Raw genomic sequence first — 120,056 nt, forward strand, 5'->3', positions numbered from 1 at the left:
TCTTGTTAATATAAAGTAGTTGTATCAAGTTCTTCCTAGTTAACTATCAATAGTGGGAACCACATCTATTTAAGCATCCATTGCTAGTCCCATCATAAGCTTTGACCACCGCGATGCTCGAAAATTCTTTAAATAATACACGCCTCGAATCTCTAACCCACCTACTATTTCTTATATTCTACCCATCAAGGGTCATGAGTGCATACCGGCTGAGTGGTTTTACCGTCAGCCGCCCTGAATCCCCTCTTTCCCAGTGCAACTCCAGATTTCAATGGCTACACTGATCATACAAATCTATTTACATTGAATGGGGTATTTTTAATGGCAGTCTGACATAGGCGACAGGTACAGAGATCATCAAACACACCATCAAGTTCCCCGTTCACGTAGTAGGTGGAACATCCAGAGGCTAGTGTTGTCAAATAATATTGACACTCAACCCGAACGACTGGTTTCAGTCCGTCGGGGGGATGCTCAAGTCATTGGGATCATTGAATGTGGCGTTCGTTATCTCACCAATTCAACAAGCCACACTTTCCCAGGATTCTTGTCCGTATAGTATCTCTGATAGATATAGCTCCAGAAAAAGAAATGTGACTAGAATAATTATCTATTTCGTCAAAGCTACTGTTAAGGGAACATAACTATTTATATGTGCCACTATTTAGTACTGGTCCAAGGAACTAGAAACTTTTCCCTTCATTGGTTTTTTTTTTGGCTCGGGTGCAAGTTGCACGCCACCTGAGTATATAAAATGGTAGGCCTGCATGCCTCCCAACAATTGTTTCAGACTATGAGCACAAACAAGTTTACAATCTGTTATCTAAATTAACCGATAACTATACCGCTAGCTAAAGAAAGACTGCTTATCTCTGTGTAGCTTATTTGATTACCAGCTGATCTCTGATTTTAGATAATATCGTTTAATAATAAGATCCAGTTGATTGGCTAGAAACGCTATTCACTAAGCATTTATCATCACTAGCAGCAACTCCCCAAGTCATTCTGTCCACTGGACTATCTTGGCCGGTGATGACAATCAATATGGACTTTCCCCATTTGTTTCGCTGTTTCAACGTCTTGATTTTTTGGGTGACTGAGCTACTATATTACTGGAAGCACAGATGTATGATAAAATAGTAGTGGTAGGAGAAACAGCGAATAGAAAGTGGTATTTAGTATGCAGTGGTGTTTGGGCCACTGGCAGCGTGATGAATCCAAAGACCCCTATCACAAGTTGGCCCGTTGTAGTTCAGCTCTAATCCACTCCCACAGTCGTGCTACTATTTATTTATTTCATACATAATTATTATGCGGCTTCAAACGACCTATAGGTATATGATATCCTCCATTGACGAGGTCTTTTCTTTCCGCCCCAGCGGCCGCCCATAGTCCATTGGGTGCCCTTTCGGAAATGGATGAACTAATACACACAACACATCATGACAAGGGATTGGATGATTGATAAGGCTGAACGCCCCTCTTGAGCTTTCCATAACCTTTCGGCTTCGGAAAAGAAATATTGTCCACGAGAGAAGGCATTTCCTTAATTGGAAAATACCCCCTGATGGTCAGAATAGACCTGTTGGGCATTAGAAAAAAAAGTCCAAGAATGGGTAGAATAAGAACTGGGACCGCATAGGCTTGCTATTGAAAGGAGACTGTTTACTAGGAGCGGCGAACAAAACTCTGAATCCAGGTCCCCCCGTCTCATGTGCTTAAGGAAAATACCTTGATCAACAAATTGTGCACACGGATGATCCCACGTGAAGTACAGGGAGACCAGGTGCGACACAAGATCATTGTCATGGGTGGCCTCCGTCTACGGTTTTGCTGGTACCCTATACGGTGGGATATCACAGAGACTTTCCAGAGTTATTTGTGCGTATGGATCTAATATGGCCCGCGGAGATTCTATGTGACCATCATCTTCTGGAGATGGGGGCACTAGGTCGAGTTCTGAAGAGAGTCGGGATTTTGTCACAAACTGCTTACTTAATGGTGACCCAAGCCGATGGCTCCCATCCCTTGATATCGTTGAATTACTGGTAGATGAGGTTTTTGAATCGGGAAAGTTTGTTACGGGACTTCCCACGGCATGAGCTATGTCCTTCATCGGTATATTGTTTCTGATTATCGCAGTGACTTTGCTGAGCTGGTCTGCATTTGCTAGCCGGATTGTCGACAACAATGAATTGAACAGGTCTTTGTAATCGGATAACTCTTGTATTGTCCGCTTCACGGCTACTTTCCGTCTTAGATCGCGGCTTGGATGGAACTGATATTCGTCTTTGGAGCCAGTGTTAAAACAAGCTTTATACGGGGATGGAAGTCCTGAGCACTATATCTAACATAAAACGATTAGCCATTGATACGAGTACCATATCTGATACCCTCAAGAGTAAACCACACAGCTTGTATCTGGTGACAGGCCACTTGCCTTCCTCTTTGCTGCTTTGCAAGCTAGACAGGCTGTGGAATTTTTCTTTGGCCGGCGGGTGGCCATCGATGATTGCGCAGAGGATATGGGCAGTGGGCCGGTGGCCAATTGGGGGAGCAGCTTGGAACTGTCACAATGGCTCATATTTAGGCCCAGCGAGTGACTTGTCTCGTGGGTCAATGGTTTCTGCGCCATCGTATCTATCCCAGCTGATCGAGAATCAACATCATTTGACCTCATATGGTGATGGAGGCTGCAAGAGACGACAGTCAGTCTAGTGTACCGGTCGTCTTCGAAGACGCAAAAGAGCAAGACATGCTGACAGCAGACAGCACCGCATGGCACATACACGATCGAATTCAAAATTCCAGGAACTTGCCGATACAGTATCAGAAGGGGGTGAGGGTCATCTCATCGGGTTATTAATCGTCACGGTGCGCTTACTGAATTTTTCTTGAAGCGGGACTCGGGAAAAAAAAACTGGTCTGAGAGCTAGTTGAGACGATCAAAGGTGGCATGCAGGTGACAATAACCAAGAAATTTAGGGGCTCATCCTTCAGCAAACTCAAGGGAGGTTCTACAGCTTTCACACAACCAGGGTGGCTCGGTGGCCCAGGATGAAAGTCACAATGATTAGAGAACGAAGATCCAGTAGCCTGACAATCTCGCCCCGTTGACGGTATTGAGCACAAAGAGTGGTGGCGGGCTAGGTGGTGCACTGTCTGAAATCCGTTCAGCGCGAGACTTGCGTCAAGCAGCCGAAACATCCCCGAAGCTGTGAGACGTACCCGCTATGTTGAAGTGGAGATTCCAAAAACTAGCGGTACTTGACAAGGATCTCGGAAACAAGACCCACCAAATGAAAGGATGAGGTCTCGTTTAGGCCTTGGGATTGTGGCCACAGTACCCACCCGGAACTCAAGGCTCGAGACTCGAGGGAAAGGTTGATGTCCTATCGATCTACCCTGGACCCACCAATAATGATGATCATTCCTCCGTCCTCTCGCAGGGCAGCACAGGGCACCCGAAATCTCTACTTTGCAGTATCCTTCCTTTGCCTGATTTGGCATATGAATGTTTGCCCGTCAGTATGAGACCTGGTCGCGCAACGAGGCTGTAGGATCTACTGCAACGCCATATGCTTGCCATTTAACCCATCCATTCTCAGACTCTCGTCAAAAAGTGACGATCAATTGACCGCTCGATGCACCCTAAAAGTGCAGCCTCCACACGTGTGCGTTACCGTGCCACGGTTATGATGAACTGTCTGTGGTGATTGAACCAGATGCATCGCCGAGTTCAATGGATCTGCTAGCGATTGACACCGGTCGCCTGCTCTTAAATTACTCGACTCCACCCCCTGACATCAGCCTATCAAAAGTCAAAAGTATAATGTTTTGGAAGTTTCAACGTGGCTGCAAGCTTGGAGCTGCTACTTGAATCATTAAAACCAGATCTGGCCCCGGGAAAGTTTTCCACCGCACAAGGTAGGTTACGAAATTTCCTATCAACTAGGTTGATGGGAACGACCACAAGTTGGTGCTCTGCTTCACGAAGTAGTATACGTGATACACGGTATGTACTGGGGAGAAACCGTACTCTGGGGGGTGATGCGGCATGGCAGTTTTGGTCAGTACATAGCGCCTCTATTAGGTGATAGTACGGGAGGATTATCCTTTACGGAATCAGACCAGATCTATATCTCCGCAGCCTGTAAAGGTCTGTAATATCTGCCCCAGCAAGGATCGAACTCTCTTTTGGCGGTGGGTACTTTCTATCGATCCACTGTTGATTGGGTGGTCCATATCCGTCTAATCGGATGCAGTATTCCGTTGATTTTTTGTCTTGGCACTTTTCTTATGCTAGTGCGCTCTACCTTGAGCAGAGCGGTAGCCTGGTAAGGGGCTGTCTTTCTATGTGTAGCAGATCTATCGTTGCTGGTTGCCGTTGGCTTCTAACTTCTATCTATGTAAGCACAAAACGAATTATAATCTGGGTTCAGTCCTATCTTAGAATCTCTTGAGTTATATTGGGACTACATTCCTTGCGAACTTGATCACTAGCAATAGATAGCAGCCTATCAGTATTATAGAGCCAGGGTGAAATGAGGATAACTTCTAGAGGTGAATTAACTGATACTTCGAAATTCCGTGACAGCGGAATGGCACGTATGATTGGCCGGCTTTTTCCCCCAGATTTTATAAAAGGCTACCTGGCAAATAAGCAGATAAAGCAGATACGGACCCGCTTGTTCTGATCGGGAGAAGATACCAAGGTTGTTGGCCGAATATTGGCTTGAGAAAATAAATAAAGGGCTTTATGAAGGTTTCGAAATGTTCCACCGTCCATCAGTTGTCTTCTTCTTTCTCTTTGGGTCTTTCCATGGGGTTTCACTTGTGGTCGATTCTGGAAGATAAGGTGGCCAAGATACAATAAATTAATAAACTCATTCCTTGTAGGGGTGACCCTTCTATCCTTCTCCTACTCTCATGAGCCTCCGAATCTGCATCTCCCACCTCAGTTTAATTTCCATCATCCCTTTTGATTTATTATTCTCATTATTCCTAAGTGCTGACCTCTTCGTCATGAAAGTATGTGCAAGTGTTTGACCCGGAAAGCACATATCGTCCACAAACCAGTCTTACATAAACTTCTTAAGACCAGCTCTGTGATAATCCAAATTGATTGATCCCTCTAGTATTACCACAGCCAGTGAATTAGTACCCAACACCTAGACATGTCGGCTTAATTCGCTGCTAGCGATCCTGGTAGCAAAGAAGGCTTAGCCGGAGACAAACTCAGACGACAAGCCTCGCTGGCAGCACTAAGGTAAGCAGCCCTAATCTTCCATCCTGTATATAGTTTACTTCTTTTTATCCCTTTTGACCACCTCCTTGGTCTTATATGATGCGAGGGACCTTTTTCCCCCTGAATTAAAGGCTGAACCGGACCTGGATTTCAAAACAGCTTCGGAGCAACTGCAGTAGACGACCAGATTGTCCCATCTGAATGTATAGAGACAGAGTTTCAGCACCACCATTCCCTTCTCATCCAGTTGCTAAGGATGATCTTGTATGGCGAAGACAAGGATGTGTCCCGCATTTTTTCCGTCATCCGCTCGGGCGCATCCTATCGCCAGATCTTTGACTTTATCAAACAATAACCCGATAACTGAACGAGATGAAATAGGCCATTTATGTCTTAAATTATGCTCTTCCCTGGGTCTATAAGAGACCATTCTGATGAGGAAAGGGGAGTTGGGGGGCGGGAGATCAAGATCAAGTGACCTTGTAGCAACCATGGGAGTGAGATACCGTATGAGTATCATGCTAATGAGGAGCTGTCTTTGTAGCCTAAGTTTTATGTTTAATAAAGCTAATCTAAGCTTTGTTTCTTCCTTGTGTGTATCAAAAGGTGGTTTTGGTGGTTTCTGATCACCTCTCTAGTATTGAGTGGAATTCCTGGATGAAAATCAGCTCTGCCTCGGTGTATGGTATGTAAGTTGTCCTGTCTCGTGTTCCTTTCCGAGCAAAATGCCAATAAAAAAAATGCCGCTCTTAAAAGCAATACCACTATCCAAAGGATAACCCCCGTCCCGACGACATGAAATGCTCTGTGTGATGAAACGCCGACCGGCTACCTGCACATTCGAGCACTGTCACTGCCAATCCACGCATTGAATATTGACTGAGAGTAAGAGAAGCAATAATAATTTGATTTCTTATTCGATACCTCTTTTCAAATAAAGACTACAAAATGTTAGAGTGGTGGATTATAGGACAACACGTACTACTAGAAAATCCGCTGTTTACTGCTATGACGCCGAGATCATCTGAGATAATAATAGCAGCAACTATCTCCAGCGCTAGGCGATATTGTCAGTATTAATGGTGTTATCGATTGAATACATTGAATAAGACTAGTGGACGGACTAATGATAATATTTAGACGTATTAGAATTTTATGGATGTTTAGTTGTATCGATTAGTGAAAGCATAAAAGAGAGAAATAGCTTATTTATTCTAAACTCTGCTATCCTTGTCCTACTTCGCTCTCTCCCCCGACGATGTATCCCAAGTCTCAAGAGCATAGAAAGCGGCCACTACCGCAAGAGGAGTCATAAGAAACCCTACCTAAGTCATTATGGAATAAAAGGTACTACCCCAGTGCAAGCACTCCAAAATCCTAATAATGAGCATTACCGGCCCACAAAAGGCCGCGAGGGATAGGCTTCGATTGACCTGCATATCTGAGCGAACACAAGCCGCTTGGATGACGAAGAAGATGGCAGTAACGCATGCAATAGAAGAAGTCCAAAAGCTGATCATGCCTAAGGTAGAGGCCCGCCACTTGACTTGGAAATCTTCGGTGACGGTTCGATATAGATACCGACCCGCTGGCTCCCCAAATATATTAATGAAATTTGTCATATTTGCCTGACGCAGGTCGTGTCCTTGGCCTAGCTGCCATAGATCGGAGATAGATTTTGCGGATTCGGAGGAGGCATTGTGTTTGTAAATAAGGAGATCGGCCAAATAAGCCCTGACTTGATTGGGCCCGGCGCCCCATAATGGAAGTTGAGCCATGAAGGAGGTGGATGATTTGTTCCGTGAGTGAGCTTGGGCAATGGTGTCTGGCTTGAAGTGCTTGGCAATTTGACAATCACTACTCTGCGTTGGAAGGATGGAAGTGATTATCTTATGTACATGAAGAGGCTGGGAAGGAGGTAGCTATTAATGAAAGCTGTGTGTGGCTTAGACTAGTTGTGGGATCCTGTAGGCGGTGTATGATCGGACACGCATTACCCAACTTGTAATGCTCGTAGGTGGTCAAAATCACAAGATAGAAGAAGTCTGAGATTCTGAGTATGATCTAGCTATCCATTTTATAATACAAAACATATAGTAAGCAAAATCAACGCACAATGCCAAGAATATCAAAAAACAAAAGCAGTTTAGTGCTGTACAACACTTTTATTCATGGATTCACCATGCTGGCATCCCGACACTAGTTTCTAAAGGTGCAGGGATTCAGTAATTAGTGGACTGTCCATCAACTACGGCTCGTTTTCATTGCGATGAGCATGACGAATGGTTTGCTGAACTTAGCACTAGTTTTAAACAATATTAATTACTCCTTACATAATTGTAACTCGGAAATGGCTAGCTAGCTAATTAGTAATATAAAAAATCAATATATATATTTAGGTAGGCGCAATGATACAACATTCTTTTTCCGATCTCCCTCAGACGTTTTAGCGGATAATATCGGCGTTATAGCAGTAAACAGTGGATTTTCTAGTGCTATTAGTTGTCTTGTAATCCGCCACTCTAACAGTTTATAATCTTTGTTTCAAAACAGCTTTCGAATAAGAAATCAATCGATTATTGTTTGTGCTACTCTTAGGTGATATTCAATATGTGGATTGGCAGTGACGGTGCTCGAATTTGCAAATACCTGCTGGGCGTTTCATCACATAGGGCATTTCATATCCCCGGGATGGTGGTTAACAGTGAACCATTCCGGTTTTCCTGGCTCCGGTTCATTGTAACAACCTTGCCCGAGAATCACAATTTATGAAATATGAGAAAATCTTGCATCATACACAGCGAGAAGTTTTCTGACTACGCTGCTATTTAAAAATTTCCCCCGTTTTATTTCGAAATATGAATTGTGGTGACACTGCCTGATGCGTAGATTGTAGAGTGAGAAAGGAGACCTGAATGGAAAGGAGATCCCAACGTTGTCTGCAAGTGAGCGGAAGTGCAGGAAATGCATATTCGGAGTCCAAATAGGAACTTTTGAAGGACAACAAAGAATATGTGTACTCTAATAGGAGTATACCACCTCATCTCCCTAGATCGTAAAAGCAAGGTGAGAACGGCGTGTTTTCCGCAGATTTGGGCCGGTATAGTGAAAGTCGAAAACATACCCTCCGACACACGCCGTGCTTCACCGTCCGTGCCTGAACCACGTTAAACCGCGTCAGGTTCTCACTAAAACCAAATTACTGTTGAAACGTATCATAACTCCAACGTATTAATTTCAGCGATGAATAGAGTAATTGTAAAATACTGTAAAAACCTTCGCAGACTTTAAACATGGTTGGAAGTAACGCTGAGAGATCTGGCAATCTAGCAAAATCGCCGCCGAGCTGAGTTTCCCTTCATCCATTGACAGGCACGTCGACCCTTAAAGTCGCGTTAACTTCCCAGAGAAGTTCCCTGGAAGGATGCTCTTATTCTTCACGCCGACTATTGCTCACTGATAGCTCCGGTGCTCTCTCCCTTTGACTGACATACGACCTAGCCGTGTCTGGATTATTTGGTGACGCGAGCCCGCGCCATGTCAAGTTTACACCTTCATAAGTCAGCATTGAGCACCAATCACCAGTGAGAAGAAAACTTGTTTCTGCCTGGTGCAACACCACTGCGTCATTGTTCCTGAATCACCGGGGATAGTAGGTATGTTTCCTGGCCCCGCTTCGTTTCCGCAAATTTCATGAAAGTTAACAGCACTATTCCGTCTACTCTTACAGCACGATTTGCTCTATTGCTGAGGCTTACTCTACGGCGATCTCTTTTTGGAATCTTCCTTATATATATCTTGCTCTGTGTCAATAATTGGGCTCGCCGATAGCCCCATTTATTTATTTCTTCTTGTCTTTCCATCTCAATCCAGGTATGTTCATTTGAAGAGATCTTCTATTTCTTGTTACACTATTGAAGTCCGCATATAAGCTAACCGCTTTGATTCACAATAGGTCTCCCTGAGTTATCGAGATTAACGCGACGCAATAACCGCTACAGCCACCCAACTGGATCGTCTGCTAGCCTCTCTAGCCAAAGCCAGCATGAACACCACTTGCTCAATGTATTGTCGCCGGTGCCTAAAGAATTATAGTCAAACGATGCTCGCACATACTCAGTCTCAGATTTCAATTCTGGTTGGACTAGATGAGTATTCCAAAATGACCAACAAGGACGTAGGTCGTGTAACCTCCAGCGATGTGCCACACCATCAGCACCCTGATCCTCAGAATACAGACATGATAGAAGAAGACAGAGACTCATTACTAAGGAAATAGATTGTTCTCAATTTTTAGCTATACAGCTTCTGTTCTGCTAGTCCAATGCAGTGATTAATGTATCAGTGCACCTGGTCAAAAGCGAAAATTTGTAAATTCTGCTCTTCTATGACCAGTTTCCTCTGCTGATCCCAAAACAGTTGCATTTGGATGGAAATTTCATGTAATATACAGAGCTCACACGTGACACGGTCGTTATAGAGGAAAATGTATTAATTACTTAGAAAATGCTCGTTGTTACCTGAGCCAGTAGTACTTTAGCGTAGTTTCGGCACATCCTGAGAAACATGGCATGTGAGCGTCCGCGGGGAATCTGTTTTAGACTTTCACTGTATGAAATTATGGCTCACATTGCCACTGCACGACATCGGTTCTGGAGACGAGCCGTGAAGATGTGGACTGACATTCACACCCTACCAGCAACCAATCCCCTCCGCAGGAGTACAGCTCAGATCAGAAAATTCAGAAGATACCACCGGTCGCCATTGTATCAGGTCGCAGACGCGCTGAAGAGCATCGAGATGGAATCACTGGAAACTATCAATCCATTTACATTAGCGCCATGGGAGGAACGTATACACGGCGATAGACAGGATTCATCAGAGACACAGACCGAAACGGGCGGAGTCATGCGCATTGCGGTCAGCAGTTCAGCACGAAATGAGAAGGTAGGATTCGGCGTGGCGATCGAGAAGCAGCCACCTCGGTATCGTAAGCCGAGGCTGAAGACCTTCTCTGTCACACTGGGCGCAAGAGCAGAGCAGAACCCATACTCCGGCGAATTGGCAGCAATGGCATACGCACTGGGTACGCTACAGGGACTGAAACGGTGCAGGGTCACGCTGCTCACCAGCAACAAAGCGGCGGGACTCACACTGAGGAATCCTCGACAGCAGTCAGGCCAGGAACACATCTGCCAGATATACAAGTTGACCCAAAGACTACGGAGACACGAAAACCGAATGGACATCCGCTGGGTTCCGACCAGCGAGCATAACCAATTGTTGAGCCTGGCGAAAGAGCAGGCCAGAGCCGCGACACAAGAGGATGCTACCCCTCAAGCACAGGTCCACAGAATGAAGTCAACCACCCTGAACATCGCACGGTCCCAAGCAGTCACCAGCAAAGGCTTGCCAGAGAACATAGGGCGACATTCCAAACGAGTAGATGCAGCACTCCCAGGGAAACACACCCGGCAGCTGTATGATCAATTATCGTGGAAAGAAGCAAGCGTGCTGGCCCAACTCCGGACTGGCATGGCAAGACTCAACGGATATCTTTACCGAATCAGCGTCGCCGAGACAGATCAATGTGCATGTGGACAAGCAAGAGAGACCGTGGAACACTTCCTCTTTCGATGTCGGAAGTGGACCGCACACCGGACGGGAATGCTGCAATGTACCCATGCTCACCGAGGGAATATATCCTTCTTCCTGGGCGGAAAGTCGCCGTCAGATGATCAGAACTGGACACCGAATCTAGAAGCAGTGCGAGCCTCAATACGGTTTGCAATCGCCACGGGCCGACTGGACGCCACTTAGCCATGTCGACCAACATAAACGAACCCCTCCCCCCCGAACTAACCCCCACCCACCACCTCGTGCCAGAGACGGTAGACGCGCTTCAACTGCCGAGAATAGGATGTTGAACACTTGAAGAAGCGCCTTCAAGCCAGCCTACTAACAAAATTACTATCCCGCGAGGATCCACCACGATAATGACAGTTGAGATGACATATACAGAAAGTAACCATGTATGGGCTGCAAGGAGACACGGCATATACTAGGGACATGTATTGATAAAATAGTGATAGTTGCCCTTTCGGCTTCGCCGCCGGGCGTTAATGAATTGTGTGTGTGTGTGTGTGTAAACCCACAAGGACCCGCGAAGATATTGATATCTGAGATGACATACACTGAAACGAATCTTGTATGGGCTCCAAGGAGGCACCGCATTAGCTAGAGCATGTATATTTAGATCAGTGATAGTTGCCCTTTCGGTTCAGCCGCCGGGCGTTAATAAATTGTGTGTGTGTGTGTGTGTGTGTGTGTGTGTGTGTGTGTGTGTGTGTGTGTGTGTGTAAACCCACTATTTTCAATGATTTTCTTTGCGGGAACCTGGCGGAGCTCGTCGAGGGTAGTCACATTGAGAACTTTTTTCAGTTTGGATCCCAAGGCTAACGAGGTGGACATATTATTGCAACTCTCAGCAAGCTCGGTAGATGCAGGGTCGCGAGGGTCGCGAATACCACTCTCGGCAATAGCACCCACAATTAGACCTTTAGGCAACAGGCTATTAACGGTATGATACACAGCGGCACTGCCAGCTGAATGGCCGACAGTAATGATTCGCTTCAGTCGCCACCAACGGCAGCGATATTCTCGTGAACCAATTTCAACGCTTGAATCTGGTTAAGCAGTCCATAACTTCCTGTTGTGAAATTTTCCCAATTCTTCCTACATCTCCGGCAAAGCAAGCTAGCCATAGAGACCGGTGCACTAGTTGTAGGTCACGACAACGATATCTTTGAGTGCAAGACCACTGCCGTCGAACATACTCCACGCACCATTGGCACCAGCGGAATAGCTCCAGATCATAACGGGTCTTTTTTCAACAGTGGAGCTTGCCGAGCTCCATATATTGAGGTTGAGGCAGTCCTCGTCATAGACAGTATCCGCAGAGCCCATTGGCGAAGGCCCTGCCGGGCATGCTTATCCGAATGTATCAGTGATCAGGGTTCCGTTCCAGCCGCTGCGGGGTTGTGGAGGCTTCTAGCGATTCTGACCGCTGGTGGTAGTTGCAGCAAAAGGTATCCCTTTCCAGACAGTAACGGTCTCATAGCTATCAAGATAGGTACAACAGGTGGCGTTGAGAGCTGGAATGCCTTTTACGTCACTATATTTAGTATTGATGGTGGTGTTGTAGAGGTAAGCGGACGAGGTGGCAGCACCGGCTATCAGCGCTGTCAAGAAGTGGCTGCGGCACTTTATTACGTGACTTTTCGAAGACAAATTGAATTTTAACTTTAGAGCATCCTTCCAAGGGACAACTTATCTTATTATTTAAGAACCAAAGACGGCGTCCAATGCGGAGTTCACTGACCGAGCTAACCCATCAATCTCCTACTTCACGGCGACGACGGCCACTTGGGCGTCTTGTAGTAGCGTTGTTATGAGAAAGTCATGGCCCATGATGATCGTTTTACTTTAGCTACTTGATCTGCAAATTAGACTTGCATTTGATAGACTGCAGTGCATTCCGTCCAGACGGAGGAGTCGTGCATACGGCATCTTGGTCCGAACCACATCAGGATGACCGGTGAGACAATGGCCAATTATTTGTGAAACAGATTAAGGCTAGATCATTCTAGTGTAAATCTTGTTATAAACTTTGGAAGACATTCTGCGAGAGCATGTCTAAATCTCTGCGAAGGAAACTGTTATTAGTTCTCTCTGTATCAAAAAGAGGGAAATACTATACAATCACCGTATTCTAGTAGTACGGCAGTCATTGAGATGAGCTTTATAGTAAATCGGAGGGGCTTGAAACTTCGAATTGTTCCAGCGTTTTAACTGGCAAAGGAACCGAGTGCGGGTGTCAAATTGAACAATCGCAGCCCTAACCCTTAAGCAACACAAACCCCGGGACCACCCGACCGTGACGAAGATCGTTATCTGACCGATTGTCGAGACCCAGGCGTACCACCATACCACTAAATTGCTATAATCGAAAGGAATAAACCGACAATAAACAGAAAAGACATACTCTCAACTGAAGCAGAATTCCCAGTACACCCATTAAACAGGCCAAGCTAGGGATTAAAGAGAAAGTAGAAAGAAAGATATGAGATTTCGAAGATAGCTTGAAGCTGCGAGAGCTGCACCAGTATAAAACATACAACAGATTCAAGTCCGGATCATTGCATAACGATCCCGATTGAACAGTCTCCTTGGTTCTGCTCCTTGCAATTGGGCCTTTTGATTATATACATGCTATGTTTTAGACATTACGAGCAGCATATTCCACGCCAAATTCATGATTGATTTCTTCTCGAACGTCTTCCAAAGTCATTGCTTTAATTTAGGGTAGAGTGAATAAAGACCACTAAGATCTGTACTATATCCATGGATGACTTAAGAAGAGAGCTTTGAAACTACTCAGGTAAGATATAGTACTATATAGTTATAGGAGTAGTTTATGAAATCATGTATTTCTCGAGACATGAGATTCCTTTATGAGACTAGTTGTATTAGACGGTGGATCAAATCAAAGGCCTGCTCTCGTCAATGTATTTTTTCTATTTGGTTCTTTCGCCAGGAAGAGGTGAGCTTCTTTTAAGGGTGTTAAAAAGAGATGGGCAATGATTGTGGTCATCATGAAATCAAAACGGAATAAGTCTGGATCGGTTCCAAGCTTACCGTGTGATTCCAATTTGAACTTTATAAGGTTCGCGTTTCTGAATAAAGATAACCTTGTACACAGTAAATATATACATCCACCCTGTGCGGTTCACCAAGGACCCAAGTTGAGACCCTGTCAATTCCAAGGTTATCCTTGCAGCCCTGGAGAACTTGGAAGTTAGTTGATTATCTTGGGTGAAATCAAGATCTTCAATACTTGATATGATCACTATGAACAGGACGAGGTAAGTCCGCAACGGACTTTGACACTCATGCTATTCCCATTAGATGCCTTTCTGAAGACAGAAGGTCTGTGCAAAGCGGCAGGCGGGGGAATTCCGGTCAATTCGGCCAAAAACACCCCGCGATGGTACCCAATTTAGCAATGTCGCCCGAGGCTCGGAAATAGCATTTCATGATTTTTCTCGTCTTGTAACAATGGATCTCTTTTTGAATCGATGCTCACTATTCTATAGACAAAAAGGAGATGGCAATGAGATGTATAGCTTGTAGTATACTGTAGTGTGAAAAAGTCTTCGAGCTGCACATCCTGCCAGAGAATATACGCCTTCCGATCCAGACTATTGCGTTAACAGCTAGATCCCATCAAGCAAAGTTGCCAAGCCATTCGAAAAAGTTATCAAATCGCAAGGCATCCCGGCTGTATCTTTTTCCTACGAGCATACATGTCACACCCGGCTTGGCTTGGAGCTAACGCCCGCACTTCCTCGGAGAAAGCATCTTTCTATGTTTGAGCTCCCGTTCGCCGAATCATAATATCTTTCCCGGTTTAATTGATAATATTGTGTGAGTCCTTTTCTGTCTGTGGACCTGCGGTCGAGCTTTGGCTCCTTATCCGACCCCCCATCTTCAAAAGGCTGCTTTTGATGATATTTATTAATTACTTGGAAGAATCTCCGCGGAGACCTCCGTCTACCGATTGAGCCTTTGCATGTATAGCTATTGGGTCAAATAAAATTCAAGACATCAAAGGTTAGTGCAGCATATCCATCATCTAGACCGTACCGCTTGGCTTGGCACATGTAGATAGTCCCCTCACTTGAATTAGATACCGGAATAAACGGCAAGTCCACCTGACCACGTCTTTATATAAAGAAATTCTCCGGCCGCTGGTATAGTGGAAGTCTAGGGATTTCCGATTCTTCCTATAACGCCTGCTCCCACACGAGGTTGTCGTGACTCTGAATAGTGGTCCCATATCGCTACGTTCATAATGTCCAGCGAGACCGATTCGATTGCACCGACGCGGAATATGGCGGCCCAGAGTGCCTTTGCTTCTACGCTTGTGAATGACTCTGAGAAAGGGGGTCCGTCTAAAGCAGGAATCAGACCAGAGAAAGAGCACAAGAATATGTTCGGAGTGAAAATTAAAACTCCCGAAACCAATGCTGGATCAGATGCTGTATTTGCTGCTAAGGCGCAGTTACTGAATGCAGCTATGCTGGATGTTGGAATGGGGAAATATCAGTGGTTGCTCCTTCTAATGACTGGCGTTGGATGGTTCCTTGACAGTGTGAGTGACCACTTCTTTAATCCAATTTTGACGAAAGGTACTGATGCTTTTATTAGTCCTGGATGATGTCATTCTCGATCATTGCCCCATCAGCTGGAAATGAAGCTCAATTCTTCTTCACTGGCAATAAAGATGACTACCTCTTCATTAGCTTGTTAGTCGGGTTGACTGTTGGGGGTACCCTTTGGCCAATGATGTCGGATACACTTGGTCGGAAGTGGATGTTCACGAGCACGATTGTTCTCATGGGTATGGGTGGACTAGTGGGTGCTGGTATGCCCTCTTTCACTGGACTCTGCGTTGTGGGATTTGTTGTTGGCTTTGCGGTAGCCGGTAATCAGAGTGTAGACGCGATGATTCTACTAGAGTCCCTGCCTGCGTCACATCAATTTATGGTGGCGCTACAAGGTGTCTTTTGGGGGCTTGGTCAGTTGGTCGCGTCCGCTATTGGCTGGTAAGTCAAGAAATGAACAGCACAGCAGGAGGGCTGTCAATGTTAATGTTCGATAGGGCATTTATCGAGCTGTACACCTGCGGTACTGGCCCTGACGAAGTGAGCACCTCGCAATCAATGGCTCAAAAACGCGCACTCGGCCAATCAAGCAGCGCTTCATCTTCGAGCAGTAGCAGCTCATCCTGCCACTACGTCAGCAATAAAGGCTGGCGATACGTCTGGTGGACTTTCGGATGCATCACTATTTTCCTCTACCTGTGCCGCTTCGTATTCTCATTCTACGAAACGCCTAAATTTATGCTCGTACGTCGTCGAGATGCGGAGGTAACCCAGCTGGTCAAGGATATCGCTCTTTACAATAAACGCCAGACCTGGATCACTGAGGCATCTTTTGCTCGGATTGACTCCACAATCAATGCGTCTGAGAACGAGTTTTATACCAAGTCGCGAACCAATTCTCTTGTCTCTTCGCTTGGTCTCGGAGGCACCGTATGCCTTGCTCTCCTATGGATGGCCATGGGTCTCACTTTCATTCTGTATGAGACCTACATCTCGAATTATCTTGTAAGCTACGGTGTGGGAAAAGTCACCGCTCTCACAGTTACCAGACCATATCTGTATAGTCGCTATCTCTACATTGCCCTGTGCGCCATTCCTGGACCCTTGGTCGCGGCTCTCCTCATCGAAGTCAAGGGCATTGGCCGCAAACGCACCGGTGCAGGGATTGCGATCCTCACTGGACTGTTCATGCTTCTTGCGACAGTGTCTCGATCTCGTGAAGCTGCACTGGCTTTCGAATGCATTCTTAGTTTCCTGAAGCATGCCGGTCTCGCCACACTTACTGTCTACACTGTGGAGATTATTCCGACGCAGACTCGTGGATTCGGCCTTGGTGTGATGATGTTCTTTTGGGGCCTGTTCGGCTTGATCGCGTATGTCATGACTACCTTTGAAGGTTCGCATGTCTCGAGTGGTGGTCCTGTTTGGTTCTGTGGTGCTTTTTGGATTGTGCTGGCCGGGGCGTGGTTGGCCGTGCCTATTGAGACGCAGGCTATGGCGACTGCGTAAGTTGTCATGCAGAGTATGTAATGTCCTAAGTATAGGCGAAGAGAAAATTGGGTCCTGTCTACGTGAAGGGTAGTAATCTCCAGGGCTTTAGTGAAGGCGCTGACTTAGAACTCCGGATCTGCTCCACTTTACTCCGCAGATTTACCCAACTCACTTTCTCTAAAGATTGTAAAGTTTTATATACATCCAAATATAGTTTATAGATTAAACTATTCTGGGTTTTGCTTTTATCGCTGGAACCTGTGACGTTTCATGTTTACGGTTATCCGAGAGTCATCGATATGAAGGCGTGAACATCGAAACCACCAGTAATGTTCTAGAGATATAGGGCCGAGGCAGCCCAACCATAAGCTGAATACGTCTTTATGCATCATATTTGCTTATTAGTAGTGCCTGGTTCCTTCAGGCAGAAACTGGCAGCGCTTGAGTCCCGGCATAATTGGAATGTCTCGCGCATGCTCATGCTTCAATAACCACAGCATGAACCGCTCCATCCCAATCCCCCAACCAACCGTTCAAAGGAATTATTCCTCTCGAATCTCAACATACCAACGGTGTGAATCCATAGGCACCTTGTGCTGTCTCAGAGCATCCTTGACCTCTTCTCCGGTTCGAACCCTCTCGCCCAAACCGCCTGTTTCTCCAATCACCAGCAGTAAATCTCCGCACCGTGCCTTAGCTTTCGTCTCGTCGGGCGTATGCCTGATAGAATGCCACACTGTGGTGATCCATCGTCGTTAGCCACACCACACCCCCGTGTACCTCCAGCAAAAACTGCTCACTCTTCCGCGTAAGCTTCCTCCTTTTCTCCGGTGCGTCCGGCAGAACATACTCCCACATTAGGGAGTCATGTCCACACAGCGCAATCGCATCACCTAATTCGACTTGTGGAATCCGGTCGTGCACTGATGAGAATTGCGACACCAGATCGACAATATGGCGGGTCGTGCTGGCAGCGGCCTCGATCAGATCCCGATGCTTGCAGGACAGACGCCACCGAGGCCACGAAGCGTTCCATGACAGCCATCCCGTCGCCCAATCCACCCACGGGCTCACACTCGACATAATAAAATTGGTTCATTTGCGTTGAGTCAAGTTCCTCGCCGCAGAACGAGGGATTGACGTAGTATAGGCTTCGGGACCCTGGCTTTATGCGCAGCATGTACTGTCGGCCAGATAGGTCTCTTGACCATGGAGAGGGATCTACACCGGCAACGAGTCGGACCCGAGACCCTCGGCGAACTGATACAGTCGGTTGTCAGCGGCGCGAAGACGTAGTCGTACGACATGTGGTCCTGGAAGAAGCGAACGCAACTGTGGTAAAATGTGTTTTGTAGGACGAACATGGCCTGGTACCACGGACTGCGGAGAGTAGTGATGGAATGCAGACCGGACGTCTCCCAGGATCGTGGAGGACGTAGTCGGGCCGATGTGATAAAACCGCGCAGGTCACCAGGCTGAGCATCGCGGCATTGTCGTGCTGGAGAGAACCTAGATTCGTTGTGAGGTAACTGGGATAGTCGCTGTCCTGAGACGGGCGGGCTTTTGACCACCGTTGATGCGGCCGTTGGCGAACAAGGCTTGAGTTGAAATGAAATGCTGGCGTAGCTGGTCTCTTTGTTGGATATCGTAATGGCGACGTGTTGGATCTCCATCTCCTCTTGCAAGGCTCGTCAGTCTGAGAAGAGCGGCCTGATAAAGTCGTTCAGATCGGCCCGGGATGCCAGTGGTTTTGCGAGCTTGTCCCCGAAGAGAAACAGATAACCTGAATGAGACGTGGGGTGTTATATCACACGCAAATACGCCTTGCTGCCACCGTGGCACTTTGGAGAGAGTGATTTTTCCGTTGACTCCTGTGACTTTGCCATTTGCGGATGGCATTTTATCAAGTTAGGACTGGCTTAGCCATACTGTCAACTAAAATAAGAAAGAAAGCGACCCATCATCTTCGGGCACAACTTACATGCAATGAGCCCCATCACGGCATGGCTTCTCAGGGGGAGCGATGTAATCTATCTGCCAGTCTAATGTCGAGACTTTTGGGGTACAAATGACTTACCAACTTGCCTGGGTAGCGTGGGTAAGGGACGCATTCGCGTACAGTATGACCCTTCAGAGTCCAAGATATCTCTTGATGCTGATTCCGTAACCACGATGTGCAGAAGCTCCGTACCTGATTCTCTGTTGTTCAAACCTACCAAGCAACAAGGCATGGCTGGCTTACTTTCTGGGCTACAGATAGAAAGCATATGCTTCCAGGTCCCACTTATTCTCTCTCATAATAACTAGCAGATCCCCCAGAGCATCTATCCTCATACCTGATCCGACGACCTTTCCCAAGCCAGGCACAAGGCAGTCCACGCTTTTGATCACCGGGCGATCTAGGGGCAAGTAGAATATCGATCAAGCCGCAAAGGAGATCCTCGATGTGATGAAGTCTGGTTCGCTTTCAATATAAACCCTATACACAAAACATGTCTAAGATCTTCAAGCGCACTCTGCTGAAATTTTGATTGGCAAAATAAAAGCGGAAAGAAAGTGGAGGTTTGTTTTGCAGACGATTCGAACTTATTGAAGGTAGCGAAGAAGTGCGAGTAAGTAAGAGACGGAAACCCGATGATCCTATACCGCCCCTGAAACTTCAAAATCACTCGGGGGCGTTGATAGGCAGGCGCCAATATGCACCCAGGGATTGGAATCTTAATGACAACGATGTTGATGAGAAGTAAGTCTCTTCAATGGGGCCTGATTGAAATATCTATCGTTAGAAGCTCCTGAATAGTGATTTAGACGCAACGGTTCAATGATGTAAAGATTGTATCCGGGATAATATTTTGCCTTGAATCTGGGAAGATAGATATGAGAAAGGAGATGCAAATCTTAGTTAACAGTGCGTATCCCGGACTGGGTATGCAGGTTATTTTGCGTTTAAACCGATTGGAGGCAGTCAAGAGGGCGTGGACAACTCAGATACTACAATATGAACAAAAATAATTGTGGCGGTCAAGAAACCATAGTCACCATGGCAGGTAGATAAGTGGATGATGTCTGTCAGCCGGGTCTAGGCGGAATGTGTCTTTCAGTCTTACTTAATTTCGAGGTCTTTTTGTGATCTCACCTAAGACATTGGTAAAACCACTACTGCGCTTCACCTTATACGGCTAGACAAGTGAGATGTGGCCAAAATTGCACAATTGCGATATCCCTTGAGGTTGCCCCTCTTGTATATTTTGTGTTCTTAAATAAAGTTGAGAGCACAAAATTATATTTCCTCGCCAATTCTTTGCTGCAGGAGATACTAGCAGATCCCTTCGGTGCCTCCTTCAACTAACCAAGGAAATAGAGGGTTAAGACTCGGTTATGACCCGTGCGTAGAGTACTGCATGAGGCGTTTTAACGTGGCTTGATCCTTAAATAGCTACACCTCGAGAATCATTTCTCCCGAGTCCCAACTAACCATTTTGGTGCCACCGGTATATGGCGCCAACATAGTCAGCACACTTGCAGCAGTGCATCCGCCAAATACATAAGTATATATTCTTCGCGCTGCTACCCCTTGCTTGAACAATAGCAAATATTTCATTATGTCCCAAATTATTTTGTTCGCTCTGGTGGCCTTGACCGCACTACCAACTGCATTCGGTCTTCACCCAGTCGACGTAAATGTCCTTCACAACTTCGACAGTGGCGTTTGGGCTGAAAACCTCGCCGTTCGTGCTAATGGCCAAATCCTTGTCACGCGTTTTGACACCCCCGAAGTTCTCCAACTCGATCCAACGGGTTCCAAGGCTCCCACAGTGGTCGCTTCTTGGGGACCTGCTACCTACATGGGCTGCCTTGGCATATCCGAAATATCCGCCGACGTTTACTATGTGGTAGTCTCTGGGTTCCTTGACGACAATTTTGTGCTCACCTCGGGCGTGAACAGCATTTGGGAGATCGACATGAGCACCTTCGCTGTCTCCAGAGAGACTGGTGAGGTGGTCTCCAACGCAACAGTCTCTAAGCTGGTCGATGTCACTACTTCAGGCTTTCTCAACGGTCTGACTGCCTTATCAACCTCAGCAGTTCTCGTTGCCGACTCTTACAAAGGATGTGTATATCGTGTGGATACACGGACGGGTAAGTATGAAGTAGTAGTCAATGACACCAAAATGAAGTTCGACTCTATTTCGGAGCCTGCGGTTAATATTGGGGTTAATGGTATCAAGATTCGCAACGGATATCTTTACTGGACCAATACAGCGGTCGGTACTTTGAACCGTATCCGCGTCTCAAATAAGGGGATTCCTTCCGGTAGATCGGAGGTCGTTGTGAATAACGTTGCCACGGCCGACGACTTCACCTTCGATTCCAATGGTGTTGCTTTCATTACTCAGAACTTTATGGATGAACTGAGTATCTTGCATTCCAAATGGGAAGCAGCTGAGGTCATCGCTGGCAGCAATATATCGACTATTCTCGCCGGCGTGACTGCCGGAATATTTGGCAGACTGCCGGGTGATGAGAGCATTCTATACTTGACCACCAGTGGCGGTAAATTACCTTGCCCCTTGCCACCGTCAATTTCAATTTTTGCATATCTGGAGCTCTGGAGCTAACCCATTGAATAGCTGCAGGTAGCCCCATCAATGGCTCTGTTACGGTTCCTGCGACCCTTTCTTGGATCGACACATCGAAGATCAGAGCATAGAATTTAAAACTGATCTTACACATTGACGATCAGACTGTGTTGTATTTTTTCGTCGATCTGAGAGTGGTACTTTGCCACTAGAGATCGGATGGTTCAGCGGCTAGTCTAAATCCTCGCATGTTCTGTGGTATACTGGATCAACTCGGGAATACTCACGTTTCAGAAAAGCCTTAGCCGCTGAGGTCTAGGGACACTTCAACAGTAGTCTCTGGGATAATCAAAATGTTCAAGCAATCATGAGACTTGGTTCCGTGAGCAATAGCGTATACAAATATCGTACAAACTGACAGCTTCTTTACTTATCTCGTTCCCGGGAAGGTTCATACATGAATTAGATAATGTCCCAAATATAAATTTGATCGATTCATGTGTCGCGCCTCGCGGAACTTCAATCGCAAGAAGAAAGAGAGGGTGGTGAAAGAGAGGGTGGTGAAAGAGAGGGTGGTGAAAGAGAGGGTGGTGAAAGAGAGGGTGGTGGAAGAGAGGGTGGTGAAAGAGAGGGTGGTGAAAGAGAGGGTGGTGGAAGCGAGAGAAGGACGCAGAAGTGCTGACCACGCTGTAAACAACAAGGACTTAATGTGGCAGAATCCTCAGGAATCTGAGTCATGCATCAGATTACACTCAAAATTGTCCCACAGTGGGCGAGGGGTAATTTTCTTGGCCTACGCCAATTTCGAATCTAGATGTACGCGCTTGGTTTTGACACTTTCAAGAGGCCTGTGGAGACGGGTTACTATGATGCTGACTGCAAACTGGATGGGACGATAGGTATCTACACAGTAGCGACCAATTTGCTTTTCTCGTCGAGGGAAAAGAGCTGGATCGATGGGATGAAAGACAAGACGATTTTGATATAATGGCTCTATAGGCCATTTGAAGGGTGCTTGATCATTGATGATTACTACAATACTGACTTTTACCAAAGCCCAGGTCCACGTTTGCTCAAGTTCCATTCGTTGAGAGATCTATCAGCACTCTGTTCCTCTGCCGGCCATCATCTGGACGATGTGGGAGTGATCTAGTTGATGGGCGATCTCTAGCGCACTTTGAGCCTCCCTGTTCCTTCTCGTAGGCTCAATGCCCTTAAATTCGAGTAGCTTTTCCACGAGGGAAAGATTGCCGTCACGAGCTGCAGCAATGAGATAAGTATCTCCCTTCTGGTTGTTCTGGCAATTAATGTCAAGTCGGCTGTCGTTCAAGAAAAGCTGAACTACCGACATTGAATGCGTTCGGATTGCCAACCACAGAGGATCGTCTTCCCTTTCGTCACTTGCGTTGAGCCGAATACCATCTGCCTTGAGCAGCATATCCACTACCTCATAGACGCCTTGATAAGCAGCAGCTCCAAGAGGACTTTGTCTGCCATCTCCTTGGATATTTGGATTCACTCTGTGTAAATGTGTCGATGAAAGAATACAGGAGACCATCCGGACATTCGTGCGAAAATAGGCGATGTAGAGAGCTGTGGTTTGCCATCGTGGATTGGTGCCACCCCTGAAATTGATATCCACTCTGCTGTCATTGAGAAACCGCTCGCTGATATCGTCACGCCCGAGGTGTACAGACAGCCAGAAGGCAGAGTTGCCTTGGTGGTCCCCGCAATTTATATCAAGGCAATTGTTAGAAAGGAGCAAATCGACTGCACCTAGCTGACCGTAACAAGTAGCAACATGCAATGCCGTGTACCCATACCGATTTTTCGTGTAGAGATTGATGTTCCTGTGCTCTAGCAGTACGTTGATGACTTTGAGGTCACCGTAGCGCACTGCTCGTATCAACGGTGTTTCGTTGTCCGAATTAAGAATAATATTGACATCTGCACCCAACTCCAGAAGAAGCTTCATGGCATTGGCGCTGTCAGGAGTATTGGCGTGGTCTGAAAAAAGTTCATCAAGGCTCGGGCCGTGCTGAAGCATCTCGGTTACAGGCACAGTCGGTCGAGAATGCAGTAACATCCAGGCTATGATTCTGTCGGGGGCGTCACCCTGCATTAAAGCAACATGAATGGGCGCCACCCTTTCATAGTCCGCCACAGTAGGGTCTGCACCACACCTAATAAGGAATTCGGCTTTCTGATAGTCCCGCGTCTTTACATAGTACCACAGCATTGTTCGACCCTGAGAATCCCATATATCGACATGTGCATTCATGCATTTCAATACATCCAAAAAGCTCTCGACATTCTCTTGAGAGAGGGCTTTCGAACCGCGAGTACGTAATTTTATGATGCTGGACTGAGTAAAAAGTCAGTGCTGCAATCCCTTGATCCCATTCTATGTAATGTAACTTACCATTGAGAGGTTTTGTGAGGCTATTTGAGATGTGGAAGTAATCAGAGTCGAGTGAGAAGAGCGGTTGAGGATAAATGGTGAGAAAAGAGCAGGCCGCAGCTATATTTATACCACATCCCGTTGGCAAGGACTAACCTTACAAAATTTATATCGTCGTATGGAGCCGCATTCAATTCCTGCGCCCTCAACGGGATACCGCTTGCATTCTAGTACCGCTCGCGTTCTAGTACCAGCAACAAGCATTGAAGCTTCAAGGATCTCAATCCCAGATCCTAGGAGCAATCTGTTCCAATCCTGGAAAGGCCATAAGTCCCCTCGGAGGCCCAAGCAGCTCTACCGCCCCTATTATTGCAAGATCAGGTTGTTTCAGTGACTAGGAAAATACGACCAAATTATTACGACAGCATGATTTGAGTCATGTCTAGTCGATACCTGTCACGGTGTTAGTAGCTTGTATGGGTGTTTACGCCCATTTTACATGCGAAAACAATATTATGGAATCTAAGCACGCGCTGAACCTTTAACCAGAGTTAAAAAATGTGGTCAACTTCCTCTTTCGGAACTCGACACAATTGTCTGCCGTCATCCTCGTCTTGTCAATGCAATATCCACACCAATCTCCTGGGAACGAAGTGGATGCGAGAAAGGGAGTACTACAATAAGCAGATATGACTCAAATAGTGCAACGGATTACAATACCCACACATACACGAGTCTTCAGTTAAATTATTGGCCGATATCAGGCAATGGTTCCCAGGAGCATGTGGGTCGTCCAAATCATAGAATCATTGGATGCTATTAATGCTAGATCAGGTTTGCCAATGAAAATGGGCCAACCGGGTCCATGCATGCCCCACTATATAGCCTTGGTAGACATGATTGGCGCTGGCCTGGCTGTGAACTTATTGAGTCCTGGGAATGACAGAGCTCGTTACCATACCATTGCACGTTATGGACGACACCCGGCCCAAAACGAGGTCATGGGCGAAGAACATATAAATACATGCACTCCGTCCTGATTTATCCTGTTCTCTACATGGAAAATCAATCGAGCCATCTCTACAACTGAGTGATCTTATCTTTGTCATCAAGATTCAAGCGTGCGTGATTTTATTCGGAGATGTCAATCGAATTTACTTCGAATAACCACTACCTCCAGGTGGGAACCAATCGTGGCAACATCCATGTCTTTACCGAACCAAGATCAGCCAGTCATTCTGAAGACACTCTTCATATGGCTATGCTCCCAACCAGCAATGTCTATTCTTTTGAAGATATCGGTTACTTGGACAACTTTCCCCCAATCAGTTTCTTCTCCCTGGTCATATACCCTGATAGAATGTTGTGTTTCTCAACGAGCACGTCCTTGATATTACTCAAGCCCTGGAGGTATAAGAAGGCAAACGAGAAGTTACATATTATATCAGGCAATGATAGTATTGAATAGTATCAAGGAACAATTCACATAGCCTCAATTGAAACTTGAAACTACCCTCACTCATGTGAGATATCCGTGTGTATTGACAGTAAATACTATTTCCATTGAATGCCTGAATATCGACACCAACGGCCTCAGCCTTTCTAACAATAGCCCTTGCCTTCTGCGCAACAGGCACATCAATCATCTTACCATCCAGAGTCCAAGCTCCGCGCCCCGCGGCAGCAGCTTATCATCAGCAATCACACACCGCACCGCCCACGTCGTCTCCTCCTCCTGTGGACCAAATATATCGTTCGCAACATTCACCTGCGACGGGTGAATACACTGCTTGCCATTGAATCCAAGTCGGTGTCCATGAAGACACTCCTCCTGCAGCACAGCCGGCGGCGACCCATCTCTTTTCTCAGACTTGTATGTTGTGCAGACAAGATCGATTGTCGAGGGGAGGTTGGCTGCGCGTGCTGCAGTAGCGATTGCCGAGCGCGCGAAAAGAAATTACAGGTATTACCTCATTTCAACTTCATTCTTAATAAATACAGTACTTTTTTTTAAACCACCAGTTCTAGCCGGTGCCTCGTTAGAAATCCTGTTCGGCTGTTTGTCTTACTCCGATTGATTCTTCCATGAATATTATGGTATACTTTGGCCTAGTCTACTCAGAATTCTTGTGTTTTGAATATGCCCGCAAAGGCTACACCTAAATCGCAGCGGCCAGTGCGTAATGCCGTTCCTATCTCGGGTTCAAAGGAGAGACGTGGGTACGTTGTGGACATAATTGTATCAGCCCTATCCAATTATGGTAGGTGTTATGGTAGGCTCAGGCTCCCAGGAGCTCACAGCCAAATTTATGCCAATTATTTCTACGGGGGCTTTGTGGCAGACGTGGATCATTCATAGCACCGATTGGCTCATTCTTCCTCCGATCTATTATCAGTATCCAATGATCGCATCAATATAAACGACCCACAGGCTCCTGGGAGCCATGGCCAAATATCCACCAATCATTTCATAGTCGACTTGCACGCATGTGAGCCATTGATGGCACTAATTGGCTTATATTTCCTTATTGTATTACCCACTTTCCCCCATCCGCTTCGGTCCCAGGAGATTGATGTGGATAATGCCTTTGCGAAGACGGGGCAGATCGCAGAGGTTTGTTCTACGAAAACGTAATCGACCTAATATCTGACCCACTATACAAGGGACTCTGTTGTAATGGGGTTGTGTGAATCAGTCTCGCGCCGTAATATAGCTTGCATCTGCTTGGTATTGTGTAGGTGTGCTTCCTTTTCTCCGATATACGAGGTAGGCAGTAAATAACCCTGCAGTTTGGCTGATAGAGATCCAGGGCCGCAATATGGCATGGTATTTGCCTGTCTTTGATGAGGTATTCATTGGGTAGGGTGTCGTGCTCATATTGGTGGGTGAAATGAAATGGTGTGATATGTCGCCGCCTCACCTGTTGCAATAATGTACGAGCCCATGGTGGTAAATGTTGAAACGGGTCATCGATGCTTTTCTGCGGCATGCTCACCACTGTTTAAACGGCGCCAACAGTGATAAAAGGAATTGCATATATCGAGTCGCCAGGAAAAATGCGATGTCTTCGAATGTTGTGTTCAAATGGTGTGTCAGATAAATAACCATGTGTTTAACTGGCTGCAATTTAAGAGTAGTTTGTGTTTAAGCCCTCACAATTGATGATGATGATCTCATTCACGCAGACTGAATGCCTGGCCGAAATGCTATAAATACCAGACTCGTCACCAGCAGAACCGCCGTTCGCAAGCATTCCTTTGTGATTTGGATCAAAGAATGTCGATCATGATTCGTCTCCGCGGCTACTCTTTGGTATGGATTGACCTCCAAATCATGCAATGAAATAAACTGACCTTTTTTATCGCAATGGCCTAGCCTTTCTCAATAACGAAGTCTTCAGACAGCAAGTGAGTGTTGTTTCCCAGTCATTTAGAGCCATGCTAACTCGGAAGATGCTCGATATCAGCCCCGTTTCCGCTACTCCTCAAATAACCCATTGAGCGAACCTTTCTGGATCCCGAATAGCCCAAGCTGCGAGCACAGTGAGTGACAAGTTGCCTGCATGAACTGCCTACTGATTATTTTGAGAAATAGTTGCCATCCTTCATACAGTCACCTGTAGAGGACAGCAATATCTGAGAACGTGAGTTTCGAACTTTGCAGCAAATTTCAAAGCAGATGTCATGTGCTGACAACCCTCTATATAGGTTGGCAAACTTTCTATCACGGGTCACTTGGTGTCTTGTAAGTCATGCTATTGCTTTGCCCCTGCCCATTCCCAACAGCCAGTACTACTTTTCAATCTCCGTACGAATGCTATCCGTTGGTGGCTCTTTGTTCTTCCGAAATTATCGCTGATTGTTCTTCTTCTTCATAGGACGCATGTCAATATTACGGCCGACCTGACAGAGATATATCCCCCTCCCTCGTCTTCAAAACTAGACCAGCTTGAACAACTGATGGGCCAAGCCATCAGTTTTACTACGCTTGCGCCTTTGTTGTTTCTGAAGTCGTGGTTAAAAGGCCAACTCGCCTGGCGCATCTGCTTAGTCATACGGTAAGTCTCCAAGGTGTTTTCGTCTCGTCGACATTACCCTTTCCGATTGAGGGCCATTTATCAGTTTATTAAGAACTTTTTCATATTCCGACAGCTTTTAATCTCTTGCCGACCTCCGATTCGGAGCCTCGTCGGCAGCCATAGCCCGGTTCCATGCTAGGCTGAGTGAGCCATCGCAGCAATCGACGACATCGAAGAGAAGTCCAGCATCGACGGCCACCGAAAAAGATCATGGTCTCTCCAGGTATAACATAATCCAGCAATGAATCGGGCTTTAGGCCACAGGCTGAGGGCCGGCTCTACCAAGCCCTGATTGCAGCTCAGCAAGCGACAAGCCAGGTCGCGGCAGTGGATCTATCCCATGTCTCTCCCCATGAGAGCAGTCGCTTTCAGGTCAGCTACTACTTCATTCCAACACAAAAACCATGATCCTCTCCTTCGGTGTAACCTTGTCCTGACATGTTTGGAGATTTACCTCTCACACGAAAAGCATAAGATGAAACAACTATGCATTGGCAGATAGTGCCAACATTCATTTGCAGCGATACGAAACGACACTGGGCCCTCCAGATGTAATCGAGCTGAGCCCGCTACATCTCTGGTTGGCTTTCGCTGATCCCCAACTACATTAACGGCAAGTCTGTACCACCCTTAGCCACCAGAAGTCTTGCTGATATGGAGAAGTAGTGAAACGTACCACTGCTTCGGCTGTTCCTACAAGTCCGATCGGGATAGTGTATTGCGGCTAGTATTGGGATTCTCCTCTAGGCCACGAGCACGGTCAGTGGCGGTCAGTTGCGAACACCCATCTTGCGCCAATTGCTGACAATTGGTGCTAGATCGAGTATATACAACGGCAACCTGTTTGCCTGTGGCCACGCTTCCCCCGTGGCCTATACGAGGAACAAAGGAAAGGCGTACGTTCTCGAGGCTGGAAGGTTTGGGAGAATTGTCCTTTTTGCCAAATCACTGATATGAAGATACCTTTTCCCTCCCAAGCGTGGCCAAAGCCAATCGAATGCTCTCCCCATGATGTCATCCCCGAACGGCACGAATTCACCAGCGGAAGAGCGTCGTGAATTACGGTCGTTCGACTGCCGCAGCGGTTGCAACTGCTCAATTATTACTCGAAGGGTGCTATATCAGTGGTAACTAGTAAAAAAGTCGTACTTATTTACCTCGGATGTAGTTGACGGAGCTGTGATGTTCTACCATTGTGGGCCTGTCACTTGTGCCCGACGCGAGACGCTGCGACGCGTCAGTGCACGGCCTTGTCGCCTTTAGTGTACCGCCGGGTGATGCCTTAGGTCGGTGTCAAGGGATAACAGAAAACACGAGGCCCACGAGAAAAAACACACGAGACGAACCGGAGACAAGCGGGTTGTGAACACGATACATGAGCGAGAACCGTCTTTCTGATGAATAGTCATTCATCCAAATGCGCCCTGCGGGAATCGAACCCGGTTCGTTAAGGAAGCAAACGTGGCATATCCGACTAGACCACGGGAGCAGATGCGCTGAACGCGTGAGATCTGCCTCACTATATCCAGATTCTTCTTAGAATATCATAGCCACCGTAGCCTCGACCAGTACTCAGCTACATTACCCCTTTGAGCTCCATAAGAGTCTCTCATTTGGCCATGCCAGTGGAATATAATATTCGAAAACGGGACCAGAATACAGGGCTTGAATTGCTGACATTCTGATAGTTGTTTCTAATTCTCCTGCTACCATGAACGTGCGCGCCTGAGGATATATATTACGCACATGATGATCATTTATCGACATTACCTAAGAGCTGTGTATCACCAAAGAATATGCGACGAAGCTCAAGCCACTTAGAAGAGCGACCCGAGTGAAATGATGAATCACTCTATCGCCAATAGATGTACATGGTGTACGTACCCTTTAGTTAACATTTTTGAACTGGTAAGCAATGTTGATTGCACCACGCAACTCCAAGTCCATAGTCGGGGTTTTGAAGAAAAGTCTATCCGCAGAAAATAACATCGCGATCTGCTGTAATGACAGATTCTAGTTGACAAACTGCATCATGTTTCACCGTCTATCATCTATTACAGCATTGGTGAGCCAACAAAGATCCAACTGTAGCGGCGATCGGTAGTCACCGTTGGCAGCCACTTCACCGCTCGGCAGTTACGCCACGCCGCAAATCAACATGTTGACTCACTGGTCCATCGATCATGATTGTTAATATTGAGATAGGTAGTTGTAATATTCTTGTTGAGGTTACTATCAAAAGTGGGAACCCCATCTATTTAAACGTCCATCGCTAGTCCCATCATAAGCTTTGACCACCGCGATACTTAACACTCCCACTCGATGGCAACCCATTACCAATGGTGTCAGCGACCATATAATCGCAGTTGCGACGGGCTCCATTAAAACCTCCAAAAACTTCATTTGTGAAGAAAGGGAGGAAAGGACGCCCTGCGCCTTAGTCTTGTTCAATACAAATAAGGTGTAGCAATCACTCGATACCAAGCCCTCTCCGAAACCACTCAAATCTTTCCCGAGCAAGGGGTTTGGTGAACCCATCAGCAATTTGCTCTGTGGTGGGGATATACTTGAGTTTAACTGTTCCGTTGTCTTGGACCTCTCCCTGCCACTTGCGTTGGATCTCCATATGTTTTGTGCGGGAGTGGTATTGTAGGTTCGAGGAGAGCGCAATAGCTCCTTGGTTATCCCCGCAGATGATCGTGGCGTTCATGCCTTAGTTCATATTCAATTCGTTGAGAAGCCTTCTCAACCAGACTGCTTCTTTGGTGGCTTGTGTCTGCCCTAGAAATTCGGCTTCGCAGGTTGAGAGGGCAACGACGCCCTGACGTTTCGATTGCCAACTGATGGCCCCACTTCCAATATTGAAGAGATACCCAGCTGTTGACCGTCTCGTGTCACGACATCCTCCCCAATCTGCATCTGTGAAGCCTTTCAGTTTCTGAGGCTAACCTTTGTACGCGAGTCTGAGGCTCTTTGTTCCTTTGAGGTACCGCAGGATACGTTGAGCGAGTTTCATGTGCTGGGGCCCAGGATTTGCCAGAGATCTACTCACCACAGAGACTGCGTGCGCGATGTCCCCCCCTGGTTCCAAGCATAATATACATCAGAGATCCGACCATGCGTTGGTAAGAGGTCCTCTGATCTGGAGGGCACGTATAGTCTGGGCTGTTCTCTGGAAGCGGTGAGGTTTCTATCGGCGTACCAATGGGAGCGCAGTTGCCAATATCAAATTGATGAGCAACCCTGTCAATGTATACTTCTTGACTTAGGGACAGTTTCCTGTTTTGGCGGTCTCGCTGGATGGATATCCCAAGGTAGTAGCTGCATAGGCCCAGGTCTGTCATCTGAAAACGGTTCCTTAGGCTCCGCTTAATCTTCTTGATCTCTGCGATACTCGGACCGACGATCAGGAGATTATCAACATACACCGCGATGTACATATTACTCCGAACGAAGATACCAAGATCGGCGGTGATTAGCTCGAAGCCAAGATTACGTAGGAAGTTCGTGAGGGTCTAATACCAGATGCAAGGAGCCTGCTTTAACCCATAGAGGGCCTTTCGAAGCTTGCAGACCCTTGAGGTACCATCCGTCATGTAATGGGGCTATTCGACGTAGATCTCGTGGTCTATGTGTCCGTACAAGAATACGGTTTTGACGTCCATTTGCTCGATCTCCAGGTCTAGGGCCGCTCCGATTACAAAGAGGGCCTTGTAGCTCATTGGCTTGACAACCGAGGCAAAGGTTTCATCATAGTCAATACCGTCTTCTTGCGTGAAGCCTCTCACCACCCATCTGCTCTTATGGCGGAGTACTTCGCCATAAGGTCCTCGTTTGAGTTTGAACACCCATTTTCCACTAAGAACTCACCGGTCTTTAGGGGGGATCAACAAGCTCCCATGTTTTGTTTTGCTTGAGTAATTCCACTTCTTCGAGCATGGCTCTTTCCCATTCAAGCCAGCTTGTGTCGTTTTTCGCATAATACAGGTTCTTTAGCTCAAAGGGTTCTGTTTCCTCTGCAGCTACCGTCAAGAATATTAAGATGACGTTCTCTTCGGGTATATTCATTAGTACAAGCTCTTCTTCGCTCTCATCAGACGTATCTAGTGTGACTTTTGGACCGCAAATCTTTAGTTCAGGGTAATAATCTAGTGCTCCTTGCTGCACTTCATAAACTAGGCTATCAAGTTGGAGATCTGGATATCGTTGCCATTCTCCTAAACTGAGCCTTTGTTAAGCGTCGTCTTGTTGCTGGCCGCCACCGGGTGGCGAGCCAATCTCAAGAACAGAATCCTGATAAGCAGGTAATAGAGGTCCGAGGGTATCGTCGCTCCGTATGGACGACAAGGTCCTATCTCCCTGTACAGCAACAGCTGGCTGCGAGTCATCGTCACTCGATTAGAACAACACTTGAGTTTGCGAGTTATCGTCACTCGGCTGGGTAAGCACTCGCGAGTTATCGTCACTCCGAGGCAGTGTGTACGAGATATCGTTTCTCGGCTTAGGTAGGGGCCGCTGTAGGGGATCCATCAACAATCGGTACCCCGAAGCAGGCACGGATGCTTGCCGTATACCTACCAACGGTTGGTTTATTAGTCCCACCATCTCACTCCCCCCTACAGCAGCAGCCGTTGCCTCAGGTAAGCCGTCTTGTCTGGCTCCCACATCTTCCATAGTCTATGTGGAGGGAGTTATAAGGACTTCTTGAAATTCAGCGTTTGGAGTTCCAATAATTCTTCCGTCTCCCAGTAGGATACGGTAGTTGGTATTCCCTTCATAGCCCAGCAAAATACATGGTCTTGTTCGCGGATCCGTAAGCTTCTTTCTCTGCTTTAGCGGGATCAAGTATTCCCCTTTTGATCCGATCACTCTAAGTCTTGAGAGGTCAGGTCTGTCGCCGTACCACGCTTGGTACGGAGTCATGTTGAGTTTCGATGACAGCGACCGATTTGAGAGGAACGCTGCGGTTCGAGAAATTTCCGGCCAGAACTTAGACTGCAACTTTGCATGTGCTAGCGTAGGTCCAATGCGGTCATAGATTGTCTTATGGGCTCTTTCGGCAACCCCATTCTGCTGATGTTGATCCACTCCTGTCACCTCCGCTTGGATTGCGCACGAGAACAACATAAACTTCATCTCGTCTCCCACTTGTTCAGATATGCGGTCGAGACGTATTCGTCTGCATTTTCGCTCGGGGCGCTCGTTGTGATCGAGGAAGAACCACAGTGATTCTATGACGAACTCTTGTCTTCGTGGTATAGGGGTAATCTCGATCCAGCCCGTGAAGTCGTCAACGATGGTGAGCCAATAACGACTACCGTCAAGTCCCTCGTCAAATGGCCCAGCGACGTCAATATGGAGGAGCTCCATTGCGTATTCTCCTCTCCTACTACTTCCTGATCTGCGGTGGGGTTTTTCGATCATTCGCCCCTGCAGGCACGGATTACATAGATGACGTGGCTCCATATCCCGGACACCGTGAGTCTGCTTTTTGAGTCGCCGAAGATTTGCATCACTCATATAAGCAAGCCGATTATGCCACAGAGACATTTGCGGGCTAACATGATAAGAGGGGAAAGTCAGACTTGCCCACAGATTGAGTGCATAGACTCCATGGTATTCGCTGGCAGTAAACAAGTTCTTTCCATTTAACTTGTTGCGAAGAATAGCATCCCGGCTTGAGAATTCGACTTTAGCCCCTCGTTTAAGAAGCTGGAGCACCGATATCAGATTGGCATGTGCAGATGGAACATAGAGGACGTTATCAAGCACAAGCCATTTCTTTTTACCGCGTACATTACACAGGATATTCACTGTTCCCACTCCCGAGGGAGCCGTTGAGGTGCCAACACCTCTTAGTAGGGGGCCATGATACTTGTCCATTTGGACAAACCTCGAGGCACCATTGCAGACGTGCTAAGCGCATCCACTATCCACGATCCACGCGTCGCGGATAGAAAGGGTCGTTATCGCCATCATTGTGGGGATATGGTCGAGCCGGGCGAAATTGCCTTCGATATCGTTTCCAAATACTTCGTTAACATCTTTCTTGGAGACCTTCATCGCCATGAACGTTGGTTTCTTCGGATCCTTTGGACCACCCGCATCGTCATCCTCATCATCCGTCAAGGGCCGCCTCTTCGACTGTTTGCGTGCGCCCGTGTGCATTCTGCCGTCCTTTTTGTAGACCTTCAGTTTCGGATTCTTGGTGAAGCATTCGGAGTCAACGTGATAAGGTTTTCGGCAGAAGGAGCAATATAGGACATTATCGATCTCGATTCGACAAGTAGTTCCGTCCGACGACGGGATAAGCTTCTTGTCACCTGGCCCACGGACTAGGGCAAGAGCAGGAAGTACTTGCGTCTCTGTTGTTTGTTTGCCCAATTGCCCCTTCCGATACTCTTCCTCAATTGCCTTATTCTCGATATAGTCGAATGTGGGCACCGCTTTAGTGACGTTCCCATTTGCGTCCCTTTCGTTGACAAGGTCCATTTGTCGGAAGATATGATCGCGGAAGCTCTCATACTCAGGACCAAGTGCATGCACGAAGAAAAATATTCGCTCAATTTCGGAGGTTACGCAATCAGGGTCAAGGAGGAGTTTTTCAGCATGGATCTTCCTGATCTCTGCCCCGAGGGCTTGAGTGCTCCCACACTTGTCTCTTGTAAGGGCCATGTATCGCCGTTGGAGGTTAACATACGTGCCGGAGCCTTCTAGTTTGAAGTTGTCCTGGATTGCCTTAAGCAGTACTTGAACTCGAGGAATCTCAAAGGCATTGATCCTTTGCGCCGCATTGTGTGTCAGCTTTGCCGTGATCATCGCAGAATAGAACTTTTAGCGGCAAATCCATTGCCGTACTTCTTCTTCTTCTATCAGTGGAGTCGCTCCATCGTCGGCAACCGCAGATATCCGAATGAACTCATTGACCTTCTGATTCCACCTAAACCAGTCGCTGGCATTGTCTAATGTTGGAATTCCGTTATAGAACGTATTGATTCCGAATTGCTCGAACTTTGCGATTTCAGTCATGTCGGCAGAGGATGCTCCTCAGAGCCGAAGAATTCAGAGCCAGATATATCGTTCGGCCGATCAGAGGTAACCGAGTCACTATTTGATGACTGAGGAGAGCGCACCTCCAAGCCGAAGAGTTCAAGGCTTGACACGGCACTAGGAAGGCTTGAGGCAATAGAAACACTTCGATCTGATGAACTTGGCGTAGGCGTTCGAGATGGAGGAGTATAATCGTTGTCTGAGAGCCCTTGTAGATCGAGAGAGTACTTATACGATCTGAAGAAGTGTGGGAAATGACGTCGGTCAACTAGATATTGCGGCTTTCTTGGAGGGAAAGTTGAGGGTCTGTTCGGCCGAAGTTCGTAACGACTCGAAACGCTGTTATTGGAAATAAATTGCTCGCATCCACCCGCAGGGCTTGGTGGGGTCAAGGCCAAAGTCTCAAGGTTATTTTCTGACCGAGTGAAAGTGCCAGAGGCGGGGCAGTTAGAGCGACTTGTCCCCTGCTCGATACTGAATGACGCGGATTGCGTTTCGACGGCTGTTGGGAAGCCTTCCACACAGCTGCAAGGTGCAACTGGGATAATGGTCCTCGATGCTCGGCGATTGCGGTCCTCAATAGACAGGTTCCAGTAGGCTCCTCGGAGTGCGCTGGAAGAAAGTGTTGGGAAGTATGACGCTTGGATTTGTTTGAAGCCCCAGTGGCAAGTGTATCGAAGGTACGAGAGGATGTTCAGGTCCTCGTCCGTCCAAGAATGTCTCTTTTGTAGTGTTTTTCGCATTTTCCTTCCGAGATGGCCTTATGCTGGTGACTCCAAGCAGATAGATACCGAGCTTGCTGCAAATGGTGACATGTCCAAGCAGTAGGTAACGTTTGCGGTACCTCGTGTCAGTTCCATAGTGTAACCGTAGCAATCATGGCACACTGTCTATGCCTATTTGGCGGAGAAATCCCCAAGGCTTGCTGCAACCGGCGACATGTCCCGGCTATGGAGGCAACCTTGCGATACTGCGTGTCCTTATGACAGTGTGTCACAGTAGCAATGATAGCATGCTGTCCGTAGCTCTCCAGTGAAAAGAATTTCATCCAAATTATTGCTTCGAAAGGGGGTTGAGCAATATGACTTCGTATTTTTCATCAAGTTACTGAGAATATATGATCAGTTTCTGAAGTTCATGGAGTTGGTCTCATGACAGAGAAACTTAGCTGTAATCGTAGGCAAGGGATTTTGGTATTTAGATGCCTGCATACCCAAAGGTAAAGCCACCCGGGCTCATAACCTGTTGAGATAGGTAGTTGTAATATTCTTGTTGAGGTTACTATCAAAAGTGGGAACCCCATCTATTTAAACGTCCATCGCTAGTCCCATCATAAGCTTTGACCACCGCGATACTTAACAATTTCAACGTTGATTCAACGTTGATCAACCGCCTCAACACCCACGAAATTAGGGTCGCCCACTGCAAATTTGAAGTCAAAATCTCTGGACTCGGCAAAATGTACGCAAGTGGTCGCCGTCGGAACCCCTACTCAGAATAGCATAAAAGACGCTCTTTTCCCGTCGAAAAGAAAAGCAGGACTTTCCTCCTCACACTCCGGGCCTCGCAGCCTTGGGTGTCTTTTGCAGGTAAGATCTGCGTTACCAAGTACTCTTCGCAGGACGGGCTCTGCGTGATCAAATGTGCCTCGCGGGGCGGGCTCCGCGACATCAAGAGCCTCCGCAGGGGGACACTGCGAAACCAAGGGAGACCCGCAGGAGACCGCTGCGATACCAAGTTCTCCGCAGGAGAGTGCTGCGTCAAAAAGTTCTCCCTCACAGCCCATGAGCCCTGTGATTGTAAAAACGTGCTTCCTCACAGCCCATGAGCCCTGTGATTGTAAAAACGTGCTCCCTCACAGCCCATGAGCCCTGTGACTGTAAAAACGCGCTCCCTCGCAGCAATGAGCCCTGCGTTGTAAACATGTGCTCCGCAGGGACGCCTGGGTTACCAAGAGCCTCCGCAGGAGACCGCTGCGACACCAAGTTCTCCCTCACAGCCCTGAGCCCTGTGATTGTATAATCTTGAGCTTCCATGCAGCCTTGAGCCCTGCGTTATCAAATATGTGCTTGTTAGGCGACCTGCAGTGCCGCAGTCCTCGTTCTGATCCTCTGACGATTGATTGCAGGCACCTCTTCGTGGTGTCAGAGACTAGTATTCGGGGGAGTCCTCGAAGAAGCCAAGACCTGCTCCAAAGAATCAATAGAATCAATAGAATCAAGATTCCTCTAGAGGGGCTTTGTGTATGCGCACTTCAAGATTTAATCTACTGTAGACTCCATCAGGCGTAGCCACGATAAGCGCAGTGTGCTTTGTAGCCTTCGATCACCCTCTGATATTCGAGGATAGGCATCTTCTTCCACGTAGCGTGGAGTAGAGCATTCAGTCATGGACCGGCTGGCATCGCGGTGTATGATAGCCTGGCCATTCTTGGCATTAATTGAAATCGAAAGTAGTTGCCACTGTATGAATGCTTGTCTCTGCTGGTTGGCAGTAGCAGCGGGATTGTCCGGATGTAGGGAGGCGCGAGTGTTGTGGAGATCTAGGATGGTGCGTGTTAAGGGTACCACGGGTGAGGGAGAAGATGCGGGTGGGCGGTGAAGTGGTGGCCAACGGTACACTCATCGCCGTCAGAGTGGGGATCTTTGTTCCTTCACGAATGCAAAAGTTGATAAACAGTGCGAAATAATGATTTTTAAATATTAGATTCGATATGGTAGTACATACTCCGGTCGCTCTGCTATATGAAATTCTCTCGGCTCGAGCTTCATCGCGTACTCTTGGGCGATATTCCGTACTGTACAATATTTGACTTAGTGTCGCTATATGCTGACTTGATACCTGCAAGATATATTGACGAACTGAAGAAGTGGTCGAATACAACTAAGACCCTTCGGGACCGGCTTATTCATCGTTCACCTGCTCCTAGTATGGTGTCATTAGGCCACTACCAACTTCTCGCCGATCTCGACGCTGATTGGCCCATTTTCTTGCCAAGACTCGTCCTCATTCGCTGGTATTTCTGCACTCCCTATTCGCTGCTGGTCATTGCCATATCACGTGTGTAACTGTCACGCTTTAGCTCGTTTCAGGGCCACAGCGTGCGATAGCGCGCGTCCCCAGTTACAAACCGCGGATCTACGCGAGGCTGACTTGTTGCTGTGTTAACGCTGGGTTTGCGACATACCAAATTCGCGCCAAGCCTGCTTCTCATTGGTCTGGTACTTGGCCCTTCACGTGTTGCTGTCCTCACGTGGTCACTTCCGCACGTATCTTTTTTCCTACCAGGTTCATCCTGGTCTCTCTTCCAATTCCTCTTTATTTATCTCTATTTTTTTTTCTCTTCGTCCGCTGTTGGCCGCTCATACATATCGATGCTTTTCTATGGCTTCGGTTCTACTTGTTCACGTTTTCTCTAAAGTTTATCTGCTTTTTTTCCGGTTTCTACTGTAAATGAATAGTTTCTGAATAGGACTTTATGTGTTGCCGCCCTGTTTTTATATACACACTATGCTATTACACAAGATTCGGTCCTAGGGTTATTTACTTCAGGGTGATAGAGATATTGAATCTATGTTGTCAAGACCATTTAGCTTGATAAAATGTCCTGAGCACTATTCAACTAGGTACTAGCTGGGATCTTTAGAAAGGTTAAATCAAACTCCACTGGCAGGGCTTGAAGTTGGGATTACTGGCAATGAGATTGTAGACTGCCTTGATTTTAATACAGGAAGGGCGATGGAGTAGAGTCTTCTGACTAGCATTCTTCCATTCTGCTTTGGTAGATCTTCATGTTTGTATTACGGAGCTCTCTCGTACGCCTTCCGTGCTGTGTTCTAGTTGCTTGTGGCGTCCGCCTTCGCCTTTCTATAAAACATGTCTCGCCTGCCGCCAAAAAGCCCTCCGACAAAGACTCCGTCAAAGTTTACATAGCACTGACGAGGTTTTTTCGGCATTAAGTACTGTTTGGGCACATTCTCCACTCTTAAAGTTGAGAAAGGTTTTGGAAGGAGCACACAGGCAAGAATCTCTCTCAGGCCTTTCTGTTACAAAGAGATTAGAAATGAGAGCAAGGAATGAAAATTGGCACGTGCTATATACAGAATCGTATAAAAGACACATGCCCTGATGAATGTCCCATTGCAAGTAGATTCCCATTAATCGCAGAACGACGAGATCGAAATTCAAGTGGAAGCCATAATAAATTTTCGCCGTTCAAATTTATCCACTGTCCCTGCTTGATCATTAAGTTTCTGATGGTTGAACTAGAACCTTGATTTTGGTGCTCGGATTGAACGTCGAGGGTGCCTAAGTTTGTGATTAGATATGAATTGTCTTGAGAAAACCCAATTATATCGTCAATTCCATCAGTGCTGATTGTCTCTTTTAGGCCGCCTATCGTCGTGTCCCAGAGACGCACTGTGTAATCGAGAGAGGCGGAAGCCAGCAGCCGACCGTCGAGCGAGAAAGCCACCGACTGAACCGAGTCAGAATGGCCTTCGAGGATCCACTGCAAATCACCTTTAATCGTGTCCCAGAGCCGCACTGTCTTATCATGGGAGCTGGAGGCTAGCAACTGGCCATCGGGTGAGAAGGCAACCGACATAACCCAACTTGAATGGCCCTCAAGGGTCTGCTGCAGACTACCCGTAGCCGTGTTCCAGAGTCGTACTTTCCGATCAATAGAGCCGGACGCCAGCAGCCGGCCATTAGGTGAGAAAGCCACTAAGTTCACTGAATCTAAATGGCCCTGGAGAGTCTGCTGTAGACCACCCGTCGCCGTGTCCCAGAGTCGCACCGTCTTATCTCCGGAGCCAGAAGCTAATAGCCGGCCATCGGGCGCGAAGACTACCGACTCAACCGTGTTCGAATGGCCCTCGAGGGTCTGCTGAAGGCTGCCCGTTGTCGTGTCCCAGAGCCGCACTGTGTTATCAACAGAGCCAGAAGCTAGTACCTGGCCATCAGGCGAGAAATCCATCGACTGAACCGAGTACGAATGGTCACCAGGAGTCCGCGGTAGGCCGCCCACCGCTGTATCCCAGAACCGCACTGTCTTATCTAAGGAGCCGGACGCTAGCAGCTGGCCATCGGGCGAGAAAGCCACTGACATAACTGTGTATGAATGGCCCTTAAGAGTCTGCTGTAGGCCGCCAGTTTCTATATTCCAGAGTCGCACTGTCTGATCGTTAGAGCCGGACGCTAGCAGCCGGCCGTTAGGCGAAAACGCTACAGATTGAACCGACACGAAAGCTCTGTTTGAATGGTCCTGGAGGGTTTGCTGCAGGCCACCAGTTTCTATATTCCAGAGACACACTGTCCCACCGTTGGAGCCGGACGCTAGCAGCCGGCCGTCGGGTGAGAAAGCTACTGACTGAGCCGGGTCAGATTGGCCCTCAAGGGACTGCTTTAGGCTGCCCGTCGACGTGTCCCAGAGCCGGACTATTTCATCCCTGTAACCGGATGCTAGAATCCGGCCATCGGGCGAGAAAGCTACCGACTGAACCGAGTCAAAAATCGACCTCGAATAACAGTCGAGAGTTTGCTGCAGGCCGCCTGTCGCTGTGTCCCAGAGTCGGACTGTATTATCCTTGAAGCCGGCTGCTAGTAGCCGGTTGTTGGGCGAGAAAGCCACTGACTGAACCGAATTTAAAACAAACTTCGAATGGCAAGATAGAGTCTGCTGTAGGCAGCCCGTAGCTGTGTCCCAGAGCCGGACTATCTCATCCATGGAACCGGATGCTAGAAGCTGGCCATTAGGTGAGAAAGCCACTGAGTTCACTGAATCTAAATGGCCCTGGAGAGTCTGCTGTAGACCACCCGTCGCCGTGTCCCAGAGTCGCACTGTCTTATCTTGGGAGCCGGACGCCAACAGCCGGCCATCCGGAGTGAAGGCCACTGAGGTAACGAAATCGGAATGTCCCTCGAGAACCTGTAATTCTGCACTCCATTTCTCGTTAACTTGTGGTAACTGGCTTATCCAATCAGGAAGCTCATCTTCAAACTCTCTGCGAATGATTGCCATTCTGGGTGCAAATACTAGACCTGAGCAGTACAGCTGGAGAGGCGCTTCATCGACGATCTGCCTAAATTTCAAAGCAAAGCGCTTTGCATCTTGTAGGAAATAACACATCTCGGGTTGGTTGTCGTCCTAGACCGGTTAGTGCGAATCATATATAGCCCCCGCCGAACATACTGATATAGCCGCCCGGACGAGATTGAGCATCCCCACCACTTCCGACACAAGACCTAGAAGGCTCATTGCTTCCACCCAGTGTAAATAATGTCTCCGGAGAAACAAGAGAGCATCATGTACTATATCGTTTAATTCCATGCATTGCACTAGGTGATTAGCCCAGTATCGACAGGCATACTGCAATTCAGGGGGAAGGCAGTGGTCGATAGTCTGCCGAGAAATCTTCGCACGCTCGGTTCCGTGGCTTGGTAGCCCACATATATTTCGCCTCAAACCTTCGCACACGCTAAGGCATTTTTTCGCTAGTCTCAGGTGTATTTCTTTTTCGTCTACACAGAATGGAGTCTTTTTCCGCGTTTCCGTATCCAGTAGGAAGTCTCTAAATGACAGATGGAAAAGCCGAACTGGCAAAGCATCATCACTCGGCACATTCAAAAGTGAATGTAATGGCTTCAAGCGAAGACGCACAAGCTCTTGGGAGCAGCCCAGAAGTCTTGAGAGTGAGATGACTGAGAGCGGGCTCGCTAATATAACGATTGTACCAACCACATAATGGAATTCTTGGACCAGTTGCATTTTCTGTTCTTCGCTTTGTGTATTGAGAAGTCGATCAAGCACAGGAAGGTATGTTCCATCTAGCTTTGATCCATGATTTTGATATGTGAGAATTTTAGCAAGACTGTCAACTGGATCCCAGTAAGGGTCCTCCAGTATACGGCATATAGTAGCAGCGAAAATAAACAATGGAATAGATAATGCCACGAGCTTTTGAACATTTATGCTTCCGGGCCAGTCAATAGGCAAGGGAGTTTCTCGATCCGTTCTTATCTCTGAAAGTCGATGATTCAAGAAAAGTGATATATCGTGCTCTATCACTTCCTTACGAATTTCGTGGAGAACAAGGTCTTTATAATCGTAGTTTGTAATCTTTCTGAATCCCAGACGGATTGGCGTTTCAGGCCTGCTAGTCAAAAAAACTCGTAGACGTACAGCCCTTGGTTTCTGGAGCTCTGGTAGAAGTTCGAGGATGAGCCGCATGTCTTTATCCTCGTCACATTCGTCCAATGCATCGATCACTACCACCACAGTCCGAATTGGGCGGCCGGATTCTTCTAAGCCTAGGAGTGGTTGGAAGAGTAGTTTGTCGAACTGCTCCTTCATGCCCTTCATCGTGATGCCAGGATCGTCATCCAGTGCTCTCTGGACGCTAGTGATCGTTTCGGGAATGCAAATTGCTATTTGCCTTGCGACCGTTGGAAAAAGCTTCATGGCATTGCCTCGATCCCCTCCGCCCCTTTTGAAAAAGAAACTTGCTCCTAGTGACTTGTTTTGGCTAAAATATTTTGCCACTGTGCGAGAGATAGTCGATTTCCCTGTTCCAGCCATTCCGTTCAACCAGAAGATACACTTCCCCTGCGGAGAAATAGCCCATTCTCGAATTTGTTCGAGAATGTGGGTCCTTGTGCCTGCAAGACATTCATCTTCATGTTGAGCCATAAACGAGTCGTACTCAGCGCCCTGTGCAACTGGTATTCTATCAAGAGAAAAGTTGCGGTCAATACGGTCAGTTGTATCACCCACATGGTCAATGCATGACCCCAGGATATCCAAAATCCTCTCTTCTCCCTCCACCTGTTGAGGGGTAATTCGAAATAGGAGATCCTTGGCATATGCTGCCGCGACCATTGCTGCATATCCTTGCCATTCTTTACTCTTATGGGAATCAGAGTAGTCGCAGATCCCACGGACCACCAGACACGGAAAATGATTCATTAACCCGGCCGCTTCCATTTCAAAGCATAAAACATCCTTTTCTGCGACTACTCGGTCGCGGGTCAGAGCATCCTTCATTAGCTGATTGGCTGACGCGACCAAGCCGTAGTGTATCGTCGGGTTGTCTTCATCCTGCAAGCGTGGATTTCGTAAAACTAGGCTGGTTGGATCGCCAGCGCAACCTACAGCGCAACTTAATTCATTATCTGGTGGGTGGACGACGTGACTTCGGTACAACCGATCACTCGTGATATCGGGCCGCATGTATCTTTCCCGCAGCCTTGGTTTTCTCTCAAGAGCCTCATTGACTGCCTCCTCAAGTCGATGACCATCCATTTCATACTGGGCTCGAAGCCCATTAACTGCAGCACGGAGGACGGTAGGCGGCTGATCAAGGCAGCCTGTAGGCTGGAAGTTTTGGCCTTGGATCGTTTTACCAAAGTCGTACTGAATCACGCCACTTTGACCGTTAGAAGGAATGCTGACCACAATATCGCCAAGGCGAATATCATTTTTCAGACTCGGGGCTCCCCCTCCGATACCGACCATCAAACCGATTCGAATATTCGGGAAACTATGCATCATGTCCTCCGCGACCCTTGCTGCTGAGGACGTGCCGTATTCCCCCATAGGTAAGACGGATATCACTATATTGTGTCTACCAATTCTGCCCAATACGTAGTCGTTCTTGTTTTGAGGCGACAGATACTCCGGACCACCGTGCTTTTCGTCGAGGAAAGTTTGAGCGGCGACATATTCAATGTTGATGGCGCATATCCAGCCAACACTGTAGATCTTTGGATCAGACATCCCTGAGCCAGGGCATGTACTATAAAGCGAAGTGGGTGGAGTCGAGGACGCGAAAGCTTAGACTCTTTTGTGATCTTGATACTTCCTCCTTGAACAGCAGGACGCGGGGCAGACCCCTAACAGGCTGAGACAGCCTCCTCTAGTCACGTGATATCTTTCATACAATACACTAGGCCTCGCCAAACGCGGGTTCGGGGCGGGTTTTCATTTTTCCAACCCGCCCACGGGTAACCCATCGTGTTGAAATATCCCGGTTGCTCAGATAATGAGGCTGGATCACGTGCATACGTGTATCTCCGTCTCTTGGTCTACTTGTATCTTAGACAACACATATAACACAACACACAAAAAACTCTCCTCAATAACATGACCATTGAAGCATCACTTAATAAACCAACACGCCCCGACCCGTGGGGCGGGTTTTCGTGGGCGGGTTTTCGTGGGCGGGTTCGGGTTTTGGGGCGGGTCTGGCGAGGCCTACATGATCCCATGGGACCTATAGGATTTGGGAACCCATGCACAGGTCACAACCTACTACATAAAAGCCCCCATCTGGCAGTTGACTTGGGAAGCTGACTTCAACACAATAATAGGCCATCTAGACAATCCACCTCCAAGCTATGGATTCCGACAGTTTTTAGGGCCGCACGTGATCAAGATAGCCATGAAAATACGAGGTAACTAACTGCCAGAATAAACATCCTGCCATGTTGACAACTTCGCATATAAATCGAACATATACCTACTCCAGGTTGGCGTCTCTGTTTTTATCTTGCCACTTCCTCTTTACCGTGCTCGGCAGTGAACTCATCGTTACGCGACGCCTTTCGACCTTGAGCCCCTGATCGGCTGCAGATCCCTAAAAAAAATGAACACTTCTGTCTCAAGTTTGACGAATTTCCCTTTGGAGGTTGTCATAGAGATATGTCGGCAGCTTGAGACCCCCCAAGACCGATTGAATCTTGTATGCTGTTCGCGACGGTTCCATGAAATATTCCTGCCATTGCTCTATCGAAAACTATGGGTAGGGGGCGACCTCCTCCGTCCAATTGTCCAGCTTAGCGAGGCTCTTGCCAAGAACCCGTCTCTCGCAGCGCGTGTGGAGGCCGTACATCTGTCCGCCTGGGAGACAGAACAGGGAACCCACGAGGCAGACTTCGAAGACGCGCTGAGATCATACAAAGACGATCTTGCCATCAATGGTAAAGATGAACCGCATGATTGGTCGCTAGATGGGAGCGTCCGTTTAGATCGCATTGACTACGGCCCTCTCTATGAACAGGCACAGCGCGTGGCTGGCTCCACGGACAAAGCAGATGTCTGGCTGGATGCGTTGCAGATCGGAAGTGGCGACGCATGGATTGCACTACTGCTTACCTTCTTGCCTAATCTGCGGCGACTCGAGGCTGAGTTCCCCTTCGGTTCTCTGTGGCTTCACTTTGCGATGAGATGGGCTGCAACTCGGGACGTGATCTCTCTTCCAGCGGCCTCTTTCCCGCCAATGTCTGAGGCGTATGTGGACTGGAGCTCTGACGACGTCTGCATATGCGCAGAGCACGTTATGCCTTTCTTCTTGTTACCATCAATGCGCCAGTTTTACGCGAGCGATCTGGATGGCAGCGTAACGGGCGGTTCTGACGAGTTATCGAGCTCAACTCCGCTGTATGGGACCTCGTCCGTTACTCACATTGAGATCAATGGGTGTAATGGGAGATGGGACCTGTTCAAGGTGATAGGCTCCTGCAAAAGCCTCCAGTCTTTCAAATACAATCACTCGGGCTGCCTTGACTATAATCCAACGGAGTTATACGGTGCTCTGCTCCCAATGAGAGAAACCCTTGACACGATATGGTTGGATATTAAGGAGAGTGACAATCGGCATGATAGCGATCACCAATGCGATGATGCACTTCCTTCCTTCCGGGACTTTGCTGTTCTGAAAACACTTCATCTCCGACTAGACAACTTACCGGTTTTGAAGGAGAAAGAATCTGACATGTCCCTTGCTCAAGCCCTTCCACCGTCAATCGAGACTCTTCAAATTTCGGATACAGGAAACGTCGGGAACCTCCAAGTCTTTGCCCAAGAATTGCAAGATCATGTTGGCAATGGCTTGGATTTCACCCCCGCATTGACACGGATTGACTTCAAACCTTTATCCAAGTTTGCAGAGGTATCAAAATTGGTGGGGAGCATGACTGCAATCTGCACCAAAGCTGGCATTAAGTTCCGAGTGTGCGGTATTCCCGGTGGTCGGACCGATTGGGGTGCTACTGGATTTGCACCACGTCCATCACGACCTGCCAAAATAGATCGGTTCTGACTTGACCTTCGGTGATGATCCATATTTTATCCCGGGTAGTTAGATGTTTTTTGCTGATTACATCGCGAATAAGCATATGCAGCCAGGGTTTAAGGTGGCGTCCCATAATCCAGCTACTGTAGGCTATTGATTAAGAGTTGGGGATTTGGGGGATGAAAGAGTAGCGTGTAAAGTGGTGTAGGCCTGAACACTGTTGTATTCGGAAGGACATGGAAATCCGAACTGCTATTGTGTAGCCTAATCATCAAAATTATTTGGTCTTCAACCTTCTGGATTTTTGTCAGTATCGGTGGAGATTCAGTATTGTCAGGATGTGTATTAGCTTGCTGTTTATAGACTAGCGGAGATTAGTCATGTTCTGTCGATACTCAAATGGTACGCCCAATCAGGTCCATGGGTAGTTGTCTGAATTGTTATGCCCGTCTCCATACAAACTTGTATGGGTGTGAACATGACTAATCTCGGCTAGTCTATAAACAGCAAACTAATACACATCCTTACAATACTGAATCTCCACCGATACTGACACACCCCCTCAGTATTCAAAGCACCTGAGGTTATTCAATATCAGCGTGTTGAATGCTGTATCCAATCGATGTTGACCGTTGAAGGTCCCAAATAGGCAGGAGCAGCTGCCTCAGTCTTCAATATATCTCTGAATATCGTATAATCGAAGCATTTGGACAAAACGTTCGTGATTCTGCCGCGTGAGCGGCTTGGTGAGGCCATCCGCAGCCATCTCTGCGGTGGGCACCCATCTGATCGTCAACCTACCCTCTGCCACTTCTTGTCGAAGCCAATAATTGTGAATATCAACATGCTTGAGCTTCGTATGCAGTTTGGTGTTGGTGCTGGTGATCAGATCAACAGTTTGGCTATTGTCACACCGTAGTGTAATCTCATGGTTTGGTCGGAAACCAAGGTGACGTAGTAGGCGAATCGTATATTGCATTGCCCGAGCGGCCTCCGATAGAGCAAGCAGCTCTGCTTCAGTGGTTGAGGTAGTGACAGTGCGTAGCTTTGAAGCCTTCCAGTCAACTGGTCCTCCATATATCTGACATAGATATCCAGCGGAGCTCGTCTTGTCGAGGTTATCTGCTAATGAGGCATCGCTTGCGAATGCAATAGATTCCAACCCACTACCAATTCCATATGCAATTGCCCAAAATCGTGTATGATTTAGGTAGGTGATCACTCGATCAATAGCATCAAGATGCTGGGGTCCCGGATTGGTCAAGAACTGTGCCAATCGGGCAGTGGCTTTCGCGGCATCCACGCGGGTGATCGTAGTAGCATACTGAGCTGATCCCAATTTGGTCGAGAACTCCTCAATATACTCTCTGCGCGGTATACCGTCGTACGGCTTCAGGCTATCAGGTGCTGTCATTGGCGTCATCACCCGGGGTCTGCTCGCAAGGTTGAATTTGACCGCCATATTTGCGATATAGGCATCCTGACATAACCACAGCTTCTTCATCGATCGATCGCGTATAATCCGAATACCAAGGAACCAGCGGGCATCTCCATGATCTGTAAGCTCCCAGTGTGTGTGAAGCTGTCGCTCAATCTCGTAGGCGCGGTCTCGTTGATCAGGTGCACTTGCCAGAATAATATCATCCACGTAGAAGAACACGATAATCCCCTTACCAATGAACACACAGGGATCCTCAGGTAGTGGTGTCAAACCAAGCTTACCTAGCACACCACAGGCCTCCTGCTGCCAAAGCTTTGGTGAGGTCCTTAGGCCATACAGTGCCTTTACAAGCTTCCAGCACACCGTTTTCGGCAGGTTTGATCCATCCGGTGGCTTCACATATACCGGCTTCGGTAGCGTACTGTTCAGGAAGGCATTTACCGCATCAAATTGCCTTAGATCCCAGTCAAACGCTGCAACTAAACCGAAGATAATCCGTGCCGTACGGACAGCGAGGGTAGCAGCACGCTTCTCCTCTGAAGTCACTCTCTCAAGATCACCTCTCACACATAGGCGAGCTTTGTGCTTCAATAGGTTGCCATCCTGGTCAAACTTATAGTCAAAGACCCAACGCAGCGGTAAGACCTGAATAGATCGATCATTCGGACGATCAACCACTTCAAACGTGCCTTTGCTTTTCAAGTTCCGAACTTCCAGGGCGGCAGCTGCCATGAATGCGTCGCGGTTAGAATGTCGGACCATATCATTCCAGTGCTCAGGTGCTGATGGCAGGTTGTCTCGGTGACGACTCGGTTTCTCAGCGTTTAGCGCAGTAGCGAATGCATATAACAGATCAGGTGGTTCGAATGACGATTCGTCCTCAGCAACCAGATATGTATAGTCATCTCGGCGTGTCGACCTACGCTCGCGCTTACCATCAACAATATTGGCAGGATTCAACGACAGATCGATGTCTCGGGGTGCCACGACCGGCACCGGCGTAGCCAGTTCCTGGTGTAATTGAGCTTCACTTTCAGATAGAGGCTCTGGTTCAAATGACTCATCCTGCTGCTGCTGAGGCTGGTCATCTTGCTGAGCTTCGTTTTCTGTAGAATTCGGAGTCGTTTCTTTGTTCTCCACCCCCTCAGCCTCTGTAGCTGGTTTTCCGGCCGGAAAACGATGTCTTAGCGGAGACCTTGGTAGCTCGTCTGGAAATGTACCAGGCAGTGCAGGAGATCGATTTGATCGTTGAGATGGTTTTTCAATAGTAGGTGGCGGAGTGTACTGCTGTACAGCCTCGAGATGAGTAGGTGCAGGTGTCGCTTCACGATCAGCTACCTCCTCAGTGTCATCTTCACCGCCATCCCCAACATCACTATTCTCCTCAATTTCAGGCTCTCTACTAACGCTCTCAGCATCAGTAGGTGCTGGATTCGGTTGGTTGGTCTCAGATTCATGTCCGATTCGACTCTCAATCCAGTCATCAGGGAGGCCTATTTCGCGGTGGATAACGCGCCATTCCTCGCGGTCGTTGAGGATATCACGAGTTTCCGGAATCGGTAGTGGGTGCTCTGCCCAATACTGTATACCAGGGTGCCAGCGGCGCGATTCATCAAATACTGCGTCGCGTACGGTTTGAATCCTACCCGACGAGGGCATCCAAACTCGCCACACATTCGAAGCCTGATAACCAACCAAGAAACCAACTTCCGCACGAGGGCGAAGTTTGTGAGAACGAGGGATATTCGGTATCCGACAATAGGTGAGACTGCCATACAATCTCAGACATGACAGGTCTGACTTCCTCACAAAGTTCTGGTCTAGGTGTGATCGTGCTTCATCCCAGGGTACTATCCACCTTCCATCCTTCAGATGGGTTGGAGTCCTGTTCAGTATATACACCGCGGCGTATACCATCTCTGGCCACAGGCCCTCGGGCAATTGGCTCTCAATACGCAGCTTTCTCGCCTTATGAATGACGACACCCCCTGAGCGTTCGCCGGGGCCGTTCATCTCAGCGCTATGCACTACAGTATGTGTCATCACAAAGCCCATCCCCTCAAGCTCTCGTTCAGTATCAGCTGTCACTGATCTCTCGTTATCTGAGTGAATTCCAATCAGGGGTATCTTCAGTAAACGGGTGGCCAAATACAGGAAGGCCCTTATGCCGTTTTGACACTCTGATTTACGCGCGTGCGTATACACCCAGTGGAACCGAATGCCTGACACATAGAAATGCGTGATATATCGGTGGCCATTATGTGACTCCTTCGGCATTTCGATTAGGTCATAATACAGCTGTCCAAACGTGCCAAACGTACGACCTACTGGTCTCCGCGATATCTGACGTGGTGCGTGTGACATACTACACACCTGGCACGGGGACTCAGTTATGCCATTCGTCTCAGAGTCCTTGATTCTGACTCCTTCCACCATCTCAGCCGTTTTCTTCGCTGTGTTTGGATGTATATGGCCCAATCTGCGATGCCACACATCCGACGATGCCTCGGAGATCCTTGGTGCAATCGACTTCCGCACTGCCATCGCGTACTCGATATTACACTCTCTCCCCAAGGTGGCAGTTCCATCGGCTAGTCAATTATATGCATCACCCTGTGGCTTGTCAAACAGCCACAGTTTTGCATGCTCATTCCAGGCTACTCGTGCAAATGGGATACCTCTCGGGTCTCTTATACAGTTATTTATCTCATCCCATTGGCAGCCACGTTCCTTTGCACAACCGTACGAGACTAAGTTGGCTTGGAAGGTAGGTGAATGGCAGGCATTATGCAATTTGACGCTGCTTCGCGCACCCGTTCTAGGGTCAATACAGGGCATTACTGCAGTTCCATACCCTAGGGTGCGAGTGACACTGTCACCAGTTTTGACGACTGATTCATCAGAAGTATAATCAATGAACAGATCTCGGTCCACACAGATATGACGATGTGTCGCCGTATCAAATGCCCATTCATCCCTGAGGTGAGGTCTTTGATTAAGACAATTCAGTGCCAGCGTTGTCATTGACCATGTTCCTAGGGCAGCACCCTGTTTTTCGGCCGAATAATACTGATTGGCTGACTTGATCTCCTTGTCAATAAACTCCTTCCAATCAGGATGATCCTTGAGCATCTGGTTGATTCTTGATTGAGTTCTCGAATCGGCACTCCAATTGGCCGATCTCTCTTTTTCATTGATATATGGGCATTCCCATGGCTTGTGGTTTCTCTTACCACACGGGCACCATCGCTCAGTCATTGGCACATCCTTCAACGATCGCTTCTTGGCCGGTTTTGCTGCACTTGGCGAATCTGGTACAGCCTCAGTGCTACCTTGGAGGGTTGAGAATGCAGCCCTTGGTGCTGAATGACCTCGGAGATTGGTTGGTGGCGCCGGTGCTGGTGCGCTACCAAAGTGCTCGCGGTAGTGAGCCAGGAAGTCATTCACCAACGCACTATTATCTATCTTGGTGCTCTCGATCGTGATAGGTCGAAGTTGTTGTGTGTGCCACATTGGTGCCAGATGCTTCACTGCTAACAGGAAGTCCTTATTAAACTGCATTTGGGTCTCACCAATAGCGATCATCCGATCCCTCATCTTCTCCCAGCGACGTACGAATGCCTTTACGTCCTCTCCCTTCCGTGGAGGATACACTGCATTGTACATATAGTCCTGGCGATATTCCTCATTGAGGTTTCCAGAATCGGAATATCGGTCTCTCAATGTCACTAGACGTCCATGCACAGTAGGTTTATCATACAGCTGATCCCTCACTGCAGGTTCAATGGTCGCCATAATCACTCTCTTGATATTGGCTAGTCCTCTCTCCTCTCGATCCCATCGCTGATAATTTATCTTATACAGATCGATCGCGGTTGCATTCGCATCGGGAGACGGAGGTTCAGGGCACTCTCTCGGTTCGGGAAGAATACTCTCAGGGGTATCGGGGTCGATAAACTTCCATACACGATCGGTTTCGGCGACATCGCGGATAGCACGTATCCAATCGATCCAATCGGCCGACGTTCGCAGCTTGACGCTCTGCGAAGCGGAGATAACAGCGGTTTCCATAGCGGTATCGGGTTGTATTCAACAGTGCTGCTTTCGATGCAGATACTGTGTACAGATCGGTTCGCTCTCAGGGGTAATTGACCGGCGGGGTCAATTCGACAAATAATCGGTATGAACAGCCTCAGATTCGACAGAATAGGCAATAAATTCACTTAGCAAGCCGGGCTCATAACTGTCGATACTCAAATGGTACGCCCAATCAGGTCCATGGGTAGTTGTCTGAATTGTTATGCCCGTCTCCATACAAACTTGTATGGGTGTGAACATGACTAATCTCGGCTAGTCTATAAACAGCAAACTAATACACATCCTTACAATACTGAATCTCCACCGATACTGACAGTTAGTTAACTAGTTACCGGGTCTCGATTAGTAAGCTAGTCGAGAGCCACATCAGCAGCCCAGGTTCAAAAGGGGAACACACCTGGTCTCCTCCGAGACCAGCGATCAGTCATTGTATGATCCGACTATTAGATATCGCACCTGAATAGATGCCCCTACAGCACCTCGTCGCTATCTACCGCACTTATCAAGTGCTTTCAGTCTTTAACTGTCATACCATACAATGCTCCTTTTCTATTACTTTGTATTAATGAATGGTGAGCATAAGAAATGGTAACACCTGATGATAACAATATTATTGCATTTAACAATGGTAACTCAAAAAGATTTACAGCTTGTATTAACAGATGTGTACAAGGATTGATTTATAAATCAATAGAAAAGAGTTCAAGTTCCCCGAGCTCTTATGTGAGACACATACATATATATATATTTGCTATTATAGAACCACAAAGAGCAGTAAATTATTGATCATCTTTATTACCTTTGTTTTTAATATGCTTCATATGTGCTGTAGCGCATCCCGTCATGAACTTGCCACTCTGACGCCCCGGTTAATATATTTAAACCTCTTCCTGTTTGAATATCGCTAAATGTGTGCCTCTGTCCTGTTAGACGTTCTGAACCGTAGTTTATGGTGCCAAGGTCTTATCCAAGATTGCTCTCTGATTGCCTGTAGTGTACTTCCTGCTTCCTGGACAATCCCAGCTGTATATTTTGTCACGATATTGTTTATCTAGTTTTCAGCGGTGTCTTCTCAAGATTATCATTATATTGTGAATTTTGAAGCTGCCCCATTCCTGACTTGAACCCTGAACGCCTATGCTGTGCTGCGGGTCATATTCCCCGTCCCCGCCCCAACCCCAACCCTAAACCCCACTAACAGATGTGGAAACTCCAAAACTACCTAATAATACCCAGTACAGGCAGTACTACTAGGGCCACCGACGCCGAGGATGCATTGGCTTCTCAAATCTGACCGATCTTTACTTTTTCTAGCTAGACATGAAGATGCACTTAAGCTTCCGATTGGACGGGGATTTCGCGTATAGACCGGGTAGCGAGAAGCAAGATAACGGCCCTTTGCCGAGCACAGAAGCATGGTTGTGGATGCATTTTCAGGCGCGCGCCATAGTATCCGACAGTAAGAGTCCTAGTATAAGATTGGCGCTGATCTGTCGGGTGAGTGGGAACCCTACTTGCCCCTATAAATTCCCGACTGTGTAGCGGCGACCCGCGTTGGATTTTCACTGCCTCTATCAGTTCTGAATTACGGTCGCACAATTATACTAGCCATCATGCCTGCAACAAAGCTGCCCACAAGCCCTTACACCCTCAATACGGATGAATTAGAGCTGTACCTTCAGCGTATTCGATATGCCGACAACGCCGCTCCGACGGCTGCTGGGCATCCACGCCTAGAACAACTCCGCAGGTCGATGGAAGATGATTTACTGACAGCCCTAACAGAATTGCAACGGCGGCATCTGGCTGCAATCGCCTGGGGAAATACGGCTCTACACTACTCAAACCACCATTCGATCTCAATCCATCCTGCCTGTGTTTTCAAGAAGCTGGTGGTCCGTTGCCTTGATGGGTACTGTATGGAGAACACCAATCTCCTCTACATGGTACTTTGCTCGCTCGGATATCAGGTGTATGCGACCGGAGGCCGAGTGAGTCGTGCTGTCGTTACTGGAGATTCAACTGAGGACGGTTATATATCCTTGTCAGTGGTGCTATGCGGGACCTGACCCAAGAGACTGGTGGCTAAGAAACATGTATAGGAGCCACATGATTCTAATCGTGACTATCGCCGGCAACAAGTACATGGTACGTCATCCAGAACCTATATCAACGTGTAGAAATGTATTAAGAGCGTGAACACGATAGGTTGATGTCGGTCTCGGCCGTAACACTCCCACCAGTCCTTTCTTGCTGCAAGAGAACAACACAGCCCCACTAATCGCGCCGAGCGATATGTCCTTAATCAGGGCACCTCTTGCAGACTTCATCGATCAAACCCAGAAGGTCTGGGTCTATCAAGCTCGGAAGGACCCTTACAACCCGTGGATCCCGCAATACTCGTTCTCTGAGATTGAATTCCTCTTCGAGGATTTCACCATGATCAACTTTTTTACGAGCAAGAGTCGCGCAATGTTGTTCACGCAGAAACTGGCGTGTACCCGAGTCATCCTGGATGAGCAACACCTTGATCCTATTGGGATCTACATCCTGGCTGGGAGAGAAGTTAAGAGAGTGCTTCATGGGAAGACCGAGACGTTGCAGGAGTTGAAAACGGAGGAGGATAGAGTCAGTGCATTGGCCGAGTATTTCAACATGCAGTTTCATGCTCATGAGGTTGAGGGTATTCGCGGGCTACCATCTGAGATCAAACCTAGGTAGTTTTGTGCTGTCACTTTTGCGGTGTCACTTTTGCGGGCCTGTTTGCACAGTGTGTACGGAGAAAGCCATGAGACATCATCATCCCTGTCTGTATGGACACTATGCTATAACCATCAGTGTTGGATGCTCGATAATGAGTAGCGCAAAAGCCCAGACACACATGTTCATCATGACTTGGTTGAATCTGTGTCGTCTGGACATGTGCGGAAGCCCTATGTCGCAACAGTTCCAGAACCCTCATGTCGCTGGAAAGGAATGCCGATGAATTTCGGGTACCTACTAAGCAGCCACTGACTCACTTTCATCTAATCCGGAATTTGGTTCTTAGACAATACAATGAATCACATCTTTCGAGGACAATACGAGGAAATTGTGAACGGACACTTTTTACGTAGGGAAATTTTATTGTGCGTAGATGGAATATGTTTCGTAAGAGGAGTAACAACTACATACAGGAGGCGCGCGTAGCCAGAGTCTCTAAGTATTGCAGTGGCACCGCCGACAACAATTGACCTGTTTTTGACCCATTACTTCTCTCCGCGGGAAATCTTTTCGATGACAGTGGCGGCCCCCAAAACCTTCTCATCCTGGAGTGTCTTTCCAATGACCTGCAAATTGATGGGATGACCATGCATAGTGTTGGGATCATAAAGTCCCCAGTTCCACGCATCTAAGTCATTGCGCGGTTGATATCCGTTCGGCTGTACGTCAATCTCCTTCTTAACTGTATCCACAGGGAACGTAACGGCCGGGTAATCGAGTAAGTTCCACACTTTTGTATAGCCCACCCATCGCAGCTTGCCATGTCGAACGGCAGTATGAGCCATAGTTGGTCCCAACAGCACGTCGACTGGTTTTCCAGAGGAAGTCCGAGTTGCGTTCCAGCGACTGAGGAATTTCTGGCGCAATGCAACCTTCCGCTTGTTCATTTGCCAGTATTGGTACAGTGATAAGGCTTTTCCCTTGGCTCGGTCCGCCAGCCCTTGGACGTGAGGGATCATTGGTTCTCCAGAAGCATCGATATCGCGTTGGACATCCTCGAACCCGTCAGCAATATAAAACTGATCCATAAGCTTGACGCAATCATGATGGTCGCACGTATCCCAGATGGTCACTTCATGGCCCTGATCCTGGAGCTTGGAGGCTAGTTCTCGGATCGCTCTTTCGATAGGAGGATGGACCTTGACAACCCCATCATCTAGGATCAGTCCGATAGCCAGGGGCCGTGCTTGCATCTCCTGAAAGGCGGCCTCATTCCAACGAAGAGGGGCACATTTAGGGTCCAACTCCCAAGGCTCGGAGTCTGCGACTAGCCGGCTCACATAACATAAAGACTTCATGTCACGAGTCAAGGGACCGGAAGAGAAATGGACATGTTCCTGACCTTCCGTAGGCCCAGGAACTCCTGTTGCCGGGTATCTGCTACTCTGTAGAAATCAGCAGTGCGAATAGCAAACACCAAACTTCACACTCGGGCGGCATACAGTGGGTTTAAATGCATACAGCCCGTTCATGCTTCCAGGAATCCTGATACTCCCTCCAATATCCGTGCCCAGTCCCAGAATGGAGCCATGTAAAGCCAATAGGGCGCCCTCACCACCCGAAGAGCCACCCGCAATGAGGTTGGGATTGCGTGGGTTGACTGTTCGGCCCCAGAGGTGATTGTCCGTTTCAGCCCACTGCGATAATTGCTCAACTTGTCCTCTACAGTATCAGAGATGAAGGATAAACGTACCATGAGAGTCTGAGGCAAGTTTGTTTTGACGAACACAACAGCGCCCAGCTCCTTTAGGATCTGCACTATAGCAGCATCTTCCGTAGCAGGTGCAAATGCTCGACCAACATACCCCAAGGTGGTATCCACGCCTTTCAGATTGAATTGCTCTTTGACACTCACTGGGATCCCATGGAGGGGCCCCCGAAGCTCACCAGTTTTTTGGAGGTGACCGTCGAGCGCACGCGCTTGGCTCAGTGCCTCATCGAAGACTGTGTCTGTAAGGGCATTGGTCTGATAGGGGATTAAACAGGGCACTGCTTCAATCATACAACAGAGATGGAGTTCGTACTAACTGATGAGCTACCACAGATCTGTAGGGAGAAGGTCAGTCTTATTCGTTCTCCTCCGGTCCAGCAGGGCCTCTTCGTCGAAGCTGCGGACAGCGATATAGTACACACCTTTGAATATAGGCATGTGTCACCTGTTCTGCGGTGTATTTTCCCGTTCTCAAGTGTTCGAGAAGAATAGGGATACTATCAATGTCGGTAATGTTCTGCGCAACAGGATTGTCCAGACGGGAGCGAATCTGGACGTTATCGACCCGGGGTTGTCGTTGGTCCAGATTCGAAACCGTATATGGCTTCAGAGATCTGTCCCGGAGAGACCTTTTCTCGGAGACAATTTCTTCCCACTTTCTGATGCTACCCATGGTGATAGACGATATGCAAGGAATGACAAGACTACAAACAGAGAGTCTAGGATGAATTTGCCGAGGTGCGTTCCTGTAAAATATATATCCGTGCCACCCGAGAAGATCGGAGCCAATTTCCGACAGAAACTCTCAAATTACGTAGTTCAAATTTGTCTACCCATAGGAAGGGGACTGCGGGGAAACTGCGGTGTTCCCATCCTCTCCATTACGGGAGCTTATCGGCAAGGAACCCCACAAGGCACAGAGTACTTCGTAAGTACATAAAACCAACTGAGTCTCTATTTGGTCAAGCTAGGATGTCTTTCCGATGACTAATCGGCCAGTGTGACGGGGAGCTGATTACTATGAGCTACTAGAGGTGAAAGTGGATCGATCAGATAACTAAAGAACAGATTGGCCACATACGAGGGATTTTCGAAAAGGGCTCGTGACCCGAATATTTGGGGTCCACATTTTCTTTGCCGCTGAATAATCGGCGAACTATGAGCATTCTATCAGACTCAAGGCATGATGATATACGTGCAACCTCACTACTTCTGAGTCACCGCGACAGTACTGCATGGGCACATTGAATGCTTGGCTCTTAGACATGGCAACTCTCAAGCAAAGACCCATCTCTTGGGTCTTATCTCCACCTTTGGAGTCTAATCCGGGGTAACTCCGGGGCGAACAGCATTCAGCGCTCTGGCCAGTGGCAAAAAATTCGATTCGATTCTTAGAGCTGATAAGGGGGGTTTCTGCCATACTCTATGTACCCCACGGGGTATGAACCCAATTTTCGATAATAATGCGGGCACCCCTGTGTCGCTTTTGCGTTCATAAAGACTACAGGCCTCCTCTGACTTGAAAAGGTTGAGTACCGGATCTATTCTCTGCATCCTATCTTGCACCACACGTCTCTGTCCACTCTTTTAGCAGGCCAACAATGATATACGATACCTCCACCTCAGCCTCTGACTCAAAGGATCTGGAGATCAGAGGATCGCCTGGTGGTGAAAATGAGCGCCCATCGACACCAAACCATGCCAACGCGTGGGTGGAGGATCCCAACCATCCTCGTAACTGGCCGAAATGGAAGAAAAATGCCCAGATTCTAATGGTGGCGTTTCACTCCATGGGAGCCTCATTCATGGCTGCGGGCATCATACCTGCCTATGATCTCATGGCAGAGGAATATGAAGTGCCGGTTGAATCGCTCACTTATCTTACAGCGACTCAGGTATACATGTCCCCCATTACTTGCTGTTTTCCTATACAATGTGGGGTGGCTTACACCTATGATCAAGATCCTGCTCCTAGGAATCATACCCGTCTTTTGGAAACCAATTAGCTCGATATATGGCCGCTTCCCTGTCTTCCTTTTTGCTGTGTTCGGTTGTATGATCTGCAACATTGGCGCAGTCTTCTGCCACTCCTACGGAGCCCAGATGGCTACCCGAGTGTTTGCTGCCATCTGTATCAGTCCTGCCACTGGTATAGGCAGCGGCGTGATTGTAGACCTATGTGAGCCACATGAACGTGCCCAGAAACTCGGATGGTGGGTCCTACTGCTCACATTAGGCACCCCCTCTGGGCCGCTGATTATGGGATTCGTGAGTGGACACCTCGGCTGGCGCTGGGTGTTCTGGGTCCTGACCATTATAAACTTCGTACAGTTCATACTGTACGTGCTGCTCGGAGACGAAACGATATACCCCATGGAAGGTGCCCCTCCGATCAGATCGTTGGGTGGCTTCTTCAACAAGTTCATTCCTCGTCGGCTTGATCCACGTCCTTTGACAGCCTACTCCTTTATTGAACCCATGCTCGCTTCGAAACACCCACGGGTGATAGTTCCTATATTAGCTCAGTCCATAGTGTTCTGCTATGCGAATATCGCGCTTATCGTTGAGATGCCCATCGCCTTTGGGGAGAGATTCAACTTGAATGAACAGCAAATTGGGCTTCAATTTATTGCTATCATTGTGGGATCTCTCATCGGCGAGCAGCTGGCAGGACCTACATCAGACTGGTTTCTCCGAGTGATTGACAGAAAAAAGGGCTCGCATAGACCAGCAGATCGCCTTTGGTTGTCCTATATCGGGTTTGCTACTGTAATCGCCGGGTTGCTGGTCTGGGGATTTCAACTGGACAATGCATCCTCCACGTGGAATATCACACCTCTAATTGGGGCTGGAATTAGCAGCTTTGGAAATCAGATCATCAGCACGATTCTGATGACGTTTTCGGTCGACAGCCACAGGGATCTTGCGACAGACATCGGTGTTTGTCTGAGTGTTTACCGCCAACTTTATGGATTTGTAAGTGCTATCTTGTGCCAGGGTCAAGCAACGATACTGACTTCTCTGCCAGGTGGGACCTTTCTATTTTCCGGCCATGTTCAATACCCTGAAATTTGCTGGTTCAGCCGGCGTTATGTGCGGTCTGATTGCTGTTTTTGCTCTGATCCCTATAGTTACTATCCAATTTACGGCCAGGGGCTGAGATGTCGCCGGTCGGCGATGCGGATATGGAATCAATAGATGACATGGTTTGCTGGGACGGGGAGTAGTGCTATGTCTATTCAACTGCTCCCTTCTTTTAGGATTAGCCAGGGGAGGTAAACTGTCGGAGGCAGGGTCTCTGTGGTTCCAGAATAGGCTTAGCGCGCCGTAGGCCAGCCCACAAATTCATAGAATATTAGGCCTCTTGGGCAGGCGGGCAGGACCTGAATAGCATCAACATCACCGTTCCCACTAGGTTCCACTACTAGCTCCACCAGCACGTCGATATAACCCATCAAGCCAACGCAAGCTCTATAAGTAATTCGTCTAGCACAATCTATCCAAGTCACATACAAAACTCCCTACTACATCCATTTATTAAACCCGCAACATCAAATATTAAAGTCGGAGATCCCATCCGATCTCAGGGCCCAGACGAGGCAGCACTTCGGCGACAGAGTTCATGTCCTTATCACCTCGTCCGCTCAAGTTGAGAACAACGTTCTGTTCGCCTTTCTTCATCGTCTTGGCAAGTTCAATGGCACCATATACAGCGTGAGAGGACTCAAGCGCTGGGATAATGCCTTCATACACTGCCAGAGCGCGGAACCCAGCCAGGGCTTGGGCATCGGTGGCAGCAATGAATTGAGCCCGCCCACTGTCCTTCCAGGAGCTGAGCTCAGGTCCTACAGCTGGGTAGTCCATACCAGCAGAGACCGAGTGCGTCTCCGAGACCTGCCCGTATTGATCGTGCAGGAGATAGGTGTAGACTCCATGAAGGACCCCCTTACTGCCACCGCACAGGGTCGCTGAATGGCGAGAGGTATCGAGGCCATCACCACCAGCCTCGACGCCCAACATCTGGACATTCGGCTCGTCGAGGAATGGATAGAACATGCCTGACGCATTGCTGCCTCCGCCGACACAGGCCACAACAGCGTCCGGAAGTTTTCCAATAGCATTTCGCATCTGTTCTTTCGTTTCCTGCCCAATTATGGACTGGAAGGTGCGCACGATAGTAGGGAAAGGATAAGGGCCAACAACCGAACCAAGTATATAATGGGTGGTTTCGGCATCTCTAACCCACGCGCGCAATGCTTCATTTACTGCATCACGCAGTGTGCGACTACCAGACGTCACTGGTACCACTGTAGCACCCAAGAGCTTCATCCGGAACACATTGAGCGCTTGACGGCGAACATCCTCGGCGCCCATGTAGACCACACATTCCATGCCGAATTTGGCGCACACCGTCGCAGTGGCGACACCATGCTGGCCTGCGCCCGTTTCGGCGATGATTCGTTTCTTTCCTAGTCGTCGTGCTAGGAGGATCTGGCCCAGGGCATTATTGATCTTGTGGCTCCCAGTGTGGTTGAGATCCTCCCGTTTAATCCAGATATTTGCACCACCAATCTCTTCAGTAAGATGTGCCGCAAAATACAACCCACTCGGACGACCCATGTAGGGATAGTAGGAACGGTACTCTTCCCAGAAGGCCGGGTCTTGTCGTGCCGCTTCAAAGGCCTGATCTAGTTCGGGTAAACAGCCCATCAAGGATTCCGACACGTACTGGCCACCAAACTCGCCAAAGCGCGTGGACGTAACCGGATCGTGCCCAGGTGTGACGTCTGTTGTATCCGGACGCGCATCTTCCGAAGGCATCGCCTGAGGCCTTGTCCCTGCTGCGGAGGGTTCTAACACAGTGACCTCACGTACAATGGCGCCGTGCTCATCTCGCTCGAGATTGCGGCCTGTGATACCGGATAGGTACTTCTCGACGCATTCAGCTGCTCGACCCGGTTGCGCAGCTCCGATGGTGCTAATGATCTGACTGCCAATGATACAGCCTTCAGTTAAGGCTTGTACGGATAGAAAGTGCTCCCGTGTGCTGATGCCAAAGCCAAGAGCAATTGGTATGTTGCCGGCATACTTGTGGATCTGGGCAAGAAACTCAGGAAGGTTGGCGCTTAGTGACTGGGAGGCACCGGTCACACCCATTCTCGAAGCAGCATAGATGAAGGAATCCGCTATGCTGCACAGGGCTTTCATGCGAGGGATGGACGTAGATGGCGCAATAAGGGGAATGTAAGAAAGCCTGACAATCGTTAGCGCATAACCTGAAAGACAGATGACCCTGTACGAACCCATAGCTGACACAGAATTTTCTGAACCGAGCCGCTTCCTCGATGGGGAGGTCTACCAGGACGAATCCATGGACCCCTGCCTCCTTGCAGTCGTGCAACAGCTTCTCCTCGCCGTAGTGAAGGACTGGATTATAGTATCCCATGAGTAGCACGGGAATCTTTAATCCCCGACGTCTTGCCTCTCGCACCATGTCCAGCACCCCCGACACGGTGACCCCATTAGTGAGAGCGATCATATTTGCCTCTTGAATGATAGGACCATCCGCAATAGGGTCGGAGAACGGCATGCCCAGCTAAATCATATCTATTCAGTCTACGGCGTCAGAGGCCTAAGCACAATTTGTCAAGGTTTGATCAATACTTACCTGCACCACTGCTCTCGAGACTGAGTAGAATATCTGGCGTCTCTTTCACTGTCGGATACCCAGCGGTAACATACGCCCCCAGGGCCGCGCGGTTCTGATTCTTCGCTTTCGCGAAGGACAGCTTGATATGCTCCATGACCGGTACGCTGTAGGTTGTTCATCCGCAAGATAGCGTAGAAGCAAATCTAACAGTCGGAGAAACTGATGAAGAAACTGCTCTGGAACCTTTTCCCCCGAACTGATTACTTTTGTGTCCTCTACGTCATGAGTCATTGTCACAGATTTACTTTGCCTTCTTCGGCCCGGTTGAAACCATGGAATATATCTCCGGTGCTCCCAGTGTACCGGAACGTAGTTAGTGGGGCTACTCTCCGCTGACAAAGCGGACCGACCGGTTCCCGTTCTATAGAACCATCACAGTATAAGTACTTGATATACCGATCGCTCGTCTATACTTGAACAAGAGTGTTCTACGCCCTTACAATCTGCAACATGGCTTCCTTCAAGTACCACGCGGTTCCTGGTTTTGGTGAAGAGTGCCGCGAGAAATACGGATTTAGCGATGCCTGCATCATCGGCAATCGGCTGGTCGTCACCGGGCAGAGTAAGCAGTGTACCAGAACCACCTTTAGGCCCTGGGGCTAATCATATCTCGAAGCTGGCATGGATCCATTGACCAGGGAAACTTCCCCCCAAGATCGAACAACAAATTGCGCAGGCCTTCAAAAATATCAATGACCTGATCATCCACACTCTGACCCAAGAAGGCCATGCGCTTGAGGTGGGTCGCACTGGCTGGGATTACGTGGTTAAGCTGCGCGCGTTCTTCGTGGGATTGTCCGGAATGCGCGTGGAAGCGCGGGAAAATATGGTCAAATTTATCAAGAAGTGGTGTCCTCGCCACCAGCCGTTGTTCACCATGGTTGGAATCGAAAGCCTGCCCTTCCCCGAGCATCTTGTGGAGTTTGAAGTTGATGTATGGATTCCTTGATATGGTGCATGGTATGGCAAATATGGTCACCCACTGTGTAAGGAGAGGACGAAATGAAGATGACATTCTTGTACTGAAATAGAACGAATGGTATTCATGGCTGGTCAGTCTTCTCAGTGTTCCAGAACTACTCCGCCTTACCAGCTAGACCTAGAAGTTCAGATAATAGGGGCCTGAGGAAATAGATTATCTCGTCGGTTCATAATCATGAAGAAGGAAGACCATGTCATGTTGTGTATGACAAAATATGTTGTATATGACGATTTTTCATTTCATAGAACTAGCGATACAGGAATCCTCATATCCTTGACTCCTAGCTACCAATGTACCTTCTCGCCCTTGAAATTGACAAATTGACCAGACGTGGTCGACTTTGTCGCTGCCTCAATCTGTAACAACGTCAGTAATCTACGGCCAGTGGGAATAGCCAATATCCTGCATACCTGGCTGGTAATCCCATGAACGGTATCCTGGACGGTGACCGGAGCCTTCTCCAGCCCATTGGCTTGTGCCGCGCGGCTTCCCATGTCGGTTTGTACCATTCTACGCGCGGAGAAACGAGAAAGTCAGCAACTCTTGACTGATGGGACATAGAAGTGCAATAGCAAACCTACCCCGGATCAATTGGCAAAGCGATCAAGTACTGATTCTCCGCATCGATCTTCTTGATCAGATAGTTTCCAGCCACTTTCGACATTCCATATGCGCCGGTCAATGAAGGGATCTGTTCAATTTCATGGATGCTTGCCAGAAGCGTAGAGATGTAGGCGAACTTAGGAACGCTGGCTTTCTGCAGCAACGGTGCAACAGCTCTGAATAGTCTAAATGGTCCCAGCGTGTTCACTTCAAAGTGAGACAGCACGTCGTCGTCGGTCATTTCGACTACCGGCCCATAGTGGTTGCAAATGCCCGCATTAGCAATGACAATGTCAATATGCCCAATACCATGCTGTGTCAGGATATCCGACATAGCTGCTATGCTATCTGGGTTATCAGCGCTCAGCGGCACGACGATCAGGCGGGAGCCTTCGCCGTTTGGGAGCTCACCGAGATCTTTCGCATTCGCGGAGACATCCCGGGCAGTACCAATCACGGTTGTGTTTGGCTGGGCAAGATAATGTGTGACGAGGCCTCTTCCGATGCCTATAATCGAGTTAAACCAGGGGGCACCATATACCATACTTCGATGGGTCACTTCGCTCACCTCGATTGGCGCCAGTGACGAGAATAACACGGCTCATTTTGAAGTGTGCGATGATGGTATGTTTTCGCAGATTCCTAAAGTCAGTGACTTTTCAATTGTCGGACTCAGACAGTTATCACGGTCATCAGTCCCTGCTGACCGAGATAACCGAATTTATAATGTGATAGAATTCCTCGGTGGGCCATCCTACGTGGGTTGACGCACTGATGGCAAATTACCGTCTTTCCTGACCCTGCAGTGAATCCTGTTCCCACAGGAAACGACCCACTACGTTATCTCGGGAGTCGGGCTCCGCATCTCCGGATCGGAACCGAGTAAAGATAGTTAGTAAAGCTAGGTGGGTTCGGGAAGGGTCTCGTCTCTCCGTACAATGCAACGGTTTGGAGCGCAACCACGACGGATACGTTGGGGTTTCTCGGCGCATCCACACGAGATCAATGATCATGAGCCGTGGCATCCGAAGCTCAAGCCTGTTAACTGAACGCATCGGAAGAAGACATCAGGTTCATGTCGATCACTTCCCAGGGTTGCAGGCCAACCGCTGACTCAGCGGTAGCAAATGCCTCCTAGCTTCCATGGAGCCCCCTATACGGGCCTATATAGATCTCCAGTGTTCGCTCAGTCTGCAGCTGGTTCAATTCACTCACAGTACCTCGCTTTAAGGCTACACGGAATCAGAAAAACAATGACGGTTACCAAGCGAAACGTCGTGGTGATTGGCGCCACCGGCTCTCAGGCAAGGCTTCGCACATCCACACGCCATGGGGTGGCGCAGGACACTGACCATAAATTATAGGGCGGTTCCGTGGCTGCGGAATTCCTGAAGCATCCTCATCTCTATCATATCCGGGCAATCACCCGTGACCCTTGCAAGCCCAAGGCCCAGCAGCTCGCTGCCCAGAGAGTTGATCTCTGTCGTGCCGACTTGGAGGGTGATAGAGAAGCTCTGACCGCGGCCTTTGCCGGTGCGGATGTCATCTATGCACTGACTGACTTCTGGCAGAAGCAGTCCGCTGCAGCTGAGATTGAGCAGGGTAAGACCATTGTGGATGCTGCTGCTGGAATCACGACGCTGCAGCACTTCGTCTGGAGCGCCTTGCCCGACCCTGTTGCCTTATCCGACGGCCAGTTCCTGAATGTGCATCACTGGAAGGGCAAGAGCTTGATTACCGAGTATATCCAAACCCAGAAACCGGACCTGTGGGCCAAAACGACCACTATTCTTTTCCCCAATTACTTTGAGAACACCTTGACCGATCCCCAGCGATATTTGCCCGTCAAGGTACGCGCTCCTGCCCGATCAATATAAATTCAATGCTCATGTACATTACGATCTAGGACGCCAAGGGCACCTACAACCTCAAGTTCCCGCACAGCCCGCAGACGGTTCTGCCTAATGTGGCAATCCGTGATACGGGCAAGCTGGTACATGTGGTCCTCGAGGCTGGCTCCACCTACTTCACCAAGACCATCGCCTTCTGGGCTGAGGCATTGTCTGAGGCCGACAAGCTCACTGAGCTGGGCTCCTGTATGGTTCCCCTGTATAGTAGCATCGGTCCATTGTGCTAATTTAGACGCTAGACTACAACGTTCCGACCCAGTATCACGCGTCCACCTCCAAGGAATTCCAGCAGCTTCTCATGACCCGGGACGGGATGTCGGAGGAGATTGCATTAGACTTCACCGAGCAATTGCTGATTTTCGAGAAGTGCGGTAACGTCTACGCAAGGGAGGAGTTCGTGCAAGCCAAGGAGGTAAGTCTATATACCCGTTCTTCACGAGGACTACATTTGCTGACCATATTAGATTCCTGGACTGAAACTTCAGACCTGGTCCGAGTTCATTCGCCAGAACAAGCTGCTGTAAGTATAGGGCAAAATAGAGAAGCCGCTTTTATAGATCGGATTAGACGCCTGGGATCCCCACAGGATCCGAGTAAGATAGGCAAAAAATAGAAAACTCAGTTTAATCGGAATCATGCTTATCCTTGGTATTATTGCTGTAAAGTACCGTCAGAAGTGGCGATGCACCGAGATTGGCTGCACGATATCCATTATGCGTACACAGTACTACGACCTTCATGCTTCTCGAAACTTCGAAAGCCCCGAACAATAGACAACGTCAGATAACTCAATATCACCACGAGAGAGAATTTCAAATCTGCATTCTACCTTGTCAGACACACCAGATCAACAGATCTGCTGGTAGAAAGGAGCCTTGTTGGGGATCCGACAACGGTCTCGCGGTCTTTCACATTCCAGGGATACGGTGGAGCTTTGCCAAGAGCCTTGACGATAACATTCCGATTATTCAGCGGATTCGCCCCTGGCCCCTTGTGACGGACCACGATCTTTCGCAAAGCTTTGCCCACGGACATGCCATTCGAGTGCTGAACCGGTCTGGATGTATCGGCATATAGCGCATCTCCCCATTACATGACCGATGCCGGGTCACCGCCCAAGCAGACGGCGATCGCCACTATCGCAGAAACGGCCGCCCAAACCGAGACGGAGAGCATGCGACTCCTGTTTCAAGAAAAAGGTATGCCATCTGTTGTCGGACACGACCAGACTTAGTCTGACATCGTGTCTCCGGGGCTCGGCAGATCCAATGTGATGGAGACTTCCCACAGTGCAACTGGTGTAAACATCATAATCTCGCCTGTACATTCAATCGAATTCGGGCGAATGCCAACTTAGGGTACGCTCTGACTGCATCTGATATGCGGCATAATTTCGAGTTTCGCCTCTTCCCCATGGATTTCTTCGTATAGTGCTGTTCCCTTGATTTTCAACCGCCGTTCAACTATATCCATCAGTCCAAGTCTCCCTAGCTAATCGGTCAGTAGCAACCGGGTGACTGTCGCAACATCTAGCACGGGTGAGAAGGACGGTCCTAACATAGGAGAGGGGCCGGCCTCTCAAGTCGCTGACTCCACGTGGTCGTCGAGAATCGGAAATACGTTCCTCAACAACGTCACTTATCTCAGGGGCCACCATGTATTCTCGAACGAAGGCCAGAGGTGGATTGAATCTCAGGTCGGGGAAGTCGTCAACTTTGATAAGTTGTTCTCACTGGAGCTCCGTTGGCTGAAGCCACTTCGTTCATATACGGACCCTAAGATGTATCCGCAGTTCCCGAGCAGGGTGAATGTGGAAAGATACGTCCAGATCTATGGCTCATCATCGCAAAGTCTGGTCTTCCCGGTCATCAGCCAGTCTATCTTTGGCAAAACACTAGAACTTGTCTACAGCCCACTCCACCCCCCCTGGTTCTACGAGCGCCAAATCGTGCGTCTATGCCTTCCTCTCACTGATCTCCCTGTTTGGCCTGGATGACAACATCAGCGGCGCCATGGACTGTCAGTCCTATGCATCCGCGGCACAGAGCTTTCAAATCCCGGTGATTGAGGAGATGACGGTCGACGGGTTGCAGACATTGATCATACTCGTACGTACACAACTATCCCCGTGGTCTTTGTTGGAATGGCTAACAGAGCAATCAGGTACAAATCCAATACTTTCTGGGTGATCTCCAGTCCGCAGCGGCGACGTTATCCATCGCTACTCGTCTTGTGTACACACTAGGGGCCCATACCATACCCACTTCTAATAAATCTGCCCCGTACAATAAAGCTGATATGAAATGTCATCTGCGCGATCTCTTCTGGCTCTGTTACTCGTTTGACAAAGACATATGTCTGAGAACGGGCCTGCCGTCCTGTATCAATGATTCGCATTGTGACCTTACCATGCCTGCCGATTACGTGCGGCTACACGACCTCAATCTCCAACAGGGCTTGCCACAGGTCGACGAACATCTAGTTCCCCTGTTCCCATGGGATCTCCGTCTCTCGATGCTCAAATCAAAGGTGTACGAGGACCTTTATACTGCTCATGCTCTCCAGCAGTCTATCTCCGAATTGCTGTCGAGCATCCGCAGCCTCGACGAGGCACTCGAACAGTGGAGGTTATCGCTCCCCGTTGAGTTCCGACCGACTCTATACTTTTTCCAGGAAACACCAGTGAGTGCCAAGGTGAATACCATGGCGGTGATCCTGCGGCTTGGTTACTACCATTGCGTGACCGTCATCCATCAAGCAAGCAGCAGATGTCAGATTCCGGTCGCTGATCTCGCTGGGCCGAGACTGGATGTCATCGCTTCCAGCACAAAACTTTCTATCACCGCCAGTCGGTCGACGCTCTTATATCTCCACAAGGTATTACCTATGGTGAACCCGGAGTGCTTTTGGTATGGGTTTAGCAATTTCCGCTCATTTTGTCATCCACTGACGGTTGTGTCTTGCACCAGGGTCGTCCTCTTTTATGCCATCACCGCAGTCTTGACGCTTTTCTGCAACATTATCTCAAACCCTGGCGACCTCGACACCACGCAAAATATGGATTTACTGCAGAATGTCCCCGGTTTGATCCGCAATATCCCTATCCGAAAATTGACTGTCGGCGAAGTCGTTCACCTGCAGTACCTTGACGGCTTTACCGCGGAACTCACTGGCATTTGTGTGAGTGCCATATCCAAGTTACAGCACAAGCAGCGCGGCATCGGTCCGTGATATGATAGCAGGACCTCCATACATACCATGCGATAGCGGATGAATTCTCGGCATTCTGAGGTCCGTTGGATTCAAGTTATTGGACGCGGCTTTCTTTATATGAATATTCATGGTGCCTTAATAAAACTTCTTATATGTACAGGTGAATGTAAACTTCCAGAGTGATCACTCTACGATACAGAGAGCCAGAAGTCAAACCACTGGACGAAGCTTTTGAAGCTCTGCTCTTTCGCCCATTTCTCATATGGATCGGACAAAAATGCCCGCGACTAGATGTATGTCTTAGCAGGCGCCTAGACGGCAAGGACTATTGGAACCAGCTTACTGCAAAGCCATGTGCGACGTTGGAGAAGATCTGCATGTTGTACTTTTTCTTTCCTTCCGTCATGATCTCAACGGCCCGACGGCGTTGCTCCGGCATGAAGAGACTGTCTGTGACCGGCACGGAAAACAGAATAGGCGCTTACACTGGTCAGCAGGATCTTAGCCTCCACTGAAATGAGTCTTACCATCAATGCCGATCACATGGCTCTCATTCATGAATGACGGGTGGGCGATGGCACCAGCCTTGCAGAATCCGTCCTTGGACAGCTGGCCACACACGAACCGCGCTCCCCAGCTGTTGGATAATTAATAACATACGTCAGCTTCTACCCTGCCGGGTTGGCATCATGTAACTGACCAATGCCCTGCGCAAACGAACTTGACTTCCCCGTTCGGCCCATACTCCGCTTCGACGTCTCTTGCCCACTTGGCAGCAACGCGGTCGGTGGAGCTCATATGCTTGTTCTTCCAGCTCTGGAAGTCGAAGTTCGGATCATTCAACGGGTTTTGGGAATGCTTCCAAATGGGGTCCTAGGCACATAGCATAAGTTACCGCCGTTTATGCAAGGGTCCATCTAACTATGCAATCCTACCCCGGCGAAATAATCGACGCCCAAGGTCAGATACCCGCACGCAGCAAACGCATCCATCGTGAGGAAGTTGTTGATGTGCAAGCCAAAAGCATCGGGGAAGAACAAGAGCACATGTCCGTTGGACGTTGTCTTGTCTGGTGTGGCCACGTAGGTGTCCACTCCTCCAATCTGCACGATCTTGCCTGCCGGCTCTCCCGAATGGATGGAACCTTTCAGACAGCAAAGCCCGACCGGCTGGGCAAGAACAGGATCTTCTAGCGCATCCATTGTATATCTGGCTGGTGAACAGGGGTAAGACTAGGGTGACTACCTGGACTCAGCCCTGTAAATGAGGGTTTTTAGACTGCGGTGTCTTCGGCGACGTGGGTGCGGATCGCCGGGGCATCTTCGGGACAACGCTTTGCGAACCGAGCGCGGGCGTATCTCCCCGGCGATCGTGACCCTCCCGGGAAATCAGGGAAATCAGGGGAATCAGGCCAGCTCTTGATGCGGGACATGCGGACGGAGCGCTCCTAGCCAGCAACAACCCTGCAGATAACATGGTACCAGATTTAGTATATATCGCAACTTGCCCGTGGCGAGGGATCGTCATGAACAGTCGCATCAAACGCAGACTCTAGCATTCTCCCACCATGAGCGGCGATACTATCAGAGACTTGCATGTGGCCATCGTCGGTAGGTCTCCATGCCATCCATCGGTCGACCATTCACGGTGCTGATTCCAGACCGACTCTAGGCGCCGGCATTGGGGGACTCGCCCTGGCCATGGGCCTGGAAAAGAGAGGAGTGCCTTATACGATCTATGAAGCAGCCCAAGAGTTTTCCGCTGTAGGGTAAGTCCAGACTCATCATAGTCAGACAAGAGTTCTTTTCTTTGACACCAGACTCAGCGCGGGCATCGGCTTCGGCCCGAATGGCGATCTGGCATTGGACATGCTGCAAGAAGGGTTCCGCGAAAAGTACGATAAGGTCTGCGTGGGCAATATGCCTGGTGAGCCTCAAGATATCTACTATGAAGGCATGCTTTTGGAGCCGGGTCTTGGTATGCACAGCTCCTCGGTTTCCTGTGCCCTCAATGAGGAAAGACCTCTCGTTCATACTGGCTGCTATAGGTCTTAACGAATCATGGCGCGGCAAGACAGCCTGGGGCCACCCAGACTACGTTCGCAGAGGTGTCCGTCACTCCCCGTCTACGTTCAAGTCATTCAACTACGTGAACAGCACTGACATTAACCAGGCCCATCGTCACGCGGTCCTTGAAATCATGACCACCTTCATCTCGGCCGAGAAGGTCCGTTTCAGCAAAACCTTGATGGAGATTCAGCAGCGGTCGGACAAAGTCATCTTGAAATTTGCAGATGGCGACGTTGCTGAGGCCAGTATCCTAGTCGGCGCCGATGGGATCAAGAGTACCGTGAGGGAGCACGTCTTGAGACCGTTGTATCCTAGCCAGGTCGAGCCGGTCTATGCCAACTCTTATTGCTACCGAGGCGTAATCACAACGTCGGAAGCCAAAGAAATCTTTGGGGATCTCACCGACGTGGCGAAGATGTATGTGGGCGAAAGGCTCTGTTGCGTCACGTATCTGATTTCTAAGGGCGATGTGAGTTTGTCATCCCACTAGCATTGGGTTCTGCGCTAAACAAGGACGTTTTCAAGGAATTCAATTTCCTCCTCTGTGCCCTGGATGATAAGCCCTGGGAGCTCAAGAACGCGGTTTCACAGCAGATCACCCAGGAGGTCATGCTGGCTGACTTCGAAGGCCCCGGTGTAGACGAGCGATTCCGACGCTTGTTGAAGAAGGCTAGACCGGTGAAGTGGGGATTCTTCTATCATCGCCACACGTCGACATATTATCGTGATCGCGTCGTGCTTCTGGGCGACAGCGCCCATGCGTCTCTGCCATTCCAAGCCGCAGGTGCGGGTCAGGGCTTGGAGGATTCTTTGATACTCTGCAACCTTCTGGCGACCATATACCACGATCGTGACCAAGTTGCAGCACTGGCACCATATATTCGCGCTGGCTTTGCCGCGTATGATGCTATTCGACGACCGAGGGCTCAGAGACAATTAGAGAGGGCACATGAAATGAGCGACATGCTTCACTACCGGCACCCGGAAACAGGCAAACGGATTGAGAGCATCGCATCGAAACTGCAGAAGAACTGGTTTGAATGGATCTGGTTCCATGATTTGAAGGCAGACATTGACGCCGCCTGTAAGAAAATGGACGCGGCATTGAACAAGTGAGTTGGCCCTGATAAAATATGCTGTTTTACATGTAATAAAGGAGAGTGTTTGCGTGGCTGGTCCAGATCCTCATGCTAACAGAGCCTCGATTGGAGTTTCCAGGGCGAAAATGTGACACCAGAAATCACAGTTTCTGACGCCAATAGTGGCTTCATAAAGACCGGTCCTATTCCCTGTCCACCTATTTCATTCTGATGCTTTTCTTGAAATACGAGTTCATATTGAGTTCCAGCCCCATCTACACACTCAGAACGTTAACATATATACTGTGTCCTATAATCCTACTATGTATCATGCCAAATATGTACTTATGGAGATACAAGTTAAGTTTTCATTTAGATGTCTTCTTTTGGACTAGGGCTTGTTTAGCTATATTCGAATCCAAGGCTAACAGGTTAATTTTCCTGGATAGCTGAGTTTATCGGAGACTGGCGACTGCTGTGGGTACCATTGGGCCTACATCTGTAGGCAATGTCTTAGTAGGTGGAGCTTAGCTGGTCAAGTCCCAAGCTAAAGTCGCCAAAGGGATGATCGAATAGCTCGCCGCTGGGGAATGGTAACATATTTGGGTCTGCTATAGATGGAAGTCCAACGCCAGACCAGATTTGTTCGTCCGTGGGCTCTTCATTTTCTGTTTGCGCGGTGTACCGATTTCCGGTACTATCTCGATTGGCCACTTGGGGGCGATATCCTGTCGGGTCAGCCTTCAACACTGTGATACAAGATGTTCCAATACCACTAACCTTTGTCACTCTGTGGTTGAGAGAGCCGTGCGATGAACCTTGCACAATTGTACACCAAATGGTTCTCGTTGTCTAGCTCATCTAGGCCTTCTATAACTTGACTCAAAAGGCTCTGAACAGGTTTCTGGGTGACATCGTCGTTGACATAGGCTCCATGCTGTTCTAACACGGAGCGTCCCAGGATCACCAAAGCCGAGTTAAATACTTAACGCAATCAGTTATTCAGTCACAATCCACATATGCATGCCCAGCCTACAGGGGGATCACATACCATGGAACAACGTGAAGAACCAGACATCTAATTTAGTGTGAGAAGGGGAGGGCGCGTTGATGACTGCATGTACTATTTCGATTGTGTTTTCAGCGGAGAGTATGCACTCGTGGGCCTCTGCCACTGCAAGCTGGATTCTATAAGGTAATGCTCTCCCTGTAGGAGATCCGCTCGAGGTCAAATAACGCAGCGTGGCGCAGAGAAGGGGGCGATGGATAAGAATGCTGACAAAATGATATCGAAGTGTAAGGATGACTCGCAGTCGACTTGAAACTGTATTTTCATCCGGCGAGGTGGCATCCAATCCAGTATCATACAGGTTCAGACATGATGGTAAACTGGACGCCCATCGCCGAAGGTCCTGTCGCATCGTGCTTGCCGCCTGGATAGCGGTACACTCATCTGTTTTGTGATCCTCGAGTCCGAGATTTTGGCCGTATTGTGTGGCTAAGGACCGACCCACGACCTGGAGTAGACGCACAGTAGCATCGAAAAACGCCGTGTAGATGTCTCCGTCAGTCGAATGATTTGTGGTCGTTTCCTTCATTCTCGCCCACGGCGATGGCAACTTCACCACGATATACTCATCTGGGATTGCCGGCGGGCGACCCCATGTGACGCTCTGGATCCTATCCAAACAGTATATAGTGAGCCAGGTACGCCGACGGATCTCCTGCTGTATGGGGTGAAGCCCCTGTGCCGCTTGCTCTGAATGCATTCCCAATGCCATTGCTGTTCGTACGAGCATCCCATGCATCGTCCATGCTTGGATTGGCATTTGGGTGCCTTGAAGATAAAGTACCGCCAGCAGGAGATATTGTACAATGTCTAAGCTCGCAGTTCGCACTGACAATTCACTGCACAGCGAAACCGCCTGTTGAAACAGCGCATGGGACCGCCTGAATCGATACTTTGCCGAGGTCTTCCCATCTTGATTGATGTGCATCGCCATTGCAAAGGTCATGGTAAGCACACCGAGCCAGCCCCTCTGAGCTTTGGCAAAACCGCTTGCCTTGTATTCAGTATAGGCGTCCCTAAATGTCGGTTCATGGAGAAAAGGGAACAGAGAGCCATAGTCCTTGAAGTAGATGTCCAGTAAGACATCCATCTCTCCTTCGGACAGAAGGGTGGTAGGCGACACAGGCTGAGTCTTATTCTTAGGAGACACCATGGCCGATTGTTGTCGAGACACCGGCGCGACGTTGCACTCCCTAGACCCATTTTCATTGCATTGCCCCTTCGTCTCAGTCCGCTTGTCGGTCAAATCCAGAGCCATAGCCTCTAGAAGACAACGTGTGAACGCAATACTGGATGAGTCGCCGTAAAACACCGTGGTCGGTTCGTCAACAAATCCAAGGGCAAGGCCATCTGTCTTGGTGTCGTCCGGCCCTGGGTCCCCTCCATTGACTGCATTGAAGGAAACCTCATCTTGTACCTGTTGAACGGTGCTGATGCTCGAAGATCTGCCCAGTACTGCATCATATCTGTCGTCTTTGTCTGTTGCACATACAGAAAGATGCCCTGTTAATAAGTCATCATGTCGTTGCAGTTTGCTCTCGACGTATCTCAGCCGCTGTTCCAGGCCCGCGACATATTCCTTGCGCACCAGAACATTTGCTGAGCAGTCGGAAGGCTCATACACACACTCGATTGTCAGGGATATGCAAGTTGAGCATGACGGCCTCCCCCCGTCGCATCTGTCCGTTGCCCCTTCAGCACAATATCCAGCCTGCCGACAACAGGGACTTGCTCACCTGGATTTCCGCGCGCGGCATGCGCTGCATGCCAAAGCGGTGCGTCGCCGTTTTGCCAGTGGCTCTCCTTCTCTAGTCTCCTGGGCCATCTCGCCAGGTTGTAGCCACGCGGTTGGTGTTGTTGGGGTCTGTGATGCAGCATTGCGCGAATGGCTTCCCACCAGGGAACGGGCTGTATGTGGTGGATCCTGGAGACTCGCTGACTACACTGCTGTGGCACAGCGGGGAGCGGAGTAACCTGATAAGCCAGATCATTTGTAGAGGCCGTGTTGCTGTTCCCACACGGTGTGGTTGATAAGCACTGACTCCGGGGTCGTCGATACCGTCATGCTGATAGGCGGAGAGTACTAACATGCCGCTGACAAAGCGGAGAGTTCACTCCATGAGATATCAGCGTAAAGCGGAAGGGCGAGCTGGCTCGAGTTTTGTAAAGATTTCGGGTACTGTACACGAGTATCAGCAATTTGGATCATGTATTTGCACGATGCTGTATGTAGCATAACAGCCCCGGCACAGTCAGAGTCGGAGACCACATTTCGCCCAACTCCCGTATACACCCGATGCTGGCGCCGTATTCGCATCAGATGCTACAGAAACGTATTAAGCACCGCAATAAAGTAAGAGCCAAAGTCCCCGTAGCTCGACATGGTGCCCCTAATGCGATTGGGGTTTAGCCAGACATCAAGGTCCAAGGTTCTGGTATAAAGACTCCGACGCTGTCCCCTTCATTTGACTGCTGGTCCAACTCCACAGTCGGCAGTTCTTCCCCACGAATTCTCCCTCTGTTCTTTTACCGCGCTGGCATACGTGGCATAACAATGGCACAGTCTACATGGCAGGAGAAAGTCGAGCACAGAATAGCTCAGGCTAGGAACAAAACCCCACTAGACTGGCGCTTGCCCTCCTCCTACCTGGAGGAACTGCAGGATACTTCACAATCGGTTCTTGACATTCCGCGCCATTGCGGTATCCTATCGGAAAGAGAGCTCCATATTACTGAAGAATTTGACGCAACTGCCTTACTCGAGCAGCTTGCGTCTCGCCAGTTCAGTGCAGTAGAGGTTACGACTGCATTCTGCAAGCGTGCAGCGGTTGCCCAACAGGTGACCTCATGTCTGACGGAGACTTTCTTCGATACAGCCCTCCGAAGAGCTCAGGAACTAGATGAGCATTTGACCATGACGGGGAAGACAATGGGCCCGCTTCACGGACTCCCAGTCAGCCTCAAGGAATGTTTCAATGTTATGGATGTGCCGACTACTATGGGGTTTGTATCCTTCCTCGAGCGGCCACCGCAATCCACCAATTCCGTCCTCGTGGATGTCCTGCTGGCGGCTGGAGCAGTGTTATATGTGAAGACCAATATCCCTCAGACTATGATGACCTTGGACACGCACAACAATGTCTTTGGTCGGACACTGAACCCTCATCGCTTGAATCTCACGGCCGGCGGCAGTACAGGTGGCGAAGGAGCGCTACTTGCCATGCGAGGATCGCTGCTCGGGATCGGAACAGACATCGCTGGGTCCATTCGTGTACCAGCGCTATGCTGTGGGCTTGTGGGCTTCAAGCCCTCTGCAAGTCGTGTCCCCTATGGCGGTATTACATCTGCTGCGAGGCCGGGGATGGCAGGCTTTCTCCCCTGCGCTGGTCCCCTGTGTCATTCGGTCCGGGATGCCGAACTGCTGCTGAAAGTGGCTTGTAACTCGAATGCGGCCGATATGGATGATAATGCGCTGGGCGTCCCATGGAACAATGAACCCTGCCAGGAATTGTCCCTCCGGGTAGGTTTGCTACCGGAGGATACCATGTACCCTCTTCATCCTCCAATGCAGCGTGCTCTGAGGGATGCAGTGGCTAAGCTGTCAGCTGCAGGTCATGAGGTGATTGATGTTTCACAGCATATGCCATCCGTGTCTGAAGCAAAGGAGGTAGCTTTTCGATTCTTTAACATGGACCCTGATCGCACGGCATTGACCCACGTCACCAACGGTGGTGAACCCTTTATCCCATCCCTCAAGGCCACATATGATCTTGATAATGCCGCTCCAACGCCCCAGCTGCCGGAGCTGTACGAGCTGAATGTGAGGAAATCCAAGCTTACCACGAAAATGAGGCAGGCATTCGTGAATAAGAAGGTGGATGTCATCATTGGCCCAGCCTACCAAAGCTGTGCTGTTCCGCATGACACGTATGGTGTGGCCACATACACAGTCTTCTGCAATCTCTTCAATGTACGTGGGATCCCCACCAAACAATCGGTCTTCATCTTAACTTGTGTGCAGACCCCAGCCTGTGTCATGCCATTTGGAATGGCAAATGCAGCCGAAGACGCCCAATTTGTGCGAGACGTCCCGTACACGCCACAGTGTAAGTTCCATGCCCGCCCAGAGGATGCAGCTATTAAGCGATCACAGATAAACCCCAGGAAGTCGAAGGGGCACCATGTCACATTCAGTTGATTGGCAGAACTATGAAGGATGAAAATCTGATGCAACATGCCTGGATTATTGAAAAGGTCTTGCGTAGTTAATGCCGCATCAGCAGTGGCTGCCCGGGTCGTGTCTCTGATGTTGTACATCTTTCTCTTTCGGTTCCTGCCGTTTTCTCGATCTTTATTTTCTTTCGATCTTTCTCTTTCTCTTGTATCTTCGTCCACTGTCTTTTGTATGCTGCAGAACGCGACGATACATTAGCTATAGCTTAATTGTCTTTCACATTGAATTCCTGCCTTCCCGCATTCACCGCATCGGGCTATGCTAGTTTGATAACAGCATGGAAAGCAGGAATTAATGATAATATAGAACATGTACGAGTGCCTCGCCAGACTAGTGATCTTCTTGGGTAAAACACCTTGTTAACCTCCATATATTTAGACTGCAGTGCTTTCTTACACCAAGCGCTTCACACCGCGGGTCGGTTTGGTTTGTCATGACGCGAATCGGGGACAGAAGGAGCGCCTACTTGCATTTCGATGTGTTCTCTCGGGGGGGACCTATATGTCAACAGTCTGTGCGAAGGAAGTGTATCGGTTGGCAGCCAAATTTTCCATTAGTGTGCTGGGATGGTGTCTTGGCAGAAGTGCTGGCAAAATAATACCCAACTAGTGCATCTCTTGTCATCGCTGATACTGACACCCGTCGCGGAGTATGATTGAGGGAGCACACCCAGAGCCTTGGAGCATAATATTGCCTGTCATCTGGAGCTCCTGCAAGAAGACAAAAAGTAGCCGTACGTGCTCTGTTTAAACATCGACCAACTACTTCACACACACACAATTCATTAACGCCCGGCGGCTGAGCCGAAAGGGCAACTATCACTAATCTACCAGTACATGCATGTTTGGGTATACGCCGTGTCTCCTTGGAGCCCATACAGTATTCCCTTCCGTATTTGTCATTTCCACTTCCAATCTCATAGCTGGTCCCTGTGGGTGAGTATTGGTTGGTAGACTTGCTTGAAGGCGCTTCTTCAAATGTTCAACATCCTATCCTCGGCAGTTGAAGCGCGTCTACCGTCTGTCACAAGGTCTTGGGGGTTAGTAAGAAGGGGTATTCTATCAATTTGTCGGCAAGCCTAGGTGGCCTCGAGCCGGCCCGTGGCGATGGCAAATCGTATCGAGGCTCGCACTGCTTCCAAGTTCGGTGTCCACTTCTGATCATCAGAGGGCGATTTTCCACCTAGGAAGAAGGATATATTGCTTCGAAGGGTGTGGGTGCATTGCAGCATTTCTGTCCGGTGTGCGGTCCACTTCCGGCAGCGAAAGAGGAAGTGGTCCACGGTCTCTCTTGCTTGTCCACATGCATATTGATCTGTCTCGGCGGCATTGATTCGAAAGAGATATCCATTGAGTCTTGCCATGCCCGTGCGGAGCTGGGCCAGCACGCTCGCTTCTTTCCACGATAGTCTGTCATACAGCAGTCGCGTGTGTTTTCCAGGAAGTGCAGCATCCACTCGTCTGGAATGTTTCCCGATGTTCTGGGGCAGCTTGAGACCGCGCAAGATTCAGAGTGGTCGCCTTCATCCTAGGGACCTGTTTCTGCGTAACGGCGTCTTCTTGTGTTGCGGCTCGGGCCTGTTCTTTCGCCAGACCTAGCAGATGGTTGTCTTCCTTTGTGGGAATCCACAGGACGCTGATCCGATTTCCATGCCTTTGCAGTCTTCTCATCAGCTTGTAGGTTTGACAGATAAACTCCTGGCCCGACTGCTGTCGCGGGTTCTTCAACGTGAGTACCGCCGCTTTGTTGCTCGTGATCAGTATGATCCTCAAATCCTTCTGTCCCACGAGTGTCTTCAATGTATGCGCTATTGCCGCTAGCTCCGCGGAAAATGGATTCTGCTCTGTTCTCGCTCCCAGGGTGAGGGACAAGACCTTCAATCTCACTTTCCGATAGCGAGGCGGTTGTTTCTCGATCGCCACTCCAAACCCGACCAGCTCATTCCGCGCCGAGCTGCTGAACGCGACTTGCATTGACCCGCCTGGCACTGTCGATGTCTCGGGCATGGGTTCATCATCCGTTTGCACGCGTGCCTCCCATGGTGCCAGCGTAAACGGGTTGATGGTTTCCAGCGATTCCATCTCGATGTTTCTCAGCGCGTCCGCTATCTGATATAATGGTGAGCGGTGGTACCTCCTGAACTTCCTGATCCGATCTGTGTTTCTGCGAAGAGGATTAGTCACTGGTAGTGTGTGGATGTCTACCCACATCTTCACGGCTCGTCTCCAGAATCGGTGTCGTGCCGTGGCAATGTGGGCCTCGGCCTCCGCTACGCTGGTCGCAACTGTGAGGAATGTCCCCACAATTTATTGTGCTCCGACCCTTTGTACTCGGTTGATCGGTCCGATGTTCTTATTCTTGAAAGCGTGCATCCAGACATTGGAGGCATAGTCCACCACCCGGGCCACAGTCGACGTGAATGATTGCCGCGCTCTTGGGGGATAAACCACGAAGCCGTCGCAGCTCCATCGTCGCCTCAAGTCCCTTAGACGCTGCCCTCGCGATATGTTCCTTGTATTTGAGTCTCGTATCCATTAAGACACCAAGAATCTTGACATGGTCTATGGGTCCAACGGTCTCTCCCTTAATAGTGAATGGCTCTGAGTTCGTTTTGTGGGCCTTAGGGGCGAAGTGAATAATAGCAGTTTTCTCTGCTTCAAAAGTCGCTCCACTTCTCCTTTCCCAGTCGAGTGCTTCATTGACGATCGCTTCAATACCATTTCGGTTACTCTGCGCCGTCGGTCCGATCACCCACGCGGTAAAGTCATCCACGAAGGCAATCGCTCCTCCTTTGCCGTCGATCTGTCGTTGTACGAGATCCGAGTGGAAGAGGAATAGGATCGGGGACAGGGGTGATCCCTGAGGTAGCCCCGCCTGTTGGAGACTTTGGGCCTTAGATGCTTGCCCATTGATCTGGATGGTCGCCGTTCGCTCCTAGCAGAACGCCTTCAACCCACCGAAGTAGATCTTCGGGTATCCCTCGCGCTTTCATCCTCTGGAGCAACCGTTCCTTGCAGACCCCATTGTAAGCTCCTTTAACGTCGAAACTGATCAGGCTTAAGACCCGTCGGCCGCGCCACGCCGCGTAGATTTGCTCTTGCAAGAATAAGAGTGCTTGCTCTGCGGACCGCTGCTTTCGGGCCCCGAAGTGGCTGGTCGGAAGCAGGCCGTACGTCTCCACCGCGTGTGAGATTCTTTCTGCGATGACAGATTCCAGCACCTTGCCCAGTGTCGCGAGGAGTGAAATCGGCCTCCAGGCCTTCCCAATCGTATAGTTCTCTTTGTTCGGTTTTTTGAGCGATATGATCTTCGCATGTCTCCACTGCTTGGGCAATGTGCCTTCATCCAGCGACGCTTGGAACAGCTCCAGGACCCCGTGTTTGACCACGGGCCACGTCATCTTCCACACTATCGCTGGTAGGCCATCTTCACCTGGTGCTTTCCAAGACTTTGTCGCCAACAGCTGCCGTTCGACCTCTTCCATAGTGATGGCAGACATCTCCACGGGCTCTCTCTGCGGCCTGGTCCCTTCATCGTCAATTCTGTCCGGCAGTGACGGGAAGAATTTGGTCAGCAGTTCCTCCGCTTGCTCTTTGTGGTCGGCGGTCATAGTTCCATCCGCCCTGAGGAGCTGTGGGACCTTCCCGAATGCTGCATCATCTCCCGACTTTAGGTATCTTGCGGCTTTCCATATATTATCGTTGTAAACTCATTCCAGTGCTTCTTCTTTTGTTTCCGTATTGCATCGTGGTATTGCTTCGCTGCACTCGCGGCCATGTTCTCCAGATGCGGCACCTTTCGCCCTGCCCGTCGCTCCGAGCGGGCGTGGTTTCTCCAATATGTGTACATCTGGCGGAGTTGTGTTAGGTCCACCGTCCACCATCGCTTTGCGTGTGGCGACGGTTTGGCCCTCGGCGTCAAAGCATGCACCGCCTCCTACACCACAGACATGAGTCGGTCGGTTTTATGCTGCACCGTGCCTTCTGACGAGGTGACGGCGAGCGCCGTCGCAATCCGGGCATTGATAACCTTCCATGGCGCGTTTTTCAGCAAAAGTCGTTCCGGATGCTGTGGATATGGCCATGGGGCATCAAAAACGGTCTGAATAGCGCGGTGTTCCGAGCCGTGCTCCGTTCCGCGCATTGCATACTTGACCATCGAGTCTGCGAAGCTGGCTGAGGCCAGGACGAGGTCGATTGTGGACTCGCACTCCCCACTCTGCCCTCCACCATGCCATGTCTTCGTGCGTCGTTTGAGCAGGCTACAGAGAGCGAACTCACTCATGACGTCGATGATTGGATCCGCCTCTCCCTGTCTTGCCAAAGACACGTCGTCTCCTCCCCAGAGCTGATCGTGGCGGTTAAAGTCTCCCACGATCATGATCTCCACCACTGTTCCCGCGTCTCGCCGTACCTTGGTGATCGCTTTTATGAGACGATCGCATGCGTCGTCCAACGCTGAGGTATCTTCGCCCTCTACGTAGACTGATTCCATAAATATCAGATGCTCGGGAAGTCGGGATGACCGCCGCTGTCAGATCCGGCGACTCGATCCGCATTTGTTCCGCATCCACATCCTTATTGACCCAAAGCATGCTTCGAATCGCCCACCGGTCCTCGCTCCAGGTGGAGGGAACCATCTTGGTCCATTTGTGATGTCCCATCGGGGTTGTTAAGAGCCGGCCTTGAATCATCCTTGCCTGGGGTTCCTGAATCGCTAGTACCACTGCGTCTTGAGTATCTTCGTTGTTCATGAGACTCTCATGCACTGCTCCCTGTTTTCTCACATTCAGTTGGATGATTCGGAAGGTCTATTCATGTCGTGATGGATAGAGTTTCCGACAGTTTCTGCTGAACGATTCATGCGGGCCCCCACATGGAATGCACTTCGGAACCGTCTGGTCGCAGCTACTGTGGCGGTGGCCCTCCGCGGCGCATTTTGCACATTTCTGGGTGTTCTTGCATTGGAATGCCTTGTGGCCAATTTCCTGGCAGTTGTAGCATTGCATCGGCCGTGGTCGATATTCAAAAGTGCTGGTCACGCCAGATTCTCCCCCAGCGTGAAAGAACCCGTCTGCCAGGAGCCTCCGTGCGTAAGTGACTTTGGTCAGATACACGACCGTAGACCCATATGGCTTCGCACTATCCTTTCTGCTTAGCCATGCGATCTTAGCCACGGTAGCTTCATCCTCTTCGCTGAAGGCTGCCGCGGCTTCGGCTCGGATCTCATCTGTTTCGTCTCTAGCACGGCGGCCGTGTTGACGCTGTCAACTTTGATCGGGCAGAGCTCGTCACGGAGTACCCGAGCTCCCGCGCCGATCTTGGCTTATGCCACTTTCTTGACCATCTGGTGCTCGTCTTCATCGCGACACGCTATTCTGATTTGGCTGATATTCTTCGGGTCCACGGTGACAGCGCAACAGCGCCAGTGCATGTGGCCTTCCATGGTCCGGATCTCTGTCTCAACCGCCGCCCGGATTGGGCCAGCGGACATCCTCTCGTTTTCATGTTCTGCCATCTTCGAGGTGTCTACTGTGCAATATAACGTGTCGGTGAACGTGGTTGGTGTTGTATCGATGTTGAAAGCGTTCGTATGTTGCTCGGGTGACTGAGTGGGGGAGTACGGGCGACATCTGCATAGGACGGGGAGCCAGTGGGAACGGCAGGGCTGATGGTATCGCGAAGGGAATGAATTTCGCGGAGGATCTCATCGTGGCTGTCCTGAGCGTATGCGTCGGTGTGGGATTGCGGTGTCGGGGGTCTATCTGTCAGGGTCTGTAGCTCGTGTCGAACTTCGGTGAGGGCGGCGCTAAATTCTTCTTTAACTTTCTGAATCTCTTCCTTATGCAATTTATCACGTCGCCTGATCTCTCGCCTGAGTTTGATGAGCTCCTTCACGAGTGTGGCGGTGTTGAGGTCCTCGCTCTCCGTCGCGGAGTCGTCTGAAGTGACCCCGTCATGTTGGGTTACTGGCTTGTCTTGGGTTTTCTTCCTCAGTCGAGAGCGTGTCGTCCTCTGCTCGTTGTCGATCTCTTGATCCCGAGCATAATTACTGGGTCGTCTGGTAGTGCGTCTCGGCCTCAACAATCGTGGTGGTGAATCTTCGAGTTCGTCGCGGTCGGGCGGTTCAGGGGTTCGCATCGCGGCCCGTCCCGCCATTATTGAAAATCGATTCCGTCGCCACGTGGCACGCTCGTACTCCAAGAAATAGTCTTCCTTGACGTATTGAAACGAGTACAGTCTTCCTTCGGCGGCTACAGTCGATCGTGAAAATCTTTTCCCCGGATACAATGCGTCTCGAAACTAGAGGAAGGTACAGTACTTCCGGAAATAGGTCTCAGCCAGGGTACTGTACACAATATCTCTGTGTTGGTCTACCCCGTTTTATATTTCGTCCCCTCCTGAGAAAGTCAGGCTTGCTAGTATCATACGGAGGTGGCGACATATCAAAATAAGAATAGTTTTTTGACAGGCTCCGCGAGATTCATATATGCGCTTCTTGTTTAATTGAAATGCAATGGCATTGAGGTATATGTTGCAGGCGAATATCGAGGAGAAGTAATTGAGCGAAGGGACTCAATAGGCTGCGCGAACAATTGAGCGGAGTGAATAATTGAGAGCAATTAATCAAACGAGATAGGAATAAGACAATGCTATGTTTCCGTTTAAACAACTCCAGGCAGAAATTCGAGCCATATACACGCTAAGGTATGAGTATGAGTATGTTATCTAACAGTTTTGTCCTCAAAAAACCGTCGAGTATTAGCGGATCTGGTATTATCTCAGGTTATCGGAGTCCAACTCATATTTTCCCGGGCTATTGGAGTCCAATTCCGCCATCCCTCTCTCTGCAGGCAACCCGACGTATCGTTGTGGTGTAGATTGTGATTCTGTTGACATCTCGATTGGCGGGGGGACTTGGTTTTTGGGCCGTCGTCGTCGGATCAAGAAGAACGCTAGGAGTCCTATCACTGCAATTGCTCCCGCTGCTACTCCGATGCCAATGCCTGCTTTGGCTCCCGTTGAGAGTCCTGACGAGCCCGACGAGCCTGACGAGTCTGTGGAGGTATCTGAGGATGTAGCAGCTGCGCTGGTAGTGGTTGCGGTATTCGTTGCAGGTGTGCCGAAATCAGTCGACTGCCATGCGATATAGACGCCGTATGCGTTGACGTGCTCGCTGCTGCTCAACGTGGTGCTTGAGCTCAATGTGGTATCGTTTTCGGTCCAGGTGTATGCGAATACGGTGGCAACATCGGGACCTGCGCTCCATATGCAGTCTATCATTTCAGAGGCGGTTGATGATTCTGACGGTCGGGTCTGATATGTGTGGCCGTCGAGTCTGAAGATTTCGGGCGCTTGAGCTTCGATGCGGCATGGTGGGGTATTTAACTCGCAAAAAGTATTTAGACTTACGTTGGACAGCATGTTGCCGCGGTCTGGGTGGTGGCCCCATCAAGCAAGAGGCTACTGTAGGCAATCCCATAGCCTGAGGGGCATACTCCTGGGGAATAATAGCTAGCCTTCGCCCACCCGGATGGAAGGCACTCGGTGTGTTCTATGGGTCCCAGGTTCATCCATGTCTTTCCACTAGTACTGCCGAGCCACAAGTCACTGACGCATGAAGACGGAGGCGTGAAAGTGGTTGTTATGGGAATGTTCCCTGTCTCGGTTAAGCTCGTGGATACTATCGTGGTGGTGGTCATGATGGCAGCGGTCTTGGCATCACGTGCGATCGTAACGATGAACGCGCTCCGCAGGATTGAAGGAAGAACAAGGGACGTGAAGAGTGAAGAGTCTGAGTGCAAAGATAGTGTCGGAGCAGCTGTGGGCCTAAGTAGCATACACGAATGAGATAGCAAGGTGTCTTAATTGTGAAAGTCTCCGTTACCATACGATTTTGTATGGTAGCTCGGACAATCTATCTACCGAATATTACAATCACGTTACTAAATACAACGTATGACAAAACAAAGCTCCGCATATTCCGACAAGAGGAATGTGTCAGTATGAGGAATTAATGTACTGGCTAGTACTGAACATATCCGATAGAATCAGATTAAGACCCTTCGGGACCGGCTTATTCATCGTTCACCCAATTTGCTCCTAGTATGGTGTCATAACACGCCATAGTTCGAATATAGAGACCCTGAGATCGTTCAACCGATCTTAACAATCAATCAATAATCTGATTCTATCGGATATGTTCAGTACTAGCCAGTACATTAATTCCTCATACTGACAAAACGTTTAATCGAGTGGCGGGTCAAGCTGAGGCTGGGAAGTTGTGGTCTGCAGTAGCGGCGGCCCAGATAAAGAAATGCCTATTTCTCCTAATTTTTCGTAATCTGTCGCGAGTTTTGAGCCTTTTCAACCAAAAATCTTAATAGTTCTAAAGCCAAGTCGCAGACTTGTGAAGCAGAGCGCCAATTTAAGTTCCGGCGACACGTTCAATGATTCCTCGGAATTTTGTCCTAGCTGGTGAGACTAGTCTCAGTCCTGAACAGGTAGGAAAAATGAAAACCCGACCGAACCCGCGTTTGATGAGGTCTACCTACAGGCTACATGTGATTGTCATCGCGTGGCCCCCAACGCAATTCTGATCAAATCTGGCCTTTTGTGCCGCTAATCCTGATTGTCCTCATAACCTGAGATACATACCGAACCTGCATAAAAGTTTTAGATGATATACAGACCCTACAGTTGTTTGTAAGGAGAATGTCTGAAAATCCACCGCACAGAATAAGATCCCAGCACTCCAAATCGCGCTCCGGCTGCGGAACGTGCAAGTAAGTTTCCCAAAATCTTGATCTCACACAGCAACTAAAAGTTGTAAAGGATAAGACATAAGAGATGTGACGAAACTCATCCCGCTTGTCTCAGATGTACGAGCACAGGCAGGAAATGCGACGGTTACGAACGGACCGTTGATAAGAGGACACGCGAGTGGCGTGAATTCAAAACCAAAAACCAGAACAATGTAGCTCTCCGAACCCGATATTTCTCGGCAGTCCGGCTATCAGCCACATCCGTTACTCTGCCTTTGGCAAGTGCCTGCCAGATCGACCTTAACTGGAACCAGCTATGGTATCTGGATTTCTACCACAGTCGCACAGCAGTACGATTCTCGCAGTATTTTCAAAACTCATTCTGGCAAGGATTGCTTTTCCAAATGTGCGAAAGTCATCCTGCTGTCCGTCATGCTTCGATCGCTATGGGTGCGTGCATATCCAGTTTGAACGAATTCCAACAAGCTCTCAAGAGGATAGGGACCCCAGTTTGACTCTTCGGCACTCTACAAAAGCCATTGCTTGTTTTCGAGAAAGTCTCGCTCTGGGAGATCTTACTCCGTACAGCTCAAGCCGCACCGACAAGCAAGTAGTGTTAGTCACATGTTTGACTTTTACTCTCCTTTCTCTATTCCAGGGTGATCTCTATTCTGCTCACCGTCACCTTATATTTGGTCATAAACTTTTCAAAGAATGGGATGATAAACAAGATAAAGGCGCTACTAGTATGGCCCTGAGACAGGCTTTTGCCCAGATGCACGTGTACTTGTCCTTCTGCTCTTCTTCGGAGTTATTTGTTATGGATTCCGCACAACTCAATAACAAGTATCGGGTATCCCTGAACACTACCGTGGCTTCATCAAAGATCACCCCGCCTCTCTCTTCGGGTGTTGATCTGATGGACCTTGTCAAAAAATTTTCAACCCTGGTCTCGGGATCAATACTGGACTACACTACTTGTGGGTTTCATATTGGACCAGCAAGCTCTATCGACCACGGAGTGGCACTAATCTTGACTCAGCTACGGCTCTGTAGAAGTCATCTTCTAGCTGTCCTCGTTGAATTGGATTGTATTGCGCCAGAGGACTGCGATTTACTCCAAGTCTTCTCGTTATTGATCGATGTCATTGGAATTAAGCTGGCTGTCGCTAAAAGCCAACGATTAGATGAAATGATTTACGATGATTACTTGGAACAGTTTCAGATTATCACGAAGCTTGCACGAACCCTGGCAGACTCGGCCACGAGTTCAAGTGACATCCCGATTTCGCCGTTTAGCTACAGGTATTCTATTTTGCCTGCGCTCTTATGGTCTGCGGCCAAATGTCGCCATTGGAAGGTCCGTCGTGATATCTTCCATACAATTTACAAACGACCAGAAGATGACTACTGGACATCTGCGACAACTATGGCCTTAAAAAAGCTGGTTGATATAGAGTCAACTGGAGTAAAGCTAAGGGATATTATTCCTGAATCTGCTCGAGCCTACTGGGTCAACGTGAAGATTCAATCTGAGGATATCAGGGTTGAGCTGCGGTATCGAAGGCCTCCATACGAGTCAAACTTAAGCATGGAAGTCATGAGTGGTAAAATAATTCAATGAATTCCTTGTATCTTCCCAAAACACATTCACATACCAACATGCGCCACTTTCAAGATTCATTGGTGATAACAGGCATTTTTATGGGTGCTTTTGCGGTCTAATCCCTTCATTACCAATTGTATTCGGCAAGCACGGGAAGAATTCAGCTAATAATTCTTCGACTTGTTCTTTATGATCTTGGTAGCAGTTCCTTCCACTCTGATGAGCTGCGGGACCTTCCCGAATGCTGCATCTTTTCCCAGCTTCAGATATCTAGCGGCTTTCCATATATTATCATTCTCTGTAAGGAAGTCATTCAAGCGTTTTTCTTCTGCTTCCGGATAGTATCGTGGTATTGTTTCGCCATACTTTGGGCCATCTTTTCCAGGTGTGGTACCTTTTGCCCCGCCTGTTGCTCAGAGTGGGCGTGATTTCTCCATTATATGCAGATATGACGCATCTTTGTTAAGTCAGCTATCTACTATCATATTGCGTATGGAGATGGTTTGTCTATTACAGTCAAGGTAAATACTGCCTCCCAAACCACAGTTATTAGTTGGTCGGTTTTCTGTTTTCCTGTTCCTTCATAGTGTAGGTTCTCACAATTCTGGCATCAATCACGACCTTGATCTTTTTGGTCCTATAGAAACGGAAAATAAGGTATTCACAAAGACCTGTTGTGACATCAAGTTTCAAAAGAATCTCGGCCATCACAGCCTCACAGTCAATCTCTCAAAATAGATATAATGGAGGATTGTAAATTAGTGGCGAGACCACAACATATCGAATTTCTAGTTTTTTTTTCAAATTCACCACTCCTTTCTTGGAATATCAAGTCATGTTGTGGTACCAGATAAAAGTAGATAAAATCGATCGAATATCCATATATTTTGGTAGTATAATTGGCTACATTCGATTTCTTGGAGTTACCATTGGTGTCAGGACAATCCCCGGAGGGTGTCCTGATACGATAAGAATACGAGTGAAGAATGTGAGATATGCCTGATATGGGTATGATGATATTCAGACTAATCGCTGGTCCTCCTAAGAGGATCCAGCTCCTCCTTTTAAGGGGATGCCTGTGTGCGTATGAAGCAGGTAAGCGAGGTGATGTATCAACAGGCGGCCCCGGTGGTGGATAGGCACCTCCTCCGCATCTCCTATACCTCATTGTATGGTTGGCGTAACACATACCGATTAATGGTAGCATAGTTACCCGCGCGTCAGTCTTTTCATAGTATTAAGGAACGGTTAGGCATCACGCTTAAGAATCGAGGCTGCTAGTCTTACATGACTAGTCAGTAGGAGATCCCTAAGGAACGCGACCCCTGAATCTCTTTGCTTGTTGGGCTTGGGTACACTTGAGCATAGCCTCTCAGCCTCGCATCATGTCGATCCTATTCAACCTAATTGTAGCGCGCTCTCGAGCTATCATTGTCTTTCCTTCCATGGAGATTTGGAGATATATGAGACTATGTAAGCGAGCTTCTTCTATCTACTACAAGTAAATTGCTACCCAAATGGTTTGTTTTTCGGCTCTCGATTTCGTCGATCGGTAGCGCCAAGAATGGGGCTGACATGGGAAATACGCCCTAGCCTATCAGAGTCGATCTAGGGTCTGATCGGTAGTAACGCCAACCGGCTCCTCTTGAAGAGGCCAAATTGGTGTCTTGGCGATGGGGGCAAAAATGAAGGGCAGACCAATGAAAGGCGACGCCATGACCCTGCCAAGAAATTGACAGGATCGACATGTATTCAAGGCAAGACTGGTTGTGACTCGCAAGGGTCTGATCGCTACAGGATGCTGCCTCCTATCCAATCATTCGAAGCATACATGTCGCATCTGGCCGCGCTGAAAAGTGGTGCGCATGTCGATCCCTTGGCACAGAGCAAAATCATCGCCCCGTACCTGCCTGACTGTTCGGCGACGGGGTCGCCCCTAAATGTCACCTGCGAAGAGCGGGTCAGAATAGGCTATATATTCGGAGGCTCTGCTTAGTCTCGCCAGAAAAATCCCCAAGCCGCCGGGAAACCCACGTTGGGCCACACCATCACCCGTCATGGCCAGGTCGGCCCTCTTCACAGGAGCCCTGCTGTTGCTGCTTCAATTCACCATAGCCACTGAGCCTCAATCGTGTTATGCTCCTGATGGAACAAAGATTGATTCCAGATTCATGCCATGTATCTCAATGGATAATACCGAATCGATGTGTTGCAGGTTGAATGACACCGATCCTGACATCTGCCAGCCAAACGGGCTGTGTTATTGGGATAATGAGGCAGGCGATGGTAACAAGCAAGGTTATTATCGATCACTGTGCTCCAAACAAGACTGGGATACTCCCAACTGCTTGCCCAAGACGATGTGTGACGCAGATGTAAGCTCAAAGCACTCAGTATCCAGCCAGATATTACTTTCGGCAATTCCATAGCTCTTTGACCTTAACTAAGACAAATCATGGCGTGTCTTTAGGCTGGAGGACGCTCAGACTACACTTCTCAACTGAATCGCTGCCCTGATGGATCCTTTTGTTGCGGAAACACCAACGACTGCTGCACTGAGAAGAAAATGTTTACCGTTGCCCCAACCTTGGTTCAAATTGGGTCTTCCACAGATGCCACCGGTGCTTCGACGGTAACGGCCACAACCACCTCTTTTTCAAAAGCCGGTCGCGAAAGCTCATCGATGAAACTCGCTGTCGGGCTCGGAGTGGGTATCCCGTTAGCATGCCTTGCGGTCGCGGCGGCCGGTGGGGGTTTTTGGTGGGGGAGAAGAACGTTGGCCGCAAGACACGAACTCGCGGCCAATGGGCATCAGGGAACGCGAGTCAGAGGAGAACAGGTCCATCTGGCAGCTTCTAGGCTAATTCATGAAGCCGATGGGGTTGATTTTTCGAGGAAGACATTGCCGTTGGAGCTCCCTACAGATCGAAATGAATCCCTATCGAGACATTGAGAAGCGGGAGCGGGAGAAGAGTGTAATGACAGCCTATTGGATTGCCCGATATTATAGGCAAATGGGATTGAATGGAAAGTAGGACTTAGCTGGTTTGTAACGATATAAATATGAACCGGTACCTTCCCATGGTGGACTGACACCGGCCAGGGCAGCATATGCCAGTCAAATATCTGTAACTACTCGCGTCCTTGGAGCCTTGTGATGGATTTGGCTGTTCTAAGACTCTGTCAATGTATTTCAAACTCTTACAGTATATTCCCAACTCTGCCGCGCACTCGGAGTCTATTAAAAATGCTGAAGGAACAAAGATTGGCGAGCTGAAAATGAAAGCGGATGCCACCTTGAGAGCGGTGAAGAAGACGATCAAGGAATGGAATTTCAATAGCGCTCGTGAGAATTTCTTTGCTACTATTGATACCCTGGAAATCAATAATTCTAGCCACAATAAATTACCACCAGCCACAACCCTCCAAGAGTTTCCGTAATAATATTAAATACAGGACAAGTAAGATACGGTACTAAACGGTTTCGCTTGACGGGATGTTCTGATAATCATTAAAAATTGAGGAGCGCATGCCAATTAATTTCCGAGAAGGAAAAGTCACTTTTTTGATCAAGTAAATCAACAGCAGAATAATTTCCAGGTAATGCGCGGGCAAAGACCCATGAGAGTTTGAGTTTTGTTCTCACGAAATTCTCACGAATCAAGTATCTGTTTTAGGATGATTACTGTTGCGGTACCGTAGTAAACGCTTTTCAATGGCCCATGTTGAGCCAACATTTGGAGTGTGATTGACATGGCTAGTGTGTGAGCTGAAAGAATATGACGATTCTTTTTGCCTGAAGTTAATCATCTAAATTAGAGTTACTGTAGAAGTGATGGATAAAATAAGCACCTTATAAGCTACAGGATTTACCCCTTCAAGATACACGACTCGCTGAGCCATGAGGAAGGGGTTTGATTGGGAGTTCGCTCCACCTGAGCTGATGCGTCTTGAAATGCAGTGGTATTACTGTAGCAAAAATATGTTTGAGCGACATCTCATTTATCACTGTTTCAACGGCTGAAGTGTCGGTGATGATTCCACGCCGAGACTACTAAAGCTTATTCCGACTGTGTCACTTTTAAACTTTTCTCTTGCACGAATTTCTTCAGGAGGTCGCTATTGCGGTGCAGGATTTGCTTAAGTTGCGTCGTAGGGAGGCTGCTCACTGCGGTAGAGCATGAGGCGGGTGAAATATCCTCTGCCTTCGGGTCGTTGCAAGTTTCCTCGGAGAGTCTTCGCTGTCTCTTGGCTGGCCGGTCGGCTGGTGAAGAGGATGCCGCGAGTGGATTCATTAGGGATGAATGGGAGAAAATTGAGCGTGCACAACAGAGCGATTTTCCATAGATTTTAAATAGAGCATATTAATCTGGGAGAGAAAATCCCTGCCATCAAATATCCTGGGCCATTCTTCACCCGTGTTGAGTTGACAGACAGTCCACGCACGATCTAACCTTTGATGCACGACGTTGAAAACCCCGTGGCAAGAGGAATGCAGTTTCTGCAGCTGCTCAAGGCAATCTGGTTACCACCACGTATTGTGAGATCAATGGTTATATTCCTTTCATGCTCGCTATACGCTGCAGTGCACGTTGCGCATCGTGTATCAATGCTGTTCGGCACTTTTCTGTAGCCCACATTCAGTACCTCAAGCAGCACTACCTCAGCACCCGTCCAGGCAGACTACCCGCGTCCACTATGCCAGGGACCAGTGTGCCTTGATCCATTCACAGTGGGCTCTGCGATCATCCATCTCATACTGAATGGCCCTTCGGATACCATCGTGCGTCGCGATTGCTCGTGCCTCTCGTAAGCTGTACGTATCCACCCTTTGATCCGCCAGCAGAGCGTCGACGACGAGGACATATCCGCCTTTGACTGCCAACACCAACGGAGACTCCAGCCATCGGTTCTCTAGGCTAGGGTCAATTTTATCGTGTTTCAACAAAGCCCGGACTATCTCCAGGTTTCCCGCACGAGCAGCAATCCCCAGAGCTGTGTCATGCACTGTCAAGGTGCCCTGGTTGACTCTGAGCCGCTCGCCTTGCTGCACCAATAATCTAACAGCCTCCACATGGCATCCCGCTGCCGCTTGGCATAGAGGAGGATCCATCAAAATTCTACCTGTATTGATTTCCACACCCCTCTCACCCAAAAGTATCTTCATTGCGTTGACTCTACCCGCAGCGGCGGCGGCAGAAAAAGGGGTCTGTCTCGCAGCGCAGATGTTCGGATCGATTCCTAGGGTCGCAAGCAGCTGCTTCAAAATCAATATATTCGATCGAGTCGCGGCATGGTGTAGTGGTACCGAGGGTGTATCAAGCCGACCGAAGCCACCGATCAAGTTGGCATCAATGTCCTCCTCAGCTAGAAGCCTTTCAGTAATCTCGTAATATGACAAAAACGTCGACCACCAAAGCGGGAATTTGCTGTCATTATCTATAATTTCACATCCACTCGAGGATGCCGGAGAATGAGGTCGACCACTTCCAAGCGTCGACTGCGGACAGCGAGATGGAGGGCTATCGCACCATCACTGTCGATAATCGCCAGGTCAAGACCTTTCCGCCCCAGGAGCAGCTTCACAGCATCTACTGATCCATGCGGGACTGCCTGGTGCAGCGCCGGCGCATCAGAGTGAGCATACATTGGCCGGACATACTTTTTCTCTCGGGAAAACACAGCCTTCATGGAGGGCCTATCGTATTGAAATACCCAATCCCATGGCGAGCGACCAGAAACATCGTATGCGTAGGGATCACCACCGTTGGAGAGCAGCGCTTCCACCAAGCCGATTCGGCCCCACCATACGGCGAAATGGAATGCAGTCTGGCCTCGTCGGTGCCGGAGATTCACTGCGCAGCCGGGCAATTCCAAGAGAGCCCGCAGCGTCGAGCATGATCCATATGTAACCGCAAACCATAAGGCGCTTTCCTGCTCTCGGTTTTGAATATTGATATATAGCCTAGGAGTTTCCAGTAAAAGCTTGAGCACTGCAGATGAAGAGTATTTGAGAGCCCTCATGACCGGGGTTCTCGCACGAAAGAAGGCATTGACGTTTGCTCCGTGATGAAGCAACATGAACGTTAGATCAACATTGTCATCTTTGGCGGCCAGGCCAAGAAGATTGCTGTTCTGATATTCGATGTTGAATTGAAGGACTGTGGTTCGTAGAAGGTGGTACAGCTCTCTGCTTGATCTTGCAAGAGCGAACTTTGCGCTACCATGTAGGTATGTGGCAATCATCAACACTATTTCTAGAGGCAAGTCTTCGATTTGAGACTACTAATCTTTTTAGTTTCCCATGGGCAATATGTCGTGAGAATACTTAACGAACCATGATGTAAAAGAAGTGTGAGAGGGTGTGAAATTGAGAGAAACCTGGCAGAAGGCCAAGAGACACGAGGGCAGCTTTATGAAGGGCTCCAATCCTTGGCCCAGTCCATCCGACTAGAGCGTCCAGCTATAGGTCGCATCATGCTCCTGGGATCTCTTCGGTGGATCCAGGGGTTTACTTTCTGATGGCAAAATCAGCATTGAGGACCCAATGCGCTTTGTTACTCCTGGGAACGCGGAAGGTATTCCCCGGGTCACTACAATTCTCTCAGCATGTCACAATTGATGTGACTCCAGACCACAGGCTATTTCTGTCCAGAGAATAAGGGGTAAAAGTGTCAAGGCATGCTGAGTGCCGCGACGGTCCAGATAACACCATGTATTTTCAGGCAGCATCGGATCCAGTATGCCGAAAGGGCTCACTACTTACCACTTTAGGAGCCGTACAGCTCGCCACCAAAGCCTTGAAGAATGTGTAAGAAAAAGCCGTCTGAAGAACATCATGACCACGGTTGCTGGTGTATTTAAAGTAGACAGATTGTCGCTTCGATTGCATCTCACTTTTATCAAAGTTTCTGTTGGTATCACCAGCTAGGTCCTGTGTACACAGTTAAGTGAATCGTCGACTTCCCCGGTAGTCTCCTCGCGGTCCTGATCCACGAAATGGAGCGAGCTCACGGTTGTTTCCGGATCTGTAGCTTCCTCTTTACTGGTTATAACCTCCGCGGCTGTATCGAGCGTTGCGAATCTGGCTTCTTCCTTTCTCTGGTCGATTCGTTCGACGTGTGGTTTCGCAACATCGGTTCGTAGGGTTTGGGGATTTGATGGATCCACCGAAGTAGCTCGTGCTGCTGGGGCATTTGGTTGGATGGTTGGTGATCGGTCGCGTGCAGGGTTCCGTCTGGAGTTGAAGCTATCTGCGCGCTCCTTTAGATGTGATGTAGTTCAGAGGTATTTAAATTGTGTTTTTACTCTAGGAGGAAAGATGAGGCTATATATACAACGTGTAGCCAAGTTGATTTCCAATCAACTTGGTCTTCTGTATAGACACCACGGAGTTAATTCCGATGGTTCGGCTTGATTCCTGATCTGCACCAGCCTCATATCACAACATTCCCCCTCAGAATCGCTTTGCTAGCAGGGCGATACTGGACTCGCGCAGAGCAGTCAGGCCTCAGTAAAACCACTCAAAACCCACGTTGGGAAAATAAAGTGGAAAGAGCGCCTGCGCTGTCACGCGGTGTGTCTCGAGGTCTCTGAAGCATCGACGCCTAAGAGACTACAAAACTTGGCAAAGGCCATAGGTCCCAATGGTTTGGTGAGACCGTCCGCGGCCTGTTCCCCAGTTGGAATATATTGAAGCTGAATCTCGCCTGCATCCAGCACCGCTCGCTGATAGTGAAATTTCACATTGAAATGCTTCGTCCGTTTGTGGAACTCGGGATTGCGAGAAAGCGCAATGGCGGACTGGTTGTCAGCCATGATGTTAGTAACCGGCGACCGATACAGTTGCGTTTCGGCTAGAAAAGTGCGGAGCCACTGCAGATGCAGAATAGCGTTGTACTGCCCGATGTATTCGGCATGTGTCGTAGACGTGGCCACTTCCCCTGTCTCTTGGACGACCAGGAAACTGGCGCCCCTGCAAGCTGGAACACATAGCCCGAGGTGGAGTATGCTCCGTCAGTGACGACGGAGCCCCCAAAGTCGGCGTCCGTGTACCCGATCAACTGCCCACTGCGGTAGGTAATGCGATGAGATTGCGTGGCTTTGACGTAGCGAAGCAATCGCTGCAGAGCGACTTGGTGATGCGATTGCGGCTGGGACGTGAAGCGACTCAACACGCCCAGCGCAAATGCAATATCCGGTCGCGTGCCAACTATGAGATACATCAACGAACCAATGGCAGTCGCATACCGAGCTTTTCCTTCCTCGTCTGGAGGTTCCTCTGGACGATGGTTAAGGGTTTGCTTGGGATTCATCGGCGTAGACTTCGGCTGGCAAGTCTCCATGCCAAAGTCGGAGAGTATCTTCTGAATGTACTGGTGTTGGTGAATAGACACGGACCCATCGATGTGATAGTCGAATTGGATCCCGAGGAACGATTGTGGAGTGCCCAGGTCGTTTAGGCGAAACTCTGTTTGCAAGGCCCGCCGTACTTGTTCTATTTCGTACGTGTTTGCCGTAGCAACAAGAAAGTCATCGACATAAACGCAAACGACACAGTCCGGTTTGTAGAAGACACAGTTGTCCGATTGGGCCATGGTGAAGCCGTGAGAAGCCAGGACGCGGTGGACGCATTGGTACCAAATCCGCGGGGCCTGCTTCAGGCCGTATAGTGAGCGGCGCAGCCGACACACATATCCTGGTTCTTCGAAGCCTTCGGGCAGCTCCATATAGATAGACGAATCGACATCACCATGAAGGAATGCGGTGATCGCATCGAATTGGTGAAGTTTCCATCCGCGCAGCACGGCACTGGCAACAATGCAGCGAACGGAGTCCATCCGTGACACCGCGGCGAATGTTTCGTGATAGTCGATACCATGTTTCTGCCGGTAGCCTTTAATGACCAATCGCGCTTTGCGCGTTCCGTTGGCTTTGGTCTTGAAGACCCATTTGCACCCAATTACATGATCTGTGGCGGGAACGTCCTTTCGCGGGACCTTTTCCCATGTTCCGTGTTCGAGAAGTGACGCATATTCTTTCTGGATGGCGGCCCACCATTCCAGCTGGTTTGATCCAGACACCGCTTCACGAAAGGTCGTCGGGTCAACTTGTCTGTCCGATGCAGTGTTCAATGTGCCTGCCGAGTATACCTTGCCGAGTGATTCCAGGAGGCGCCGTGACGGTCTTCGTCTGCGACCATAGATTGAATACCCAAGATCCGATGTCAAGTCGGTTCCTTGTTGGCTTGGATTGACCACTGGAGGTGTCTGTTCGTCACGCTCAGATGGCGTTTTATCTTTATCACCTGACAGAGGTAATGGCGATGGAGGTGGTGTAGGTAGCCCACTGGCTGAGCTCGGCATTGATGGAAAGACGGGCGATGGAGGAGCGTTGTCCGGGTGGTCATTGCCTGTTTCCCCCTCGACGAGTGGCGCCACCGGGGTCCTCTCGTCGAACTCGACATCACGGGAAAAGACCGTCTTTCCCGAATGGATTTCATAGAGCTTGTACTGATTCGGCTCGCAATAACCTAGCAGTCGGCACTCAGACGATCTCGCTCCGAGTTTTGCTCGATGCTCTTTTGGGATTAAGACCCATGCCCGGGAGCCAATCCGTCGTAGATGTAACAGTGATGGCGGCTTCCCGTAGATAATTTCGTACGGGGTCTTTTTCTGGAGGATTGAAGCTGGCGCGCGCAGCTTCAGATAGACCACAGTGTCCACTAACTCGAACCACCAGGAAGGAGGTAGGTTCGCATCGGACAGGAGCGTGTTGATCCGCTCCCGGATAGTGCGGTTGGTGCGTTCGGCCAGTCCATTCTGTCCTTTGCAGTATGGCGGCGAGGTGTCGAACTCAACTCCCTGGCTTTCGAGGTGTGTTCCGATCGGCAGGTATTCTCTTCCATTGTCGGTGAGGAACCTCTTGATCTGGGCGCCGAACTGTCGGTGCACCCAGGCCTCAAATTGTCGGAACTTCTGGAGCGCTTCATGCTTCCATCTCATGGCATAGGCCCACGAGCCTCGAGAATAGTCGTCAGTAAAGGTGATCACGTACCTGGAGCCCTCTTTGGCCATCGGCATCTCCATGATGTCCGAATGGATCAATTCGAATATTCTCGTTGAATGCAGACGTGGCCGTCGTGCACGGGAGTTCCTCTTCTGATGCTGCTTACCCGACATACACGCTGGGCACTGCGGCGTTGCCTGCAGCTGCGCCTGTGTCAGCGGTCGGTACGGAGTGCCAGTCTGCCGGAGGACCACCCTCAAGTCGCCCCGGTTCAGATGTCCCATCCGAGCGTGCCACAGCGCTTCGGGGGCCTGGTCCACTCCTGTGCCCGCATCTGCTTCGAGTATCCGAGCTTCACCACCGAGTTCAGAGGTTGACGCTGTACATTCTACGTCACTTGACTCCTGAGGGTCGTCGACGTCCATGGCCACCGCCTGCGGTTCCAGGGAATCTGCATGGTCATGGGTCGCCGGCGCCCTCGCCAGTTGGACTCGCTCTCGGGATCTTTTGCTCACATGGCACCGCAGGATCAGTAGATCCTCCTCCGTATGGTAGGCGGTCCCCACCGTCCGTCCTCGGCGTTGCACAAAGACGTTCTGCGGGTGCGCCACCACCGAGTAGCGGTCTCGTAGTAGCTTCGGCGCGCTGATCAGGTTCATCCCGACGCGTGGCGCGAAGTATACATTCTTTAACACCAGGGGTTGGTTGAACTTCCCCCGGAGCGTGAGCTTCACCGTACCAATCCCTTCGGCTTCCACTGGATCGCCCGCCGTGTCCAACATCTCGCGATGAGGCCGAAGACTGCTGAAGCAGCTGCGGTCCCAGCAGATGTGGCTGGTGGCGGCCGAGTCCAGGATCCACCGGGGTTGCGGTGCGTGGGTATAAAGGGTCGTCACCCTCGCCCTCACGATATTGATCCGCGGTCTCTTGGAAGTCGGCGGGCCCTGCCGATCTTCCATCTGGCTTGATGGTATGTTTTGTAGGTTGCTCCTTGGTGAGCCGGAAACACTCCGTTCCGCCTTCAGGGCATGGTCCCTGGGCGGCTGTTGTTCGCGCTGCTTCTTCCAGCACTCCGCAGCTACATGGCCGCGCTTCTTGCAGTAGTTGCATTTCTTGGTGTTCTTCTGCACCGTATTGATGGAAGGGTTGCTTGTTCCGCTGGGGACTCGCTGCGGGAACGTCGCTGCGTCCTTTCGCTGCACCGTCTGCTCAGCATTCGCTAGACGGTTGCCGATATTGGCCGGGTTGACAGGATCCTTGTCATTTTGGATCGCATCCACAATCAGGATGTATTCCGGTCCGATCTGCGTCAGTAGGATTGCAATGTGCGCTTTGTCACCGATGGAACCAGGGGCGATCGCATTCAATCGATGGACTAGCATCCGTACACGATCGACGAATTCACGTGCACTGCCGCAGCGCTCGCCGGTGGTCTCGCGCAGCTAAGCGAACAGCTCGCAGAACGTGGCGAGTTCCATCCGCCGGTACCGTTCTTCGAGATCATTCCAGAGGTCCCGGGATGTCTCCAGCCCCGCGACATGGACACTGATATGGGGGGGACAGATACCGGAAGATAGTGTGGTAGGCTTCGGCCTCGCGGCGCGACCATTCACGGTGGCGCTCGAATGCCTGGACCTCCACTTCGAGGCGCGCTTCGATGGCGCGTTGCCTCACCGCCCCCACGAGGTGCGATTCCACCAGGGGGTGGATGTCCGCCGTAATGGGCTTGGCGTACTTGAAAGAGCAGTCAGGGCGCTCAAGGTCGCCCGACACGACATCCCAGACCTGCCTTGCCTTGAGGTAGGAGGTCATGAGGCGTTTCCAGGTTGCGAAGTTGTCGCTTCCTGTCAGGGGCTCGATGGCCGTGACGGCTCGGTCGGGCGAGTCGTGAACCAGAGCAGACATGGTTATGGTTGTGAAAGCGGGGTAGATATATAGTTAAGATAGTCAAGATGAATCTCAGATGAGTAGAGACGGCACCCGAGAGTTGCTGCCGGGCTCATAACCTGATGTAGTTCAGAGGTATTTAAATTGTGTTTTTACTCTAGGAGGAAAGATGAGGCTATATATACAACGTGTAGCCAAGTTGATTTCCAATCAACTTGGTCTTCTGTATAGACACCACGGAGTTAATTCCGATGGTTCGGCTTGATTCCTGATCTGCACCAGCCTCATATCACAACAAGATGGTCCTCGATGTCTTCTTTGGTCCATTCGTGCTGAGTGATCTCTTGGAGACAGTCGTATAGTCCCTTCGCATAAGATATCCCTGGACCTACCCTGATCCATACTCCGTGGGTAGTCAGGTGAATTCGAACCATTTTCAATGCGGCCCTGTTGGCCACCTTGAATGTGCCTAGGGTCCATCCATTAAACTCCTCGCGAAAATCGTTCCATAGGGCACGGTCGGTAATGCGCATCATGTTCCATGCCCGTAGTACACAAGTTATATGGCCGTTTAGTATTCCTTCCGTTTGGTTCTTTTCATCCAGCGTATCGACGGATTTCCCCCATGTCTTCTCCTCGATGGGATACGGGAGGTTGTCCGGGATTGGCAGCATGGCTGTTCAGGCGAGGGTAACAGTGGGTGGAATGGATCAACGAATTGAGTGTTAGGTTGCGTGTCGTGACGGTACTGCAAGTGTTTCCCGTTAACGCCTTGTTCGCGTGATGGACGCAGATCTTCGTTGCGGTTTCAACTGTAGATCTTTTGGAAATCCTCCGTGTCTCAAAGGTACTGCATCCGTTTCCCAGTGAGATACTTTGATATCCTTTAGCACACCTTCCGCAATGAGGGTACTGCAACCGTTTCCCCGTTCCCTTGCGGTCAATGCCTCTTCCAGGTCGTGTAAACCGAGCTGTTCTGTGGTTGTAATCAACCACTGATCAGTGTTGGTATCACCAGCTAGGTCCTGTGTACACAGTTAAGTGAACAGTTTATGCTTCTAAAGCAAAGGTCGATTGATTCGTGTATATGATAGATGTGTATTCCGGCTCAGGTTCGAAGTACCTCTGAATCCTATAAGCCGGAACCGCAGCTTAGCGCAAGGTTACATACACAGAAATGTGATCTATCAGACGCTGGCTTGTTCTGATAGAGGGATATATCCCGACAGTTTCATCCAAATCAGATATCCCCAAGCCACGAACTATCTCGACCGTTCTTCTTATTACAAATTGCTTCGCCATTTTGATAGAAGCAAGAGAATACATCTGCGATCAATCCAGTTTTGATTATTTATTTCCAAAGCCATGACAAAGTCTCATGGATTGGCAGCCTCATGCTCTAGAAAGTTACGGCGGCCCTGCATCCCCTGTCGCGTTTCCAAAAAAGGATGCAATAGAGATATACCCGCCTGTCAGTCTTGCTGTGACCGTGGGCAACCGGATCTATGTTTGTATGAAGAACGGGTCCCTTTGGCCTTGGGACACAAGACAATTCCGGCAGCCCAGCCAGAAAGCTCGAAGCGGCAAAAGGCTGTCTTCGAGGCCGAGCAGACGCAGTATAATGAGCGAAATGAGAAGACCATCGATTCACAAAGAGAGACTTGTGAGGCCGGGCAAGTTGCCAATCAAACGGGGTATGAATGCCAATCTCCATCTGCCGACATTTTATATTCAAGAGACTTCCAAGCCAGCAACGGCCTGATGGAAGATTGGAAAATCGACAGCGAAGTGGTGACATCGCAGAACCTACCTCCCAGTCTTGTCGGCCGCTTTCCGCTCAGTACAGACGATCCTGAGGAGCGCCTGAGCCCTTTCGGCCCTTGTACAACGCAGTCATACTTTGATATGGCTCTTCCGGTAAATTCGGCGGTCTCTTTGTACATTACATGTAGCATTCACGGCTCACACTATTCCAGGTTTCCTTGCCACCTCGGCTCCAACCCCAAATTCCAGCACCTGGCACTCCTTCAGCCGAGGGCCGCCACACCTTTCATCAGCTCTTACTGGTTCTAAACTACTTATTCATTACTGCAAAGCTCCCTGGAAATGAAGGCTCCTTGTGGGCCATAATATACCGGAGTGACTATGACTGGGAGAACAGTTTCGCCTTGCAGTACAGTCGGTTGCAGTCTTGGCTCAGTGATATCCGCGACGCTTTAAGCGAATCTCAGGGCTTGCGTACTATGTCATGTGAAGACTTGGAAATGCAGATCCGATATATTCTGTTCCTTCTCGGACAATATTCATCGCAAGAGTCTAGCTTTGTTCAAAAGTGTTTCGACCAACCCTATTTTCCTTACAGACCATTTGGTGTGGGAGCCAGCATCACTCTGATATGCTACGCTTTCATGGGTATTGATGCTCTGCATATACGGGACTACGAATCGAAAGAGATCTGGTTACGTGACGAGCTATTCTATTCTGCCATGCTGGAGCATCTGAGAATGTCACCAATTTTCTCCTCTAACCTCTCGATGGGGCAGCTGCAGTCCATCCTCACAAGTCTTCAAAGGGCGTTCCAGAACGAAGAAGTCAGGGTTGCGGCAGTACTTCCCCAAAGAATTGATGTCAAAAACAGAGCGGAGGTGATAAACTATTACACGCATGCATTCTTATCGTTAGATCCGCTCCTTCTTCCCAGGATATCTCTGGTTTGGGGGATTAAGCCATTTGCTAACTGCACCATTCGTGATTTGGCCACCACCTCTGCAATTTTGTTCTACAGCAAAAGTCTGATCCGAGATCTAGAAGAAGATATCAAAATGATCCCTGAAATTATGCAATCAAAGCCCGATCGCATCGTGGTCACGGAAATGTTTCATGTCAAAGCGTGGCAGGAGATTTGTCGGGGTGGCCGCCGAGAAGAACTGTACATTAATGTATTTTATGTTTCTGTCGGACCTATGGCACAACGGATGACCTAGAAGGGGCTGGTATATTGACTGGATGATCAGATACGAGAAAGAAACCTAATTTCTTAATTCGAATAGAAAGGTCCATTTGAAGATTTTTGATCGTATGTATCATAACCGAGAGAGTAGGCTGCGGTAAAGTTATGAGAAAAGAATCATGCATGCCCTGCCGTGGTAAAAAGTACTGAAGTTACCGAACTCGGTTTGATGGCATAGCTACAGCCCGATGGTTATTCTTAGTCCTATGCAGCGTAGACAGTACCCAAAAAGACTTCTCTGTGGCGAGACTGAGAACCTCTTTCCACAATCACAACGTTTCAAACTTTGGCCTCCCTGCGGGGGCTGAGAGGGGCCGAGATGTGTGTTTGTGTATCATTAGTTGCTGCACTGGTGAAATCAGTTCAAGTCTCAACGACATAGTGCTAGGTGAATCATCACTGAATGATTTAAATTATGATCCATCACCATCCCATTTCAAAATCTGTTTTGGACAACTGCATAGCTGCATAGCTCGGCGTGATTGCTTTTCTCTCGACATCATCTTGCATAGAAGTGTCTTGGTTGATTTTTTTACGCTACATCACCCCCCTTATACAAGCCTTTGGATCGCCAATTTGTCTATCCCAGCTTCGCCGCATTGCTTTCAGGCCTGTTCTGTATTCACGACTACGAAAAAATGGATCTCGATGGCAAACCATTGTACAGACACTCAAAGCTCGACTTCAATCGCTTCCGTAAAAAGCCCGTCGGTATGTGATATCTGATTCCGGCTATGGCAAATATCAATGCTAATCCTGATCAAGACAAGCCTCCATCTCCGATGCATCGCTCCTCTGAAGCCTTTGTGGACCGGCTCCCTTTTCTATATTCGAAAACCGAGGAGATTGTCTGGAAATGGGAGCAGTCCAAGTTCTGTGGCCAGAGCATCAACACTACCTTGCAATCCACCATCATGCCACAGGATCACCCTTCCAACAGACCGGACAGGGCAGACAAATTCGTTTGTATGCTGAATGGAAGTGTCGTCGTGAAACCTCCGGCCTACCTGACGAATCTGAAGCCGGAGGATTATCAGGTGGGATTTCTGCATACAGAAAACCTGACAGATATGAAGATCATTCTCCTTGGGCTACCCGAATGGAAAAGACCTTCCAAAGTCCGGGAAAGCATGCTTCGTTTTGAGAATTTGCTGGCCGGGAAAAGTTTTCCACTCTTCTACAATTGGTCAACCGAGTACTGGATCTCAGATTCGGTCATTCTCGATCCACGGTCAACCGATGAGGTGGAGATGATCAGTAAGGGGAAACGGACGGCAAGTAGTCAAGATTTGAGGTACCTTTGCGCCGGCCTTCCGTCAACCACGATAGGACCTCTTTTCAACACGCTTGTGACCTCGGGGAATGCAGACCCAGCCTGCTTTGAGTATTCGATGGGGTTCATTTGGATTCATGCGTCGATAGATGGGAGGAACTTCGAGATAGAGCTTGACACTTCTATCGATCCGTCTTGCGATCGCGTTGATTATATGCTACAACAGATGAGAGAGAGGTCGTGGTTGGTTCAGGCAAAGCTAGCGATCAAGCTCGAGAGGTCCAGCAGGGTGAAAGCCGCTATCTCGGTTCAGGTTCTGGGCGTTTCTCAAATTCGCGTCACTTCTACTCATAAACCAATTACTCATCAGTAGGATGTGTTTCAGAGCCAGGTGCCATACCTTCGCCTGGGCCATGCTATTTGTGTCAAAATGTCTCTTCAAATTCCATCATCTTCATATCAAGTTAAAAACAATTGCGTTATTCGTCGCGTTGCCGCTGTACCGGAAAGACTTACCGAAGGGACGAATTGGTATAAAGAATCGGCCACTGAGCAAAGATTTACCTCTGTGTAATACGTAATATCGACTGACTCGGTTGGTAGGTATATTCATAAAAGGTACATTTGAAAAGCCTTTGCTGTATTCGCAGAAGACAGATGTAGTGTATAACACGTAGAGAAAGCACCAGAGTGGTCCTAGTCCAAAAATACAACAGCTGCTAGTCGTAAGGCAAGAGTGTAGTCAGCGTGAGAGAGCCCATATGACGAATTCTTGATGAATCTATGCATAGATAGTGTCCATAGAGGCCCCTGAGCCAGCCGAATTTTATCCCCGCTGCGACCGCCGGGTCTGCTCCGTCTTCTGCTCCGGCCCAACTGGCGCATCAGTCATATCACTTTTGATCCGCTCCTCTGCTTCCGCCTCGACAGCCTCCAGCCGGTGGAGAAGGTCTGCCAGGTCCCTGCGGAGATCCTCGATACACTTATTTTGGTCCGTCAATTTACAATCTAGGGATCTGGCCTTAGGTTAGCCCTTTGTGTATTGCTTGGAGGAAATGTAAAACTCACTTCACCCGCACGTCTAATCTTCAAGTATCATCTGTTAGTAAAGACTTTGCTTTCACGGTAAGGGGTGACTCGGACTAACTCTGCGAGGCATGTGAGGGTAAGCACGTTGCTATCTCTGGGCTGAGATAAGTGTCCGCCGTATTGAGGACTCGGAAGCACCCTGTGATCGTGGGTACTGGGAGGATTGCCCTGTTGCGAAGCAGCTTGATCATTCTTGTTGGAGGGCGTCGATGGCTCTTCCTCGGTAGTGTCTCCGGACAGAGGTCGGGATGGGCTTCGGCTGTATTCGGACTCCGAGGATGACAAGGACAGTGCGCGCTGCAATCGACGTCGGAAGTCTGGCATCTGCCGTGTGTATGGAATTTTCCGAATGGCTCCCATAGTCGTGTATCGAATCAAGCGGGGTGCTGCCGACAAATAGACCTGTTTGAAAGTTATGACGAGAGTCGCTCTTATATGATTCGTGACGGGTGACACTCTATATATGTGAAAATAGATTCGGCGAGCAAATGGTCGCAGTGGAAGAGGCCATCACCCTGAGCCCCGGCCAGTCATATCTGGCCTCACATCGTGAAAATTCAAAGCGGGGCCCAATAAGCATTTGGCCACACTTCAGCGGAGTTTCAACGGGACAAACGTTGACTAACAAGCTCTCGGCACGAAGTGGACATCCCAATCCGCGGCTTGCAGAAAGTTGGATTTGCGGTTGGAGTTGCAAGTCAGCGCCCAGCGATTGGTGCCGCAAAGCTGTCACTTTCAATGTGTCCTACTAGCAAAGATTCATCTGCGTGCACATCGGGCTGGATAATCTTGTAACATCCTAGCAGGGGTCAATCGAACTGATAATTTAATTAAAGATTCGTTCATTCAGTGCCTATATTAGATAAATGTAGTGAGGAAGGGTAGATGCGTCCAAAATTGGTAGCATGCATCGAGGCAGCTACGATGGCAAAGTCTACAAACACAAGTTCGAGGGTATGGTCAGTCGATTTGCCAGAGCCAGCCTATTCTTTCGAACTTACCAGCCAAGTTGAGAGTCGTTTGACCTTTGTCAACAACGTTGAGGCATTTTATTTGTCAGGCCTAGACCCAGGGGAGCCAAGGGTCCAGGTGGGGCGTGCCACTCCACCCGCTCTCTCCGCCCCGAACTCTTGAAATTTCTTATTTCAACGTTGATAAACCGCCTCAACACCCACGAAATTAGGGTCGCCCAGTGCGAATTTGAAGTCAAAATCTCTGGACTCGGCAAAATTTACGCAAGTGGTCGCTGCCGGAGACCCTACCCACAATGGCATAAAAGACGCTCTTTTCCCGTCGAAAAGAAAAGCAGGACTTTCCTCCTCACACTCCAGGCCTCGCAGCCTTGGGGTGTCCTTTGCAGGTAAGATCTGCGTTACCAAAAAGTCTTCGCGCGAAAGGCCCCGCGTAATCAAGTTTGCCTCGCAGGGGGACGCAGCGTTACCAATTGAGACCCGCAGGAGAGTGTTGCGTCAACAAGTTCTCCCTCGCAGCAATGAGCCCTGCGTTGTAACAATGTGCTCCGCAGGGACATCTGCGACATCAAGAGTCTCCGCAGGGACATCTGCGAGATCAAGAGCCTCCGCAGGGACATCTGCGAAATCACGAGCCTCCGCAGGGACATCTGCGACATCAAGAGCCTCCGCAGGGACATCTGCGAGATCAAGAGTCTCCGCAGGGGGACGCTGCGAAACCAAGGGAGACCCGCAGGAGACCGCTGCGTCACCAAGTTCTCCCTCACAGCCCATGAGCCCTGTGACTGTAAAAATGTGCTCCCTCGCAGCAATGAGCCCTGCGTTGTAAAAATGTGCTCCGCAGGGACGCCTGCGTTACCAAGAACCTTCGCAGGAGACCGCTGCGACACCAAGTTCTCCTTCACAGCCCTGAGCCCTGTGATTGTATAATCTTGAGCTTCCATGCAGCCTTGAGCCCTGCGTTATCAAATTTGCGCTCATTAGGCGACCCGTGGCGCCGCGGTCCTCGTCCTGATCCTCTGGCAATTGCAGGCACCTCTTCGTGGTGTCAGAGACTAGTATTCGAGAGTACTCGAAGAAGCCAAGACCTGCTCCAAAAAATCGATAGAATCAAGAATCCAATAAGACGTGGTGTAAAATGACTTCAGTATTGTATGTATGTGCCGCCGTACATGGCTCTATTTCGAACAATACATTTGTAGCGCTCAACCATTCCCTGAGCTTCAAGAATGGACATTCTCCTCCACTTGGTGTGAATTAGAGCGTCGAGTCATGGCTGATAGCGGGGTGGCCAGTCGGGGTGGCGTCTGAAATTCAAGTGGTCTCCATTGGTTTGAGTATTTGTCCCTGCTGGCTGGAGTGGCAGCAGAATTCGTCCGAATGAAGGGAGATGCGGATTTTCGACGGTGGGTGGGTGGCGTGTCGGTGCTGGCGTGTTGATGGTGAGAGCATGTTGACAGTGATGGACGGTGATGGACGGTGATGGACGGTGTGTTGATGGTGAGGACCAAAGGTGAGTGAAGGTTGAGAGTGAGAGCTGGTGATAACGGGGCCAGACCAGTGGGTCCCTCTGTTGATGTGCAGTGGGTGACTCCCGGGCGGTGAAGTGGCGACTAACGGGTAAACACCCTTCCCGTCATAGTGAGGTCTTCGTTCCGTATGCAAAAGTTGATAAACAGTTCGAAATGATGTTTTTTTAGCTTCGCTATGGTAGTACATACTCCGGTCGGTCTTCTGTGTGACAGTCTCTCGGCTAAAGCATCATCGCATGCTCTTTGACGATATTCTGTATCTCAGGTAGTGTCGCTATATGTCTGCCCAATATACGATATATATTTCCGTAAAACGGGGCTATAATGTTTATTATCGGCAGTAAAATCGCTAACGAACGACCGTAATGACAGCGATAGAAAGCCTCATTCTTCTCAACAAGTTTTTGTGTCGGCCTGATTGAATGAAATACACTTGTGAAGCGGAATAGATGCCCAAAGGAACGGCATGATCATCTGGAAAATCGTGGCTATGATTACACAAATTTCGCTTGGTGCCACTTCTCCTCGTATGGTCTCATGGAATTTGCTGCATTGTTTTTCTCATAACCCGGCTCGGGTTCGATTCCTGCAGGCTACACGGAGATGACCCTTCATCGGGAAGACGGGTCAAAACCGCTTGATTTTCCCTGTCATTTCGCATTTTCTACGATTGATTGATTTTTGCCTCTTGGCCACTTCATGATTGTAATGAAACCACTTTTCCTAGTCGCTTGAGCATGCCGGATCAAGGCAGCATTCGGCGGTACTCAGACGTCTGCCATGGGCTACTGGGTGCACTGACGCGTCCCGCGTCTCGCGTCGGGTACATGTGACAAGTCCACCTTGACAGACATGACGACTACGTTTGAAGTCAACAAATGCGTCTTATCCACGAGTTATCACAAACCCACCTGGCATCTTTTAAGCCATAATTGAGCAGTTGTAACCGTTGCGGCGATCAACGGGCCAAACTCTACGAGGCTGCTTCTGCATGGTAAATTGGCTGCCCAAATTCTTCGCTGATGACGAGAACGTACTTGCCAGCTTCGAATTGCTGCCTGCATTGGGCCAGGGTTAAAGCAGTGGGCGGCTGGATACACCTAATATAGCACCAACTACCAGCAGCTGGTGCAAAATAGTCGTTCGTAACTAATCTTGCTCGCGGCCGAGATGAGGTCCCCAACCAGCTATAATGACCTTTCTCGATCGGACTCGTCAGAAAAGCTGAACTAGGGCTGTGTTTCACTGCCCCTCTATGCTAACTTTACCTGGTATCAGTGTGGGCAAACCACGGACTAGATAGCGAGCTCAGCTTGATCACACGTGGAGGGCCTGGGACCACTTTGTACTATGGGGAACGGATGTAGCCATACCTGCCAACGCACGGCTCTGGGCAAATCTTGAACCCTGTCAAGGCAAAGTACCACCGGAAGAGAGATTCATGGTATTATGCTTGTGAAAACTCCGACCTGACCTGAAAAAGGTTTCTCTCGCGGTGAGGGATCTAGGGTAGATCTTAGCCACGGCCTATATTATCGCTCTTGCTCAGCTGAAACCAGGGGTTGAATAACTTGCCTTTAGACTATCTCCAATAGCTCGTTTCAGTTTGCTCATTGATGCTCCTCGGGGAAATAGTGGTCGTCGATTCTCGGCATCTCTTCGTTATCGCGGATGCTCTGATGGGTCGCCGGTCCACAGCGAGGCCGGCTCATGGCTTCCGACAAGCATTTGGATCGTACGTGGGCAGAGGGTTCATAGCCGTCGAAGTATTGCAAGTCACTAAAACACTGATCGTCAATTTTTGTTCGGACAGGATGATGCAGAAGAGACGAATGAAAAAACTTGGGAAATCTACCATATGGCTAATCAGAAGGCATCAGTCCTTCCTGAACTGGGCTTGCTTGATGCGCCAGGCGAAGCCACCGTGTCAACCATGTCTTTAGAAACAACAAAGACTCAAGTGACATTCAGTAGCTTGGCCTACCGGGTTGTTGAGGCTGGTTTAGTTTCGAGCACGAGGGGGACATAGCTCGGTCAGGTCGAGGGTAGAATTGAAGCTCGACCTATGAAGAAAAAGAATCATCAGCAATATTTTCTGAAGAACAGAGATCCACAACGGATAGCATTTGTACGGAGATTGAAATGCAGTACCGGATGTTGGGAATGGGCAGGGGCAAAGCACTAGCGTGACTTACAAGACATTGAGCGATTCGCGATAGAAAGTTCGCCATCCTATATAGAGGGTCGTCAGCACATGATGTCTGCCTTGAAAATTGCTGCAGTCTTTGAATTTACACTGTCGGTTCTTGCTGTCCTCTGCAGGGGACTGTATAAAGGATGGCACCTCATTATCTTCAATCATTAGCAGGTAGCTTATGAAGGCAACTTGTAACTCACCGTGCTCGCAGCTTGGACCATTCCAGATCATCCTGAAAGTTTCGTTCAATGGCTTCTCAGAGGAATAGTGGCGGCGGGGCTGATATCGAGCGCTTTTCTCATGTTAGCATGATTCCAAATGACTGTGCAGCTACACTCACTTGCTGTTGTCCGAAGGCCTCTTGTGTCGAGAAAAGCCAGGCTGGTGGGACGCAACAAGTCAGTCAATTTCGTTGCACAATTGTAAAGTCAACATACCAAATAGTAGCCACGGAAACGAGAATTGATCGATATTCTTTTAACCGGAGTGACAAAGGCATACTTGCGAACGACTATTCTGCTGGCGAGGGACCGGGTATTTATAGCAATCCAGCGAGTCATTCGGTCTGCGTCAATGAGATCATGATTGTGAATTGTGAGGGCTCAAACACAAAATTCTCTTCAATAATAACTGGCTCAACATTTCATCATTGGTTCACAGCAGCTCTCAGCGACATTGCATTTTGTTCCTGGTGACCAAGAAAATGAAAAATATTTTCTGGCTGTTGGCATGGTTTCAACAGAGAGAATGCCGCAGAAAAGAACTGACGACGGTCATCACCATTCACCACCGTGAGTTCGCCCTTTAATGCGACGGGTGAGGCGACGCGGTCATGTCATTTCATTTCACTCACCAGTGATGAGCCCGGTACTCCACGCAACGAACACCTCATCAAAGACAGGCAAACACCATGCCATATTGCGACCCTAGATTCCTACCAGCCAAACCGCAGGATTCTCCATTGCCTAACTCGTATATCAGAGAAAATCCATTACGCCTACACGATATCAAGCAGATATAGTACAAGCTGTGGTGCAGCGTGGGCTGATTCGCACAGCCCACATCTCACGAAAGAGTTCCTTGTATCGTGATTCGTGAGCGAGTTACTAGGTCGATAAAGTTTCCGTGGATCAAGTATCTCTACCATCGGCCTCATCTTTGTGTATGGCAGTCCCCACAACGATCTCCTCGGAACTAAGTGGACTCGGGAAGGTGGTTACTACTGCCAAAAAAAGGCCCAAATGCTCACAAGTCGTCTTGAAATAATTGGTTAATATTTGACCTTGGCTCCCAGGAGCCTGTGGGTCGTAAATATTGACGAGTCATTGGATACTGTCGGATTATCGGATATCGGTATCGACTAGTACTCATGAGGGCCAATTGAACCATTCAGCGATTGATTGATTGCCTGAAGAACTATCTGTAGGCCACTGCTCAGAAGGCCATATTTCAGGGGTTGTTTAGCGTGTTACAGGGCTGCTACTCCGAGAATACTCCGATTACTATACGAAACAGGTAGGAGATCGGGTATGCGCTGAATCATCCAGCTGCTGGCAGTAACGTATTCTCCACTTCAATCGACACAAAACTATACGAGTCTGTTTCATAATAGGATTCAAGAAAGAATCTCTGTGTGTAAGTGGTGAATCTGATTTCGATCCATCCTGTATGACTGAAAATCTGACAAATTATGGAGATAAAGTTCTCGTAAATAGGCATTCCGCTCCTTTGCATACTGCCGGGCCGTCTTTTTAGACCAACCTTTAGCAACCAAGGCTCTTCTGATGCTAGAGGTTGTGATCATCGTATGAAACTCGTCCCAAAGGAAGACAGCCATCTCATCGAAGTACAGGCCCGGTTTTTCCGATAGGTGGTCGCAGAGCGCGTCGATCATTAGCGGTGTTACGGTGGATTTCCGACCTATGCGAGTAGGGTGCATGGACGCTGCCGAACTGCCGCAAGTTTCTGCAAATATTCATAATCGTGACCTTGCTGCACTCAGCCCATTTGAGTAGTGGTTAGTGACTGGCTCTCTATCATGTCTCGGATGAGATGCAGCTTGGAGGGGGGGAAGTCTCGGAGCCATGTTGCAAGTCTAGTGTAGGATGTTGCTCAAGAATCATTTATAGTGGGAGATTCCATTTGCTTAGGGAGAGAAGAGGGGTAGAGTGGTATCTGTCGACAAAAGAGGGTCGTAGTTTTACTACTGCGCCCGAGGAATATTCAGCACCCCCATATGCTTGTTTTCAACCATGTTTGCATGGCTCTAAACGACCTTACTAAGCCCACATCGCATATATTCTGTACTTACCATAGTATTCAAAATCCACACTCTCAAGTACTCAATTGGTTATGCCCGTACTAGTCCGTACTGTAACGACAACGTTCCGACAGTATCGGATGTTTAGCAGTTTCCTGTAATTTACAAAGGATAAGGTCCCACCGCGTCATGTAAAATACATCTATTCTATGAACAATGGGGATCGACGTATATACCATATCCGGTTAGCGTGTCTTAAATTAGGATCTGGGAGTTAAAGTCGAAGAGTGTGGAGGTAAATCTGATTTCGAATATTATTGTACACGTGAAACATGATGCAGTTCATTAATTAGACCCTGTCATTACAGCAGATCGCAATTTAGTTATCTGCGGATAATCTTTTCTGAAAAAACTCGACTCTGGGTTTGGAGTTGCGTGATGGTGCAATTAACATTGGTTACCAATTCAAAAACTATATTAAAGGGTACATCATGTACATGTATCGATGATAGAGTATTAGAGTGTATCCTTATTTTCACTTGGGTCGCTCTTCTACGCGGCTCGAGCTTCGTCGCATACTCTTTGGTGATACACAGCTCTTGGGTAATGTCGATAAATGATCATCCAATATGTGCACAATGCATATCCCCAGACGCGCACGTACATTGTAGCAGTATAATTGGAAAAAAACCATCAGAATGTCAGCGATAAAAGCCAGTTCTTCTGGCCGTCTTTCAAATATCATATTCCATTGGCATGGCCAAATGAGAGACACCTGTGGATAGACCTCGAGATGGGGCGGTTCTTTTCGAAAGTTTAGGACCGCGAACCGCCAAGAGAACCGCTAAAAGACCCGCCAAGAGGTATAAACTACATAAATTAGGATTTATACACTGTTAATTTCCTATTTAGTATACTTTATACCTACTTAAATCCTTGGCGGGTCTAAATCTAATGTCTTTAGAACCGCGGCGGGTCGGCCTTGGCGGTTATTCTCGAGGTCTACCTGTGGAGCTCAAAGGGGTGATGTAGCTAAGTACTGGTCGAGACTGACGGTGGCTATGATATCCTAAGAAGATGGTATATAAAGTTAGGCAAAATTCGCGCCGCCAGCGCGTCTGCTTGCGTGGTCTAGTCGAATACGCCACGTGTGTTTCTTAATAACGAACCTTGTTTGATTCCCGCAGGGTGCATTTGAATGACCATTCATCAGAAAGACGGTTCTCGCATGCATTTCATCATCGTATTCACAATCCGCTTCTTTTTCCGGTTCGGCTCGCGTACGTTCTTATCTCTTGGGCCTCGTGATTATGAAACGCTTTCTATAGTCACTTGAAAACACCGACCTAAGGAAGCATCCGGCGGTATTCGGACTCGTACTACGGGCGACAAGGCAGTGCGCGTCGCAGCGTCTCGCGTCGGGCACATGTGACAGATCCACAATGGCAGAACATCATAGCTACGTTTGAGATCAACAAGTACGACTTTTTCACCAGTTATCACAAAACGGCATGGCATCCTCCAATTAATAATTGAGCAGTTAAAACCGCTGCGGCAATCGAACGGCAGTCATTTGTGAGGCTGTTTCCGCTGGTCAATCCGTGTCGTTCGGTGATGACCTTCGGTGATGACCTACCTCATGGAGAGAGCATTCGATTGGCTTGCGGCCACGTTTGGGAGGGAAAAGTTATCTTCATATCAGCCGTTTGGCAAAAAGGTCAATTATCCCAAACTTCCAGCCTTAAGAACGTACTCTTTCCCTTTACTCGAGATATAGCCCACGGGGGAAGCTTTAAATCGCCGTCTGCATTGGCCACAGGCAAACAGATTGCCGTTGGAGATACTCGATCTAGCACCAATTCTCAGCAGCTGACGCAAGATGGGTGTTCGCCACGGACCGTGCTGGCGGCCTAGATGAGAATCCCAATACCAGCCGCAATACACTATCCCGATCGGACTTGTAGGAACGGCCGAAGCAGTGCTGCGTTTCACTGCTTTTCCGTATGAGCAAGTCTTCTGGTGGCTGAAGGTAGTAGAGTCTTGCCGTCAATGTAGTTTGGTATCGGCGAAAGCCAACCAGAGATGTAGCGGGCTCAGCTCGATTACACGTGGAGGGCCCAGGATCACTTGGTATCGCTGCAAATGAATGTTGGCAATATCTGCCAATGCATATCTGTTTCGTCCTTGCTGTTCGGATAGCAGATAAATTTCCAAATATGCCAGGACAAAGTCCCGTTGAAAGAGAGAATCGTGGTGTTTGTCCCGGGTAGACTAGGAACTGACCCGAAACGACTGCTCTCGTGGCGAGAGATTTGGGGTAGATCGAGCGCTGCGGTCTGCCTCGTCACTTGCTCAGCTGCAACAAGGGCTTGACGAAGATATCCTTCAGACTGTGGCTAAAAGCTTGATTCATTACTGGTTGATGCTATTCTCGGGGAATCCGTGGTATTTCTCGGTGGTTGTCGATGCTACACTTCCCTTTGTTGTTGTCGGATGCTGCGATCACTCAGTCGGCCTAGTATGGGACTTGGCCATGCCTGTCGGGATACGAAATATTTCTAATGTAGTGACAGTTAACATTTGATCGGACAGGTTGAATCTGGAAGAGGTGATAGTAGGTTGGTACTCCACCATATGGCCAACTGGAGGGCATCGAGCCTTTATGAATTGGGCCCGCTAAACGCGCCAGGCGAAGTGGCTTTGTCAACCGCGTCTTCAGAAACAACAAAGACGCAAGCGTAGTGAGATTCAGTGGCTTGGCCATTCAGGCTGTGGAAGTTGATTTAGTTTCGAAGACGAGGGGAACATAGCTCTGTCAGGTCGAGTGTAAGATTGAAGCTCGCCCTATGACGGAAAATAATCATCAGCGATCTTTGCTGATGGACAGAGAGCCACGAACGGATTAGCAATCGTGCGGAAATTGAGATGCAATAGCTGGCATTGGGAATGGGCAGGGCCAAAGCACAAGCGTGACTTAAAAGACATTGAGCGACTTGCGATAGAAAGTTCGCCATCCTATATAGAGGATCTTCAGCACCTGATATCTGCCTTTTAAATTGCTGCATTATTCAAACTTACGTGATCACTTATTGCTGTCCGTTACAGGGGACTGTATGGAGGATGGCATCTGTTTATCATCAATCATCAGTAGGCAGGCAGTTCATTAAGGCAACTTATAACTCACTGTGCTCGCAGCTTGGACCATTCAGGACCTCGAAAGGTTCTTCAATGGGTGCTCAGCAGAATAGCGGAGGCGGGGCTAATATTGAGCATCTTCCGCGTTAGCATAATTTCAAATGACTGGGCAGCTACACTCACTATTCGAAGACTTGATTATTGAGAAAGGTTAGGCTATTGCGATGTAAGAGGTCAACTCATTTCATTGCATGGTTTGGAGGTCAATCGATACCAGAGAGTAGCCGCGGAGACGAATCACGTCCGGTATTCTTTCACCCAGAGTCACTAAGGAATGCTTGCGAACAAATGTTCTGCTGGCGAGGGGCCGGGTATTTATAGCAATTCAGCCAGGCATTCGGTCTGCGTCAATGAGATCATCATTGTGAATTGTGAGGGCTAAAGCTCAAACTACTCTTCAATGATAACTGGCTCAACATTTCATTACTGGTTCGAAGCAGCTCTCAGAGGCATTGCATTTTGCGTCTGGTGATCCGGAACATGCAAAACATTTTCTGGCTGTTCGCTCGTGTAAACAGTCGTGACGATGCCGTAGAAAATAATTGATGACAGTTATCACCATTCACCACCGTCAGTCCGCACTTTATTGCGACGGGCGAGGTGACGAGGTCATGTCTTTCATTTCACTCACCAGTGATGCCCGTTACTCCACGCAACGAACACCTCATCAAAGACAGGCAAACACCATGCCATATTGCGACCCTAGATCCCTATCAGCCAGACCGCAGGATTCTTCATTGCCTAACTCGTATATCGGAGAAAATCCATTACGCCTACACAATATCAAGCAGATACAAGCTATGGTGCAGCGTGGGACTGATTCGCTCAGCCCAAATCTCGGGAAAGAGCTCCTTATATCGTGAGTGATCCACTAGATCGATTATATTTTCGCAGAACAACTCTTCCTGCTATCGACCTCGTCTTTGCGTATAGCAATACTTACATCGATCTCCTAGGAACTAAGTGAACACGAGAAGATGGTTACTGTACTACTACAAGGAAACATCAGCCAATTAGTGTCACCAAAGGCCCACTTGCGCATAATTCTTCAATGAAATGATTGGTTGATAATTGGGATGGTTCTCAGGGGCCTATGGGTCGTTATTATTGATGCGATCATTGGCTACCATTAATAGAGTGATATTTATGGAGGAATAATTAGCCAATCGGTGCCACGAATGATCCACATGTGCCACGAAGCCTCAGTGGAATTGATTGGTCCAAACTCGGCTATGGGCTCCTGGGAACCTGAACCTGCCATTACACCTACCATAATTGGATAGCCCGTCAGCAATACCCACGTAGAATTCCCGGGAACTAAGTGGATATGTGAAATTGGGTACCGCTGCAAAGAGATATAAGCTAATCAGAGCCATGAATGCCTATAGACGCACAAGGCCTGAGTGAAATAATGGCTAATATCTCACCCTGACTCCCGGGAGCCTGTGGTCGTCGATATCAATGCTATCGTTGGATGCTATGGATACTAATGATATATGCCAAAAAATAATGGGCCAATCGGTGCCGTGAATGACTCGAATGCACTAACACCTTTAGTCTGCCACGTGGAGAAGACTGCTCGGATGAGCAATTTGACTAAATAGAATAGATCTTTATTGTTTAGGGGTATGAATCGTCTTATTAGTTTTTGAGGGAAATATGAGGCTATATATACAACATGGAGCCAAGTTGATTGTAAATCAAATTGATTGTCTGTATAGACACCTCGGAGCTAATTTCGATGGTGCGGCTTGCTTTCTGATCTGCACCGGCCTAATATCATAACAAGTCATATTGCAACCCTATTTATCAACCAGCCCAACCACAGAATTAGAGATGTTCATTCGAGTCTTAGTATCTACCTCAGAATATCATAGTAAGTATATCGGACCTGTCTAAAAGAGGTCAGGCTGATACAAGCTATGATACAGCGTTGTATGTAGTGATCTGTACAGCCTCATCTCACAATATATTCCCTTGTTCTCCCGCCTGATCTTACTGTAGCAATCTTCTTTTCTTACGTTTCTAGAAATTTTGTAGATTGACAGATGGCTTCAGCACAAGAGCTATAGAATTTCTGCTGTGCTCGACCGTGACATTGTAATCATCTGAAGTTATATCCATCCCCTGTATCAAGCTATGGACAGGGAATGGAACAAAGCGGACTGATATTTTAGGATCGCAGCTCTCCACGGGTTGTCTTTTACTAAGCCCCTTGATATAAAATCCTTCTTACGTGGTGTAAATTGAGCTCACACGAAAAAGCTCCAACCAAGCTTCACTGCCGTTTCACTCTCCTTCCATGTCATTGGAACTAAGGATATGGTTGATTCAGCATTGACAATTTGAATTTGCTGATCTTTCGGAATGACCTAATTTGTTTCAACCAATGACATAAAATTGTATTTACGCAATAGACTGGTTGTAAACCGCCCGGATAGTACAAATGATGAGCTGGATCTAACCTATGTCAGATCTCCCATAATGTAAGCTTAAATGGTGTTTAAATTACTTCAAGAGCAATGTCCCATTTTCTTGAAATCGCGCCAAGGATAGCGGCTCCTAGCAATATGAGACCCATGTTTGACAAATGAGTCAAGACAACATGCAGCTTCTTCTGCCCTGTGTGGCACCTTTTACTAATGATAAGCACCATGCCATTTCACTGAGATGATCCAAGAAAAGCAGGAAAGGAGTGATGACATGAATGTGATCTAGCATAAATGCCCCAGTAAATGTAACGAAAACATTTGGCACCATAGAAGCCAAAAGCATATACTCGGCATACGACACGTGCTGATCGCTGTATAATGGATTGCTGAGCTGCTGACAGCCGATGCGGAGAAACCAGGCCAGTACAGTACATATCGATTAAGTAGGAACAAAGTCGCACCATCGGAAATAATTTTCGCAGTATCTATTTGCAGAAGAAAATTGATTATAAGTCAATTTGGCTTTTCTGATATAAATAGCCTCACATATTGCTCCCGAAATAACACTTCTGTGAATTGCAAATGTATATGGTGGACGTCCTCCCTGGGTATTGCCTCGGCGACTGCAAATACGTCAGGTTTGCATCAAAAGAGCCAAAAAGGGAGAAAAATGAAAAGAATACTACAAGTCTCCCACCTGAAATGACGATAAACAAGATGTGAACCAAAGTTCTTATGTAGCCTCTAAATCAATCGCTTTTCTACGGTCATTGTTTGTACTAAACATTCTCAAAATGACTTTCAGCCCAGAATAAAGCTACCGGACGGATATATTTCATCAATAAATGCCCAAACTCATCCAGGTACTAAAAGGACCGAAAAACTAGAGCCTCTGTCCAAGACACTCAATAAATATAGGCAGTAAGTAGGTGTGAAGTCTAGTTTTCTGACAGAAGAGCAGTGGCCATCAAGCGGTTAAGAAAAAAAATGATGACGATATAGAGTGCAGCGACAAATCCATGTGTGAGGAAACTCGATATTGAATACCCTGTGCTTTCAATGGCTTAGTCTTATCATACCTCACAATTAGTTAGCAGTTGGGTCTTGGGATCCGTCAAAATCTGGGACGCAGTTATCGGTCAATGCGCGCGGATATATTGATGACAAAAAATGTCAAACTATTCGCGCCCGTAGATTACAAAAGCTAGTTATTTAGCAGACTAGGGAGCTTGTGGTGATTGGCTTGGAAATCCAATATGGGGAACTAAGATTATAGACCATATAAAATACCTGAGGGTTATATTATAAAGCCAGCTTGTCTAACAATCCTGGTTCTTAACTGTGAGCTTCGCCCCGGCCGGTGGATAAGTGGGCAACCTCGGACAGCCATGTCTAATAAAATGTCTACGGTTCCTGGAGCCCGAGATCAATCTCAAATTCAAGCTTCGACCCGTGCCGAGAGAGAAGGTTCCTGCAAAACAGCCAGGCCCGCCGCGACGAGGAATCCTTAGTGGACATCTCACCTATCCACCGGATAGCCTTTTCGACCTTCTTGCCGATGCCGATAGTAACACGGGAATTCAGCAGATCTTGATTGAATACCGCAATCAGGAGTACACTGGTCGATTGCATGATATAGTGGAGGACACACCACCATGGAGTGACCCTGTATAGCCAGGCTATGTCCACCTTCTCGGGCAGGAGGTTGATCATTTGTATCGCCACTTGAACGTATGTGGTCGCCAAAGTTTCGCAGACAGACCCGGGTCGTGGCAACCGAGTAAGACGACGAAGACAAGGCTGTAAGATGATTAACTTGGTGGTATAGAAACGGAAAGCCGGGCCGATGCGTTGAAGTACAAATGGATGAGCTTCAGCTAACTCCGTGGCATGAAACTCAACTGGCAGGTGTGAGAACCAACTGTCGGCATCGTTATTGAAAGTTGAAACCGCTAGTTCAATCTCAAGCCACGATCGTCGCGCCGCCCCGGGAGCGTACAGAGTATCAATAGCCTCTCGTAAAAGGAATGACAAGTCCACCATGTATAAAAGCGATGGCATGCTATGAATAGGAGGAAGAGATGGGACATGAGTAGATTGCTCATCTGCCACTCCTGTGTTCGACCCATACTGTGCTGGATTTGTGTGATCCAATGTGTCCTCTCGCGCCTGTGCTGCGGGATCCTCAGCAAACACAGAGGGTATAAGGGTATTCCGGGATGCTTGATTGGTAATACGCTGCACTACACGCTGCACTCCAAAGTCCTCTTCAGAGGGAATAGGAAGCGGTAGTGTGCAGTTAGATCGTCCGATACAAGGTGGCTGGCCCATAATGACGCATAGGACCGTGTCCAACATGAATAATGCCCACCATGCCCGGCATCGAGTCTCTGAATAAGCCTCAATAGTATCGTTCTGGCTACAGTTGAGTCCCATCGCCATAGCCGATCGGATTGCGACCGCAAGAAGCCTCGATGACCTGAAGAAAAGGCAAGACCAGAAGTGAATATAAATTATTAGCATCTAAATTTAAGTGCACATGACATACCGATGGACCTGACCAATCGAAAGGAGGTAGAATGCAGTCAAAGCCTCGATCTGCACTTGCTGCAGATTGAGATCGTCCGACAATATACTGCCGCTCATTCCCAACTGCCATGAGCGCGAAAAGTACACCCTATGTTGATCATGATTCCCAAGAGACTGATCGTCCACAAGTAGCGAATGCCTCGCTGAAATGGCCATTATAAGGTTTAGGATTGCCAACCATCGTTTCTCGGGTCGTATATTCCGGTTCGAGTAG

The 120,056-nt window shown here is 48.9% G+C and overlaps 34 protein-coding genes across 34 annotated transcripts; 15 read left to right on the forward strand and 19 right to left on the reverse strand.

Moving 5' to 3' along the window:
- Nucleotides 1-12,025: 12,025 nt before the first annotated feature.
- N7533_010504 (carboxylesterase) lies at nt 12,026-12,214 on the reverse strand (the record flags this gene model as incomplete). Its single annotated transcript, XM_057107154.1, has 1 exon — nt 12,026-12,214. The coding sequence occupies one exon, from the start codon at nt 12,212-12,214 to the stop codon at nt 12,026-12,028; it is 189 nt and encodes a 62-aa protein (XP_056956371.1).
- Nucleotides 12,215-15,161: 2,947 nt separating this feature from the next.
- Nucleotides 15,162-16,983, forward strand: N7533_010505 (uncharacterized protein; the record flags this gene model as incomplete). The annotated part of the gene is made up of 3 exons (XM_057107155.1): nt 15,162-15,461; nt 15,518-15,915; nt 15,972-16,983. The coding sequence occupies 3 exons, from the start codon at nt 15,162-15,164 to the stop codon at nt 16,981-16,983; spliced, it is 1,710 nt and encodes a 569-aa protein (XP_056956372.1).
- Nucleotides 16,984-17,507: 524 nt separating this feature from the next.
- Nucleotides 17,508-18,048, reverse strand: N7533_010506 (uncharacterized protein; the record flags this gene model as incomplete). Its single annotated transcript, XM_057107156.1, has 2 exons — nt 17,508-17,701; nt 17,736-18,048. 2 exons carry the CDS (start codon nt 18,046-18,048, stop codon nt 17,508-17,510), a joined length of 507 nt encoding a protein of 168 aa, XP_056956373.1.
- A 138-nt stretch (nt 18,049-18,186) lies between these two features.
- Nucleotides 18,187-18,864, reverse strand: N7533_010507 (uncharacterized protein; the record flags this gene model as incomplete). The annotated part of the gene is made up of 3 exons (XM_057107157.1): nt 18,187-18,297; nt 18,374-18,463; nt 18,496-18,864. The coding sequence occupies 3 exons, from the start codon at nt 18,862-18,864 to the stop codon at nt 18,187-18,189; spliced, it is 570 nt and encodes a 189-aa protein (XP_056956374.1).
- Nucleotides 18,865-20,567: 1,703 nt separating this feature from the next.
- On the forward strand, nt 20,568-21,676 carry N7533_010508 (uncharacterized protein; the record flags this gene model as incomplete). Its single annotated transcript, XM_057107158.1, has 2 exons — nt 20,568-21,519; nt 21,597-21,676. 2 exons carry the CDS (start codon nt 20,568-20,570, stop codon nt 21,674-21,676), a joined length of 1,032 nt encoding a protein of 343 aa, XP_056956375.1.
- A 968-nt stretch (nt 21,677-22,644) lies between these two features.
- Nucleotides 22,645-23,970, reverse strand: N7533_010509 (uncharacterized protein; the record flags this gene model as incomplete). Its single annotated transcript, XM_057107159.1, has 2 exons — nt 22,645-23,910; nt 23,968-23,970. The coding sequence occupies 2 exons, from the start codon at nt 23,968-23,970 to the stop codon at nt 22,645-22,647; spliced, it is 1,269 nt and encodes a 422-aa protein (XP_056956376.1).
- Nucleotides 23,971-34,143: 10,173 nt separating this feature from the next.
- Nucleotides 34,144-35,054, reverse strand: N7533_010510 (uncharacterized protein; the record flags this gene model as incomplete). The annotated part of the gene is made up of 3 exons (XM_057107160.1): nt 34,144-34,194; nt 34,215-34,856; nt 34,884-35,054. 3 exons carry the CDS (start codon nt 35,052-35,054, stop codon nt 34,144-34,146), a joined length of 864 nt encoding a protein of 287 aa, XP_056956377.1.
- On the reverse strand, nt 35,051-35,818 carry N7533_010511 (uncharacterized protein; the record flags this gene model as incomplete). The annotated part of the gene is made up of 1 exon (XM_057107161.1): nt 35,051-35,818. One exon carries the CDS (start codon nt 35,816-35,818, stop codon nt 35,051-35,053), a length of 768 nt encoding a protein of 255 aa, XP_056956378.1.
- Nucleotides 35,819-39,168: 3,350 nt separating this feature from the next.
- On the reverse strand, nt 39,169-41,097 carry N7533_010512 (WD40 repeat domain-containing protein; the record flags this gene model as incomplete). The annotated part of the gene is made up of 1 exon (XM_057107162.1): nt 39,169-41,097. The coding sequence occupies one exon, from the start codon at nt 41,095-41,097 to the stop codon at nt 39,169-39,171; it is 1,929 nt and encodes a 642-aa protein (XP_056956379.1).
- Nucleotides 41,098-41,232: 135 nt separating this feature from the next.
- On the reverse strand, nt 41,233-43,851 carry N7533_010513 (5'-methylthioadenosine/S-adenosylhomocysteine nucleosidase family protein; the record flags this gene model as incomplete). The annotated part of the gene is made up of 1 exon (XM_057107163.1): nt 41,233-43,851. One exon carries the CDS (start codon nt 43,849-43,851, stop codon nt 41,233-41,235), a length of 2,619 nt encoding a protein of 872 aa, XP_056956380.1.
- Nucleotides 43,852-44,719: 868 nt separating this feature from the next.
- N7533_010514 (uncharacterized protein) lies at nt 44,720-46,174 on the forward strand (the record flags this gene model as incomplete). Its single annotated transcript, XM_057107164.1, has 1 exon — nt 44,720-46,174. One exon carries the CDS (start codon nt 44,720-44,722, stop codon nt 46,172-46,174), a length of 1,455 nt encoding a protein of 484 aa, XP_056956381.1.
- A 4,526-nt stretch (nt 46,175-50,700) lies between these two features.
- Nucleotides 50,701-51,659, reverse strand: N7533_010515 (uncharacterized protein; the record flags this gene model as incomplete). The annotated part of the gene is made up of 2 exons (XM_057107165.1): nt 50,701-50,771; nt 50,822-51,659. 2 exons carry the CDS (start codon nt 51,657-51,659, stop codon nt 50,701-50,703), a joined length of 909 nt encoding a protein of 302 aa, XP_056956382.1.
- A 1,640-nt stretch (nt 51,660-53,299) lies between these two features.
- On the forward strand, nt 53,300-54,407 carry N7533_010516 (arylamine N-acetyltransferase family protein; the record flags this gene model as incomplete). Its single annotated transcript, XM_057107166.1, has 3 exons — nt 53,300-53,730; nt 53,789-53,834; nt 53,895-54,407. The coding sequence occupies 3 exons, from the start codon at nt 53,300-53,302 to the stop codon at nt 54,405-54,407; spliced, it is 990 nt and encodes a 329-aa protein (XP_056956383.1).
- A 527-nt stretch (nt 54,408-54,934) lies between these two features.
- Nucleotides 54,935-56,833, reverse strand: N7533_010517 (uncharacterized protein; the record flags this gene model as incomplete). Its single annotated transcript, XM_057107167.1, has 5 exons — nt 54,935-55,834; nt 55,892-56,086; nt 56,143-56,415; nt 56,474-56,495; nt 56,583-56,833. The coding sequence occupies 5 exons, from the start codon at nt 56,831-56,833 to the stop codon at nt 54,935-54,937; spliced, it is 1,641 nt and encodes a 546-aa protein (XP_056956384.1).
- An 862-nt stretch (nt 56,834-57,695) lies between these two features.
- Nucleotides 57,696-59,320, forward strand: N7533_010518 (uncharacterized protein; the record flags this gene model as incomplete). Its single annotated transcript, XM_057107168.1, has 3 exons — nt 57,696-58,055; nt 58,123-59,136; nt 59,189-59,320. Coding segments are annotated over 3 exons (1,506 nt in total), but the record flags the coding sequence as incomplete, so codon positions are not given.
- Nucleotides 59,321-59,718: 398 nt separating this feature from the next.
- Nucleotides 59,719-61,973, reverse strand: N7533_010519 (tryptophan synthase; the record flags this gene model as incomplete). Its single annotated transcript, XM_057107169.1, has 3 exons — nt 59,719-61,414; nt 61,464-61,707; nt 61,829-61,973. Coding segments are annotated over 3 exons (2,085 nt in total), but the record flags the coding sequence as incomplete, so codon positions are not given.
- A 347-nt stretch (nt 61,974-62,320) lies between these two features.
- Nucleotides 62,321-62,819, forward strand: N7533_010520 (Endoribonuclease L-PSP/chorismate mutase-like protein; the record flags this gene model as incomplete). Its single annotated transcript, XM_057107170.1, has 2 exons — nt 62,321-62,432; nt 62,509-62,819. The coding sequence occupies 2 exons, from the start codon at nt 62,321-62,323 to the stop codon at nt 62,817-62,819; spliced, it is 423 nt and encodes a 140-aa protein (XP_056956387.1).
- A 317-nt stretch (nt 62,820-63,136) lies between these two features.
- Nucleotides 63,137-64,060, reverse strand: N7533_010521 (SDR family oxidoreductase; the record flags this gene model as incomplete). The annotated part of the gene is made up of 4 exons (XM_057107171.1): nt 63,137-63,208; nt 63,263-63,362; nt 63,434-63,962; nt 64,024-64,060. 4 exons carry the CDS (start codon nt 64,058-64,060, stop codon nt 63,137-63,139), a joined length of 738 nt encoding a protein of 245 aa, XP_056956388.1.
- A 648-nt stretch (nt 64,061-64,708) lies between these two features.
- N7533_010522 (NmrA/HSCARG family protein) lies at nt 64,709-65,592 on the forward strand (the record flags this gene model as incomplete). The annotated part of the gene is made up of 3 exons (XM_057107172.1): nt 64,709-64,735; nt 64,820-65,305; nt 65,362-65,592. The coding sequence occupies 3 exons, from the start codon at nt 64,709-64,711 to the stop codon at nt 65,590-65,592; spliced, it is 744 nt and encodes a 247-aa protein (XP_056956389.1).
- An 866-nt stretch (nt 65,593-66,458) lies between these two features.
- Nucleotides 66,459-67,361, forward strand: N7533_010523 (uncharacterized protein; the record flags this gene model as incomplete). The annotated part of the gene is made up of 3 exons (XM_057107173.1): nt 66,459-66,564; nt 66,645-66,723; nt 66,869-67,361. 3 exons carry the CDS (start codon nt 66,459-66,461, stop codon nt 67,359-67,361), a joined length of 678 nt encoding a protein of 225 aa, XP_056956390.1.
- Nucleotides 67,362-67,377: 16 nt separating this feature from the next.
- N7533_010524 (fungal specific transcription factor domain-containing protein) lies at nt 67,378-68,596 on the forward strand (the record flags this gene model as incomplete). The annotated part of the gene is made up of 2 exons (XM_057107174.1): nt 67,378-67,473; nt 67,529-68,596. The coding sequence occupies 2 exons, from the start codon at nt 67,378-67,380 to the stop codon at nt 68,594-68,596; spliced, it is 1,164 nt and encodes a 387-aa protein (XP_056956391.1).
- A 170-nt stretch (nt 68,597-68,766) lies between these two features.
- Nucleotides 68,767-69,780, reverse strand: N7533_010525 (uncharacterized protein; the record flags this gene model as incomplete). Its single annotated transcript, XM_057107175.1, has 5 exons — nt 68,767-68,865; nt 68,922-69,058; nt 69,106-69,215; nt 69,279-69,394; nt 69,514-69,780. The coding sequence occupies 5 exons, from the start codon at nt 69,778-69,780 to the stop codon at nt 68,767-68,769; spliced, it is 729 nt and encodes a 242-aa protein (XP_056956392.1).
- Nucleotides 69,781-70,145: 365 nt separating this feature from the next.
- On the forward strand, nt 70,146-71,763 carry N7533_010526 (FAD-dependent oxidoreductase; the record flags this gene model as incomplete). Its single annotated transcript, XM_057107176.1, has 5 exons — nt 70,146-70,188; nt 70,250-70,346; nt 70,398-70,555; nt 70,626-71,116; nt 71,173-71,763. The coding sequence occupies 5 exons, from the start codon at nt 70,146-70,148 to the stop codon at nt 71,761-71,763; spliced, it is 1,380 nt and encodes a 459-aa protein (XP_056956393.1).
- Nucleotides 71,764-72,239: 476 nt separating this feature from the next.
- On the reverse strand, nt 72,240-74,561 carry N7533_010527 (fungal specific transcription factor domain-containing protein; the record flags this gene model as incomplete). The annotated part of the gene is made up of 4 exons (XM_057107177.1): nt 72,240-72,475; nt 72,507-72,710; nt 72,778-74,422; nt 74,532-74,561. 4 exons carry the CDS (start codon nt 74,559-74,561, stop codon nt 72,240-72,242), a joined length of 2,115 nt encoding a protein of 704 aa, XP_056956394.1.
- Nucleotides 74,562-75,349: 788 nt separating this feature from the next.
- On the forward strand, nt 75,350-77,064 carry N7533_010528 (uncharacterized protein; the record flags this gene model as incomplete). Its single annotated transcript, XM_057107178.1, has 2 exons — nt 75,350-76,901; nt 76,949-77,064. 2 exons carry the CDS (start codon nt 75,350-75,352, stop codon nt 77,062-77,064), a joined length of 1,668 nt encoding a protein of 555 aa, XP_056956395.1.
- Nucleotides 77,065-80,965: 3,901 nt separating this feature from the next.
- Nucleotides 80,966-83,187, reverse strand: N7533_010529 (uncharacterized protein; the record flags this gene model as incomplete). The annotated part of the gene is made up of 4 exons (XM_057107179.1): nt 80,966-81,513; nt 81,941-82,292; nt 82,364-82,560; nt 82,653-83,187. The coding sequence occupies 4 exons, from the start codon at nt 83,185-83,187 to the stop codon at nt 80,966-80,968; spliced, it is 1,632 nt and encodes a 543-aa protein (XP_056956396.1).
- A 618-nt stretch (nt 83,188-83,805) lies between these two features.
- N7533_010530 (uncharacterized protein) lies at nt 83,806-84,453 on the reverse strand (the record flags this gene model as incomplete). Its single annotated transcript, XM_057107180.1, has 1 exon — nt 83,806-84,453. One exon carries the CDS (start codon nt 84,451-84,453, stop codon nt 83,806-83,808), a length of 648 nt encoding a protein of 215 aa, XP_056956397.1.
- A 1,656-nt stretch (nt 84,454-86,109) lies between these two features.
- Nucleotides 86,110-87,417, forward strand: N7533_010531 (uncharacterized protein; the record flags this gene model as incomplete). The annotated part of the gene is made up of 1 exon (XM_057107181.1): nt 86,110-87,417. One exon carries the CDS (start codon nt 86,110-86,112, stop codon nt 87,415-87,417), a length of 1,308 nt encoding a protein of 435 aa, XP_056956398.1.
- Nucleotides 87,418-89,456: 2,039 nt separating this feature from the next.
- Nucleotides 89,457-90,352, forward strand: N7533_010532 (uncharacterized protein; the record flags this gene model as incomplete). Its single annotated transcript, XM_057107182.1, has 2 exons — nt 89,457-89,774; nt 89,870-90,352. The coding sequence occupies 2 exons, from the start codon at nt 89,457-89,459 to the stop codon at nt 90,350-90,352; spliced, it is 801 nt and encodes a 266-aa protein (XP_056956399.1).
- Nucleotides 90,353-94,326: 3,974 nt separating this feature from the next.
- N7533_010533 (Ty1/Copia family ribonuclease HI) lies at nt 94,327-95,217 on the reverse strand (the record flags this gene model as incomplete). Its single annotated transcript, XM_057107183.1, has 2 exons — nt 94,327-94,662; nt 95,005-95,217. 2 exons carry the CDS (start codon nt 95,215-95,217, stop codon nt 94,327-94,329), a joined length of 549 nt encoding a protein of 182 aa, XP_056956400.1.
- A 38-nt stretch (nt 95,218-95,255) lies between these two features.
- N7533_010534 (uncharacterized protein) lies at nt 95,256-99,312 on the reverse strand (the record flags this gene model as incomplete). Its single annotated transcript, XM_057107184.1, has 2 exons — nt 95,256-98,817; nt 98,975-99,312. 2 exons carry the CDS (start codon nt 99,310-99,312, stop codon nt 95,256-95,258), a joined length of 3,900 nt encoding a protein of 1,299 aa, XP_056956401.1.
- Nucleotides 99,313-100,672: 1,360 nt separating this feature from the next.
- Nucleotides 100,673-102,278, forward strand: N7533_010535 (uncharacterized protein; the record flags this gene model as incomplete). Its single annotated transcript, XM_057107185.1, has 3 exons — nt 100,673-100,805; nt 100,856-101,211; nt 101,271-102,278. 3 exons carry the CDS (start codon nt 100,673-100,675, stop codon nt 102,276-102,278), a joined length of 1,497 nt encoding a protein of 498 aa, XP_056956402.1.
- A 760-nt stretch (nt 102,279-103,038) lies between these two features.
- On the forward strand, nt 103,039-103,950 carry N7533_010536 (uncharacterized protein; the record flags this gene model as incomplete). The annotated part of the gene is made up of 1 exon (XM_057107186.1): nt 103,039-103,950. The coding sequence occupies one exon, from the start codon at nt 103,039-103,041 to the stop codon at nt 103,948-103,950; it is 912 nt and encodes a 303-aa protein (XP_056956403.1).
- A 453-nt stretch (nt 103,951-104,403) lies between these two features.
- N7533_010537 (uncharacterized protein) lies at nt 104,404-105,026 on the reverse strand (the record flags this gene model as incomplete). The annotated part of the gene is made up of 2 exons (XM_057107187.1): nt 104,404-104,593; nt 104,725-105,026. 2 exons carry the CDS (start codon nt 105,024-105,026, stop codon nt 104,404-104,406), a joined length of 492 nt encoding a protein of 163 aa, XP_056956404.1.
- Nucleotides 105,027-120,056: the final 15,030 nt, after the last annotated feature.

The sequence above is a fragment of the Penicillium manginii genome (genome assembly GCF_028828005.1).
Source record: "Penicillium manginii strain IBT 31320 chromosome Unknown utg000007l:1.0-2284322.0:1.0-2285126.0, whole genome shotgun sequence".
In the NCBI taxonomy this organism is placed as follows: domain Eukaryota; kingdom Fungi; phylum Ascomycota; class Eurotiomycetes; order Eurotiales; family Aspergillaceae; genus Penicillium; species Penicillium manginii.